This window comes from Tachyglossus aculeatus, chromosome X5 (genome assembly GCF_015852505.1).
Source record: "Tachyglossus aculeatus isolate mTacAcu1 chromosome X5, mTacAcu1.pri, whole genome shotgun sequence".
In the NCBI taxonomy this organism is placed as follows: domain Eukaryota; kingdom Metazoa; phylum Chordata; class Mammalia; order Monotremata; family Tachyglossidae; genus Tachyglossus; species Tachyglossus aculeatus.
In genome coordinates this window covers 11154146-11284010 of record NC_052097.1, presented here as the reverse complement: position 1 = coordinate 11284010, position 129865 = coordinate 11154146, and the positions used below count along the sequence as shown (strand labels likewise).

At 47.5% G+C, this 129865-nt stretch overlaps 1 protein-coding gene across 2 annotated transcripts; it reads right to left on the bottom strand.

Moving 5' to 3' along the window:
• Positions 1-8698: 8698 nt before the first annotated feature.
• On the bottom strand, positions 8699-116762 carry RAP1GDS1 (Rap1 GTPase-GDP dissociation stimulator 1). Of its 2 annotated transcripts, XM_038769171.1 has the most exons (15): positions 116722-116762; positions 74382-74489; positions 72045-72167; positions 68520-68645; positions 53989-54135; positions 41410-41538; positions 36925-37050; positions 35253-35396; positions 31733-31864; positions 26405-26539; positions 22514-22639; positions 19718-19857; positions 14645-14771; positions 12545-12673; positions 8699-9009 (listed from the first exon to the last, which is right to left on the bottom strand). In XM_038769171.1, exons 1-15 carry the CDS (start codon positions 116723-116725, stop codon positions 8882-8884), a joined length of 1824 nt encoding a protein of 607 aa, XP_038625099.1. In that variant the 5' UTR covers positions 116726-116762; the 3' UTR covers positions 8699-8881. The 2 variants fall into 2 exon arrangements, with proteins under 2 accessions (XP_038625099.1, XP_038625100.1); XM_038769172.1 differs by lacking the exon at positions 53989-54135.
• Between the last annotated feature and the right edge of the window lie 13103 nt (positions 116763-129865).

Here is a 129865-nt window from a genome sequence, read left to right as displayed (position 1 = left end):
CCTCCACGGCGCTTAGAACAGTGCTTTGCACATAGTAAGTGCTTAATAAGCGCCATCATTCCTCTCCCCCTCGTCCCCCTCTCATCAAACGCCCTTCCTTCCTCTCCCCCTCGTCCCCCCTCCATCCCCCCATCTTACCTCCTTCCCTTCCCCACAGCACCTGTTTATATGTATATATGTTTGTACATATTTATTACTCTATTTATTTTACTTGTCCATATCTATCCTATTTATTTTATTTTGTTAGTATGTTTGGTTTTGTTCTCTGTCTCCCCCTTTTAGACTGCGAGCCCGCTGTTGGGTTAGGGACTGTCTCTAGATGTTGCCAATTTGTACTTCCCAAGCGCTTAGTACAGTGCTCTGCGCATAGTAAGCGCTCAATAAATACGATTGACGATGATGATCATTATTGGCTTCCATCCACCCCAGCGCTTAGGACGGTGCCTGACACATAGTAAGTTCTTAACAGATACTACGATTATTATAGTTATTATTAGTAGCAGTAGTAGTTAGTAGTCCTTTTAGACTGTGAGCCCACTGTTGGGTAGGGACTGTATATGTTGCCAACTTGGACTTCCCAAGCGCTTAGTACAGTGCCCTGCACACAGTAAGCGCTCAATAAATACGACTGATAGTAGCAGTAGTCGCCCCTCTCAGGGTCACACCTGGAGAGTTTCCCGTACTCTACCAGTCTCGGCTACGGGAGGAAGAGTGAAGCAGAGGCCCGTCTAGTCCAGTCCTAGCTTGCCCAGTGGCTAGCGAGTGGCAGGCCGTCCACTACATGCCAAAACTCCCCCGTGATGGGCAGCAGCGGCACGGGAGAGAGTCGAGGGCGAAGACTCGAGTTGACTGTGTGGAAGGCCATAATGATAAACCACATCCGGATCTTTCCCAAGAAAACTCTGTAGATCCACTACCAGGACGATAATAATAATGATGGCATTTATTAATCAATCAATCATATTTATTGAGCGCTTACTATGTGCAGAGCACTGTACTAAGCGCTTGGGAAGTACAAATTGGCAACATATAGAGACGGTCCCTACCCAACAGTGGGCTCACAGTCTAAAAGTGCCTTTATTAAGCGCCTACTCTGTGCAAAGCACTGCTCTAAGCGCTGGGGAGGTTACAAGGAGATCAGGTTGTCCCCCCGGGGGGTTCACAGTCTTCATCCCCATTTGACAGATGAGGGAACTGAGGAGCGGAGAAGTGAAGTGACTTGCCCAAAGTCACCCAGCCGACAATTGGCGGAGCCGGGATTCGAACCCGTGACCTCTGACTCCAAAGCCCGGGCGCTTTCCACTGAGCCACGCTGCTTCTCCGATGGCAGGTGGAAGTCGGGCGTTCTGGAAGAGATGCGTCCGTGGCGTCGCTGTGGTTCGGAGATGACGGCATAAGACAAGACAGGTAGTAGTCTAATAATAATAATAATAATAATAATAATAATAATAATAATAACGATGGCATTTGTTAAGCACTTACTACGTACAAAGCACTGTTCTAAGCGCTGGCGGGGTTAACAAGGTGATGAGGTTGTCCCCCGGGGGGCTCACAGTCTTCATCCCCATTTGACAGATGAGCGAACTGAGGCTCAGAGAAGTGAAGTGACTTGCCCAAGGTCACACAGCAGACATGTGGCGGAGCCGGGATTCGAACCCATGACCTCCGGCTCCCAAGCCCGGGCTCTTTCCGCTAACACGCTGCTTCCCTGCTTCTCATCGTTATAGTATTGTTGTCATCACTGTAGTGAATCGTGTCATAATTGTAGCGTTGTCATTGTAGTGCTAGCCGCGCCATTGTCACAGTAGTAGTGTTGTCATCGTTGTAGTGGTAGCCGCACCATTGTCACAGTAGTAGTGTTGTCATTGTTGTAGTGGTAGCCGTGCCATTGTCACAGTAGTAGTGTTGTCATCGTAGTGCTAGCCGCGCCATTGTCACAGTAGTAGTGTTGTCATCGTTGTAGTGATAGCCGCGCCATTGTCACCGTAGTAGTGTTGTCATCGTTGTAGTGGTAGCCGTGCCATTGTCACCGTAGTAGTGTTGTCATCGTTGTAGTGATAGCCACGCCATTGTCACAGTAGTAGTGTTGTCATCGTTGTAGTGGTAGCCGTGCCATTGTCACAGTAGTAGTGTTGTCATTGTTGTAGTGATAGCCGCGCCATTGTCACAGTAGTAGTGTTGTCATTGTTGTAGTGATTGCCGTGCCATTGTCACAGTAGTAGTGTTGTCATCGTTGTAGTGGTAACCATGCCATTGTCACAGTAGTAGTGTTGTCATTGTTGTAGTGATAGCCGCGCCATTGTCACAGTAGTAGTGTTGTCATCGTTGTAGTGGTAGCCGCGCCATTGTCACAGTAGTAGTGTTGTCATTGTTGTAGTGATAGCCGTGCCATTGTCACAGTAGTAGTGTTGTCATTGTTGTAATGGTAGCCGTGCCATTGTCACAGTAGTAGTGTTGTCATTGTTGTAGTGGTAGCCGTGCCATTGTCACAGTAGTAGTGTTGTCACTGTTGTAGTGATAGCCGTGCCATTGTCACAATAGTAGTGTTGTCATTATTTTAGTGAAAATCATGTCATTAATAATAATAATAATAATGATGATGGCATTTATTAAGCGCTTACTATGTGCAAAGCCCTGTTCTAAGCGCTGGGGAAGTTACAAGGTGATCAGGTTGTCCCACAGGGGGCTCACAGTCTTCATCCCCATTTTACAGATGAGGTAACTGAGGCTCAGAGAAGTGAAGTGACTTGCCCAAAGTCACACAGCTGACAATTGGCGGAGCCGGGATTTGAACCCATGACCTCTGACTCCAAAGCCGGGGCTCTTTCCACCGAGCCACGCTGCTTCTCACGCTGTGTCATCATCATCATCATCAATCGTATTTATTGAGCGCTTACTATGGGCAGAGCACTGGACTAAGCACTTGGGAAGGACAAGTTGACACAGTAGTAATGTTGTCATTGTTGCAGTGATAATAATCATAATAATGATGGTTTTTGTTAAGCGCTTACTATGTGCCACTGTTCTAAGCGCTGGGGGAGATACAAGGTGATGAGGTTGTCCAACGTGGGGCTCATTGTCTTAATCCCCATTTTACAGATGAGGTAACCGAGGCCCAGAGAAGTGAAGTGACTGGCCCAAAGTCACACAGCTGACAATTGGCGGAGCCGGGATTTGAACCCAGGACCTCTGACTCTTAAGCCTGAGCTCTTTCCACTAAGCCATGCTGATAGTTGTGTCATTGTAGCAACACGGTTGTCATTGTCATTGTCAGAGTGTTGTCATCGTAGTGGCGGTCCCGACGCCCTTGTGAGAGCAGTCATGCCGTTGCTGGAGTAGGGTTTGCCACGGTCGTTGTAGTAGCAGTCCCTGTCATGGTTGTGACAGTCAATCAATCCATCAATCGTATTTATTGAGCGCTTACTATGTGCAGAGCACTGGACTAAGCGCTTGGGAAGTACAAATTGGCACCATATAGAGACAGTCCCTACCCAACAGTGGGCTCACAGTCTAAAAGATAGTCGTGAGAAGCAGCGTGGCTTAAGCACGGGCCTGGAATGCAGAAGGTCGTGGGTTCCAATTCCGGGTCCGCCACTTGTCTGCCCTGTGACCTTGGCCAAGTCACTTCACTCCTCCACGCCTCAGTGACCTCATCTGCAAAATGGGGATTGAGACTGCCAGCCCCACGTGGGACAATCAATCAAGCAATCCGTCGTATTTATTGAGCGCTTACTGTGTGCAGAGCACTGTACTAAGCGCTTGGGAAGTACAGGTTGGCAACATATCTGGTCACTTGTCGGCTGTGAGACTTTGGGCAAGTCATTTCACATCTCTGGGCCTCAGTTCCCTCGTCTGTAAAATGGGCAGTAAGACTGTGCGCCCCCTGTGTAATACAGGGATTGTGTCTAACCCAATTACCCCAGTGCTTAGTACAGGGGCTGGGACTTAGTAAGGAGTTCATTCATTCATTCATTCAGTCGTATTTATTGAGCGCTTACTGTGTGCAGAGCACTGTACTAAGCGCTTGGGAAGTACAAGTTGGCAACCTATAGAGACGGTCCCTACCCAACAATCAATCAATCAATCGTATTGAGCGCTTACTGTGTGCAGAGCACTGTACTAAGCGCTTGGGAAGTACAAGTTGGCAACCTATAGAGACGGTCCCTACCCAACAATCAATCAATCAATCAATCGTATTGAGCGCTTACTGTGTGCAGAGCACTGTACTAAGCGCTTGGGTAGTACAAGTTGGCAACCTATAGAGACGGTCCCTACCCAACAATCAATCAATCAATCGTATTGAGCGCTTACTGTGTGCAGAGCACTGTACTAAGCGCTTGGGAAGTCCAAGTTGGCAAAAAGCCCAACAGTGGGCTCACAGTCTAGAAGGTTAACAAATACCATTTATTATTATTATTATTATTATTATTATTACCGTCGCTGTAACATCCCCCCAACCCCCTTCTAGACCGTGAGCCCGCTGTTGGGTAGGGACCGTCTCTATATGTTACCAACTTGGACTCCCCAAGCGCTTAGCACAGTGCTCCGCACACAGTAAGCGCTCAATAAATACGATTGAATGAATGGACCCCGGTGGACAATTTGCAGGAAAACTCACGTCAGCATGATTTATTGGCCTTTTAATTTCCGGCTCAGCTGGGTGATTTTTGCGTGCGTATCGCTTCCCAAGTTCACTCCGGAGGAACGGCGGTTGGGTTATGTTGAGGTCGGATGTGGTTTTGGAAATACGATTGATTGATTGATTGATTGATTTCCCCGTTTATTCAGACTGTGTTTCTCCTTCGTGCAGTCTGGTAGATATGATTTGATGTATAAAGGGCCCACTCCCGCACCCCCGGTGACTCTCAGAATCCCATCCTGCCGGACGGTCCGGAGTTCGTTCGTTCATTCAATCGTATTTATTGAGCGCTCCCTGTGTGCGGAGCACTGTGCTAAGCGCTTGGGAAGGACAAGTTGGCAACCTCTAGAGACGGTCCCTACCCCATGGCGGAGTTGAAAATATAGTACGTCTCCCCTTCCCCACCTTTCCTGCTGGGCTGGCCAGTTCTGGCAAAGGAGAATTTGCTTCCTTAGAGGGCGGGATCGTGTCATCATCATCATCATCATCAATCGTATTTATTGAGCGCTTACTATGTGCAGAGCACTGTACTAAGTGCTTGGGAAGTACAAATTGGCGTCCTCCCACTCTGTTGTGTTTGTGCTCTCCCAAGTGCTTAGCCCAGGGCTCTGCACATGCTAAGCGCTTGATAAATACCAATCAATCAATCAATCAGTCGTATTTACTGAGCGCTTACTGTGTGCAGAGCACTGTACGAAGCGCTCGGGAAGACCAAGTTGGCAACATCTAGAGACGGTCCCTACCCACCAGCGGGCTCGCAGTCTAAAAGGGGGAGACAGAGAACAAAACCAAACATACTGACAGAATAAAATAAATAGAATAGATATGTACAAGTAAAATCATCATCCTCATCATCAATCGTATTTATTGAGCGCTTACTATGTGCAGAGCACTGTACTAAGCGCTTGGGAAGTACAAATTGGCAACATATAGAGACGGTCCCTACCCAACAGTGGGCTCACGGTCTAAAAGTAAAATAAATAAATAGAGCAAGAACTCAACTGTACCAAGAACCAAAATAGATTGGTTGAAATACTCGTTGACCCCCGCTCCGAGTAGCAGCATGGCCTACCAGGAACCAAATGGATTGTTTGAAATAGTAGTTGACCCCCACGCCGAGTAGGCCTACAGGGAAGTGAAAGGATCTGGGTTCTAATCCCGCTTCTGCTGATCGCTTGCTGTGTGAGAGTTTGGGCCCCTGTGTGGGCGGCATCTGGAGAGTTTCCAGGCCTCCACCAGTCTCGGCTACGGGAGGGAGAGTCCAGCAGAGGCCTGTCCGTTACATCCATTACGTCCATCACATCCCCAGCTTGCCCAGCGGCTAGCGAGCGGCAGGCCGTCGGCCATAAAGGCAAAACCCAACCGTGCTGGGCCGCAGCGGCACGGAGGCTCGAGTTGACCGCGCGGGAGGCGGCGACGGTAAACCACTCCTGGATCGGGACCGAGAAAACTACGGATCCGCCTCCAGAACGATCGGCTCTGGGAAGAGAGGTGTCCGTGGCGTCGCTGTGGGTCGGAGACGACTGGACGGCGTACGACCAGAGATCTTGGACAAGTCATTTCACGTCTTTGTGCCCGGCACGTCGTGAGTGCTTGACGAACACCGTAAGAAAGCCCCAAAAAACTGCTCCAGAGCCCAGGACACGGGAATGGTGGGATAGGGGAGAAGGGAGTTCCCGGCTGAGTCTGTGTCGCCTCTCCTTCCTCCCCAGATTTTTGGGCCGCAGTGCTTAGCACGCAGTAAGCGCTCAACAAATAGGATTGAATGAGGAAGGTGGTGTTCCCAAGGAGCCCCAATCTGCCGTGCGGGGTTTAGGCGAGCGGTAGGGGAGGTCATCTGTGGTTGCTTGGGTGGGATTGATGTTGCCAACTTGTACTTCCCGAGCGCTTAGTACAGTGCTCTGCACACAGTAAGCGCTCGATAAATACGATTGAATGAATGAATGATTATGGGGCATGTACTGGCCTCGCCCAATCCCGGTCTCTGAGAAGACCGGCCAGTTTCCAAACGAGGCCGAAAAAGATGCGAAATGGCCACCTGCCAGCTCGCCAAAACCTGACCCTCTGACCCCTTTCCATCCGCATAATCCCAAAGAAAGGTTGTCCGGCTCCTCTTCCTGGTTTTCCTTAAAGGCCGGCCACCGTAATATTGCAGGCGGATTTGCACTGTGGGTCGGAGACGACCCGATGGCATAGGACAAGATAATTTGCCGCTCCCCCCAACCTGGTCTTACTTTAAAGGGTCTGATGTATGTACCTATTTGCCTTCCTCAGTTTCTCCAGCTTTCATTCGAGCACTTCCTGGGGGCCGAGCACTGGACGAGGCGCTTGGGAGCGCGCCGTCCAAGTCCCGGCCCGTGCCTCGGAGGGAAATCCCATCTCCAAGCGGGCGGTCCTGAAGAGCCCTGGCCTATTTCTGCTCTTCAGCTTCGAACCCCAACAGGGTGAGATTTTCTTTCCGAAAGGGCAGGGCGGGGACTCAGTCCAGCAGGCAGGTCCTTGGTGGTTGCCTAATTCCCCGGCGAGACGGGAAACGGGGTCCGAATCCTCACCCTGCCCCTCAGCACGGTGTTTTTCTAGCGGGAGTTCTGGGATTTCACGTGTGCTCGCTCCCTGAGCCCTTGAGCTGCGGTACACGGGTATATCTGGGTGATTTTTGCTTCTCCTACCATGCGTAAACACTATGTTCCTCCAACAGCAGCCCGCTTACTGTGCCTCGTTCTCAACCCCCTGACGTTCAACCCCCTCCCCATCTTCAGTCCTACTGAAAACCCCCTCCTCCGGGAAGCCTTCCCTCTCATCTCCTTCGCCCTACTTTCTCTCCCTTCCGTATCCCCTGCTGCACTGTATTCTCCCAAGCGCTTAGTACATGTGAGAAGCAGCGTGGCTCAGTGGAAAGAGCCCGGGCTTCGGAGTCAGAGGTCACGGGTTCCCCTTCCTTCCTCTCCCCCTCGTCCCCCTCTCCATCCCTCCCCATCTTACCTCCTTCCCTTCCCCACAGCACCTGTATATATGTACATATTTGTTACTCTATTTATTTTACTTGTCCATATCTATTCTATTTATTTTATTTTGTTAGTATGTTTGGTTTTGTTCTCTGTCTCCCCCTTTTAGACTGCGAGCCCACTGTTGGGTAGGGACCGCCTCTATAGGTTGCCAACTTGGACTTCCCAAGCGCTCAGTACAGTGCTCTGCACACAGTAAGCGCTCAATAAATACGATTGATGATGATGATGATGACGGGTTCAAATCCCGGCTCTGCCAACTGTCAGCTGTTTGGGCAGGTCGCTTCTCTGTGCCTCGGTTCCCTCGTCTGTAAAATGGGGATGAAGACTGGGAGTGCCCTGTGCGCCTCAGTTCCCTCATCTGTAGAACGGGGATGAAGACTGGGAGCCCCCCGTGGGACCACCTGATCACCCTGTAACCTCCCCGGCGCTTAGAACGGTGCTTTGCACTTAGTAAGCGCTTAATGCCATTATTATTATTATTATTATTACAGTCCCTTGACCAACCTGATCATTTCGCTCTAAACTCCCCCTAAACTCTTAGGTATTCCCACCTCGCTCCCAAAGCACTTGTGTCCACTTCTTTATCCTCCTCTGTAATTTACCGTCCGACTACCCAGTTGGAACATAATCCTCTTGGGGTGGGGGGGGGAATCGTGCGCGCTTCGTTTTCTTTTTCCCAGGTGCTTAGTTCAGTGCTCCGCACAGTGCATGTACCGCAGTAAACCGGCCCCGGGGAAGGAACGTGTGTCTTCCAACTGTGTCCCGCTGTCCTCTCCCAAAGCGTAACGACCGAGTCTTCCCCGCTCCTCTTGGGCGATCCCGGCCGGTCGGCGGCGAGGGACGGACTCCGAGGTAAAGTGGGACCACTTTATTAGTTACCGCTAGGTACCGCGGGTTCGACATTAAGAGCAGGAATGGGGGTCAACGGGCACTGAGCTACGTTTCACCGGGCACCGCGCTTCCAACACGCCCCCGCCGGAGCCGTTCTCCCCGCCCTCCGATCTCCCGCCCGCTGACCGATCCGGACGTTGTCCGCGACGGGGGCCGGGGGGCAGGGGGGTGGGGAGGGAAGCGTCTTCGTGGAGCGCGCCACGTTCACACCAGCGTCGGACGACAACATGCACTTTCTACTCCTGCGGGTCAAGCGGGAGGGAGCCGCGGGGGGCCGGGACCGCCCCCCCCCCCCCGCCCCGCGCGTCACCCGGGGGGCGGAGGGGCGCGTGGCGGGCCGCTCTCAGCTGCCCACGGCCAGTCTCTGCTCTGTGAGGGACGCCTGCTGGGCCACCGTTTTGTTCTCGTGGCCGCGGAGTTTCGACACGACGTCGAGGAAGGCCAAGCCCCGCACCTCCTTGTGGAGCGGCTCTGGAAAACAGAAACGGGACGTGCGGGCGGCGGTCCCGTCCCCCCTCCGAGGGATCCCGGGAAGGCGCTCCGGGAGGATGCTCTGCCCTCTGCCAGGCCCCGCTCGAGGGAAAAGACGGTCAGTGGGTCACTGTGGTAGGGCCAGGGTGACCTGGGGGGCTAACCCGGCTCCGCCCCATGCCCGATGTGTGACCTTGGGACAGTCATTTCACTTCCCAGTTTCCTCTAGGCTGTGACCTCGTTGTGGGCGGGAACGTCTCTGGTGCTATATCATCCTCTCCCAAGTGCTTTCTAGACTGTGAGCCCACTGTTGGGTAGGGACCGTCTCTCTATGTTGCCAACTTGGACTTCCCAAGCGCTGAGTACAGTGCTCTGCACACAGTAAGCGCTCAATAAATACGATTGATGATGATGATATCGTACTCTCCCAAGTGCTTTCTAGACTGTGAGCCCGCTGTCGGGTAGGGACCGTCTCTCTATGTTGCCAACTTGGACTTCCCAAGCGCTGCGTACAGTGCTCTGCACACAGTAAGCGCTCAATAAATACAATTAATGATGATGATATCGTACTCTCCCAAGTGCTTTCTAGACTGTGAGCCCGCTGTCGGGTAGGGACCGTCTCTCTATGTTGCCAACTTGGACTTCCCAAGCGCTGAGTACAGTGCTCTGCACACAGTAAGCGCTCAATCAATACGATTGATTGATTTAGTACAGTGCTCAATCAATACGATCGAATGTAGGAATGAACAAGCGCTTAGTACACTGCTCTGCACATAGTAAGCGCTCAATAAATACGATTGATGATGATGAACGGGCTCCTCAACTGTAAAATGGAGATTCAGTACCTTTTCTTGCTTGTAAGGATTGTGGTATCTGTTAAGCGCTTACTAGAATAATAATACTAATGATGGTATTTCTTAATAGTAATAATAATGATGGCATTTGTTAAGCGCTTACTAGAATAATAATGCTAAAGATGGTATTTCTTAATAATAAGAATAATGATGGCATTTGTTAAGCGCTTACTATGTGCAGAGCACTGTTCTAAGCGCTGGGGGGATACAAGGTGATCAAGTTGTCATCATCATCAATCATATTTATTGAGCGTTTACTGTGTGCAGAGCACTGTACTAAGCGCTTGGGAAGTCCAAGTTGGCAACATATAGAGACAGTCCCTACCCAACAGTGGGCTCACAGTCTAAAAGGGGGAGACAGAGAACAAAACCAAACATATTAATAAAATAAATAGAATCATCATCATCATCAATCGTATTTATTGAGCGCTTACTGTGTGCAGAGCACTGTACTAAGCGCTTGGGAAGTCCAAGTTGGCAACATATAAAGACAGTCCCTACCCAACAGTGGGCTCACAGTCTAAAAGGGGGAGACAGAGAACAAAACCAAACATACTAATAAAATAAATAGGATAGACATGTACAAGTAAAATAGAGTAATAAATATGTACAAACATATATACAGGTGCTGTGGGGAAGGGAAGGAGGTAAGATGGGGGATGGAGAGGGGGGCGAGTTCGTTCATTCAATCGTATTGATTGAGCGATTACTGTGTGCGGAGCACTGGACTAAGCGCTTGGGAAGGACAAGTTGGCAACCTCTAGAGACGGTCCCTACCCCACAGCGGAGTTGAAAATATAGTACGTCTCCCCTTCCCCACCTTTCCTGCTGTGCTGGCCAGTTCTGGGGAAGGAGAATTTGCTTCCTTAGAGGGCGGGATCGTGTCCTCCCACTCTGTTGTGTTTGTCCTCTCCCAAGTGCTTAGCCCAGGGCTTTGCACATGCTAAGCGCTTGATAAATACCAAGAACTCAACCGTACCAAGAACCGTAATAGATTGGTTTCCACTGAGCCTCGCAGCTTCTGAAGGTTTGCAGCCCATAATAGTGATTGGGGTACTTGCTAAACAGCTTACTATGTGCTAGGCCCCGGGGCAGGTAACAGTGCAATCGGATCTAGTCTCTGCTCGTCCAGGGACTTGCTTTCGCAAAGGAAGAACGGGTTTTTAATTCCCACTTTATGAACGAGGACACGGAAGCCCAGAGAAGGTAAGTGACTTGCCCGAGATCGCTTGTCATTCAGTCGATCGTATTTGTTGAGCGCTTACTGTGTGCAGAGCACTGTACTAAGCGCTTGGGAAGTCCCAGTTGGCAACATATAGAGACGGTCCCTACCCAACAACGGGCTCACGGTCTAGAAGGCCGGAGACAGAGCCAGGATTAGAATCTGGAGGTCCCCCGACCCCCCAGGCCTCAGCAGATGAGGAAACTGAGGCCCGGAGAAGGTAAATAACTTAACCAAAAGGTCACACAGCCAGGTGAGTGGTAGAGGCGGGATTGGAACCCGGGTTTTTCGACTCCCAGGCCCGGGCAGATGAGGAAACTGAGGCCCAGAGAAGGTAAATGACTTACCCAAAAGGTCACACAGCCAGATATGTGGTAGAGCTGGGATTGGAACCCGGGTCTTTTGACGCCCAGGCCCGGGCAGATGAAGAAACTGAGGCCCGGAGAAGGTAAATGACTTACCCAAAAGGTCACACAGCCAGGTGTGTGGTAGAGCCGGGATTGGAACCCGGTCTTTCGACTCCCAGGCCCCGGGCAGATGAGGAAACTGAGGCCCGGAGAAGGTAAATAACTTAACCAAAAGGTCACACAGCCAGGTGTGTGGTAGAGCTGAGATTGGAACCCGGGTCTTTCGACTCCCAGGCCCGGGCAGATGAGGAAACTGAGGCCCGGAGAAGGCAAATGACTTACCCAAAAGGTCACACAGCCAGGTGTGGGGTACAGCCGGAATTGGAACCCGGGTCTTTTGACGCCCGGGCCCGGGCAGATGAGGAAACTGAGGCCCGGAGAAGGCAAATGACTTACCCAAAAGGTCACACAGCCAGGTATGTGGTAGAGCCGGGATTGGAACCCGGGTCTTTCGACTCCCAGGCCCCAGGCAGATGAGGAAACTGAGGCCCAGAGAAGGTAAATAACTTAACCAAAAGGTCACACAGCCAGCTGTGTGGTAGAGCTGGGATTGGAACCCGGGTCTTTTGACTCCTGGGCCTGGGCAGATGAGGAAACTGAGGCCCGGAGAAGGTAAATGACTTACCCGAGGGCTCCTGCCGCCCGGGCCCAGCCCCTTTCCCCAAGGCCTTGCTACTTCTCAGGCCTTCTCGGCTGAATTGTCACCAGAAGGCTTAGACCCCGAGCCCCTTCCCGTGAGGGACTTCTAGACTGTGAGCCCACTGCTGGGTAGGGACCGTCTCTAGATGTTGCCAAGTTGGACTTCCCCAGCGCTTAGTCCAGTGCTCTGCACACAGTAAGCGCTCAATAAATTTGATTGAGGGAGAGGAGGAGTCCCACGGGGGGGTCAGTGAGGTCCAGCTGTAGGGGCACCACGGGAAATTCCTTCTGCGGGATGCCGGGAAACAGGGCCTCCGTTTCCTCATGTGTCAAGTGTGGATTGGAGATCCGGTCGGCTGGCGGGGTGGGGAGGGAGGCCGCGGGCCGGGCCCGGCCCGGCGTGGAGGACTTACCGGACCCCATGAGCGCACAGATGAGCACCATGGAGTTGTACTTGATTTCGGGGGCGCTGCGCTCCTCCGCCAGCAGCCTGTGCAGGATCTGAACCAGCTGCGCGTTTTCCAGGTCTTTCTCGGCGGTGCCTACGAAGGGAAGCCACGTCGCGTGAGGCGGGAGGAGCCGCCCCGGACCCCCCCCTTGGAGAGCCTTCCCCGTTGGCGAAGAAAAGTCGGCGTCATCGCGGCATTCGGAAGTGCTTACTATGTGCCAATCGCTGCACGTGGTAGCCCACGCAGGGCTCAAGGTCTAAGAGAAGCAGCGCGGCTCAGTGGAAAGAGCCCAGGCTTGGGAATCAGAGGTCACAGGTTCAAATCCCAGCTCTGCCAATTAATAATAATAATGGTATTTATTAGGCGCTTACTATGTGCAAAGCACTTGTTCTAAGCGTGCTGGGAATTGTCAGCTGTGTGACCTTGGGCAAGTCAGCTTCTCTGTGCCTCAGTGACCTCGTCTGTAAAATGGGGATTAAGACTGTGAGCCCCACGGGGGACAACCTGATCACCTTGTATCCTCCCCAGTGCTTAGAACAGTGCTTTGCGCATAGTAAGCGCTTAATACATGCCATTATTATTATTATTATTATTATTATTATGTGCCAATCGCTGCACTAAGCATTGGGGTAGCCCGTGAGGGGCTCAACATCTAAGAGAAGCAGCGCGGCTCAGTGGAAAGAGCCCGGGCTTGGGAGTCAGAGGTTACGGGTTCAAATCCCAGCTCTGCCAACCAATAATAATAATAATAAAGATGGTATTTATTAGGCGCTTACTATGTGCAAAACACTTGTTCTAAGCGCACTGGGAATTGTCAGCTGTGTGACCTTGGGCAACTCACTTAGCTTCTCTGTGCCTCAGTGACCTCATCAGTAAAATGGGGATTAAGACTGTGTGCCCCACGGGGGACAACCTGATCACCTTGTATCCTCCCCAGCGCTTAGAACAGTGCTTTGCACATAGTAAGCGCTTAATACATGACATCATCATTATTATTATTATGTGTCAATCACTGCACTAAGCATTGGGGTAGCCCGTGAGGGGCTCAAGGTCTAAGAGAAGCAGCACGGCTCAGTGGAAAGAGCCCGGGCTTGGGAGTCAGAGGTCATGGGTTCAAATCCCAGCTCTGCCAATTAATAATAATAATGATGATGGTATTTATTAGGCGCTTACTATTTGCAAAGCACTCTTCTAAGCGCTGGCAATTGTCAGCTGTGTGACCTTGGGCAAGTCACTTAGCTTCTCTGGGCCTCAGTTCCCTCATCTGGAAAATGGGGATTAAGACTGTGAGCCCCACGGGGGACAACGTGATCACCTTGTATCCTCCCCATCACTTAAAACAGTGCTTTGCACATAGTAAGCGCTGAACAAATGCCATCATTATTATTATTAAGAGGGAGACAAGGGATCGAATCCCCATTTCACCAATCAGGGAACTGAGGCACGGAGAAAGTAAGTGACTTGCCCAAGGTCTCGTAGCAGGGAAGCGGTGGCATCTGTTGCCCTGTGGAGTCTGGCACTAGTTTGGATAATAATAATAATAATAATAATAATAATAATAATAATAATAATGGTATCTGTTAAGCGCTTACTATGTGCAAAGTACGGTTCTAAGCGCTGGGGAATACAAGGTGAGTAGATTGTCCCATGTGGGGCTCACAGTTTTAATCCCCATTTTACAGATGAGGTAACTGAGGCCCAGAGAAGTTAAGTGGCTTGCTCAAGGTCACCAGCTGACAAGCGGCAGAGCCGGGATACAAGGTGATGAGATTGTCCCACGTGGGGCTCACAGTTTTAATCCCCATTTTACAGATGAGGTAACAGAGGCCCAGAGCAGTTAAGTGGCTTGCTGAAGGTCACCAGCTGACAAATGGCGGAGCCGGGATTCGAACCCGTGACCTATCTGGGTGGAACAGGAGGTCTGGGGAAGCGGGAGGGAAGGGGCAGGAAGAGCAAGGTCTCCGGGGGGAGGGCGGGGGCGGCTCCCCTTGTTCTCAGCCCCTCGCCCCCGGCGCAAGCAGGGAAAGCGGGCTTGGGCCCGAGGCCCAGACTCGGGGCGCTCACCTAATTCCAGAGCCGCTATGAGCGCCAAGGCCACCAGCGCCTCATTCTGCATGATCACGTGCTCGCTCGTCGCCATGGTGACGAGATGCTGGACGCCGCCACTCTGCACAATGGTTTTGATCACCTCCTGAAACGAACATCATCATCATCATCATCATCATCAATCGTATTTATTGAGCGCTTAGTATGTGCGGAGCACTGGACTAAGCGCTTGGGAAGTACAAACTGGCAACAGAAAGAGACAGTCCCTACCCAACAGTGGGCTCACAGTCTAAAACAGAGAACGCGGCGCCGTCAAAGCCTCGGTCACGCTCCGGCTGGGGCCGGGGGCCGAGCCGTCGCCCACGAGGATCCGTCCCGGGAGAGAGTGGGAATGCCGGGGAGCCGTTTGGGCGTTCGGCGGGTTTTATCCAAGACGGCCACTTCACCGCCCGCTGTGGAAAAATGGCATTTTGGCTGAGAAGCCGCCCAGGACGTAGTCCGAAGGAGGGGGGACCCCAAAACCTGGCAGGGGAGAAGGGGGAGACACCACTGGCTTCACAAGGAAAGAATCACACAACTCCTTTTTCCTTCCCCAAGGCACGTTATCCGCCCGGGCCTGGCAGTCGGAAGGTCAAGGATTTTAATTCCGGCTCCGCCACTTGTCTGCTGTGTGACCTTGGGTGAGTCCCTTCTCTTCCCTGTGCCTCAGTCACCTCATCTGTAAAGTGGGGGTTGAGGCTATGAGCCTCAACTGTGGGACAGGGGCCGAGTCCAACCTGATCTGCTTGTAAAATAATAATAATAATGATGGCATTTATTAAGCGCTTGCTATGTGCAAAGCAATGTTCTAAGCGCTGGGGTAATAATGATGATAATCATAATGATGGTATTTGTTAAGCGCTTACTATATGCAAAGCAATGTTCTAAGTGCTGGGGTAATAATGATAATAATCATAATGATGGTATTTGTTAAGCGCTTACTATGTGCAAAGCACTGTTCTAAGCGCTGGGGAGGTTACAAGGTGATCGGGTTGTCCCTCGGGGGGCTCACAGTTTAAATCCCCATTTTACAGATGAGGTAACTGAGGCCCAGAGAAGTTAAGTGACTTACCCAAAGTCACACAGCTGACAAGTGGCGGAGCCAGGATTTGAACCCATGACCTCTGACTCCAAAGCCCGGGCTCTTTCCACTGAGCCACGCTGCTTCTCTACCCCTGTGCTTAGACTGTGAGCCCGTTGTTGGGTAGGGACCGTCTCTAGATGTTGCCAACTTGTACTTCCCAAGCGCTTAGTACAGTGCTCTGCACACAGTAAGCGCTAAATAGAGAAGCAGCATGGCTTGGTGGAAAGAGCCCGGGCTTTGGAGTCAGAGGTCATGGGTTCAAATTCCAGCTCTGCCAATTGTCAGCTGTGTGACTTTGGGCAAGTCACTTCACTTCTCTGGGCCTCAGTTACCCCATCTGTAAAATGGGGATGAAGACTGTGAGCCCCCCTTGGGACAACCTGATCACCTTGTAACCTCCCCAGCGCTTAGAACAGTGCTTTGCACATAGTAAGTGCTTAATAAATTCCATTATTACTATTATTATTATTATTAGAACAGTGCTTTGCACATAGTAAGCGCTTAATAAATTCCATAATTATTATTATTATTAGAACAGTGCTTTGCACATAGTAAGTGCTTAATAAATTCCATCATTATTATTATTATTAGAACAGTGCTTTGCACATAGTAAGCGCTTAATAAATTCTATAATTATTATTATTATTAGAACAGTGCTTTGCACATAGTAAGCGCTTAATAAATGCCATTATTAATAAATACGATTGAATGAATGAATAAATACTGTGCCGGCACATAAGCAGCGCTTAGCAAATGTCACAGTAAGTCGGAGGGCTAATTATGATAATAGTGGAATACGGTTTGGGCGCTTACTATAACTGTGGTCCTTGTTAAGCACGCACTATGGGTCGAGCACTAACTGAGCATGTACTTGTACTTCCCAAGCGCTTAGTACAGTGCTCTGCACACAGTAGGCGTTCAATAAATACGATTGATTGATTGAGCATGGGGTAGATCCAAGATAATCAGGTTGTCCCCTGTGGGCCTCACAGTCTCCCTCCCCATTTCGCAGATGAGGTAACCGAGGCAAGGAAAAGTGAAGTGACTTGTTCACAGTCACACAGCAGACAAGCAGCGGGGCCGGGATTAGACCCTACGGTCTTTGGACTCCCGGACCCAAGCGCTTAGTCCAGGGCTCTGCACACAGTAGGCGCTCAGTAAATACGACTGAATGAATGAATGAACCCGGGCTCTATCTACTCGGCCAGGCTGGTAGAATTTGAACGCGGACCCCGAATCAGAGGCAAGGAACCGGATGCCTGAAGGATGACAATTAGAAGCGTACAATCCGAGTGGAAAACAGTTAAGTTCCTGTTCCCTTCAGGGAGTGAGCTCGTTGTGGGCAGGGAATGTGTCTGTTGTTCATTCCTTCAATCAGTATTTATTGAGCGCTATATGTTGCCAATTTGTACTTCCCAAGCGCTTAGTACAGTGCTCTGCACATAGTAAGCGCTCAATAAATACGATTGATGATGATGACTAAGCTCTTGGGAAGTCCAAGTCGGCAACATCTAGAGACGGTCCCTACCCAACAGCGGGCTCACGGTCTAGAAGGGGGAGATGGAGAACAAAACAGATTCACAGAATAAAATAAATAGAATAAATATGTACAAATAAAATAAATAGAGTAATAAATGCGTACAAACATATATACAGGTGCTGTGGGGAGGGGAAAGAGGTAAGGCGAGGGGGAGAGGAAGGAGGGGGCTCAGTCTGTTGTATCGTCCTCTCCCAAGAGCTTAGTACAGTGCTTTGCACACAGAACAGCACGGCTCAGTGGAAAGAGCCCGGGCTTGGGAGCCAGAGGTCATGGGTTCGAATCCCGGCTCCGCCACTTAGCTGTGTGACCCTGGGCAAGCCACTTCACTTCTCTGGGCCTCAGTTACCTCATCTGGAAAATGGGGATTAAGACCGTGAGCCCCACGTGGGACAACCTGATCACCTTGTATCCCCCCCCCCAGCGCTTAGAACAGTGATTCGCACATAGTAAGCACTTAACAAATGCCATTATTATTATTATTAGAAAGCGCTCAATAAATATGACAATGAACAATGGAGGATACAAGCAAACACTCACCGAATCATGGGAACCAGAGGGAAAACAGAAACAAGCGGCAATGATAATGTCATAATTGTGCTTCCAACTTGTACTTCCCAAGTGCGTAGTACAGTGCTCTGCACATAGTAAGCGCTCAATAAATACGATTGAATGAATGAATAAATACGATTGAATGAATGAATACGATTGAATGAATGAATGAATACGATTGAATGAATGAACTGTGGTATCTGTTAGGTGCTTACAATGGGCGGAGCACTTAGCTTCTCTGGAAACTTCTCCAGAGCTCAGTACAATGCTTGGCTCATAGAGATATCCTCACAGATACCCCGATCGATCACTCAGTGGTATTCATCTAGTGCTCGCTTGGAACAGTGCAAGACACAGAGTAAGTGCTTAAAAAAAAATCATTTTTGTTATTAAGTAGTTCCCGGAGAAGCTTCGAAAGGAGACTGGGGCAACCTCTGGAGACGATGGAGTGGAATGGGAGAGTTTCAAAAAAAGGGGTCAAAGAGGATTCTGAAGTTAGCATTTCAAATATTCCTCTGTGGGGCCATTTTTTTTTTTAAAAGCATTTATTAAGTGCTTACTATGTGCAAAGCACTGTTCTAAGCGCTGGGGAGGTCACAAGGTCGTCAGGTTGTCCCACATGGGGCTCACGTTCAGGTGTCCGTCTTTCAAATGCTAATAGTAATAGCATTTATTTAGCACTTACTATGTACAAAGCACTGTTCTAAGCGCTGGGGAGGTTACAAGGTCATCAGGTTGTCCCACATGGGGCTCACGTTCGGGTGTCCGTCTTTCAAATGCTAATAATAATAGCATTTATTAAGCACTTACTATGTACAAAGCACTGTTCTAAGTGCTGGGGAGGTTACAAGGTCATCAGGTTGTCCCAAATGGCGCTCACGTTCGGGTGTCCGTCTTTCAAATGCTAATAATAATAGCATTTATTAAGCACTTACTAAGTACAATGCACTGTTCTAAGCTCTGGGGAGGTTACAAGGTCATCAGGTTGTCCCACATGGGGCTCACGTTCAGGTGTCCATCTCTCAAATGCTAATAATAATAGCCTTTATTAAGCACTTACTATGTACAAAGCACTGTTCTAAGCGCTGGGGAGGTTACATGGTCATCAGGTTGTCCCACATGGGGCTCACGTTCAGGTGTCCGTCTTTCAAATGCTAATAATAATAGCATTTATTAAGCACTTACTACGTACAAAGCACTGTTCTAAGCGCTGGGGAGGTCACAAGGTCATCAGGTTGTCCCACATGGGGCTCACGTTCGGGTGTCCGTCTTTCAAATGCTAATAGTAATAGCATTTATTTAGCACTTACTATGTACAAAGCACTGTTCTAAGCGCTGGGGAGGTTACAAGGTCATCAGGTTGTCCCACATGGGGCTCACGTTCAGGTGTCCGTCTTTCAAATGCTAATAATAATAGCCTTTTTTAAGCACTTACTATGTACAAAGCACTGTTCTAAGCGCTGGGGAGGTTACAAGGTCATCAGCTTGTCCCACATGGCGCTCACGTTCAGGTGTCCGTCTTTCAAATGCTAATAATAATGGCATTTATTAAGCACGTACTATGTACAAAGCACTGTTCTAAGCGCTGGGAGAGTTGGTAGGCCCGTTCCCTGCCCATGAGAAGCTTACAGGCTAGAGATGGAGGTTCTGTGGTTGGTCACCGTCCCCCCCGCTGCTGAGTGATGCTCAGGGTGGGACGGGGGATTAGCCGGGGGGCCGTACTTAGGGTCGAGGATGGGTGACCCCAAAAGTCTCGCCCACCGGCCGGTCATCTCTGAACCAAAGGCCCCCTCTGCCACCTGTGTCCCGGTTCACGGCGTGCCCCGCGGGCCCCGCTTCCGCCCCCCCAAACAAGCCTCCGGCCCCCGCGGGAACTCACTTTGGATTTGCTGTGCCGTATGAGGGCCGAGAGCAGCCTGTTGGATTCTCCCATGACGCCGGCATGCTCCTTGGCTTCACACCATTCCACCAGGCGCTCCACCAACATCTCGTTCCTCCCCAGCTGCTCCGCAGCTTCTGCTGCGGGAAACCGAGGGCAACGGCGCGGACGGGTTGGTGGGGAACGCCACCGGCCCGCCACGACCCGCCTTCGGAGACCGCACGTCCGGGCCGCTCTCCTGGGAAGCCGGCGGCTACTGAAGGCTCCGGCCAACCGGGGGGAGGCCGTTTCGGGAAGGGTTTGGGATGAAACGCAAAGGCCAATCCAAGCTAGCCCGGCCCACGGCCTCCCCCTGGCCCGGAATGCCCTCCCTCCGCACAGCCACACAATGTAAAAATGTACGTTTTAAGATGATTAGATGTGACTTCTAGACTGTGAGCGCCCGCTGTTGGGTAGGGACCGTCTCTATATGTTGCAAACTTGTACTTCCCAAGCGCTTAGTACAGTGCTCTGCACACAATAAGCGCTCAATAAATATGATTGAATGAATGAATGAACATCCGCCAAGCTAGCTCTCTTCCTCCCTTCAAAGCTCACCTCCTCCAGAAGGCATTCCCACACTGAGCCCCCTCTTTCCTCTCCTCCCCCTCCCCACAGCACCTGTATATATGTTTGTACAGATTTACTACTCTATTTCACTTGTATCTATTTCCTATTCTCTATATTTTATTAATGATGTGTATCTAGCCATCATTCTATTTATTCTGATGGTACTGACACCTGTCCACTTGTACTACTCTATTTTACTTGTACATATTTCCTATTCTATTTATTTTCTTAATGATGTGTATCTAGCCATCATTCTATTTATTCTGATGGTACCGACACCTGTCTACTTGTACTACTCTATTTTACTTGTACATATTTCCTATTCCATATATTTTATTAATGATGTATATCTAGCCATCATTCTATTTATTCTGATGGTACCAACACCTGTCCACTTGTACTACTCTATTTTACTTGTACATATTTCCTATTCTATTTATTTTATTAATGATGTGTATCTAGCCATCATTCTATTTATTCTGATGGTACCAACACCCGTCTACTTGTACTACTCTATTTTACTTGTACCTATTTCCTATTCTATATATTTTATTAATGATGTGTATCTAGCCATCATTCTATTTATTCTGATGGTACCGACACCCGTCTACTTGTACCACTCTATTTTACTTGTACATATTTCCTATTCTATATATCTTATTAAAGATGTGTATCTAGCCATCATTCTATTTATTCTGATGGTACCGACACCCGTCTACTTGTACCACTCTATTTTACTTGTACATATTTCCTATTCTATATATCTTATTAAAGATGTGTATCTAGCCATCATTCTATTTATTCTGATGGTACCGACACCCGTCTAGTTGTACTACTCTATTTTACTTGTACATATTTCCTATTCTATATATTTTATTAATGATGTGTATCTAGCCATCATTCTATTTATTCTGATGGTACCGACACCTGTCTACTTGTACTACTCTATTTTACTTGTACATATTTCCTATTCTATTTATTTTCTTAATGATGTGTATCTAGCTATCATTCTATTTATTCTGATGGTACCGACAACTGTCCACTTGTACTACTCTATTTTACTTGTACATATTTCCTATTCCATATATTTTATTAATGATGTGCATCTAGCCATCATTCTATTTATTCTGATGGTACCGACACCTGTCCACTTGTACTACTCTATTTTACTTGTACATATTTCCTATTCTATTTATTTTCTTAATGATGTGTATCTAGCCATCATTCTATTTATTCTGATAATAATGATGGCATTTATTAAGCGCTTACTATGTGCCAAGCACTGTTCTAAGCACTGGGGAGGTTACAAGGTGATCAAGTTGTCCCACGGGGAGCTCACAGTCTTCATCCCCATTTTGCCGATGAGGAAACTGAGGCCCAGAGAAGTCAAGTGCCGTGCCCAAAGTCACACAGCTGACAATTGGCAGAGCCGGGATTTGAACCCATGGCCTCTGACTCCAAAGCCCGGGCTCTTTTCCATTGAGCCACACTGCTTCTCCATTCTGATGGCACCGACCCCTGTCTATGTGTTTTGTTTTGTTGTCTACCCTTCTAGGCTGTGAGCCCGTTGTTGGGCAGGGACCGTGTCTAGAAGTTGCCCAACCGCTTAGTACGGTGCTCTGCACACAGTAAGCGCTCAATAAATACGACTGAATGAATGAATGAATGAAAGGATGGGCTCAGTTGACTCGCTGCTTGGCTTTGTGGTGGCCAGAACTCGGTCAATCCTGAATAGACTTGGTCGCCCGGTGAGGCCAAAAAGGGCACGGATGAGACGGGGGGAAAACGCAGGCCCCCGGCCATCATTAGCCCAACACGGACTCCGCCGGCCCCGGCAGACCGTGGACTGCAGCATTTGCTCTGAGAGACCCCCTCGCCCCGCAATCAATCAATCAATTGTATTTATCGAGCGCTTACTGTGTGCAGAGCGCTGTACTAAGCACTTGGGAAGTACAAGTTGGCAATATTTTTATTTGTGCATATCTATTCTATTTATTTGATTTTGTTAGTCTGTTTGGTTTTGTTCTCCGTCTCCCCCTTTTAGACTGTGAGCCCACTGTTGGGTAGGGGCTGTCTCTATATGTTGCCAATTTGGACTTCCCAAGCGCTTAGTACAGTGCTCTGCACATAGTAAGCGCTCAATAAACACGATTGATGATGATGATGGCATGGCTGCTGCTTTTTTACCTTTAGCGTCTATCAACATCCTCAACGTTCCCAGAAGCTTGAACTGAACCGGGGGCATCTCCGACTTCAGGAATTTCAACACGGCTTCGGCCACGCCGGCTGCGAGCATCTTGGCTTTGTTCACGACTGTGTGGGGGGAGGGAGATGACGATCAAGAACCGACGTGGGGAATGAAGCCCGCGCTCCCGGGATCGGAAACCAGCGGGAACCTGAAGTTCTGCTCCTCCAACCCCAGCGCCCTACGGCCTTTTGGCAATTGGAGCATTTATCCTTAATAAATAATAATAATAATGGCATTTCTTAAGCGCTTACTATGTGCAAAGCACTGTTCTAATCGCTGGGGAGGTTACAAGGTGATCAGGCTGTCCCATGGGGGGGCTCACAGTCTTAATCCCCATTTTACAGATGAGGTCACTGAGGCCCAGAGACTTGCCCAAAGTCACACAGCTGACAATTGCCCGCTGTTGGGTAGGGACCGGCTCTATATGTTGCCAACCTGGACTTCCCAAGCGCTTAGTCCAGCGCTCTGCACACAGTAAGCGCTCAATAAATACGATTGAATGAACTGGCCGAGCCGGGATTTGAACCCATGACCTCTGACTCCAAAGCCCGGGCTCCTTCCCCTGAGCCACGCTGCTTCTCTACAAAAACACTTCCGATGGCATTTATTAAGCGCTTACTATGCGCAAAGCACCGTTCTAAGTGCTGGGGAGGTTACAAGGTGATCAGGCTGTCCCACCGGGGGCTCACGTTTAATCCCCATTTTCCAGATGAGGTCACTGGGGCCCAGAGAAGTGAAGTGACTTGCCCGAAGTCACCCAGCTGGCAAGTGGCGGAGCCAGGATTCGAACCCATGACCTCTGACTCCAAAGCCCGGGCTCTTTCCACTGAGCCACGCGGCTTCTCGTCATTTTTGTGATGACATCTCCACCGGGAGACCTTTCCCGACGAAGCCCTCTTGTCCCCGATTTCCTCTCCCTTCTGTGACCTTTGGGCACTTGGTATCTGCCCCGTCCTCAGCCCCACTGCCCTTATCGTCATCAATCGTATTTATTGAGCGCTTACTGTGTGCAGAGCACTGTACTAAGCGCTTGGGAAGTCCAAATTGGCAACATCTAGAGACAGTCCCTCCCCAACAGTGGGCTCACAGTCTAAAAGGGGGAGACGGAGAACAAAACCAAACACACTAACAAAATAAAATAAATAGAATAGATATGTACAAAACAAAACCAAACATACTAACAAAATCAAATAAATAGAATAGATATGTACAAGTAAAATATCTATGTGCCTGTATATTATAAATTATTTATATTAATGCCCGTCTTCTAGAATGCGAGCCCGTTGTTGGGTAGGGACTGTCTCTACCTGTTGCCGAACTGCTCTTCCCAAGCGCTTAGTACAGTGCTCTGCACACAGTAAGCGCTCGATAAATACGACTGAATGACTCTGTAAAATGAGGATTAAGACGGTGAGCCCCACAGGGGACCGGGACTGCATCCGACCGATGCCTGTTAGCTTATTTTGACGTCCGTCTCCCCGTTTTTAGACCGTGAGCCCACTGTGGGCAGGGACCGTCTCCCTTTGTTGCTGAACTGTACTTTCCAAGCGCTCGGTACAGTGCTCGGCCCATTGTAAGCGCTCAATAAATACGACCGTGAACGAATGAGAAGCAGCGGGGCTCCGTGGAAAGAGCCCGGGCTTTGGAGTCAGAGGTCACGGGTTCAAATCCTGCCTCCGCCAATTGTCAGCTGGGTGACTTTGGGCAAGTCAAGTCTTTTAGACTGTGAGCCCACTGTTGGGTAGGGACTGTCTCTATGTGTTGCCAATTTGTACTTCCCAAGCGCTTAGTACAGTGCTCTGCACATAGTAAGCGCTCAATAAATACGATTGATGATGATGATGATGAAGCCGCTTCACTTCTCTGGGCCTCAGTGACCTCATCTGTAAAACGGGGGGGTAAGACTGTGAGCCCCCACCCCCCCGTGGGACAACCTCATCACCTTGTATCCCCTCCCAGCGCTTAGAACAGTGCTTCGCACATAGTAAGCGCTTAACAGATGCCATTATCATTATTATGTATATATGCTTGTACATATTTATTACTCTATTTTATTTGTACATATTTATTTTACGTACAAATAAAATTTGTACATTTAATACAATTTGTACATTTAATAAAATTCGTATATTTTAATTTGTTAATATGTTTTGTTTTGTTCTCTGCCTCCCCCTTCTAGACTGTGAGCCCACTGTTGGGTAGGGACTGCCTCTATGTGTTGCCAATTTGTACTTCCCAAGCGCTTAGTACAGTGCTCTGCACATAGTAAGCGCTCAATAAATACGATTGATGATGATGATGATGAAGTCACTTCACTTCTCTGGGCCTCAGTGACCTCATCTGTAAAATGGGGGGGTAAGACTGTGAGCCCCACCGTGGGACAACCTCATCACCTTGTATCCCCCCCTGCGCTTAGAACAGTGCTTTGCACATAGTAAGCGCTTAACAGATGCCATTATCATTATTATGTATATATGCTTGTACATATTTATTACTCTATTTTATTTGTACATATTTATTTTACGTGCAAATAAAATTTGTACATTTAATACAATCTGTACATTTAATAAAATTCGTATATTTTAATTTGTTAATATGTTTTGTTTTGTTCTCTGCCTCCCCCTTCTAGACTGTGAGCCCACTGTTGGGTAGGGACTGTCTCTATGTGTTGCCAATTTGTACTTCCCAAGCGCTTAGTACAGTGCTCTGCACATAGTAAGCGCTCAATAAATACGACTGATGATGATGATGATGAAGCCACTTCACTTCTCTGGGCCTCAGTGACCTCATCTGTAAAACGGGGGGGTAAGACTGTGAGCCCACCTGTGGGACAACCTCATCACCTTGTACCCCCTCCCAGCGCTTAGAACAGTGCTTCGCACATAGTAAGCGCTTAACGGATGCCATTATCATTATTATTATGTATATATGCTTGTACATATTTATTACTCTATTTTATTTGTACATATTTATTATATGTACAAATAAAATTTGTACATTTAATAAAATTCGTATATTTTAATTTGTTAATATGTTTTGTTTTGTTCTCTGCCTCCCCCTTCTAGACTGTGAGCCCACTGTTGGGTAGGGACTGCCTCTATGTGTTGCCAATTTGTACTTCCCAAGCGCTTAGTACAGTGCTCTGCACATAGTAAGCGCTCAATAAATACGATTGATGATGATGATGATGATGAAGCCACTTCACTTCTCTGGGCCTCAGTGACCTCATCTGTAAAATGGGGGGGTAAGACTGTGAGCCCCACCGTGGGACAACCTCATCACCTTGTATCCCCCCCTGCGCTTAGAACAGTGCTTCGCACATAGTAAGCGCTTAACGGATGCCATTATCATTATTATTATGTATATATGTTTGTACATATTTATTACTCTATTTTATTTGTACATATTTATTTTACGTGCAAATACAATTTGTACATTTAATACAATTTGTACATTTAATAAAACTTGTGTATTTTAATTTGTTAATAATAATAATAATGGCATTTATTAAGCGCTTACTATGTGCAAAGCACTGTTCTAAGCGCTGAGCACTGTTCTAAGCGCTGGCACTGTTCTAAGCGCTGATACGTTTTGTTTTGTTGTCTGCCTCCCCCTTCTAGACTGTAAGCCCGCTGCCGGGTAGGGTCCGTCTCTCCGTGTTGCCGACTTGGACTTCCCAAGCGCTCAGTCCAGTGCTCCGCACGCAGTAAGCGCTCAATAAATACGACAACGAATGAATGAACGGATGATTACAACTTCGATCGGCCCCAGCGCTTCGTTCGGCGCTCGGCCCGTAGCAAACACCACGAGAAACAGAGCGGCGTCCTTACCCGGGATGGCCAGATTCCGGAGCGCGCTGAGCGCGGCGTGCTGTACGGTCACGTTCCCGTCTTCCACGTGGCGGTCGAGGAGGATCATAAGCCTTTGCACGATTCCGCTCTCCACCATGTGGATGCAGTTGCCGTCTGAGCGAGACGAGGAATTCGTTCCCTTCCATCCCCCCCCCCGCGCCGTCCCCGTCCTTGCCGGAAAGGCCTCATTCATTCATTCATCCATCCATCCATTCATTCATTGAGCGCTTACTGCGTGCGGAGCACTGCGCTAAGCGCTTGGGAAGTCCAAGTTGGCAACGTGTGGAGACGGTCCCTACCCAACGAAGGCCTCACACGAGGCCGGCGGCCGGCAGCGGACCTGGATTCCCGGCCTCCGGCCACCGTCCCGCCCCAATATCCCCCCCATCTTACCCCCTTCCCTTCCCCACAGCACCTGTATATACGTTTGTACATATGTATTAATCTATTTATTTATTTTACTTGTACATATCTATTCTATTTATTTTATTTTGTTAATATGTTAATATGCCCCTTCCTCCCTCTCCCCCTCATCCCCCTCTCCATCCCCCCATCTTACCTCCTTCCCTTCCCCACAGCACCTGTATATACGTTTGTACATATGTATTAATCTATTTATTTATTTTACTTGTACATATCTATTCTATTTATTTTATTTTGTTAATATGTTAATATGCCCCTTCCTCCCTCTCCCCCTCATCCCCCTCTCCATCCCCCCATCTTACCTCCTTCCCTTCCCCACAGCACCTGTATATACGTTTGTACATATTTATTAATCTATTTATTTTACTTGTACCTATCTATTCTATTTATTTTATTTTGTTAATATGTTAATATGCCCCTTCCTCCCTCTCCCCCTCATCCCCCTCTCCATCCCCCCATCTTACATCCTTCCCTTCCCCACAGCACCTGTATATATGTTTGTACATATTTATTACTCTATTTATTTTACTTGTACCTATCTATTCTATTTATTTTGTTAATATGTTAATATGCCCCTTCCTCCCTCTCCCCCTCATCCCCCTCTCCATCCCCCCATCTTACCTCCTTCCCTTCCCCACAGCACCTGTATATATGTTTGTACATATTTATTACTCTATTTATTTTACTTGTACCTATCTATTCTATTTATTTTATTTTGTTAATATGTTAATATGCCCCTTCCTCCCTCTCCCCCTCGTCCCCCTCTCCATCCCCCCCATCTTACCTCCTTCCCTTCCCCACAGCACCTGTATATATGTTTGTACATATTTATTACTCTATTTATTTTACTTGTACATATCTATTCTATTTATTTGATTTTGTTAGTATGCTTGGTTTGGTTCTCTGTCTCCCCCTTTTAGACTGTGAGCCCACTGTTGGGGAGGGACTGTCTCTAGATGTTGCCAATTTGGACTTCCCAAGCGCTCAGTACAGTGCTCTGCACATAGTAAGCGCTCAATAAATACGATTGATGATGATGATGAAATGGGGACACCGGGAATCGGTGGAGGGGCGACTAACGGGGGCGGCTCCAAAGAGCAAGGACCTGTGGTCATCTCCCATCACTCGATCCGTGACTTAATAGTATTTATTTGGTGTGTGTGGGGGGGTGGTATTTGTTAACCTCCCCAGCGCTTAGAACAGTGCTTTGCACATAGTAAGCGCTTAATAAATGCCATCATTATTAGTATTAAGGGCTTACCATGTGCGATTGACTGAATGAATGAATGAATTAATTAATGATGGCATTTATTAAGCGCTTACTATGTGCAAAGCACTGTTCTAAGCACTGGGGGAGATACAAGGTGATCAGATTGTCCCCCGGGGGGGGCTCACAGTCTTCATCCCCATTTTACAGATGAGGCAACTGAGGCCCAGAGAAGTGAAGTGACTGGCCCAAAGTCACCCAGCTGACAAGTGGCGGAGCCGGGATTTGAACCCATGACCTCGGACTCCCAAGCCCGGGCTCTTTCCATTGAGCCACGCTGCTTGAAAATGAAAATATGCCAGGCGCTGTACTAAGCGCTGGGGCTCTGTACTATGTGTTAGGGGGCTTGCTCTGGGGCAGAGCAGTGTACTTAGCGCTTGGGCGAATGTGGGAGATAGTGAGTACCTCAAGAAACCATTTTGGGTCCTCATGCCAATCACTGGTACTTGCAGAGCGCAGAGAAGCAGAGTGGTCTAGCGGGTAGAGCCGGGACTCAAAAGGTCTGGGTTCTAATCCCGGCTCCGCCACTTGTCTGCCGTGTGACCTTGGGCCAATCACGTCCCTCCTCTGGGCCTCAGTGGCCTCATCTGTAAATGGGGATTGATTGCGAGCCCCTGGAGGGACGGGGAATGGATCCAACCTAATTAGCTTGCATCTACCCCGGCGCGTAGTACAGTGCCTGGCACAGAGTAAGCGCCTAACAAATACCATAAAAACAAAAAACAGAGTACTGCTCTGCCCCTTAATAATAATAATAATGATAGCATTTATTAAGCGCTTACTATGTGCAAAGCACTGTTCTAAGCGCTGGAATAATAATGATGGCATTTGTTAAGCGCTATGTGCAGAGAGCACTGTTCTAAGCGCTGGGGGGAATACAAGGTGATCAAGTTGTCCCACATGGGGCTTACAGTCTTAATCCCCATTTTCCAGATGAGGGTACTGAGGCTCAGAGAAGTGAAGTGACTTGCCCAAGGTCACACAGCAGACATGTGGCGGAGCCGGAATTCGAACCCATGACCTCTGACTCCAAAGCCCTGGCTCTTTCCACCGAGCCACGCTGTCTGCTGTGTGACTTTGGGCAAGTCACTTAACTTCTCTGTGCCTCACTTACCTCGTCTGTCAAATGGGGATGGAGACCGGGAGCCCCCAGTGGGACAACCTGATCACCTTGTGACCACCCCAGCGCTTAGAACAGTGTTTTGCACATAGTAAGCGCTTAATGCCATCATCATCTTAGCGTTTGGGGATGCCAAAGTCAGAAAACACCCGTTGGTGGGTAGGGACCGTCTCTATATGTTGCCAACTTGGATTCCCCAAGCGCTTAGTACAGTGCTCTGCACACAGTAAGCGCTCAATAAATACGACTGAATGAAAACACACACACACACACACACACACACACATACATACATACATACATATATATATATATATATATATATATATATCTATCTATCTCCGGAGGCTGTCTCTGGATAGTCATCCCTGCGAGGTGCCCGGAGAGAGGGGCGATCCGAGGACAACTCTAGACTGGAAGTTCATTGTGGGCAGGGCTTTGTGGTTATGCCGTCCTCTCGGAAGCGCTCAGCCCAGTGCTCTGCACACGGTGAGCGCTCAATAAATACGACTGAATGAAAACACACACACACACACACACACACACACACATGCACATCTCCGGAGGCTGTCTCTGGATAGTCATCCCCCCGAGGTGCCCGGAGAGAGGGGCGATCCGAGGACAACCTCTAGACTGGAAGTTCATTGTGGGCAGGGGTTTGTGGTTATGCCGTCCTCTCGGAAGCGCTCAGCCCAGTGCTCTGCACACGGTGAGCGCTCAATAAATACGACTGAATGAAAACACACACACACACGCACATCTCCGGAGGCTGTCTCTGGACAGTCATCCCCCCGAGGTGCCCGGAGAGAGGGGCGATCCGAGGACAACCTCTAGACTGGAAGTTCATTGTGGGCAGGGCTTTGTGGTTATGCCGTCCTCTCCGAAGCGCTCAGCCCAGTGCTCTGCACACGGTGAGCGCTCAATAAATACGACTGGATGAAAACACACACACACACACACACACACACGCACATCTCCGGAGGCTGTCTCTGGACAGTCACCCCCACGAGGTGCCCAGAGAGAGGGGCGATCCGAGGACAACCTCTAGACTGGAAGTTCACTGTGGGCAGGGCTTTGTGGTTATGCCGTCCTCTCCGAAGCGCTCAGCCCAGTGCTCTGCACACGGTGAGCGCTCAATAAATACAACTGAATGAAAACACACACACACACGCACATCTCCGGAGGCTGTCTCTGGACAGTCATCCCCCCGAGGTGCCCGGAGAGAGGGGCGATCCGAGGACAACCTCTAGACTGGAAGTTCATTGTGGGCAGGGCTTTGTGGTTATGCCGTCCTCTCCGAAGCGCTCAGCCCAGTGCTCTGCACACGGTGAGCGCTCAATAAATACGACTGGATGAAAACACACACACACACACACACACACACGCACATCTCCGGAGGCTGTCTCTGGACAGTCACCCCCACGAGGTGCCCAGAGAGAGGGGCGATCCGAGGACAACCTCTAGACTGGAAGTTCACTGTGGGCAGGGCTTTGTGGTTATGCCGTCCTCTCCGAAGCGCTCAGCCCAGTGCTCTGCACACGGTGAGCGCTCAATAAATACGACTGAATGAAAACACACACACACACGCACATCTCCGGAGGCTGTCTCTGGACAGTCATCCCCCCGAGGTGCCCGGAGAGAGGGGCGATCCGAGGACAACCTCTAGACTGGAAGTTCATTGTGGGCAGGGCTTTGTGGTTATGCCGTCCTCTCCGAAGCGCTCAGCCCAGTGCTCTGCACACGGTGAGCGCTCAATAAATACGACTGGATGAAAACACACACACACACCCACACGCACGCACATCTCCGGAGGCTGTCTCTGGACAGTCATCCCCCCGAGGTGCCCGGAGAGAGGGGCGATCCGAGGACAACCTCTAGACTGGAAGTTCACTGTGGGCAGGGCTTTGTGGTTATGCCGTCCTCTCGGAAGCGCCCAGCCCAGTGCTCTGCACACGGTGAGCGCTCAATAAATACGACTGGATGAAAACACACACACACACACACACACACGCACATCTCCGGAGGCTGTCTCTGGACAGTCATCCCCACGAGGTGCCCGGAGAGAGGGGCGATCCGAGGACAACCTCTAGACTGGAAGTTCACTGTGGGCAGGGCTTTGTGGTTATGCCGTCCTCTCCGAAGCGCCCAGCCCAGTGCTCTGCACACGGTGAGCGCTCAATAAATACGACTGAATGAAAACACACACACACACACACGCACATCTCCGGAGGCTGTCTCTGGACAGTCACCCCCCCGAGGTGCCCGGAGAGAGGGGCGATCCGAGGACAACCTCTAGACTGGAAGTTCATTGTGGGCAGGGGTTTGTGGTTATGCCGTCCTCTCGGAAGCGCCCAGCCCAGTGCCCTGCACACGGTGAGCGCTCAATAAATCGGACCGGCTGAGCGGCGGGGCTCGGGGGGACGCTCCCTGGGTCCGGCGGGGAAGAGGCCGGACGCCGACGGGGAGGGAAGATGGCACCCGCGCCCACGGGCCTTACCGTTCCTGGCGAAGTTGGCGATGGCTAAGGCGCCCGCCAGCTGCAGCTGGTGGTTGTTGGAAGGGATCCAGGACAGAACCCTTTGGAAGACGCCGCCCTTACCGCCTTCGAACAACTTCTGCATGGACTCGTCTGCATGGGGGAGAACGGAGCCGAGGAGAAGCCGGTGAGAGACGCGCACCGTCCCCACCCTCCCAGCTCCCTCCCTGACTGCCATCTCCAACTGTGCTCCTTCCCCGCTGCTATAATAATAATAATAATAATGGCATTAATTAAGCGCTTACTACTCCCTGTTCTAAGCGCTGGGGAGGTCACAAGGTGATCAGGTTGTCCCACGGGGGGCTCACAGTCTTCATCCCCATTTTACAGATGAGGGAACTGAGGGCCAGAGTAGTTAAGTGGCTTGCCCAAGGTCACCCAGCTAAGTGGCAGAGCAGGGATTCGAACCCGTGACCTCTGACTCCCAAGCCCGGGCTCCTTCCACTGAGCCACACTGCCTCTCGGCGTGTACTTCACTCTGCTGCCCGGATCATTTGTCCGTAAAAAAGTTCGGGCCGTTATTTCCCAATTCCTCAGGAAAACCCGGGATCTTCCCATCCACCTCCGCATCAAAAAGAAATTCCTCACGGTCCATCCCCTGGCCCCCTCTTACCTCACCTCACTACACTCCCGCCCCAAACAGCGTGAGCAGCAGCGTGGCTCATTGGAAAGAGCCCGGGCTTTGGAGTCGGAGGTCACGGGTTCAAATCCCGCCTCCGCCAATTGTCAGCTGCGTGACTCTGGGCATTCATTCATCGTATTTTTTTTTTTTTTGAGCGCTTACTGTGTGCAGAGCACTGTACTGGGCGCTTGGGAAGTCCAAGTTGGCAACATCTAGAGACGGTCCCTACCCAACAGCGGGCTCACAGTCTAGAAGGGGGAGGCAGACAGCACAACAAAACATAGGAACAAAATAAAATAAATGGAATAAATAGGTACAAGTAAAATAAACAAGCTTGTTAAGCGCTTACTATGTGCCAAGCACTGTTCTAAGCGCTGAGCACTGCTCTGAGATACTACGATGATGATGATGGTGCTGTGAGCCCGCTGTTGGGTAGGGACCGTCTCTAGATGTTGCCCATTTGTGCTTCCCAAGTGCTTAGTACAGTGCTCACGGAAAGCGCTCAGTAAATACGATTGAATGAATGAATGGGCAAGTCACTTCACTTCTCTGGGCCTCACTTCCCTCATCTGGAGAATGGGGATTAAGACTGGGAGCCCCCTCAGTGGGACAACCTCATCACCTTGTAACCTCCCCGGCGCTTAGAACAGTGCTTTGCACATAGTAAGCGCTTAATAAATGCCACCACCATCATCATGAGAAGCAGCGTGGCTCAGCGGAAAGATCCCGGGCTTTGGAGTCAGAGGTCATGGGTTCAAATCCCGGCTCCGCCACTTGTCGCTGTGTGACTTCGGGCAAGTCACTTCACTTCTCTGAGCCTCAGTTACCTCATCTGTGAAATGGGGATGAAGACTGTGAGCCCTATGTGGGACAACCTGATCACCTTGTAACCCCTCCAGCGCTTAGAACAGTGCTTTGCACGTAGTAAGCGCTTAATAAATGCCATCATTATTATTATTATTATCATCACACGCATGCCCAAAGTCACACAGCTGAGAAGTGGCGGAGCCAGGATTTGAACCCACGACCCCGGACTCCCAAGCCCGCGCTCTTTCCACTGAGCCACGCGGCTTCTTTGACTGTCAGCCCCTTGTGGTATTGGATCTACCCCTGAATACAGTGCTCAGTGGCTCTGCACACAGTAAGCGCTCAATAAATACGTTTGATTGATTAATTGAGCCCACTGTTGGGTAGGGACCGTCTCGATATGTTGCCAACTTGTACTTCCCATGCGCTTAGTACAGTGCTCTGCACACAGTAAGCGCTCAATAAATACGACTGATTGATTGATTGATTAATGGACTGATCACGGCTCTTATCAGATCCCAGTCAGAACGACCTGGATTCTAAACCTGGCTCCCCGACGTGACCGCTCTGTGACCTTGGGCAGGTAATAATAATAATAATAATAGTAATTTTGGTATTTGTTAAGCGCTTACTATGTGCCAAGCACTGTTCTAAGCGCTGGGGGAGATACAAGGCAATCAGGTTGTCCCACGTGGGGCTCACCGTTTTAATCCCCGTTTTCCAGATGAGGGAACTGAGGCCCAGAGAAGTGAAGTGACTCGCCCAAAGTCACCCGGCTGATAAGTGGCGGAGCCGAGAAACTCACTTCGCTTCTCCGTGCCTCAGTTCCCTCATCCGTAAAACGGGCATTAAGACTGTGAGCCCCATGTGGGACGGGGACTTTATCCGTTTGTTGTAGTATTGTTAGACTGCACTCTCCCAGGTGCTTAGTACAGTGCTCGGCACACAGTAAGCGCTCAATAAATACGACTGATTGATTGATTGATTAATGGACTGATCACGGCTCTTATCAGATCCCAGTCAGAACAACCTGGATTCTAAGCCTGGCTCCCCGACGTGACCGCTGTGTGACCTTGGGCAGGAAATAATAATAATAATTTCGGTATTTGTTAAGCGCTTACTATGTGCCAAGCACTGTTCTAAGCGCTGGGGGACATACAAGGCAATCAGGTTGTCCCACGTGGGGCTCACCGTTTTAATCCCCGTTTTCCAGATGAGGGACTGAGGCCCAGAGAAGTGAAGTGACTCGCCCAAAGTCACCCGGCTGATAAGTGGCGGAGCCGGGAATCTCACTTCGCTTCTCCGTGCCTCAGTTCCCTCATCCGTAAAACGGGCATTAACACTGTGAGCCCCATGTGGGACGGGGACTTTATCCGTTTGTTGTAGTATTGTTAGACTGCACTCTCCCAGGTGCTTAGTACAGTGCTCTGCACACAGTAAGCGCTCAATAAATACGACATTGATTAATGGACTGATCACGGCTCTTATCAGATCCCAGTCAGAACGACCTGGATTCTAAACCTGGCTTCCCGACGTGACCGCTCTGTGACCTTGGGCAGGAAATAATAATAATAATTTTGGTATTTGTTAAGCGCTTACTATGTGCCAAGCACTGTTCTAAGCGCTGCGGGAGATACAAGGCAATCAGGTTGTCCCACGTGGGGCTCACCGTTTTAATCCCCGTTTTCCAGATGAGGGAACCGAGGCCCAGAGAAGTGAAGTGACTCGCCCAAAGTCACCCGGCTGATAAGCGGCGGAGCCGGGAATCTCACTTCGCTTCTCCGTGCCTCAGTTCCCTCATCTGTAAAACGGGCATTAAGACTGTGAGCCCCGTGTGGGACGGGGACTTTATCCGTTTATTCTGCACTCTCCCAAGTGCTTAGTACAGTGCTCGGCACATAAATGCTTAAAAAATATGACTGACAGACTGATGGGGACCGATTTGCTTGTCTCCACCCCAGCGCTCAGGACAGTGCCTGGCACACAGTAAGCGCTCGACAAATAGGACAATTATTACCGTTCCGGCTACTCTTACTAGCCCAGCCCACTCACCTCCAAGAAGCAGTAAAACCATGAGGTCAGAAGCGGTTTTGAGCTCCGCGACGTCGTCCTCTTTGTCGCTGTCCACCTTCTGCTGGACGGTGTCTAATAGACAGTCCACCAGGCCCGCTTCGACCAGCTGCAGCTTAATCACATCTGTACGGGCACACGGGGAAGAAACGTGAGCCGACGGGATGGGGGGGGTAAGGACCGTCTCTAGATGTTGCCAACTTGGACTTCCCAAGCGCTTCGTACAGTGCTCTGCGCACAGGAAGCGCTCAGTAAATACGATTGAATGAATGAGCGAATACTGGCATTTCACGTCCAGCACTGGCTTTGGAACCGCTAAGAGAAAAGACAAGAAGGGAGTTGCCCAGGGTGACGGAACGGACGGGTGGAAGAGCCGGGATTAGAACTCGGGTCCTTGGCCCATGTTCGATCCACTAGGCCGTGCTTTAGGGCTTTGGAGAAGCAGCGTGGCTCAGTGGAAAGAGCCCGGGCTTTGGAGTCAGAGGCCATGGGTTCAAATCCCGGCTCTGCCAGTCAGCTGTGGGACTTTGGGCAAGTCACTTCACTTCTCTGGGCCTCGGTGACCTCATCTGTAAAAATGGGGATGAAGACTGTGAGCCCCCCCGTGGGACAACCTGATCGCCTTGTAACCTCCCCAGAGCTTAGAACGGTGCTTTGCACGTAGTAAGCGCTTAACAAATGCCATCATTATTATTATTATTCTCTTTTAGACTGTGAGCCCACTGTTGGGTAGGGACTGTCTCTATGTGATGCCAATTTGTACTTCCCAAGCGCTTAGTACAGTGCTCTGCACATAGTAAGCGCTCAATAAATACGATTGATGATGGGCCTCAGTTACCTCATCTGTCAAATGAGGAATAAGGCTGTGAGCCCCCCATGGCACAACCTGATCACCTTGTACCCTCCCCAGCGCTTAGAACGGTGCTTTGCACATAGTAAGCGCTTAATAAATGCCATCATCATCATTATTATTATTATTATTCTTGTTATTTTCCTTGGTGAGCGAATCCCCAGGCTGCCTGCCCTGCGGGGGCCTTTGGGGAAGTGCTCGCCGCTCCCACTCCCTTCCCCCTCCTCTGCCCCGCAAGGGAAGCTTAGGGGGGAACGGACTGGCCCGACCTCCCTCACATCCAAGCCATGACCAAAACCTGCCAGTCTCAGCTCCGCAACATTGCCAAGATCCGCCCTTTCCTCTCCATCCCAACCGCTCCCCTGCTCGTTCAAGCTCTCATCCTATCCCGTCTGGACTGACTGCATCAGCCTTCTCTCTGATCTCCCATCCTCGTGTCTCTCTCCACTTCAATCCATACTTCATGCTGCTGCCCGGATTATCTTTGTCCAGAAACGCTCTGGGCATATCACTCCCCTCCTCAAAAATCTCCAGTGGCTCCCAATCAATCTGCGCATCAGGCAGAAACTCCTCACCCTGGGCTTCAAGGCTGTCCATCCATCCCCTCGCCCCTTCCTACCTCCCCTCCCTTCTCTCCTTCTCCATCCCAGCCCGCACCCTCCGCTCCTCCGCCGCTAATCTCCTCATCGTGCCTCGTCGTGAAATGGAGGAGGTGTCACTTGACGTAGCTGGCGATTTTCTACCTCTTCCAGTAGAGCGGCTGAGGAAAGACACGGTGAAGGAAAGGGCTACTGCGTTTCTCACCGTTTTCTGCCAAAGGAGCCAAAACTTCAAAAATCATCTCCTTCTTGTCGTGCTCGCCTTGCTTCTTGAACAGTTTTACCAGCTCCTCGGCAATGTTGGTGTACGCAAACTGCTCTTTGCTTGACTCTGCAAAATACGGAGGAGAGACGGTGGCTATCAAAGGCGAACCGAGCGGGCCAGATCAATCAATCAATCAATCAATCGCATTTATTGAGCGCTTACTGGGTGCAGAGCACTGGACTAAGTGCTTGGGAAGTACAAGTTGGCAACATATAGAGACGGTCCCTACCCAACAGTGGGCTCACAGTCTAAAAGGGGATGAACACTTACAATAATAATGATGATAACAGCGGTATTGGTTAAGCATTCGCCGTGTGCCGGCCACTGTACTGAGCGCTTAGTACAGGCAAATCGGGTTGGAGACGGTCCCTGTCCCACGTGGGGCTCAGAGTCAATCAATCAATCAATCAATTGTATTTATTGAGCACTTACTGTGTGCAGAGCACTGTGCTAAGCGCTTGGGAAGTACAAGTTGGCAACATATCATCATCATCAATCGTATTTATTGAGCGCTTACTATGTGCAGAGCACTGTACTAAGCGCTTGGGAAGTACAAGTTGGCAACATATAGAGACAGTCCCTACCCAACAGTGGGCTCACAGTCTAAAAGAGTCCCAACCCCCATTTTACAGATGAGGTCGCTGAGGCAGAGAGAAGTGAAGCGACTTGCCCAAAGTCACACATCAGCGTGGCTCGGTGGAAAGAGGCCGGGCTTGGGGAGGGTCATGGGTTCTAATCCCGGCTCCGCCACTTGTCAGCTGGGTGACTGTGGGCAAGTCACTTCACTTCTCTGGGCCTCAGTGACCTCATCTGTAAAATGGGGATTAATCAATCAATCAGTCGTATTTATTGAGTGCTTCCTGTGTGCAGAGCACTGTACTAAGCACTTGGGGAGTACAAGTTGGCAACATCTAGAGACGGTCCCTACCCAACAGTGGGCTCACAGTCTGAAAGGGGGAGACAGAGAACAAAACCAAACATGCTAACAAAATAAAATAAATAGAATAGATATGTACAAGTAAAATAGAGTAATAAATATGTACAGACATATATACATATATACAGGTATATATATATATATATATATACAGATTAAGACTGTGAACCCCCCATGGGACAACCTCATTGCCTTGTATCTACCCCAGTGCTTAGAACAGTGCTTGGCACATAGTAAGCGCTTAACAAATACCATTATTAGTATGGTTATCATGACATCAGACAAGTGGCGGAGCCAGGATTAGAGCTCACAAACTTTTGACTCCCAAGTTGTGCTCTATCCACTACTCCGTGCTGCTCCGCTGTGAGCCCTCTTTCGAGACAGAAACAAGCCACGTGGCTCAGTGGAAAGAGCCCGGGCTTTGGAGTCAGAGGTCACGGGTTCAAATCCCGGCTCCGCCCCTTCATCATCATCAGTCGTATTTATTGAGCGCTTACTATGTGCAGAGCACTGTACTAAGCGCTTGGGAAGTACAAATTGGCAACATCTAGAGACAGTCCCTACCCAACAGTGGGCTCACAGTCTCAAAGGGGGAGACAGAGAACAAAACCAAACATACTAACAAAATAAAATAAATAGAATAGATATGTACAAGTAAAATAAATAGATAAATAGAGTAATAAATATGTACAAACATATATACAGGTGCTGTGGGGAAGGGAAGGAGGTAAGATGGGGGGATGGAGGGGGGACGAGGGGGAGAGGAAGGAAGGGGCTTGTCAGCTGGGTGACTTTGGGCCAGTCACTTCACTTTTCTGTGCCTCGGTTCCCTCATCTGTAAAACGGGGATTAAGACTGCGAGCCCCCCGTGGGACGACCTGATCACCTTGTAACCTCCCCAGCGCTTAGAACAGTGCTTTTGTACATAGTAAGCGCTTAATAAATGCCATTATTATTATTATTATTATTATTAGACAGTTTCGGGCTCTTCACAATCTGAGCCCGCAAGGCCAACCTGAATGCGATTTGGGTTCCGTTGCCGATTCACCTCCTATTTTCCCCTCCTGGGGGTTAGAGAAAAGAAAGTCCCAACTCCCGACATCATTCCGGGTCCTTCGCGGAGCTGCTGGGCCACCTCGCCCTCTCCCCCCCATCCGTCTCCGTCTCCCGGCAACCAGGAATGACGCTGTCCTGCAATTCCCAAATACTGCCGCCTCCGCTTTGGAAATCGCAAACATCTGGAGCGGGCACGAGAATGCCGTTTCCTTACCCCCGTTTAAGAAAACTGAAGCCGAAACGGATCAGCAAAAGTGGCTTTTCCTCTTCAGAGGGGTCTCTGAATGCACAGGTGGCGTTTACTGTACCTGTCAGCTATGGTTCAGAATCAATCTATCAATGGTATTTGTTGAACGCCTGCCTAGTCATTCATTCACTCATTCAATCGTGCTTATTGAGCGCTTACTGTGTGCAGAACACTGTTCTAAGGTTTAACAAGTACCATCATTGTTATTATTAACACATGGGGCTTAATTATTATTAATAATAATAATAATCATCATCATCAATCGTATTTATTGAGCGCTTACTATGTGCAGAGCACTGTACTAAGCGCTTGGGAAGTACAAATTGGCAACATATAGAGACAGTCCCTACCCAACAGTGGGCTCACAGTCTAAAAGGGGGAGACAGAGAACAAAACCAAACATACCAACAAAATAAAATAAATAGAATAGATATGTACAAGTAAAATAAATAGAGTAATAAATATGTACAAACATATATACATAAATACAGGTGCTGTGGGGAAGGGAAAGAGGTGAGATGGGGGGGATGGAGAGGGGGACGAGGGGGAGAGGAAGGAAAGGGCTCAGTCTGGGAAGGCCTCCTGGAGGAGGAATAACAATGATGGTATTTGTTAAGCACTTACTATATGCAAAGCACTGTTCTAAGCGCTGGGGAGGTTACAAGGAGATCAGGTTGTCCCACGGGGAGCTCTCAGTTTTAATCCCCATTTTTACAGATGAGGTCACTGAGGCACAGAGAAGTGAAGTCACACAGCTGACAGTTGGTGGAGCCGGCATTTGAACCCATGACCTCTGACTCCGAAGCCTGGGCTCTTTCCACTGAGCCACGCTGGAGACCACTGCTAGAGCTGTCCACTCAATTCAAGAATACATTTCACCGGCACTGTCCCAAGGAATCCTTCCCTCTGGAAAAACCCCATCTCAAGTCTTAAGAAGTTTGTGAAAACAAAAGCCTGTTCTCCCACGTCACGGAGGGACAGCTACAGTGTAGACGGCAGAGCTGTTTCAACGGATTCTTCCCTGATTGTTCTGACTTTAGCTAATGCCGTCTCAAAATCCCTTTCTCTCCCACAATGGCAACGAGTCCCAAATAGCCCCGAGGAGCCCCGGAGCCCCGTGTTCTCGGGGAACGATTCTGTCAGAGGCTGGTGAACCTTCCTAGGAGATCCAAGGGTTGGAAGAAATCCTGTGAAGGAAGACCGTTCCTAGGAAAACCTCCCAATCCCATTCCATAGCACGCAATATCTCCATTATAATATGGCAGTTTAATGCGAAGAAAACACGAAGGCTATAGAAGCCGGATCTCGTCAAGTTGTCCGTTAAAGATGAGGAATGAAAAATGCCGCCAAACTCAATGTATGCTCTATTTATTTTATTTGTACATATTTACTATTCTATTTCTTTTGTTAATGATGCGCATCTAGCTTTATTTCTATTTATTCTGACGACTTGACACCTGTCCACCTGTTTTGTTTTGTCGTCTGTCTCCCCCCTTCTAGACTGTGAGCCCGTTGTTGGGTAGGGACCGTCTCTATATGTTGCCGACTTGTAGTTCCCAAACACTTAGTACAGTGCTCTGCACACAGTAAGCACTCAATAAATACGATTGATTGATTGTGAGCCCGTTGTTGGGGAGGGACCGTCTCTATGTGTTGCCAACTTGTACTTCCCAAGCGCTTAGTACAGTGCTCTGCACACAGTAAGCGCTCAATAAATACGATTGATTGATTGATTGTGAGCCCGTTGTTGGGTAGGGACCGTCTCTATGTGTTGCCGACCTGTACTTCCCAAGTGCTTAGTACAGTGCTGTGCACACAGTAAGCGCTCAATAAATACGATTGATTGATTGTGAGCCCGTTGTTGGGTAGGGACCGTCTCTATGTGTTGCCGACCTGTACTTCCCAAGCGCTTAGTACAGTGCTCTGCACACAGTAAGCGCTCAATAAATACGACTGAATGAACGAATGAACTTTCTCAGACATGAGCAAATCACCCACACCCCACAGCAAAACGCTAAACTCATTGAGGGTGGGGAATGTGTCTGTTAAAGTATAATATCATACTCTCCCAAGTGCTTAGTACGCTGCTCGGCACCCAGTAAGCGCTCAATAAATACCACTGATTACTCGATGGACGGATAAATTGCGCCGACGACATCTTTTCACCCCGCGGCTCAGGACTTACCGAGTTCCGCTAAATTGCCAAAAGCAACGAGGCACATTTCCGTGAGGGCGGAGTTCTGGTAATGGACGCCCAATAATTTCACTAACGTCGGAATGACGCCCATATTGATGAGCTGAGCCTGCAAGGAATCTGCAAAAGAGAAAAGACCAGTGTAGGATCAGGGTGAGCGGCCGCCCAAACCGCCAACGGCGGTTTCGACAAAGCGCCGGGGCGGTCAGTGGGTCACCTCCGGCAAAAATGGAGAGTTTCCTCGTTTTTTGGTGTTTTTTTTTAAGGATCCGATTCTGTCTAATCTACCAAAACGTCACCCTGCCTCGGTTTCCCCCAGTGACCAACGGAGCCAAAAGACCAAAACGGTTCGCCCGCTGCACCTCACGGGCCAAGCTACGGCACAGTCTGAGGAACGAGGGGGCTTTGAAAGAGCTGAAAGATTATTTCAGGAGGCGTCATGAATAAACACGCATGGACGCGAGAGAGGGTGGAGGAGCCGTATGGTGATACGGGAAATCAAGGAGACGCTGAAAAGCTTAAGAAAAAAAGCAGGTTTAGACAAAAAAAAGAACAGGAAAAGGACAGTTTCCGTGACCTCCTGACGAATGGAAAAGATGAAGAAGTCATTGTTCCTATGGGTCTGGCTGAAGAAGGCCATTTCCTGCGACTGTTTAGACACCCTGCTTGAAAAGAAAGTGGTTTATTTGCCAGCACTGCTCCCCGGAATACTTCCCACATTACCAAGAGCGTTAAATAATAATGATGGCATTTGTTAAGTGCTTACTATGTGCAAAGCGCTGTTCTAAGCGCTGCGGGGGTGGGGGGGGGGGGATACAGTGAGATCAAGCTGTCCCCCGTGGGGCTCACAGTCTTAATCCCCATTTTTACAGATGAGGTCACTGAGGCTCAGAGAAGCGAAGTGACTTGCCCAAGGTCACACAGCAGACTTGTGGCGGAGCAGGATTCGAACCCATGACCCCCGACTCCAAAGCCCGGGCTCTTTCCACTGAGCCGCGCTGTTAAATGTCTGGGGTGGCAGAGGGAGAGAGATACAAGCATCCTAGGAGGCGGAAAGGCAGGTAAGCAGAGATGGGCTCAGCAAGCAGTGTGGCCTAGCGGATAGAGCCCGGGCCTGGAATTCAGAAGGACCTGGGTTCTAATCCCCCCTCTCCCACGTTTGTCTGCTGAGTGACTCTGGACAGCTCACTTCACTGAGCCTCAGTTTCCTCACCTGTCAAAATGGGGATTAAGACGGTGAGCCCCGAGCGGGACGTGGACTGTGTCCAACCTGATTAACTTGTATTCATTCACGCAATCGTATTTATTGAGTGCTTACTGCACTAAGTGCTTGTATCCACCCTAGCGTTTAGTACACTGCCTGGCGCATGGTAAGCACTTAACAAGCACTGTATATATGTTTGTGCATATTTATTACTCTATTTATTTTACTTGTACATATCTATTCTATTTATTTCATTTTGTTAGTATGTTTGGTTTTGCTCTCGGTCTCCCCGTTTTAGACTGTGAGCCCACTGTTGGGTAGGGACTGTCTCTATATGTTGCCAACTTGGACTTCCCAAGCGCTTAGTACAGTGTTCTGCACACATTAAGCGCTCAATAAATACGATTGATTGATTGATTGATTAACAAATACCACGGGGCCTTTTTTTCTAGACAATGAACGGGTTTCCGAGGGTAAGCATTGGCCCCATTCCAACCAGGGCCAGGGTGGACACTCCTCTGCCCGAGAGAAGGAAGCGAGAGGTGCTGGGTTTTAATCCTGGCTCCGCCACTTGCCTGCTAGGCGATCTTGGGCCGGTCACAACTTAATAACATAGTAATAATAATGATGGCATTTATTAAGCGCTTACCACGTGCACTGTTCTAAGTGCTGGGGAGGTTACAAAGGAGATCAGGTTGTCCCACGGGGGGCTCACAGTCTTCATCCCCATTTTACAGATGAGGGAACTGAGGCCCAGAGAAGTCAAGTAGCGTGGCTCAGTGGAAAGAACCCGGGCTTTGGAGTCAGAGGTCATGGGTTCAAATCCCAACTCCGCCAATAATAATAATAATAATGATGGCATTTATTAAGCGCTTACTATGTGCAAAGCAGTGTTCTAAGCACTGGGGAGGTTACAAGGTGATCAGGTTGTCCCACGGGGTGCTCACAGTTTTAATCTCCATTTTACAGATGAGGTAACTGAGCCCCAGAGAAGTGAAGTGACTTGCCCAAAGTCACACAACTGACTTTTGGCAGAGCCGGGATTTGAACCCATGACCTCTGACTCCAAAGCCTGTGCTCTTTCCACTGAGCCACACTCTTAATTGTCAGCTGGGTGACTTTGACTCCAAAGCCCGGGCTCTTTCAGAGCAGCAGCGTGGCTCAGTGGAAAGAGCATGGGCTTCGGAGTCAGAGGTCATGGGTTCAAATCCCGGCTTCACCAGTTGTCAGCTGTGTGACTTTGGGCAAGTCACTTAACTTCTCTGTGCCTCAGTTACCTCCTCTGTAAAATGGGGATTGACTATGAGCCCCACGAGGGACAACCTGATCACCTTGTACCTCCCCAGCGTTAGAACAGGGCTTTGCACAGAGTAAGTGCTTAATAAATGCCATTATTATTTCCACTGAGCCACGCTGCTTCCACCATGAGAAGCAGTGTGGCCTAGTGGCTAGAGCCTGGGCCCGGGAGCCAGAAGGACCTGGGTTCTAATCCCGCCTCTGCCACTCGTCTGCTGGGTGATCTTGGGCAAGTCGCCTCACTTCTCTCATCTGTAAAATGGGGATTAAGGCTGTGGGCCCCACGTGGGACGGCGACTGTGTCCAACCTGATTAGCTTGTATCTACCCCAGCGCTTAATATAGTGCCTGGCACATAACGCTTAACAAATACACTTTTTTAAAAAAGTGGGTCATCAAGCTGCCCAGGAATTATACTAATTTGCTCTACTCTACTTGTAGGCTAAGCATACTAATTCTAGGTTTAAAAATTAGGCTGCTATGTATTAAGTTATTTATTCATTCAATCGTATTTATTGAGCGCTTACTGTGTGCAGAGCACTGTAGTAAGCGCTTGGGAAGTACAGTGGACACACACGCGTTTATATTCTTAATCAAATGCGTGAAAAAAAATCCAACCAAAACTCAGCCATGATTCAAATGAAGCCCCCCTAAGTGCGGGAAAGAAAACAAGCAAAAATGCCAGGAAAGGTCTCAACAGACCACGTGATTACAACGAGGAATCAATCAATTGTATTTATCGAGCGCTTACTGTGTGCAGAGCACTGTACTAAGCGCTTGGGAAGTCCAAGTTGGCAACATATAGAGACGGTCCCTACCCAACAGTGGGCTTACAGTCTGAAAGACTGAGGAATGCCCCAGATTTCCCAATATGCTCTTAATTTCAAAACAGACATTTTTGGGGAAGTGACTATGAATTAGCCCACATACTTAACTCCAATCAATCGAAGATATGTTTGGAGCGCTTACTGTATGCAGAGCACTGTACTAAGCACTTTGGGAGAGGAGTGCATTACAACAGAGCCGGCCCACCCTGCTGCGTTGATTGGGCTTTTTAAGATTCAGGGGAGGCCGGTATCGTATTTTCAAGAGTCCAAATCATCCGAAGATGATGTCTTGGACGTTTTTATAAATCAATACGGCTGCCACGTGTGTGTATTTCTCCTTGTAAATTACGTAGCTGCATATCTACACCTCCACAAACTTTTCCTGAAACGTCTACAGGACTGGAATCTTCCCTGCAGCGGCTAAACATGGAGTCTTGGACAGAAACTGCCAGTATTTCCACAGGTCTCAGGAGTGGAATTTAACCCTCGTAAAAATGTGTTTTCCCTACAAAGAAAATATTGCAGGGAGAGGGTCCTTGCTGAGAGGAAATACCCCCTCCTCCCCAGCCCCCCCGCCTTACCTCCTTTCCCTCCCCACAGCACCTGGATATCTATATTATTATATAATATATTATATAATATGCTAGTTAAATAAATATAATATATTATATACTAATATTTAATAATATTTAAATAAATACATAGAGTAATAAATACGTACAAACATATAATCTACGTATACGTTTATATACATTTATGTATAGATCATCATCAATCGGATTTATTGAGCGCTTACTGTGTGCAGAGCACTGTACTAAGCGCTTGGGAAGTACAAATTGGCAACGTATAGAGACAGTCCCTACCCAACAGTGGGCTCACAGTCTAAAATAAGTCTAAAATGTATAGATGTACATATATACATATATATACATGTGTATATACGTTTGTACATATTTATTACTCTATTTATTTAAATATTAAATATTGTTATATAATAATGCTTACACACATTCATGCTTATCTTTGTACATATTTATTACTCTATTTATTTATTTTACTTATACATATTTATTCTATTTATTTTATTTTGTTAATATGTTTTGTTGTCTGTCTCCCCCTTCTAGACTGTGAGCCCACTGTTGGGTAGGGACCATCTCTATATGTTGCCAACTTGGACTTCCCAAGCGCTTAGTACAGTGTTCTGCACACAGTAAGTGCTCAATAAATATGATTGAATGAATGAATGAATGAATGAAATGGGAGACTCGGGTTAAAACATACAAGCGTGACTAAGTGAATCCAGATTTTCTTTTTCAATTTTGAAATTATACTTCAAAGGGCAAAATGCTACTTGGCTCGGTGGAAAGAGCCCGGGCTTTGGAGTCCGAGGTCATGGGTTCAAATCCCGGCTCCGCCACTCGTCAGCTGTGTGACTTGGGGCAAGTCACTTCACTTCATCATCAGTCGTATTTATTGAGCGCTTACTATGTGCGGAGCACTGTACTAAGCGCTTGGGAAGTACAAATTGGCAACATATAGAGACAGTCCCTACCCAACAGTGGGCTCACAGTCTAAAAGACTTCACTTCACTGGGCCTCAGTTCCCTCATCTGGAAAATGGGGATGAAGACTGTGAGCCCCGCTGTGGGACAACCTGATCACCTTGTAACCTCCCCAGCGCTTAGAACAGTGCTTTTGCACGTAGTAAGCGCTTAATAAATGCCATCATTATTATTATTATTATTGTGAGGGTGAGTTCCCTGCATTCAACAGAATTCTCCCCCTGGCCCCTTTATAAGGGTAATAATTAGGGGATTTGCTAACACCTATTGTGTGCTAAACGCTGAGATAAGTACATGTTTATGAGCTAAAGAATTAAAGAACTCAGATGAAAGAACAGTATTAGCAGTGAGGTCAGAAGGACACTTTAACTTGGCTAACTGCTCAAATCGACCAGAAAACCCAGGAGGATTGTTAGAAAAGAATTCCTTCTTTCTACTGCTAAGGTTTTTTCATGGTTTCACAATCCTAAAAGCTGAGATAAGTACATGTTTATGAGCTCAGGCTAAAGAATTAAAGAACTCAGATGAAAGAACAGTATTAGCAGTGAGGTCAGAAGGACACTCTAACTTGGCTATTTGGTCAAATCGACCAGAAAACCCAGCAGGATTGTTAGAAAAGTATTCCTTCTTCCTAATGCTAAGGCTTTTTCATGGTTTCACAATCCTTCTCTCCATAATAATAATAATAATAATAATAAAACCATATTATAATAAGTATAATAAGTATATAATTATTATTAGGGTATTTGTTAAGCACTTACTCTGTGCAAAGCACTGTTCTAAGCGCTGGGGAGGTTGCAAGGTGATCAGGTTGGCCCACCGGGGTGGGCTCACAGTTTTAATCCCCATTTGACAGATGAGGGAACTGAGGCCCAGAGAAGTGCAGCGACTTGCCCAAAGTCACACAGCTGACAGTTGGCTGTTTGGTTTTGTTCTCTGTCTCCCCCTTCTAGACTGTGAGCCCGCTCTTGGGTAGGGACCGTCTCTATATGTTGCCAACTTGTACTTCCCAGGCGCTTAGTACAGTGCTCCGCACACAGTAAGCGCTCAATAAATGCGATTGATTGATTGATTGACCATTTCGAGAGAGCAGTAATAATAATAACAATGATGATGATGGCATTTATTAAACACTTACTATGTGCAGAGCACTGTTCTAAGCGCTGGGGAGGTTACAAGGTGATCAGGTTGTCCCACGGGGGGGCTCACAGTCTTCATCCCCATTTGACAGATGAGGGAACTGAGGCCCAGAGAAGTGAAGTGACTTGCCCAAAGTCACACAGCTGACAATTGGCAGTGCCAGGATTTGAACCCATGACCTCTGCCTCCAAAGCCCGGGCTCTTTCCACTGAGCCACGCTGCTTCTCCGTGTTCTTTTGACCGCTTTTAATCGAGTAATACGACAGCCAGAAAAGCCCCGCCTAAATTATTCTGTTCCACGAATAAGAGACAAAATTCAGGCTTCCTATGAAAAAGAAATCTGCTACTAAACAAAGACTCCCTAATTTTCCAAGGCCAGACTAGAACTGGATTTCTTTCTCAATCAATCAATCGGTGGTATTTATGGCATGCTTACTGTGTGCAGACCACTTTACTAAGTGCTTGGGAGAGTCCAGCGCTTAGTACAGCGCCTGGCACATAGTAGGCGCTTAACAAATACCATAAAAATAATTATTACTATTACAATAAAGTTAGCCCCATGTGGGACAGGGAATGTGTCCAACCTGATTCGACCGTTTCCTCATCTGTAAAAATAATAATAATGATGGCATTTATTAAACACTATGTGCAAAGCACTGGGCCTGTTCTCCTTCCTACTATCCTATTTCAGTGTTTAGAACAGTGCTTGACACATAATAAGCCTTTAACAAATACCACCGTTATTATTATTATAACAATAATATTATATAGGCTTATTTGCTAATAAGCCTTTAGCAAATACCACTGTTGTTATTATTATTACAATAGAGTTGATAGGATCCTTCCAAAAAGCCCCAACTAAAGTGGTTATTTTAGACACACGCAACTACCTGGGGAATTTTAATAACTGAAAATACTATAGCGGTTGAGGATGACCTGGAGATAACCATCAAATTTAAATGCAGTAGACAAGAGTCTCCATCTCAAAATACCAAAAGGGGCCGTTTCACTTCATTGCTGAATATTTTTCTCCATAGTTAAGGCAAGGATCTCTGGGGGTGTGGCTCATTTTTGATACACACTATTATTTCTTTTTTTTCTTCTTTGTCTTCTTTCTTTCTTTCTTTCTTTCTTTTTTTCTTTCTTTCTTTCTCTCTCTCTCTCTCCCTCCCTCCCTCTCTCTTTCTTTTTCTTCTAGATTGTGTAGGGACCGTCTCTCTATGTTGCCAACTTGTACTTCCCAAGTGCTTGGTACAGTGCTCTGCACACAATAAGCGCTCAATAAATACGATTGAATGAATGAATGAATGAATGAACCTGATCACCTTGTATCCTCCCCAGTGCTTAGAACAGTGCTTGGCACATAGTAAGCACTTAACAAACACCATCATTATTATGAGAAGCAGCGTGGCTCAGTGGCAAGAGCCCGGGCTTTGGAGTCAGAGGTCATGGGTTCCAATCCCGGCTCCATCACTTGTCAGCTGGGAGACTTTGGGCAAGTCACTTCGCTTCTCCAGGCCTCAGTTCCCTCATCTGTGTAAAATGGGGGATGAAGACTGTGAGCCCCATGTGGGACAACCTGATGACCCTGAATCTCCCCCAGTGCTTAGAACAGTGCTGGACACTTAGTAAGCGCTTAACAAATACCATCATTATTATGAGAAGCAGTGTGGCTCAGTGGAAAGAGCCCGGGTTTGGGAGTCAGAGGTCGTGGGTTCTAATCCCGGCTCCGCCACTTGTCAGCTGGGTGACCTTGGGCAAATCACTTCGCTTCTCCAGGCCTCAGTTCCCTTACCTGGAAAATGGGGATGAAGACTGTGAGCCCCTCGTGGGACAACCTGATGACCCTGAATCTCCCCCAGTGCTTAGAATAGTGCTTGGCACAGAGTAAGCGCTTAACCAATATCGTCATTATTATTATTATTATTACATTGGATTCTCCCAAGTGCTTAGTACAGTGCTCTGCATATAGTAAGCGCTCAGTAAATACCATTGATTGCTGGATTTAATTATAAAAAGCAGTATAGTCATAATAATAATAATAATTATAATTATTATTATTATATTCACTGCCCAATCTGACACTGTATTAGGAATCCAATGGTTTGACAGCGCTCCCTCTGCTGGCAACATTGTGCTTTACAACCATTGCTTATTCATTCATTCATTCAATCGTATTTATTGAGCGCTTACTGTGTGCAGAGCACTGTACTAAGCGCTTGGGAAGTCCAAGTTGGCGACATATAATAGACGGTCCCTACCCAACAGCGGGCTCACAGTCTAGAAGGGGGAGACAGACAACAAAACAAAACATGTGGACTGGTGTCAAGTTGCCAGAACAACCCAAAAATAGTTATAGTGAGCAGGGAGAATAATAATAATAATAATAACAGAATTTGTTGAACACTTAGTATGTGTCAAGCACTGTTCTAAGCGCTGTGGTGGAGAAGCAGCGTGGCTCAGTGGAAAGAGCCCGGGCTTTGGAGTCAGAGGTCATGGGTTCTAATCCCGGCTCTGCTGCTTGTCAGCAGGGTGACTTTGGGCAAGTCAATTCACTTCTCTGAAGCAGCGTGGCTCAGTGAAAAGAGCCCGGGCTTTGGAGTCAGAGGTCATGGGTTCAAATCCCAGCTCCACCACTTGTCAGCTGTATGACTTTGGGCAAGTTACTTCACTTTTCTGTGCCTCAGTTACCTCATCTGTAAAATGGGAATTAAGACTATGAGCCCTCCGTGGGACAACCTGATCACCTTGTAACCTCCCCAGCGCTTAGAACAGTGCTTTGCACATAGTAAGCGCTTAATAAATGCCATTATTATTATCATTATTATTATTATTCTCTGGGCCTCACTTCCCTCATCTGTAAAACGGGGATGAAGACTGTGAGCCCCCAGTGGGACAACCTGATCACCTTGTATCCCCCCCAAGCGCTTAGAACAGTGCTTCGCACATAGTAAGCGCTTAACAAATGCCATCATTATTATACAGGCTAATGAGTTTGGACACAGTCTCTGTGCAACATGGGGCTCACAGTCTTCATCCCCATTTTACAGCAGAACGTATTTTCCATGACTCTGGCAGGCTGCCAATGGAAGCCCTCATTCATTCAATCGTATTTATTGAGCGCTTACTGCGTGCAAAGCACTGTACTAAGCGCTTGGGAGAGGACAATACAACAACAAACATATAATCCCACCATATAATCTACTTTTAACCTAAAATGCCACTTCTCCCCTGATACAAATCCGGTAATCCTGGCGCTGCCACTTGTCGGCTGTGTGACTCTGGGCAGGTCACTTCACTTCTCTGTGCCTCAGTTCCCTCATCTGTAAAATGGGGATTAAAACTGTGAGCCCCCCGTGGGCCAACCTGATCACCCTGTAACCTCCCCAGTGTTTAGAACAGTGCTTTGCACATAGTAAGTGCTTAAATACCATCATCATCATCTACTTCAGCGCTTGGTACTGTGCTTTGTACATAATAAGCACTTAAATTCGGTTTTTTTCTTTCTTAAAGGAGGATGAAAAAGCTGGGGGCATAGCAAGTCCAGCAGGGCATCAGGAAAGAAATGGAAAAATACAGAGAAGTGAAACACTGCTGAAATAAAACACTCAATACGGAAGAATTTCCTCACCGAACAGACCCCGCAAAACAGCTCCCGCTTTGAGATCCCGCAAAATAGTTCCCGTTCCTAAATCCCGCCGCTTTCTAGCAGATGCTTTTGGAAGCGGCATTCTTGGGACTTCATAATTTCTTGGGACCTTAAGGCTATTTGGTGCACTGGAACACTTTTTTGTGGAGTGGCCCTTTAGCGGCCTGAAGGAGTTTGTGTGGCTTCTTGGGTACCAAGCGGGGCTCTGAATTCTTTAGACCCTCCAGAGGTTGGAATAATTCATCCAGAGAAGCGGCGTGGCTCAGTGGAAAGAGCCCGGGCTTTGGGGTCAGAGGTCGTGGGTTCAAATCCCGGCTCCACCACTTGTCAGCTGGGTGACTTGGGGCAAATCACTTCACTTCTCTGGGCCTCAGTTCCCTCATCTGGAAAATGGGGATTAAGGCTGTGAGCCCCCAGTGGGACAACCTGATCACCTTGTAACCTCCTCAGCACATAATAAAATGCCATCATTATTATCCAGGCCACAGTGAGCAGACACTGCCGGAACCATTAACACCAAGAGAAGTGCTAATTAGCGAAATAACCAAGAATCAGAAAATCCCGGGCCAATTACTCTCTGAATAATCAAGATGACTGGGAATGGATGGACAAGGCATGCTCCGGTCAGGGAAGACTTTGGGAAAGAGAACCTGCGAGAAGGAAATGGTACCAGCTGACAGTGGTAGTAAATAAGGGCTGAAGAGAAACAGTTGCGAATTAATTTTGTGAAGCAAATAGGTAAATCTCGATTGGTCAACTAGGCAGAAGACAGGAAAACGACATCTCAGTACTTAGCTACATTCATGAAGAAGTTTGACAGACTCCTCCCTCTTCTCTCTCTCTCTTTCCTTCCATCCGTCTCCTTCTCTCCCTCCCCTTCCATCCCTTTTCTTCCCTTCCTAACTCTCCCTCCAGCTCTCTTTATCCCCTTCCATGCCTTTCCTTCCGTCCCTCCCCCCTTCTCTTCCACCCCTCTCCCTCCCCTTCCATCCCTCTCCCTTTCTATCCCTTTCCTTCCCTCCTTCTCTCCTTCCCTCTCCCACCCTTCCTTCCCTCACTTTCCCCTTCCACCCCTTTCCTTCCCTCGTCCCTCTCCCTCCCCTTCCATCCCTCTCCCTTCCTATCCCTTTCCTTCCCTCCTTCCCCCTTCCTCCCTCTTTCTCTCCTTTCACCCCTCTCCCTCCCTTCCTTCCCTCACTTTCCCCTTCCACCCCTTTCCTTCCCTCGTCCCTCTCCCTTCCTATCCATTTCCTTCCCTCCTTCTCTCTCCTTCCACCCCCTCCCTCCCTTCCTTCCCTCTCTTTCCCCTTCCACCCCTTTCCTTCCCTCCGTCCCTCTCCCTTCCTATCCCTTTCCTTCCCTCCTTTTCTTCCTCCCTTTCTCTGTTCCACCCCTCTCCCTCCCTTCCTTCCCTCTTTCCTCTTCCACCCCTTTCCTTCCCTCATCCCTCTCCCTTCCTATCCATTTCCTTCCCTCCTTCTCTCTCCTTTCCTTCCTCCCTTTCTCTCCTTCCACCCCTCTCCCTCCCTTCCTTCCCTCTCTTTCCCCTTCCACCCCTTTCCTTCCGTCTGTCCCTCTCCCTTCCCATCCCTTTCCTTCCTTCCTTCTCTCTCCTTCCCTTCCTCCCTCTTTCTCTCCTTCCACCCCTTTCCCTCCCTTCCTTCCCTCTCTTTCCCCTTCCACCTCTTTCCTTCCCTCCATCCCTCTCCCTTCCTATCCCTTTCCTTCCCTCCTTCCCTTCCTCCCTCTTTCTCTCCTTCCACCCCTTTCCCTCCCTTCCTTCCCTCTCTTTCCCCTTCCACCTCTTTCCTTCCCTCCATCCCTCTCCCTTCCTATCCCTTTCCTTCCCTCCTTCTCTTCCTCCCTCTTTCTCTCCTTCCACCCCTCTCCCTCCCTTCCTTCCCTCTCTTTCCCCTTCCACCTCTTTCCTCCCCTCCCTCCCTCTCCCTTTCCTTCCTCCCTCTTTCTCTCCTTCCACCCCTCTCCCTCCCTTCCCTCACTCCCTCTCCTCTTCCATCCCGCTCCCTAACCTCTGTCTCTCTCACTAGGCCTGGCTCCTGGTAGTTTGGTTCCCTTTCCCCTCCCCTCCACCAGTGCAATAGTGACTCTTCCCAGTGCTGGTCCAGGTCCCTGGATCTGTCCCTTTCTGTCACTGCCCCGACTCCCCCTACACTAGCCCCTCATCCTGGGACTAATTTCAGGGTGTGGGGAGAGAGAGACACACACAGAGAAAGAGAGAGACTCTGTCCATACCAGGACAGAAGGCAGATTACTGTCAACATGGATGCCCTCTGGCTAATCTTAATGGCAACTTCCCCTAGATCAGAAAATAGAACTAGTTTACATACAGTACCATATGACCAAAAAAGAACTGTTAGCACAACTGTATTACAAGGGCCACGTGAGAGTCACATGAACTAGCTTAACGCAACCCTTTCAAAATTCGCTCATTTGAAAATGGAAAACATTTTTGCCGACAGGGCATTTTTTTTTTCAGGGAAACCTTTCTCTTAGGCAAAAATACTCCAGCCGTAACGGATACGTTTAGCAGCAGATGTACCCAAAATTAATTAAGAGAGGGATTCCCTGGCGGCATTTTAATATTTTGTGAATCGGCCGACCGAGTGCTTTTTTCTTTTTAATCCGTCAACGCGGAGTAACCCCATCGATGTAAATAGAGTTTATTTCCAGGGGGCCGTTTTGAATTTGGGAAGCCGTACTTTCTCTCTCACAGATCCCCCCGCAACCCCCAACGCCTTTTTCCGCCCCGCATCTGAACCGTCGGTGGTCCGCGGTGGCCCGCTCTTCCAAATCCTTTGCTCCCGCCCTGGGTAGGATGTGTTTTTGGGAATTCCTCCCCCAGACAGAAAGCGAGAGCGTTCCCATTTGTTTACCATTCTCATTGCTATAGTTCATCAGCATGCCACAAAAGACAGTCAAGAGCTTCTCATTGGCGGTTTCTGTTACACTGCCCAGTGACCTTAAATGGTCAATTACAATCTGTGCCCCGCCAGCCTGGTCAACTGCACGCCTGCCCTCATCTGGAAAACAAAGAGTTAAATGGAAAATGAAAACCAAAATCAAAACGCGCACCTTGACGCGACAAGCACAAAACGCAACGGGGAATGCCGGCAACTTTCAACGAGGAGATTCACACGATGCTCCGACAGACTCCGGACCTCGCCTTAGTAAATCAACGGAGGATGTGGCGAGGGAACTGGGAATTTTTTTCATTCTTAATGGTATCTGTTAAGCACCTACTAAGTGCCAGGCACTGTACTGAGCGCTGGGGCCTCTACACAAAACGCAACGGGGAATCCCGGCAACTTTCAACGAGGAGATTCACACGATGCTCCGACAGACTCTGGCCCTCGCCTTAGTAAATCAACGGAGGATGTGGCGAGGGAACTGGGAATTTTTTTCATTCTTAATGGTATCTGTTAAGCACCTACTAAGTGCCAGGCACTGTACTGAGCGCTGGGGCCTCTACACAAAACGCAACGGGGAATCCTGGCAACTTCTTTCAATGAGAAGATTCACAGGATGCTCGGACAGACTCCGGACCTCACCTTATTAAATCAACGGAGGACGTGGCGAGGGAACTGGGAATTTTTTTCAGTCTTAATGGTATCTGTTAAGCACCTACTAAGTGCCAGGCACTGTACTGAGCGCTGGGGCCTCTACACAAAATGCAACGGGGAATCCCGGCAACTTCTTTCAATGAGGAGATTCACACGATGCTCGGACAGACCCCGGACCTCGCCTTAGTAAACCAACGGAGGACGTGGCGAGGGAACTGGGAATTTTTTTCAGTCTTAATGGTATCTGTTAAGCACCTACTAAGTGCCAGGCACTGTACTGAGCGCTGGGGCCTCTACCAGCAGATCGGGTTGGACACAGGGCACGTCCCAGGTGGGCCTCATGGCCTTAATCCCCATTTTACAGATGAGGGGACTGAGGCCCAGAGAAGTGAAGTGACTTGTCCAAGGTGACGCAGCTGACAAGCGGGTTAGAACCCAGGTCCTTCTGATTCCCAGGCTTGGGCTCTACCCACTAGGCCACACTGCTTCTTTACCCTCCTCTTCCTAGCCCCAAAGCATAATCCAGTGCTTAGAACAGTGCTTTGCACATAGTAAGCGCTTAATAAATGCCATTATTATTATTATTATTATTATTAATGATTTAACGGAGGGAGGCGGGGGAAAGGTGTGGACAAGAGGCGCCCCCCTCCCTATCCCACTCTGCTCCCCCCATTTTAATAATGATAATAATAATAATCATCAGCACTGTGCTAGTTAAGTGCTTACTACGTGCCGAGCACTGTACTAAGCACTGGGGAAGATGCAAGACAAGTCAGGCTGTCCCACGTAATAATAATAAGAATGAGGGCATTTATTAAGCGCTTACTATGTGCCAAGCACTGTTCTAAGCGCTGGGGTAGATACAAGGTAATCAGGGTGTCCCATGTGGGGCTCACAGTCTTCATCCCCATTTCACAGATGAGGTAACTGAGGCACAGAGAAGTTAAATAATAATAATAACGGCATTTATTAAGCGCTTACTATGTGCCAAGCACTGTTCTAAGCGCTGGGGTAGATACAAGGTAATCAGGGTGTCCCATGTGGGGCTCACAGTCTTCATCCCCATTTCACAGATGAGGTAACTGAGGCACAGAGAAGGTAAATAATAATAATAACGGCATTTATTAAGCGCTTACTATGTGCAAAGCACTGTTCTAAGCGTTGGGGTAGATACAAGGTAATCAGGGTGTCCCATGTGGGGCTCACAGTCTTCATCCCCATTTCACAGATGAGGTAACTGAGGCACAGAGAAGGTAAATAATAATAATAACGGCATTTATTAAGCGCTTACTATGTGCCAAGCACTGTTCTAAGCGCTGGGGAGGATACAAGGTGATCAGGTTGTCCCACGGGCGGTTCACGTCTTAAATCCCTATTTTATAGATGAGGTAACTGAGGCCCGGAGAAGTGAAGTGTCTTGCCCAAAGTCACCCAGCTGACGAGTGGCAGAGCCGGGATTTGAACCCATGACCTCTGACTCCAAAGCCTGGGCTCTATCCACTGAGCCACGCTGCTTCTCTGTGTGACTCTGGGCAAGTCACTTTGCTTCTCTGGGCCTCAGTTCCCTCATCTGTAAAATGGGAGTTAAGACTGTGAGCCCCCCGTGGGACAACCTGATCCCCTTGTAACCTCCCCAGCGCTTAGAACAGTGCTTTGCACATAGTAAATAAATGCCTGCCTACTTGTTTTGCTGCCCATCTCCCCGCTTCTAGACTGTGACCCCACTGTTGGGTAGGGACCGTCTCTATCCGTTGCCGACTTGTACTTCCCAAGCACTCAGTACAGTGCTCTGCACACAGTAAGCGCTCAATAAATACGAATGAACGGACGCAAAGGGGGAAGAGGAGGAGGAAGGGAGAAGAGGGAGGAAGGAGACGGCGGCTAGAGGACACTGACCTCACCCGAGCATCTAGCGCAGCGCTCTGCGCTCCCTGAAGGAACTCAAGAAATGAACAGGGAATATGCCTGTTTACTGTTATTCTGTGCTCTCCCAAGCGCTTAGTACAGTGCTCTGCACACAGTAAGTGTGTTCTGATGACTTGATACCTGTCCACATGTTTGGTTTTGTTGTGTGCCTCCCCCTTCTAGACTGTGAGTCCATTGTTGGGTAGGGAGCATCTCTCTATGTAGACAACTTGGACTTCCCAAGCGCTTAGTACAGTGCTCTGCACACAGTAAGCGCTCAATAAATATGACTGACTGACTGAATGAATAAATATGACAATGAACAAACATATCAAGCTTCCCTGCTGAGCCAACTGAGCCCACTCTTCTAGACTGTGAGCCCACTGTTGGGTAGGGACCGTCTCTATATGTTGCAACTTGTACTTCCCAAGCGCTTAGTACAGTGCTCTGCACACAGTAAGCGCTCAATAAATATGACTGACTGACTGAATGAATAAATATGACAATGAACAAACATATCAAGCTTCCCTGCTGAGCCAACTGAGCCCACTCTTCTAGACTGTGAGCCCACTGTTGGGTAGGGACCGTCTCTATATGTTGCAACTTGTGCTTCCCAAGCGCTTAGTACAGTGCTCTGCACACAGTAAGCGCTCAATAAATATGACTGACTGAATGAATGAATAAATATGACAATGAACAAACACACCAAGCTTCCCTGCTGAGCCAACTGAGCCCACTCTTCTAGACTGTGAGCCCACTGTTGGGTAGGGACCGTCTCTATATGTTGCAACTTGTACTTCCCAAGCGCTTAGTACAGTGCTCTGCACACAGTAAGCGCTCAATAGATATGACTGACTGAATGAATGAATAAATATGACAATGAACAAACACACCAAGCTTCCCTGCTGAGCCAACTGAGCCCACTCTTCTAGACTGTAAGCCCGTTGTTGGGTAGGGACCGTCTCTATATGTTGCAACTTGTACTTCCCAAGCGCTTAGTACAGTGCTCTGCACACAGTAAGCACTCAATAAATATGACTGACTGACTGAATGAATAAATATGACAATAAACAAACATATTAAGCTTCCCTGCTGAGCCAATTGAGCCCACTCTTCTAGACTGTGAGCCCACTGTTGGGTAGGGACCGTCTCTATATGTTGCAACTTGTACTTCCCAAGCGCTTAGTACAGTGCTCTGCACACAGGAAGCGCTCAATAAATACAACTGGATGAATGAATGAATGAATTCCCCACCTCCACGGGGGCTTCTCTTCTCCGCCCTGAGATGGGGGGCTTGCCCCAAGGGAAGCAGTGTGGCCTAGTGGCTTCTCTGTGCCTCGGTTTCTTTTTCCTCAACTGCAAAATGGGGATTCAATACCTGATCTCTCTCCTACTTAACCTGTGAGCCCCCAGTGGGACTTGATATAATAATGATGGCATTTATTAAGCGCTTACTATGTGCCAAGCACTGTTGTAAGCACTGGGGAGGTTACAAGGTGATCAGGTTGTCCCACGGGGGGCTCACAGCCTTCATCCCCATTTTTACAGATGAGGGAACTGAGGCCCAGAGAAGTGAAGTGACTTGCCCAAAGTCACCCAGCTGACAATTGGCAGAGCTGGGATTCGAACCTATGACCTCTGACTCCAAAGCCCGGGCTCTTTTCCACTGAGCCACGCTGCTTCTCTTGATGATTGTATATCTACCCCAGCGCTTAGTAGAGCGCTTGGCACATAGCACAAAGACCACAGTTAGTGTATTATTTATCTACAAATACCACAATTAGTGTATTATTTGTCTATCACCTCCAGGACAGGTGGCCTAGTGGAGAGACCCTGGGCCTAATAATAATAATAATAATGATGGCATTTATTAAGCAATTACTATGTGCAAAGCACTGTTCTAAGTGCTGGGGAGGTTACAAGGTCATCAGGTTGTCCCACGGGGGGCTCACAGTCTTCATCCCCATTTCTACAGATGTGGGAACTGAGGCCCAGAGAAGTGAAGTGACTTGCCCACAGTCACCCAGCTGACAATTGGCAGAGCTGGGATTCGAACCCATGACCTCTGACTCCAAAGCCCGGGCTCTTTTCCACTGAGCCACGCTGCTTCTCTAAGAGAACCAAGACCCAGATTCTAATCCCGGCTCTGCCCCTCGCCTGCTGTGAGACCTTAGGCAAGTCACCGAACCTCTCTGGGCCTCCCTTTCCTCAGCTGGAGAATGAGGGAAAAAATGCCTTTTCTCCCTCCCTCTTAGACAGAGAGCCCTGTGTGGGACAGGGACTGTTTCATATATATGTTTGTACATATTTATTACTCTATTTATTGATTTATTTATTTTACTTGTACATATTTATTCTATTTATTTTATTTTGTTAATATGCTTGGTTTTGTTCTCTGTCTCCCCCTTCTAGACTGTGAGCCCACTGCTGGGTAGCGACTGTCTCTATATGTTGCCAACTTGTACTTCCCAAGCGCTTAGTACAGTGCTCTGCACACAGTAAGCGCTCAATAAATACGATTGATTTTTTGATGACATTTATTAAGCGCTCACTAGGTGCAAAGTACTATTCTAAGCGCTGGGGAGGTTACAAGGTGATCAGGTTGTCCCACGGGGGGCTCACAGTCTTAATCCCCATTTTGATAATAATAATAATGATGGCATTTATTAAGAGCTTACTATGTGCAAAGCCCTGTTCTAAGCGCTGGGGGGGTTACAAGGTGATCAGGTTGTCCCACGGGGGGCTCACAGTCTTAATCCCCATTTTCCAGATGAGGGAACTGAGGCCCAGAGAAGTTAAGTGGCTTGCCCAAAGTCACCCAGCTGACAACTGGCTTAGTACAGTGTGTCAGAACACGTCAGAACACACTTACTGTGTGCAGAGCACTGTACTAAGTGCTTGGGAGAGCACAATGTAACAGTAAACAGACATATTCCCTGGTCATTTCAAGCGCTCAGTACAGTGCTCTGCACACAGTGAGCGCTCAATAAATACGACCGAATGAATTGGCGGGGCCGGGATTAGACCCCGTGACCTCTGACTCCAAAGCCCGGGCTCTTTCCACTGAGCCACGCAGATGAGGTAACTGAGGCCCAGAGAAGTGAAGTGGCTTGTCCAAAGTCACACAGCTGACAAGTGGCGGAGCCGGGATTAGAACCCATGACCTTTGGACTCCCAGCCCCGGGCTCTTTCCACTCCGCCACGCTTTCCCGTGCTGTTTCATTTAAGCCCACTCTCTTGAACAACAGCAATAACGATGGTATTTGTTAAGCGCTTACTATGTGCCGAGCGCTCTTCTGAGCGCTGGCAGAGATACAAGGTGATCAGATTGTCCCACGGGGGGCTCACGGTCTTCATCCCCATTTCACAGATGAGGTCACTGAGGCCCAGAGAAGCGAAGCGACGCTTCTTGAATCATTCATTCATTCATTCAATCGTATTTGGAGCGCTTACTGTGTGCAGAGCACTGTACTAAGCGCTTGGGAAGTCCAAGTTGGCAACATACAGAGGCAGTCCCTACCCAACAGTGGGCTCACAGTCTAGAAGGCATTCGTTCACTCACATGGCTTTAATTACCTGTGATTACCTCTGTAATTACTCTATTTTACTTGTACATATTTATTCTATTTATTTTATTCTATTAATATGCAATAGAATAGTATAAATAATTTCTATTTATTTTATTTTGTTAATACGTTTTGCTTCGTTGTCCGTCTCCCCCTTCTAGACTGTGAGCCCGCTGTCGGGTAGGGACCGTCTCTAGATGTTGCCGACCTGGACTTCCCAAGCGCTTAGTCCAGTGCTCTGCACACAGTAAGCGCTCAATAAATACGACTGAATGAACGAATGAAAATTACCACCTCTATGTGGATGATAGAATGCCAGGCACTGTACTAAGCGCTGGGGTAGATACAAGCTTACCTTGGTACCCTGTAACCTCCCTAGGGCTTAGAATCAATCAATTGTATTTACTGAGCGCTTACAGTGTGTAGAGCACTGTACTAAGCGCTTGGGAAGTGCAAGTTGGCAACACATAGAGACGGTCCCTACCCAACAGTGGGCTCACAGTCTAGAAGGGGGGGACAGAGAACAAAACAAAACATACTGACAAAATAAAATAAATAGAATAGATATGTACAAGTAAAATAAATAGAGTAATAAATACGTACAAACATATATACATATATACAGGTGCTGTGGGGAAGGGAAGGAGGTAAGGTGGGAGGGATGGAGAGGGGGAGGAGGGGCAGAGGGAGGAGGCGCTCAGTCTGGGAAGGCCTCCTGGAGGAGGTGAGCTCTCAGTAGGGCCTCGAAGGGAGGAAGAGAGCTAGCTTGGCGGATGGGCGGAGGGGGGGGCATTCCAGGCCAGGGGGTGTATGGCGGACGTGTAGCGGGCCAAAAGCGAGGAAAATGGGGGAGCTGGATGTTCCCCAATACTGCAGGTGCCACATCCAATTTTTCTTCATCAAACCGAGTAACTAAGCAGAAGCCATCAAGAGGCCAAAATTCAAGGGTTCTACTAAAGCGGCAGCAAGCCGAGACTAGATAATCATAATGATGATGGCATTTGTTAAGCGCTTACTATGTGCAAAGCACTGTTCTAAGCGCTGGGGAGGATGCAAGCTGCTGAGGGGGGCTCACAGTCTTAATCCCCATTTTCCTAGAGGTCATCTCTCTAGACTCTAAGCTCACTTTGGGCAGGGAACCTAAGTATCACCTTGGTTATACTGTTCTCTCCCAAGTGCTTAGTACAGTCCCGCTCTGCCACTTGTCTGCTGTGTGCCCCTGGGCAAGTCACTTCACTTCATAATAATAATAATGATGATGATGATGATGATGATGGTATTTGTTAAGCGCTTCCTATGCGCCATGCACTGTTCTAAGCGATGGCTCCATCTTCACGCCTCCTAAAGATGATTTCTTCCTTTGTCATGGGCAGCCATTGACTGAAAACGTTGGTCTGTGGGGTGTGAGGAAACCAATCCAATAATCTGTTTTTACCGCCCAACTCCTCCTCTAAACTCCTTGTGGGCAGGGGTCCCATCGACCAACTCTGTTGGAGTGGACCCTCCCGAGCGTTTGGTACGGGGCTCTCCGCAAAGCAAGCGAGCGCTCAGTACATAGCAGAGATCAATCGATAACCATCGACAGATAAGCAGTATGGCATGGGGTTAGGGCACGGGCCTGGGAGTAACAAGGTTTGCTGCCATTTGTCTGCTGCGTGACCTTGGGCGAGTCACGTCACTCCTCTGTGCCTCAGTTCCCCCAGAGCACTGTACTAAGCGCTTGGGAAGTCCAAGTTGGCAACATATAGAGACGGTCCCTGCCCAACAGCGGGCTCACAGTCTAGAAGGGGGAGACAGACAACAAAACCAAACATATTAACGAAATAAAATAAATAGGATAGATATGTACAAGTAAAATAAATAGAGTAATAAATATGTACAAACATATATACATATATAGAGCGCTCAGGACAGTGCCTAGCAATCAAGCAAGCAAAGTAAGTGCTGAACAAATCCATTCATTCATTCATTCAATCGTATTTATTGAGCGCTTACTGTGTGCAGAGCACCGTACTAAGCGCTTGGGAACTCCAAAGTTGGCAACATATACAGTCCCTACCCAACAGTGGGCTCACAGTCTAGAAGGGGGAGACAGAGAACAAAACCAAACATATTAACAGAATAAAATAAATAGGATAGATATGTACAGGTAAAATAAATAGAGTAATAAATATGTACAAACATATATATATATATATAGCGCTCAGGACAGTGCCTAGCAATCAAGCAAGCAAAGTAAGTGCTGAATAAATTCATTCATTCATTCAATCGTATTTATTGAGCGCTTACTGTGGGCAGAGCACTGTACTAAGCGCTTGGGAAGTACAAGTTGGCAACATCTAGAGACGGTCCCTACTCAGCGGCAGGCTCGCAGTCGAGAAGGGGGAGACAGACAACAAAACAGAACACGTGGACAGGTGTCAAGTTGTCAGAACAAACAGAATTAAAGCTAAATGCCCATCATTAACAAAATATAGTAGATTTACTTTACTTGCACATACTTATTATTCTATTTATTTCCCCCTTTTTTTTGTTGGTATTTGTTAAGCGCTTACTATGTGCCAAGCACTATTCTAAGCGCTGTCAAAGCCCTACTTGTAGACTGTGAGCCCACTGTTGGGTAGGGCCCGTCTCTATATGTTGCCAACTTGGGCTTCCCAAGCGCTCAGTACAGTGCTCTGCACCCAGGAAGTGCTCAATAAATACGATTGAATGAATGAATGAATACTGAGAGCTCACCTCCTCCAGGAGGCCTTCCCAGACTGAGCCCCCTCCTTCCTGTCCCCCTCCCCATCCCCCCGCATTACCTCCTTCCCCTCCCCACAGCACCTGTATATATGTATATATGTTTGTACATATTTATTACTCTATTTATTTTACTTGTATATATTTATCCTATTTACCTTATTTTGTTAATATGTTTTGTTGTCTGTCTTCCCCTTCTAGACTGGGGGCCTGCTGTTGGATAGGGACCATCTCTATATGTTGCCAACTTGTACTTCTCAAGTGCTTAGTACAGTGCTCTGCACACTAAGCGCTCAATAAATACGATTGAATGAATTGAACGAATGAATAAAAAAAGTAATACATATCTTGTTGGGGACGTTTATTCTTTTGCACTAAACTCAGACACTTAAAGTCCAAATGCCCTCCTTAATAATAATAATAATAGCATTTATTAAGCGCTTACTCTGTGCAAAGCACTGTTCTAAGCGCTGGCAGTAATTCCTCCTACGAGTTGTCCCATTTAAATTCGGCAAAATGGTTCCCGTCACCCGCTGAGGCAAACCAGGAAGATCTGAGGCCTAGAAGGGAGGAATTTCCAAAAGTCCTTTCACAGGGTTGCCGACTGGGCTACAGCTTGCCTTCCTGTCGTTTTTGAGCTCTGACCCCGTCCTCCTGGTAGCCAAAATATTGACTGTGGTATTTGTTCGGCACTTACTACGTGCCAGGAATTGTACTAAGCGTCGGGGTAGATTCCGGTTCATCAGGTTGGAAGCAACCTTTGCCCCACGTGGGGCTCACAGTCTAAGTAGGAGGGAGATCGGGTACTTAAACCCCCATTTTACGGATGAGGAGACTGAGGCACACAGAAGGGAAGTGATTTGCCCAAGGTCACACAGCAGACAAGGGGCAGAGGCAGGATTAGAACCCAGGTCCTCTGAGTCCCAGGCCTGTGACCTCTCCACTAGGCCATGCTGCTTCTCTGTATTTATTTTACTTGTACATATTTGCTCTCTATTTATTTTATTAACGACGTGCACATAGCTACAATTCTATTTCTCTGTATTTATTTTACTTGTACACATCTACTCTCTATTTTATTAATGATGTGCATATAGCTATAATTCTATTTATTCTGACAGCTTTGACACCCGTCTACATGTTTGGTTCTGTTGTCTGTCTCCCCCTTCTAGACTATGAGCCCGTTGTTGGGTAGGGACCCAACTTCCACTTCCCAAGCGCTTAGTACAGTGCTCTGCACACAGTAGGCGCTCAATAAATACGACAATGAACTGAATGAATGAATAAAAAAAGTAATACATATCTTGTTGGGGACATTTATTCTTTTGCACTAAACTCAGACACTTAAAGTCCAAATGCCCTCCTTAATAATAATAATAATAGCATTTATTAAGCGCTTACTCTGTGCAAAGCACTGTTCTAAGCGCTGGCAGTAATTCCTCCTACGAGTTGTCCCATTTAAATTCGGCAAAATGGTTCCCGTCACCCGCTGAGGCAAACCAGGAAGATCTGAGGCCTAGAAGGGAGGAATTTCCAAAAGTCCTTTCACAGGGTTGCCGACCGGGCTACAGCTTGCCTTCCTGCCATTTTTCAGCTTTATTTTATTAATGACGTGCATATAGCTATAATTCTATTTATTCTGACAGTTTTGACACCTGTCTAGATGTTTGGTTTTGTTGTCTGTCTCCCCCTTCTAGACCGTGAGCCCGTTGTTGGGTTGGCAATTTTCTATATGTTGCCGACTTCCACTTCCCAAGCGCTTAGTACAGTGCTCTGCACACAGTAAGTGCCCAATAAATACGACGGAATAAATGAATATTGCTACTTCCCCAAAGCATCTCTGACTCTTCCGTTCCAATTTCCCGTTCTTCTTTCGGTCCTATTTTCTGGTCCGAGAATCACGTGAGCCCGTCGTCGGGTAGGGACCGTCTCTATATGTGGCCAACTTGGACTTCCCAAGCGCTTAGTACAGTGCTCTGCACACAGTGAGCGCTCACTAAATACGACAAGGAATGAATACCATTTTTCAAGACTGTGAGCCCGTTGTTGGGCAGGGAATAGACTGTCTCTGTTGCCGAGCTGTACTTTCCAAGCGCTCAGTACAGTGCTCTGCACACAGTAAGTGCTCAGTAAAGTGACTTTGGGCAGGTCACTTCTCTTTGGGCAAGTCACTTCTCTGGGCCTCAGTTACCTCATCTGTAAAACGGGGATTAAGACTGTGAGCCCCCTTGGGCCACCCTGATCACCTTGTAACCTCCCCAGCGCTGCACATAGTAAGCGCTTAATAAATGCCATTATTAGTAGTATTATTAATAATAAATACGATTGAATGAATGAATGAATGAAGCGTATGACATTGAGTATTTTGGGCTATGGAAAAGGGTACAAGGGTGGGAATATTACTTTTTGCTGGAATGCTATTTGGAGCCTTTTCAATAGATAAAACCATAGCTCTGCCCGCGCTGAAAGATTTCTGGAAGCAAAGGAATGAAAAGGGAGCACAGGCTTTTTTTATTTGATGAAAGACTTGTCCTGGCTTGACTCGTTCATCTCTACATGAAAGACGAAATGGGAGGCTAAAAAAAACCCCAAAAAACCCCTTATTCGTCTCCAAAGTTCCCTCTGGTCCTCTCAGGAAGCAAATCCTGCGGCTCTGGTGTGAAAATGTCTTAAAAATGGCACAGACCCGTCTAGAATCTGGAATATCCCTGACCTTAAAATCTGACTTTCCTTCCTAGGTGTCCACTAGAAGCAGAGTGGCCCAATGGAAAGCGCACAGGTCGGGGGGTTGGAGGACCTGAGTTCAAATCCCGGCCCTGCTGTGTGTCCCTGGGTATGTCACTTCTCTGGGCCTCAACTACCTCATCTGTAAAACGGAGATTAAGCCCCATGTGGGACGTGGACTACGCCCAACCTGACTAGCTTCTATCTACCCCAATGCTCAGTACAGTGCTTATCATACCCTAAGCACTTGATACCAAAATTATTATTACTATTATTATTCATTATTATTACATACTATTATACTTTTAGACTGTGAGCCCACTGTTGGGTAGGGACTGTCTTTATATGTTGCCAACTTGTACTTCCCAAGCGCTTAGTACAGTGCTCTGCACACAGTAAGTGCTCAAGAAATACAATTGATTGATTGATTGATTGATTGATTATACTATTATTATTGAGAAGCAGCATGGCTCAGTGGAAAGAGCCTGGGCTTTGGAGTCAGAGGTCAGGGGTTCAAATCCCAGCTCTGCCACTTGTCAGCTGTGTGACTTTGGGCAAGTCACTTCACTTCTCTGGGCCTCAGTTACCTCATCTGCAAAATGGGGATTAAGACTGTGAGCCCCACATGGGACAACCTGATCACCTTGCATCTTCCCCAGCGCTTAGAACGGTGCTTTGCACACGGTAAGCGCTTAACAAATACCAAAATAATAATGATTATTATTACAATGTAACAATAAACATGCTTTGCACATAGTAAGTGCTTAGCAAATACCATCATTATCATTATTATTATAAATAGACAAATCCCCTGCCCGCAAAGACCTTACAGTCTAGCAGGGGAGACAGATATTAATATGAATAAATTACGAGATATGGATATAAGTGCTGTGGGGCGGGGGGGGGGGCGTGAATGGGGGGGCGTGAATAAAGGGAGCAAGTCCAGGCGACGCAGAAGGCAGTCGGAAAAGAGGAAAGGGGGGCTTAGTGAGGCCTCTTTTCCAAAGTTACAGGCGAGAGGAGCTTTCCCGGGAATTTTAACCGGGATTGGACCGCCAGGTGAAACCGTTTACTACCTGAAAATTCAAAATCAGCCTCCGCAAGCTTAGTGGCAACCCCCACGGGCTCTGATCCACGCGGCGAAAACAGAACCGGCTAAAAATATCTCGACGCTTCAGGAATGGATTCCCGTTTAATCAGAGGCGCTATTTTCACCCACTCGTCATTTATTGCCCTCGTTTCATTGCTCTCCTTAGAAAACCCGGGAAGAGCTCGAGGCGAGCCATAGAAACGCGGCAACGTCCGCCCGGCAGACGCAACGCGCGTCTCACCCGGGGGGGACCGTAGCTCGGGGAGAGAACGGAAAACCGTTTGGAAAACCTCGAAAACGTCCTCGGCGTCCGCCCCTTCTCACGGCAAGGAGCCGCAGAAACGACTCGGCGTCGCGGGTGGCGAGGTTCGCGGCCCCCGGGAGCCGACTGAGCCACGGCTGGTACCCCCAAGTGAAGGCTTATCGCCTCGTGATCGGACCCCGAAAGCGCACGCTTCCCCTCGTCGGGCGCTCTCACTCTGGAGAGGATCTTTGGCGGCTCCGACGCCCAACCGCCAGCCTAAACGGGGAAGTGAAGCGTTCCCGGCACGGAGCCGGACGGGGCTTCTCCGTGCCGGTCCCGTGAGGAAGAGACACAAAACGGCGTGGGGCGGTCCGAAGCGGCCACGTCGACCTGAAATGGAAGCTTCCCCGATCCCTGGGTGGGGAATTTGGGGACGATTCGGAACGGCTGGTCAACCGCGGGAGAAATCCACGGAGCCCCGAGCGCCGGCGGAGGGAACCGACCTCTAAGTCGGGCCAACATCCAGCCCGTGTCCTCCACGCTTACACCGCGTCCCGCTCGTCGGGAACACGAACCCCACGGGGGCACAGGGCTCACGGCCTCCACTTCACCAATCCATCCATTTTTAACCCGGAGAAGGAGCTCTCCGCGAACCCCAGTCGCCCCACTCAGTCCGCGGACCCTGCCCCGGGGCGGTAAAAAATAAGAATTTCCCAGGGGAGAGGAGCCTCAGGGAAAGCCGGAGAGTCTTCCCGACCAAAGTCAACCGGCAAATCTAAACGATCGCTGCTCCCTGTGACTCTGTGGGTCAGGATTCGGAGGAAATCATCATCAATCGTATTTATTGAGCGCTTACGGTGTGCAGAGCACTGTACTAAGCGCTTGGGAAGTACAATCTGGCGACATACAGAGACAGTCCCTACCCAACAGTGGGCTCACAGTCTCAAAGGGGGAGACAGAGAACAAAACCAAACATACTAACGAAATAAAATAAATAATCTTGACTCGCGGGAGAAAGCTAAGGGATTCTGTGGCTTTCAGCCGACGAGACGGGGAAGCCCAGAGAGGGGACGGCGACCACGTCGGAAGGGAGGGGGGCCGGGGGAAACCGACGTTGAGGGCCGAACCGAGGCGGCGACGCTCGCGACGGCGGTCGAACGGTGGGATGCCGTGTCCCGAAGCGGGGCCGGGAGGAGCCTCCCGATCCTACCCGGGGTCAGAATTGCGGGGGCGTGGAAGGGTGGACAGCCTGGGTCGCGGCCTCCCGGGAATATCTAAGGATCTGAGAGCGGCGGTACGGCCTGCCGGGGCCTAGAGTGGGTCCGCTTTGTTGTCCAGCCTCAGACCCGAGGTCCGAGCGGGGCTGCCCGGCAGCAAGGAGTGAAAATCCCTGGCACCCCCGGGATGGGACCGGCACCGAGCCGGGTGGGACGAGGCGGCGGAGGAATGGCTTCGGCTTCCCTTTCGGCGCCTCAACAGCGGGCCCGGTTCGTCCCGGCTGCGTCCCCCTCGCCCCCGACACGCGGCGCCAAGCCCCCCGTCTGCCGAGGCAGGGGGGAGCCGGACTTACGGCTGTCGTAGCAGATGTTCCCCAGGGCCCGGCCCGTTTGAAGCAGCACTTCCTGATCCTTGCAGTTCAACAGCTGCACGAGCGGGCGGATGAGACCGGCGTCCACGCAGGGGATCCGCATGAATTCTGCCAACGATGAGGGAGGCGGGGCGGTTAGGGTCGGGCGACGCATTTGCTGCGCGCCCACCGTGGGCAGGGCGCGGGATCGAGCGCTCTTCTAGAGACCGTCTCTATCTGTTGCCAACTTGGACTTCCCAAGCGCTTAGTACAGTGCTCTGCACACAGTAAGCGCTCAGTAAATACGATTGATTGATTGAGTGGTGTACGGCGGAATAATAGAACAGACACACTCCCTGCCCTCGACGAGCTCATGGTTCGGAGCGGGGAAGACAGACCTTGATAGAAATAACTGAATTACAGACATTCATCCATTCAATCGTATTTATTGAGCGCTTACTGTGTGCAGAGCACTGGACTAAGCGCCTGGGAAGTACAAGTTGGGTGAGCCCGCTGTTGGGTCTCTATATGTTGCCAAATTGGACTTCCCAAGCGCTTAGTACAGTGCTCTGCACACAGTAAGTGCTCAATAAATACGATTGAATGAATGAATGAATGAATGAACATACAGAGACGGTCCCTACCTGACAATGGGCAGATACGGACATGAGGGCTGTGGTTGAAAGGGAGAGAAGCTGCGTGGTTCAGTGGAAAGAGCCCGGGCTTGGGAGCCAGAGGTCATGGGTTCTAATCCTGCCTCTGCCACTTGTCAGCTATGTGACTCTGGGCAAGTCACTTCACTTCTCTGGGCCTCAGTTCCCTCATCTGTAAAATGGGGATTAAGAGTGAGCGCTCCACGTGGGACAACCTGATCACCTTGTATCCTCCCCAGCGCTCAGAACAGTGCTTTGCACATAGTAAGCGCTTAACAAATGCCATCATTATTATTCCCTGTGCCTCAGTGACCTCATCTGTAAAACGGGGATTAAGAGTGTGAGCCCCATGTGGGACAACCTGATCACCTTGTATCCTCCCCAGCGCTCAGAACAGTGCTTTGCACACAGTAAGCGCTTAACAAATGCCATCATTATTATTATCTGTGCCTCAGTGACCTCATCTGTAAAACGGGGATGAAGAGTGTGAGCCCCACGTGGGACCACCTGATCACCTTGTATCCTCCCCAGAGCTCAGAACAGTGCTTTGCACATAGTAAGCGCTTAACAAATGCCATCATTATTATGCCCTGTGCCTCAGTTACCTCATCTGTAAAACGGAGATTAAGAGTGTGAGCCCCACGTGGGACCACCTGATCACCTTGTGTCCTTCCCAGCGCTTGGTACAGTGCTTTGCACATAGTAAGCGCTTAACAAATGCCATCATTATTATTCCCTGTGCCTCAGTTACCTCATCTGTAAAACGGAGATTAAGAGTGTGAGCCCCACGTGGGACCACCTGATCACCTTGTGTCCTTCCCAGCGCTTGGTACAGTGCTTTGCACATAGTAAGCACTTAACAAATGCCATCATTATTATTCTCAGTGCCTCAATTACCTCATCTGTAAAACGGGGATTAAGAGTGTGAGCCCCACGTGGGACAACCTGATCACCTTGTATCCTCCCCAGCGCTCAGAACAGTGCTTTGCACATAGTAAGCGCTTAACAAATGCCATCATTATTATTCCCTGTGCCTCAGTGACCTCATCTGTAAAACGGGGATTAAGAGTGTGAGCCCCCCGTGGGACCACCTGATCACCTTGTGTCCTTCCCAGCGCTTAGTACAGTGCTTTGCACATAGTAAGCGCTTAACAAATGCCATCATTATTATTCTCAGTGCCTCAGTGACCTCATCTGTAAAACGGGGATGAAGAGTGTGAGCCCCCCGTGGGACCACCTGATCACCTTGTGTCCTCCCCAGCGCTCAGAACAGTGCTTTGCACATAGTAAGCGCTTAACAAATGCCATCATTATTATTCCCTGTGCCTCAGTTACCTCATCTGTAAAACGGGGATTAAGAGTGTGAGCCCCCCGTGGGACCACCTGATCACCTTGTGTCCTTCTCAGCGCTTAGTACAGTGCTTTGCACATAGTAAGCGCTTAACAAATGCCATCATTATTATTCTCAGTGCCTCAGTGACCTCATCTGTAAAACGGGGAGGAAGAGTGTGAGCCCCACGTGGGACCACCTGATCACCTTGTATCCTCCCCAGAGCTCAGAACAGTGCTTTGCACATAGTAAGCGCTTAACAAATGCCATCATTATTATTCCCTGTGCCTCAGTGACCTCATCTGTAAAACGGGGATTAAGAGTGTGAGCCCCCCGTGGGACCACCTGATCACCTTGTGTCCTTCTCAGCGCTTAGTACAGTGCTTTGCACATAGTAAGCGCTTAACAAATGCCAGCATTATTATTCTCAGTGCCTCAGTGACCTCATCTGTAAAACGGGGAGGAAGAGTGTGAGCCCCACGTGGGACCACCTGATCACCTTGTATCCTCCCCAGAGCTCAGAACAGTGCTTTGCACATAGTAAGCGCTTAACAAATGCCATCATTATTATTCCCTGTGCCTCAGTGACCTCATCTGTAAAACGGGGATTAAGAGTGTGAGCCCCCCGTGGGACCACCTGATCACCTTGTGTCCTTCTCAGCGCTTAGTACAGTGCTTTGCACATAGTAAGCGCTTAACAAATGCCAGCATTATTATTCTCAGTGCCTCAGTGACCTCATCTGTAAAACGGGGATGAAGAGTGTGAGCCCCACGTGGGACCACCTGATCACCTTGTATCCTCCCCAGAGCTCAGAACAGTGCTTTGCACATAGTAAGCGCTTAACAAATGCCATCCTTATTATTCCCTGTGCCTCAGTTACCTCATCTGTAAAACGGGGATTAAGAGTGTGAGCCCCACGTGGGACCACCTGATCACCTTGTGTCCTTCCCAGTGCTTGGTACAGTGCTTTGCACATAGTAAGCACTTAACAAATGCCATCATTATTATTCCCTGTGCCTCAGTTACCTCATCTGTAAAACGGAGATTAAGAGTGTGAGCCCCCCATGGGACCACCTGATCACCTTGTGTCCTTCCCAGCGCTTGGTACAGTGCTTTGCACATAGTAAGCGCTTAACAAATGCCATCATTATTATTCCCTGTGCCTCAGTTACCTCATCTGTAAAACGGAGATTAAGAGTGTGAGCCCCCTATGGGACCACCTGATCACCTTGTGTCCTCCCCAGCGCTCAGAACAGTGCTTTGCACATAGTAAGCGCTTAACAAATGCCATCATTATTATTCCCTGTGCCTCAGTTACCTCATCTGTAAAACGGGGATTAAGAGTGTGAGCCCCACGTGGGACCACCTGATCACCTTGTATCCTCCCCAGCGCTTAGTACAGTGCTTGGCACATAGTAAGTGCTTAACAATTTTATTATTATTATCTACCAAAGGGAAGCCGAGATAAGTGGGAATAAATGGAACCCACGGCCCACAGATACGGAAGGAATTCTGGCAGGGAAGACTTTGGCGCCAAACCTCACCGTTTTTGGCGACTTCTGCTATGATGTTGGCTACTTTAGCTGTGCAGGGCAGCTGGGGCACCAACGTGGTGGCAAAGACTTGAAGGATCCCGCTTTCTTGGAGCTTCTCGCTCGTCTCTGCATCTGAAAGAGAGGGAGCGCAAAGAGCGTTGTCGTGACGATCTGCAGCGCTGCACTGGCTGTGTTCCTCCGGCGTCCACACAAACACAAACACGGCCCACCCCTTCAGGGGGAAGAGGGGGACAACTGAGCTTTCATTCCCACTCTTCACCTGGTCCTTCCTCTTTATTCCCCATCTCCGTCAATCCCTGGCATTGTGAGCCCACTGTTGGGTAGGGACTGTCTCTATATGTTGCCAATTTGTACTTCCCAAGCGCTTAGTAAGCGCTCAATAAATACGATTGATGATGATGATGACGACTAACCAGCCACTGAGTGGCAGAGCACTGTACTAAGCACTCCTTTCGGCGGACGCAGCTACACAAAGGTGGGATTTGTTCAGCGCCTATTATGTGCCAACTGCTGGACTCATTACTGCGGGGCTCTAATCCCGGCTCCGCCACTTGTCAGCTGTGTGACTTTGGGCGAGTCACTTCACTTCTCTGGGCCTCAGTTCCCTCCCCTGTAAAATGGGGATGAAGACTGTGAGCCCCCCGTGGGACAGCCTGATCACCCTGGAACCTCCCCAGCGCTTAGAACAGTGCTTAGTAAGCGCTTAATAAATGCCATTATTATTATTATGATTATTATGATTATTACAGCGCTGTAGGCAAAGGAGAAACACGGAAGCAGCGTGGCTCAGTGGAAAGAGCCTGGGCTTTGGAGTCAGAGGTCATGGGTTCGAATCCCAGCTCCGCCAACTGTCAGCTGTGTGACTTTGGGCAAGTCACTTCACTTCTCTGGGCCTCAGTTCCCTCCTCTGTAAAATGGGGATGAAGACTGTGAGCTCCCCGTGGAACAACCTGATCACCTTGGAACCTCCCCAGCGCTTAGAACAGTGCTTAGTAAGCGCTTAATAAATGCTGTTATTATTATTATGATGATGATGATTATTACAGCGCTTGTAGGCAAAGGAGAAACACGGAAGCAGTGTGGCTCAGTGGAAAGAGCACAGGCTTTGCAGTCAGAGGTCATGGGTTCGAATCCCAGCTCCGCCAACTGTCAGCTGTGTGACTTTGGGCGAGTCACTTCACTTCTCTGGGCCTCAGTTCCCTCCCCTGTAAAATGGGGATGAAGACTGTGAGCTCCCCGTGGGACAACCTGATCACCTTGGAACCTCCCCAGCGCTTAGAACAGTGCTTAGTAAGCGCTTAATAAATGCCGTTATTATTATTATGATGATGATGATTATTACAGCGCTGTAGGCAAAGGAGAAACACAGAAGCAGCGTGGCTCGGTGGAAAGAGCCCGGGCTTTGGAGTCAGAGGTCATGGGTTCGAATCCCAGCTCCGCCAACTGTCAGCTGTGTGACTTTGGGCAAGTCACTTCACTTCTCTGGGCCTCAGTTCCCTCACCTGTAAAATGGGGATGAAGACTGTGAGCCCCCCGTGGGACAGCCTGATCACCTTGGAACCTCCCCAGCGCTTAGAACAGTGCTTAGTAAGCGCTTAATAAATGCCATTATTATTATGATGATGATGATTATTACAGCGCTGTAGGCAAAGGAGAAACACAGAAGATGCATGGCTCAGTGGAAAGAGCACAGGCTTTGGAGACAGAGGTCATGGGTTCGAATCCCAGCTCCGCCAACTGTCAGCTGTGTGACTTTGGGCAAGTCACTTCACTTCTCTGCGCCTCAGTTCCCTCCTCTGTAAAATGGGGATGAAGACTGTGAGCTCCCCGTGGAACAACCTGATCACCTTGGAACCTCCCCAGCACTTAGAACAGTGCTTAGTAAGCGCTTAATAAATGCCGTTATTATTATTATTATGATGATTATTACAGCGCTGTACGCAAAGGAGAAACACAGAAGCAGCGTGGCTCAGTGGAAAGAGCACGGGCTTTGGAGTCAGAGGTCATGGGTTCGAATCCCAGCTCCGCCAACTGTCAGCTGTGTGACTTTGGGCAAGTCACTTCACTTCTCTGGGCCTCAGTTCCCTCCTCTGTAAAATGGGGATGAAGACTGTGAGCACCCCCGTGGGACAGCCTGATCACCTTGTAACCTCCCCGGCGCTTAGAACAGTGCTTTGCACATAGTAAGCGCTTAATAAATGCCAATATTATTATTATTATTATTATCATTATTATTATTATTATTATTGCGCTGTAGGCAAAGGAGAAACACGACTGAACGAATGACGGTGGGATTTCGCTCGGCCGCGGCCGACACGGGCTTACTGTTTTGCGCCAGGGCTTGGAGGACGCAGTCCAGACATTCTTCCAGGCTCCCGTCTGGGTTGTCTGTGGACGCCAACTTCAGCTTCTTCAAGGCGTCGCCGAGATCCTCTGCCGGGCGACACAAAGGACCAAGGAAAAATAAATCCATCTCTCCGGAACACGGCTTCATCGCGGACATCGTGAAATCCATTCATTCCGTCGTATTTACTGAGCCTCACTGCGTGCGGAGCACTGCGCTAAGCGCTTGGGAAGTCCAAGTTGGCAACATATAGAGACGGTCCCTACCGGCTCACAGTCTAGAAATTCATTCATTCGCATTTATTCATTCATTCAATCGTATTTATTGAGCGCTTACTGTGTGCAGAGCACTGCACTAAGCGCTTGGGAAGTACAAGTCGGCAACATATACAGACGGTCCCTACCCAGCAACGGGCTCACAGTCTAGAAATTCATTCATTCGTATTTATTCATTCATTCAATCGTATTTATTGAGCGCTTACTGTGGGCAGAGCACTGCACTAAGCGCTTGGGAAGTCCAAGTCGGCAACATATAGAGACGGTCCCTACCCAGCAACGGGCTCACAGTCTAGAAATTCATTCATTCCTATTTATTCATTCATTGATTCAGTCGTATTTATTGAGCGCTTACTGTGTGCAGAGCACTGCACTAAGCGCTTGGGAAGTCCAAGTTGGCAACATATAGAGACGGTCCCTACCCAACAGCGGGCTCACAGTCTAGAAATTCATTCATTCATTCAATCGCATTTATTGAGCGCTTACTGTGTGCAGAGCACTGTACTAAGCGCTTGGGAAGTACAAATCGGCAACATATTGAGACGGTCCCTACCCAGCAATGGCCTCACAGTCTAGAAATTCATTCACTCAGTCAATCGTATTTATTGAGCGCTTACTGTGTGCAGAGCACTGCACTAAGCACTTGGGAAGTCCAAGTTGGCAACATATAGAGACGGTCCCTACCCAACAGCGGGCTCACAGCCTAGAAATTCATTCATTCGTATTTATTCATTCATTCATTGATTCAATCGTATTTATTGAGCGCTTACTGTGTGCAGAGCACTGGACTAAGCGCTTGGGAAGTTCAAGTTGGCAACATATAGAGACGGTCCCTACCCAACAGCAGGCTCACAGTCTAGAAGGGGGAGACAGACAACAAGACAGGACATATTCACAAAATAAAATCAATAGAATAAATATGTACAAGTAAATAGAGTAATAAACCCGTACAAACATATATACATATATACAGGTGCTGTGGGGAGGGGAAGGAGGTAAGACGGCGGGGATGGGGAGGGGGACGAGGGGGAGAGAAGTACAAATCGGCAACATCTAGAGCCGGGCCCTACCCAACAGTGGGCTCACAGTCTAGAACGGGGAGACAGACAACAAAACAAAGCATATTCACAAAAGAAAATGAATAGAATAAATATGTACATCATCATCATCATCATCAATCATATTTATTGAGCGCTTACTATGTGCAGAGCACTGTACTAAGCGCTTGGGAAGTACAAATTGGCAACATATAGAGACAGTCCCTACCCAACAGTGGGCTCACAGTCTAAAAGGGGGAGACAGAGAACAAAACCAAACATACTAACAAAATAAAATAAATAGAATAGATATGTACAAATAAAATAGAGTACTAAATACGTACAAACATATATACATATATACAGGTGCTGTGGGGAAGGGAAGGAGGTAAGATGGGGGGATGGAGAGGGGGACGAGGGGGAGAGGAAGGAAGGGGCTCAGTCAAGTCAAATAAAGAGTAATAAATGTGTACAAACATATATACACATATACAGAAATGATAATAACACTAATAATAGTATGAGAAGCAGTGTGACTCAGTGGAAAGAGCCCGGGCTTGGGAGTCCGAGGTCATAGGTTCAAATTCCGGCTCCACCAACTGTCAGCTGGGGGACTTTGGGCAAGTCACTTCACTTCTCTGGGCCTCAGTTCCCTCATCTGGAAAATGGGGATGAAGACTGTGAGCCCCCCGTGGGACAACCTGATCACCTTGTATCCTCCCCAGTGCTTAGAACAGTGCTTTGCACATAGTAAGCGCTTAACAAATGCCATTATTATTATTATTATCATTATTATTCTCTGGGCCTTAGTCTCACCTCATCTCTCCCTCCTCCCCCTCTCCATCCTCCCCACCTTACCTCCTTCCCTTCCCCACAGCACCTATATATATGTATATATGTTTGTGCAGATTTATTACTCTATTTATTTATTTATTTTACTTGTACATATCTATTCTATTTATTTTATTTTGTTAATATGTTCTGTTTTGTTGTCTGTCTCCCCCTTCTAGACTGATGAGCCCACTGTTGGGTAGGGACTGTCTCTACATGTTGCCAACCTGTACTTCCCAAGCGCTTAGTACAGTGCTCTGCACACAGTAAGCGCTCAATAAATACAACTGATTGACTGATCTGTGAAATGGAGCCCCGCGGGGGACAAGAACTGGGTCCAACCTATTTATATAGCGCACTCCTGGCTCCATCGCAGGACTTAATAAATACCATTATTTTTTATGACCGGAAGACAATCGCCCAGAACCTCTGTGCATTACAACTAACAGCAAAAATGACTTTTTAGCTCTGCCTGCCTTAGAAGTGTCTCCGGATGTACAAAACAAGAAAAAGGGGTTGAAATCCGAGTTTTACATCGTAAGCCTTCAGTTCTCCCTGGATGGCCGAGTTTTGTCTGGAAGCTTCCTGCGCTAGAATTCCCGTTACGGGCACAGTCCACGGAGTCGCAGCCGCACCCCAGAAATTCCCGCTGCATCTGATGACTCACCTTAATCGGGATGGATTTGTCCTTTTGCAAAAAGAGGGGTAAATTGGGTTTCCATGCCAACGGGGCCAGGAGCAGGGACGTAATCCAAATCGAGCCCGGCTACAGTGGGAAGCTCTCCCACTCCAGCTAGCACTAATCTAATGACTCTAATCCCACCTTTTGATAACAATAGCGATGAGGGCGTTTATTAAAGCGCTTACTACGCGCAAAGCCCTGTCCTAAGCGCCGGGGCGGTTACATGGTGAGCAGGTTGTCCCACGGGGGGGCTCCCGGTCTTCATCCCCATTTGACAGATGCGGGAACCGAGGCCCAGAGAAGGGAAGTGACTTGCCCCAAGTCGCACGGCTGACAATCGGCGGAGCCGGGATTTGAACCCATGACCTCTGACTCCAAAGCCCGGGCTCTTGCCACTGAGCCTTCCCAGACTGAGCCCCTTCCTTCCTCTCCCCCTCGTCCCCCTCTCCATCCCCCCCATCTTACCTCCTTCCCTTCCCCACAGCACCTGTATATATGTATATATGTTTGTACATATTTTTTACTCTACTTATTTTATTTGTACATATCTATCCTATTTATTTTATTTTGTTAGTATGTTTGGTTTTGTTCTCTGCCTCCCCCTTTTAGACTGTGAGCCCACTGTTGGGTAGGGACTGTCCCTATGTGTTGCCAATTTGTACTTCCCAAGCGCTTAGTACAGTGCTCTGCACATAGTAAGCGCTCAATAAATACGATTGATGATGATGAGCCACGCTGCTTTTCTCCTCATCAGCCTCGTAATAATAATGGTGGTGCTTGTTAAGCGCTTACTAGGTGCAAAGCACTGTTCTAAGCGCTGGAGGGGGGGGGCTACAAAGTGATCAGGTTGTCCCACTTGGGACTCACAGTCTTAATCCCCGTTTTACAGGTGAGGGAACTGAGGCACAGAGAAGTTAAGTGGCTTGCCCAAGGTCACACAGCTGGCGGAGCCGGGATGCTGCCCAGAAGGCAGGACGGGGGTGGAAACAGTCTCTTTGGGACGCGCTGCCCCAGGGTGACCGATAAAATCCCCCCTTTGAGGGCAGGGATTGTGTCTCCTAACTATTCCCGAGCGTTTAGGGCAGTGCTTTACGCACTGTGGGCGCTCATTACATACAGGGGAAGGAGAAAGGAAAGCAGAAGAATCCCAAAACAACTCAAAAAGCCCCTTTTTTGATAGGAAAAACCCAAGATGCCAGAGACGCTCCAGCTAAACCACCGGCTGCTGGTGGAAGTCCAGATACTGTCCAGCGCTTAGCACATAGTAAGCACTTAATAAAATGCCATCATTATTAGAACAGTGCTCCAGCGCTTAGAACAGTCCTTTGCACATAGTAATAATAATAATAATGGCATTTATCAAGCACTTACTATGTGCAAAGCACCGTTCTAAGCGCTGGGGAGATTACAGGGTGATCAGATTGTCCCACGGGCGGGCTCACAGTCTTAATCCTCATTTTACAGATGAGGCAACTGAGGCCCAGAGAAATTAAGTGACTTGCCCAAGGTCACACAGCAGACTTCACTTCTCTGGGCCTCAGTTGCCTCATCTGTAAAACGGGGATTAAGACTGTGAATCCCAAGTGGGACAAGCTGATCGCCTTGTATCCTCCCCAGCGCTTAGAACAGTGCTTGGCACATAGTAAGCGCTTAACAAATATTATTATTATAAATGGTGGAGCCGGCATTTGAATCTATGACTTCTGACTCCAAAGCCCTGGCTCTTTTCCACTGAGTGATGCTGCTTACTAAGCCACGCTGCATAGTAAGCGCTTAATAAATGCCATTATTATTATTATACGGTCAGAGCCTGGGAGGATCGCATCTGTTTTAACCCTACCTCAGCCCGATTTTTAAAAACATCTCCGAGCCCGATTTTCTCGGGGGCCAAAATCCATTTCGCCTCTCCTCTCGCCAGCCGGCGTGGGAAGACTTGCTACATCCGCGTCTTTTGACTCTGATACCATTGTTGGGCAGGGATTGTCTCTCTTTGTTGCCGAACTGTATTTTCCAAGCACGTAGTACAGTGCTGTGCACAAAGTAAGCGCTCATTAAATACGACTGAATGAACAGATGAATGAACCTTCCTTCTGCAAAGGGGCCACCCTAATTTTTAGGCAAGTGACCCGCTTTTGAAGGCAACCGCTCTCTCAGTCCTTGGGCTCAAACTGGGCTTTTAATATCCCCCTCCCGCCCGGCTTATCCACCGAATTGGGATTCATCCGCTGATGAAAATACATTTTACAAAAGGAAGAATCGACAAGATCAGAGGGAGACGCTTGCTGTTCTTCACCATCTCTTCACCTTGCTCCAAAGCTACTAGACTGGTGAAAATACATTTTACAACAGGAAGAATCGACAAGATCAGAGTGAGACGCTTGCTGTTCTTCACCATTTCTTCACCTTGCTCCAAAGTTTCTAGACTGATGAAAATACATTTTACAAAAGGAAGAATCGACAAGATCAGTGAGACGCTTTCTGTTCTTCACCTTGCTCCAGAGCTACTACACTGATGAGAATACATTTTACAAAAGGAAGAATCGACAAGATCAGAGCGAGATGCTTGCTGTTCTTCACCTTGCTCCAGAGCTACTAGACTGATGAAAATACATTTTACGAAAGGAAGAATCAACAAGATCAGAGTGGGACGCTTGCTGTTCTTCACCATTTCTTCACCTTGCTCCAAAGCTACTAGACTGATGAAAATACATTTTAAAAAAGGAAGAATAAACAAAATTAAAGTGAGACGCTTGCTGTTCTTCACCATTTCTCCACCTTGCTCCAAAGCTATTAGACTGATGAAAATACATTTTACAAAAGGAAGAATCGACAAGATCAGTGAGACGCTTTCTGTTCTTCACCTTGCTCCAAAGCTACCAGACTGATGAAAATACATTTTACAAAAGGAAGAATCGACAAGATCAGAGTGAGACGCTTTCTGTTCTTCACCTTGCTCCACAGCTACTAGACTGATGAAAATACATTTTACAAAAGGAAGAATCGACAAGATCAGAGTGAGATGCTTGCCGTTCTTCACCATTTCTTCACCTTGCTCCAAAGCTACTAGACTGATGAAAATACATTTTAAAAAAGGAAGAATAAACAAAATTAAAGTGAGACGCTTGCTGTTCTTCACCATTTCTCCACCTTGCTCCAAAGCTATTAGACTGATGAAAATACATTTTACAAAAGGAAGAATCGACAAGATCAGTGAGACGCTTTCTGTTCTTCACCTTGCTCCAGAGCTACTAGACTGATGAAAACACATTTTATGAAAGGAAGAATCGACAAGATCAGAGTGAGACGCTTTCTGTTCCTCACCTTGCTCCAGAGCTACTAGACTGATGAAAATACATTTTATGAAAGGAAGAATCAACAAAATCAGAGGGAGACGCTTGCTATTCTTCATCATTTCTTCACCTTGCTCCAAAGCTACCAGACTGATGAAAATACATTTTACAAAAGGAAGAATCGACAAGATCAGAGTGAGACGCTTTCTGTTCTTCACCTTGCTCCACAGCTACTAGACTGATGAAAATACATTTTACAAAAGGAAGAATCGACAAGATCAGAGTGAGATGCTTGCCGTTCTTCACCATTTCTTCACCTTGCTCCAAAGCTACTAGACTGATGAAAATACATTTTAAAAAAGGAAGAATAAACAAAATTAAAGTGAGACGCTTGCTGTTCTTCACCATTTCTCCACCTTGCTCCAAAGCTATTAGACTGATGAAAATACATTTTACAAAAGGAAGAATCGACAAGATCAGTGAGACGCTTTCTGTTCTTCACCTTGCTCCAGAGCTACTAGACTGATGAGAATACATTTTACAAAAGGAAGAATCGACAAGATCAGAGTGAGACGCTTGCTGTTCCTCACCTTGCTCCAGAGCTACTAGACTGATGAAAATACATTTTACGAAAGGAAGAATTGACAAAATCAGAGTGAGACGCTTGCTGTTCTTCACCATTTCTTCACCTTGCTCGAAAGCTACCAGACTGATGAAAATACATTTTACAAAAGGAAGAATCGACAAGATCAGAGTGAGACGCTTTCTGTTCTTCATCATTTCTTCACCTTGCTCCAAAGCTACTAGACTGATGAAAATACATTTTACAAAAGGAAGAATCGACAAGATCAGAGTGAGACGCTTGCTGTTCTTCACCATTTCTTCACCTTGCTCCAAAGCTACCAGAATGATGAAAATACATTTTACGAAAGGAAGAATCGACAAAATCAGAGGGAGACGCTTGCTGTTCTTCACCTTGCTCCAGAGCTACTAGACTGATGAAAATACATTTTACATAAGGAAGAATCGACAAGATCAGAGTGAGACGCTTGCTGCTCTTCACCATCTCTTCACCTTGCTCCAAAGCTACTAGACTGATGAAAACACATTTTACAAAAGGAAGAATTGACAAAATCAGAGTGAGATGCTTGCTGTTCTTCACCTTGCTCCAGAGCTACTAGACTGATGAAAATACATTTTACAAAAGGAAGAATCGACAAGATCAGAGTGAGATGCTTGCTGTTCTTCACCATTTCTTCACCTTGCTCCAAAGCTGCCAGACTGATGAAAATACATTTTACAAGCGGAAGAATCGACAAAATCGGAGTGAGACGCTTGCTGTTCTTCACCATTTCTTCACCTTGCTCCAAAGCTACTAGACTGATGACAATACATTTTACAAAAGGAAGAATCGACAAGATCAGAGTGAGACGCTTGCTGTTCTTCACCATTTCTTCACCTTGTTCCAAAGCTACTAGACTGATGAAAATACATTTTACAAAAGGAAGAATCGACAAGATCAGAGTGAGACGCTTGCTGTTCCTCACCTTGCTCCAGAGCTACTAGACTGATGAAAATACAGTTTACGAAAGGAAGAATTGACAAAATCAGAGTGAGACGCTTGCTGTTCTTCACCATTTCTTCACCTTGCTCCAGAGCTACTAGACTGATGAAAATACATTTTACAAAAGGAAGAATCGACAAGATCAGAGGGAGACGCTTGCTGTTCTTCACCATTTCTTCACCTTGCTCCAAAGCTACCAGACTGATGAAAATACATTTTACGAAAGGAAGAATCGACAAAATCAGAGGGAGACGCTTGCTGTTCTTCACCTTGCTCCAGAGCTACTAGACTGATGAAAATACATTTTACGAAAGGAAGAATCGACAAAATCAGAGTGAGACGCTTGCTGTTCTGCCGCTATCCCAATTCAGTGGATAAGCCGGGTGGGAGGGGGAAGAAAAAAAACCGGTTTGAACCCAAGGACTGAGAGAGCTATTTATTGCCTTCAAAAGCGGGTCACTTGCCTAAAAAATTAGGGTGTCCCCTTTGCAGAAGGAAGGTTCATTCACTGATTCAATCGTATTGATGGAGTGCTTACTATTCATTCATTCGTTGATTCAACTGTATTTATTGAGCACTTACTATTCATTCATTCCTTGATTCAATCGTATTTCTTGAGCGCTTACTATTCATTCATTCCTTGATTCAATCTTATTTATTGAGCGCTTACTATTCATTCATTCATTGATTCAATCATATTTATTCATTCATTCAATCGTATTTATTGAGCACTTACTGTGTGCACAGCACTGTCCTACGCGCTTGGAAAATACAATTCGGCAACCAAGAGAGACAATCCCAGCCCAACAATGGGTTCATTCACCCATCCTATCGATCAATCAATTCACCCAATCGCATTTACTGAGCGCTTACTGTGTGCACAGCACTGTACTAAGCGCTTGGGAAGTACAAGTCGGCGGCAGACAGAGACGGTCCCTGCCCAACAACGGGCTCGCAGTCTAGAAGGGGGAGACAAGACGACAAAACAAAACACGTGGACGGGTGTCAAGGTCGTCAGAACAAATAGAAATAAAGCTAAATAAAGCACATCATTAACAAAATAATTAGAAAAGTAAATATGTACCAGTAAAATAGAGTAATAAATCTGTGCAAACATCTATACAGGTGCGGTGGGGAGGAGAAGGAGGGAGGGCGGGTGGGATGGGGAGGAGGAGAGGGAAAAGGGGGCTCAGTTTGGGAAGGGATCTTGTATCTACCCCGGGCGTTTAATACTGTGCCTGGCACATACTAAGCGCTTAACAAATGCCATTTTTTAAAAACGGTATTTATTAAGGGCTTACTGTGTGCACAAGACACTGTACTAAGCGGTTGGGAGCGTCCAACACAACAGGGCTGCTATTCCCTGCCCACCCATGGAGAAGCAGCGGGGCTTAGCGGAAACAGCCCGGGCTTGGGAGTCAGAGGACGTGGGTTCGAATCCCTGCCACTTGTCCGCTGGGTGACCTTGGGCAAGTCTCTGTGCCTCAGTTCCCTCATCTGTAAAATGGGGATTAAAAGTGTGAGCCCCATGTGGGACAACCTGGCTACCTTGTATCGACCCCAGTGCTTAAAACAGTGCTTGGCACATAGTAATATATATGTATTCTATTCATTCATTCAATTGTATTTATTGAGCGCTTACTGTGTGCAGAGCACTGGACTAAGCGCTTGGGAAGTACAAGTTGGCAACATATAGAGACGGTCCCTACCCAACAGTGGGCTCTATTTATTTTATTTTGTTAATATGTCTTGTTTTGTTGTCTGTCTCCCCCTTCTAGACTGTGAGCCCACTGTTGGGTAGGGACCGTCTCTATAGGTTGCCAACTTGGACTTCCCAAGCGCTTAGTACAGTGCTCTGCACACAGTAAGCGCTCGATAAATGATAGAATGAATGAATGAATCCCCCCGCCTTACCTCCTTCCCCTCCCCACAGCACCTGTATATATGTTTGTACATATTTATTACTCTATTTATTTTACTTGTACATATTTATTCTATTTATTTTATTTGGTTTATATGTTCTGTTTTGTTGTCTGTCTCCCCCTTCTAGACTATGAGCCCGCTGTAGGGTAGGGACCGTCTCTAGATGTTGCCAACTTGGACTTCCCAAGCGCTTAGTACAGTGCTCTGCACACAGTAAGCGCTCAATAAATACGATTGAATGAATGAATGAATCCCCCCACCTTACCTCCTTCCCCTCCCCACAGCACCTGTATATATGTATGTTTGTACAGATTTATTAGTTATTTTACTTGTACATATTCTATTTATTTTATTTGGTTAATATGTTTTGTTTTGTTCTCTGTCTCCCCCTTCTAGACTGGGAGCCCGCTGTTGGGCAGGGACCATCTCTATATGTTGCCAACTTGGACTTCCCAAGCGCTTAGTACAGTGCTCTGCACACAGTAAGCACTCAATAAATATGATTGAATGAATGAATCAATCGCCCCGCCTTACCTCCTTCCCCTTCCCACAGCACCTGCATATATATGTATATAAGTTTGTACATATTTACTACTCTATGTATTTATTTATTTTACTTGTACATATTTATTCTATTTATTTTATTTGGTTTATATGTCTTTTGTTGTCTGTCTCCCCCTTCTAGACTGTGAGCCTGCTGTTGGGTAGGGACCATCTCTATATGTTGCAAACTTGGACTTCCCAAGCGCCTAGTCCAGTGCTCTGCACACAGTAAGCGCTCAATAAATACGAACGAATCAACGAACGAATGAATAGTAAGCGCTTAGTAAATGCGATTGAATCAATGAGTGAATGAATAGTAAGCACTCAATAAATACGACTGAATCAATGAATGAATGGGAAGCAGCGTGGCTCAGTGGAAAGAGCCCGGGCTTTGGAGTCAGCGGTCATGGGTTCGAATCCCGACTCCGCCACATGTCTGCTGTGTGACCTTGGGCAAGTCACTTCACTTCTCTGAGCCTCAGTTACTTCATCTGTAAAATGGGGATTAAGCTTGTGAGCCCCAGGTGGGACAACCTGATCACCTTGTATCCCCCCCCCGGCGCTTAGAAGAGGGCTCTGCACATAGTAAGCGCTTAACAAATGCTATTATTATTACTATTATTATTATGAATAGTAAGCGTTTAACAAATACCATAATGATGATTATTTCAGGTGCACAGCTCTTTGGCTGAAATCCCACAGGATTTTCTATCCTTAGGCAGAGATTTATGCAAGTTTAATGCCCTGAGGAGAGAGCCACTGGGCCAGAGAGATAATTGGGCCTTAGGGGGGAGAGGGAGGGAGGGAGGGATGGGGCTAGTGGCCAATGGCTAGTATAAACTCAGCCAGGGGGCCTTGGCTTAGCATGGGGTAGTGGATACAGAAACGCTCTGGGCATGTCGCTCCCCTCCTCAAAAATCTCCAGGGGTTGCCTAGCATTCATTCATTCATTCAACCACATTTATTGAGCGCTTACTGTGTGCACAGCACTGTACGAAGCCCTTGGGAAGTCCAAGTTGGCAACATTCATTCATTCAATCGTATTTATTGAGCGCTTACTGTGTGCACAGCACTGTACGAAGCCCTTGGGAAGTCCACGTTGGCAACATTCATTCATTCATTCGTATTTATTGAGCGCTTACTGTGTGCAGAGCACTGTACGAAGCACTTGTGAAGTCCAAGTTGGCAACATTCATTCATTCATTCATTCATTCAATCGTATTGATTGAGCACTTACTGTGTGCACAGCACTGTATGAAGCGCTTGGGAAGTCCAAGTTGGCAACATTCATTCATTCATTCAATCGTATTGATTGAGCGCTTACTGCGTGCACAGCACTGTACGAAGCCCTTGGGAAGTCCAAGTTGGCACCATTCATTCATTCAATCGCATTTATTGAGCGCTTACTGTGTGCACAGCGCTGTATGAAGCCCTTGGGAAGTCCAAGTTGGCACCATTCATTCATTCAATCGTATTTATTGAGCGCTTACTGTGTGCACAGCACTGTACGAAGCGCTTGGGAAGTCCAAGTTGGCAGCATTCATTCATTCATTCAATCATATTTATTGAGCGCTTACTGTGTGCACAGCGCTGTACGAAGCCCTTGTGAAGTCCAAGTTGGCCCCATTCATTCATTGAAGCGTATTTATTGAGTGCTTACTGCGTGCACAGCACTGTACGAAGCGCTTGGGAAGTTCAAGTTGGCAACATTCATTCATTCAACCGTATTTACTGAGCGCTTACTGCGTGCACAGCACTGTATGAAGCCCTTGGGAAGTCCAAGTTGGCAACATTCATTCATTCAATCGTATTTATTGAGCGCTTACTGTGTGCACAGCACTGTACGAAGTGCTTGGGAAGTACAAGTTGGCAACATTCATTCATTCAATCGTATTTATTAAGCACTTACTGCATGCACAGCACTGTACGAAGCCCTTGTGAAGTCCAAGTTGGCCCCATTCATTCATTCAAGCATATTTATTGAGTGCTTACTGCGTGCACAGCACTGTACGAAGCGCTTGGGAAGTCCAAGTTGGCAACATTCATTCATTCAACCGTATTTACTGAGCGCTTACTGTGTGCACAGCACTGTATGAAGCGCTTGGGAAGTCCAAGTTGGCAACATTCATTCATTCAACCGTATTTACTGAGCGCTTACTGTGTGCACAGCACTGTACGAAGTGCTTGGGAAGTCCAAGTTGGCAACATTCATTCATTCATTCAATCGTGTTTATTGAGCGCTTACTGTGTGCACAGCACTGTACGAAGTTGGCAACATCTAGAGACGGTCCCTACCCAACAGCGGGCTCACAGTCTAGAAGGGGGGAGACAGACAACAAAACAAAACGTACTAACCAAATAAAAGAAATAGAATAAATGTGTACAAATAAAACAGAGTAATAAATATATACAAACATATATACATATATACAGGTGGCTCAGTGGAACATTCATTCAATCGCATTTATTGAGCACTTACTGTGTGCAGAGCACTGTACTGAGCGCTTGGAAAGTACAATTCGGCAACAAATAGGGACAACCCCAACCCAACAACGGGCTTACAGTCTAAAAGACTAGTATTTATTGAGTGCTTACTGTGTGCAGAGCACTGTACTAAGCGCTTGGGAAGTCCAAGTTGGCAACATCTAGAGACGGTCCCTACCCAACAGCGGGCTCACAGTCTAGAAGGGGGAGACAGATGACAAAATAATGGTATTTGTGAAGCGCATACTATGTGCCAAGCCCTGTTCTAAGCACTGGAGCAGATGCAAGGTCATCAGGTTGTCCCACGGGGGGCTCACAGTCTTAATCCCCATTTTACAGATGAGGGAACTGAGGCCTGGAGAATAATAATAAGAATGATGGTAGTTGCTGAGTGCTTACTAGTAGAAGAGCGGCGCGGCTCAGTGGAAAGAGCCCGGGCTTTGGAGTCAGAGGTCATGGGTTCAAATCCTGCCTCCGCCAATTGTCAGCTGGGAATATGTACAAACGTATTTGTACGTATTTATTACTCTATTTATTTTACTTGTACATATCTATTGTATTTATTTTATCTTGTTGATACGTTTGGTTTTGTTCTCTGTCTCCCCCTTCTAGACTGTGAGCCCACTGTCGGGTAGGGACCGTCTCTCTATGTTGCCAACGTGGACTTCCCAAGCGCTTAGTCCAGTGCTCTGCACACAGTAAGCGCTCAATAAATACGATTGATTGATTGATTGATTAAAACAGTGCTCCGCACCGGCTCAACAAACACGACTGAAGGGACTGAAGTGCCCTCTGCAAAATGGGGGTGAAGACTGTGAGCCCCCCGTGGGACAACGCGGTCCCCTTGTATCTTTCCCTGTTGGGTAGGGACCGTCTCTCTATGTTGCCAACTTGGACTTCCCAAGCGCTTAGTCCAGTGCTCTGCACACAGTAAGCGCTCAATAAATACGATTGATTGATTAAAACAGTGCTCCGCACCGGCTCAATAAACACGACTGAATGGACTGACGTGCCCTCTTACTTTTCTCTTCCGTCTGCCTCCCTTTTTTTCCTTCCCCTTATCGCTAGATTTAATTCCCCGCGACCCGGCCCCTCTCCATTTTGGGTTTGGGAAAATTATGGCAAATAGTGGGGCTCCTCTGGGAGTTCAATACAGTCTGTAGTCTTGGTAACTACAAAGTAGCTGCTGTGGATGCAGTTCTGAGTTAAACAGCTGAGTTAATTGCAGGGTAAATGATTTCACCGGGGTCCTGTCTCCCCTGGGTTCGCAAGCCAAATGGGAATACCCAAAGAATACCAGTGAAATAAAAAACAGTGTTGGGTAGGGACTGTCTCTATATGTTTCCAATTTGTACTTCCCAAGCGCTTAGTACAGTGCTCTGCACACCGTAAGCGCTCAATAAATACGATGGACTGATTGGACAATGCACCGTCCACGGTAACAAACGCAAAACCGAGGAAGCAGCGTGGCTCAGTGGCAAGAACCCGGGCTTGCGAGTCGGAGGTCATGGGTTCCAATCCCGGCTCCGCTACTTGTCTGCTGGGTGACCTTGGGCAAGTCGCTTCGCTCCTCTGGGCCTCAGTTCCCTCATCCGGAAAATGGGGATGAAGACTGTGAGCCTCACAGAGGACAGTCTGATGACCTTGCATCTGCCCCAATGCTTAGAACAGTGCTTGGCACACAGTAAGCGCTTCACAAATACCATTATTCTTATTATTAAAGGAGATAAATTAATCAATCAATGACGGTGGTATTTGTTAGAACAGTGCTTTGCACGTAGTAAGCGCTCAATACCATCATTATTATTATTATTATTAGAAGCAGCATGGCTCAGTGGAAAGAGCACGGGATTTGGAGTCAGAGGTCATGGGTTCAAATCCCGGCTCCGCCAATTGTCAGCTGTGTGACATGGGGCAAGTCACTTAACTTCTCTGTGCCTCAGTTCCCTCATCTGTAAAATGAGGATTAAGACTGTGAGCCCCCCGTGGGACAACCTGATCACCTTGTAACCTCTCCAGTGCTTAGAACAGTGCTTTGCACGCAGTAAGCGCTTAATAAATGCCATTATTATTATTATTATTCTTCAGGCCTCAGTTCCCTCATCTGTAAAATGGGGATTAAGACTGTGAGCCCCACGTGGGACAACCTGATTACCTTGCATCTGCTCCAATGCTTAGAACAGTGCTTGGCACATACTAAGCGCTTCACAAATACCATTATTCTTATTATTAAAGGAGATAAATTAATCAATGATGAGGATGACAATGGTATTTGTTAGTGCTTGGCACATAGTAAGCGCTTCACAAATACCATTATTCTTATTATTAAAGGAGATAAATTAATCAATGATGAGGACGACAGTGGTACTTGTTAGAACAGTGCTTGGCACATAGTAAGCGCTTCACAAATACCATTATTCTTATTATTAAAGGAGATAAATTAATCAATGATGAGGATGACAATGGTATTTGTTAATGTTTGACACATAGTAAGTGCTTCACAAATACCATTATTCTTATTATTAAAGGAGACAAATTAATCAATGATGAGGACGACAGTGGTATTTGTTAGAACAGTGCTTGGCACATAGTAAGTGCTTCACAAATACCATTATTCTTATTATTAAAGGATAATAATGGTATTTGTTAGAACAGTGCTTGGAACATAGTAAGCGCTTCACAAATACCATCATTCTTCACAAATACCATTATTCTTATTATTAAAGGAGATTAATCAATGATGATGACAGTGGTATTTGTTAGAACAGTGCTTGGCACATAGTAAGCGCTTCACAAATACCATTATTCTTATTATTAAAGGAGATAAATTAATCAATGATGAGGACGACAGTGGTATTTGTAAGAACAGTGCTGGGCACATAGTAAGCGCTCAACAAATACCATCATTCTTATTATTAAAGGAGATAAATTATTCAATGATGAGGATGACAGTGGTATTTGTTAGAACAGTGCTTGGCACATAGTAAGCACTCAACAAATACCATCATTCTTATTATTAAAGGAGATATAAATTAATCAATAATGAGGATCACAGTGGTATTTGTTAGAACAGTGCTTGGCACATAGTAAGCGCTCAACAAATACCATCATTCTTATTATTAAAGGAGATAAATTAATCAATGATGAGGATGACAGTGGTATTTGTTAGAACACTGCTTGGCACATAGTAAGCGCTCAATACCATCATTATTATTATTATTATTATTCTCCAGGCCTCAGTTCCCTCATCTGTAAAATGGGGATGAAGACTGTGAGCCCCACGTGGGACAACCTGATCACCTTGCATCTGCCCCAATGCTTAGAACAGTGCCTGGCACGTACCAAGCGCTTAACAAATACCATTATTATTATTATTAAAGGAGATAAATTAATCAATCGATGATGATGATGACGACAGTGGTGTTTGCGAAGCCCTTACTATGGGCCGAGTATTGTTGGGGAAAATCCAGTGCGGAGGCTAGAATTAGAGCTAAGTGTGGGGGCTGGATTGTAGTAAAAAGAATAATTACAGTATTTCTGAAGCCAGTGTGTACTTACTCTATTCGATCAATCGTGTTTACTGAGCGCTTACTGTGTGCAGAGCGCTGTGCTACGCACCTGGGACACTACAATGATGCGGAGGTGTACGCAGGATCCCTACTCACAAGGGGTTTACAGTGTACGGGATGGGGAGATGGACATTAAAATGAATTACGGCTATAATAATAATGGCATTTATTAAGCGCTTACTGTGTGCAAAGCACTGTTTTAAGCGCCGAGCACTGCTCTAAGCGCTGTGGGGCTGAGGGTGGGGTGAATAGAGGGTGCAAATCCAAGTGTGAGGGTGACACGGAAGGGACAGGGAGAAGAGGAAAGGGGGGCTTAGGGAAGGCCTATTGGAGGAGATGGGCCTTCAATAATAATAATGATGATAATGATGGCATTTATTAAGCATTTACTATGTGCAAAGCACTGTTCTAAGCGCTTGAAGAGGGGGAACGTCATTGTCTGTTGGACATGAGGAGGGAGGGAATTCCAGGCCGGAGCCGGGACGTGGGTGAGAGGTCGGCGGAGGGATAGAAGAGATGGAGGTAATAATAATAATAATAATGATGGCATTTATTAAGTGCTTACTATGTGCAAAGCACTGTTCTAAGCGCTTGAAGTGCGGGAACGTCATTGTCTGTCGGACATGAGGAGGGAGGGAATTCCAGGCCGGAGCCAGGACGTGGGTGAGAGGTCGGCGGAGGGATAGACGAGATGGAGGTAATAATAATAATGATGGCATTTATTAAGCGCTTATTATGTGAAAAGCACTGTTTTAAGTGCCAAGCACTGTTCTAAACGCTGTGGGGCTGAGGGTGGGGCGAACAGAGGGCGAAAATCCAAGTGCGAGGGTGACACGGAAGGGCCAGGGAGAAGAGGAAAGGGGGGCTTAGGGAAGGCCTCTTGGAGGAGATGGGCCTTCAATAATGATGACAATGATGGCATTTATTAAGCACTTACTATGTGCAAAGCGTTGTTCTAAGCGCTTGAAGAGGGGGAACGTCATTGTCTGTCGGACATGAGGAGGGAGGGAATTCCAGGCCGGAGCCAGGACGTGGGTGAGAGGTCGGCGGAGGGATAGAAGAGATGGAGATAATAATAATAATAATAATAATAATAATAATAATAATAATGGCATTTATTAAGCGCTTATTATGTGAAAAGCACTGTTTAAAGCACTGAGCACTGTTCTAAATGCTGTGGGGCTGAGGGTGGGGTGAACAGAGGGCGAAAATCCAAGTGCGAGGGTGACACGGAAGGGCCAGGGAGAAGAGGAAAGGGGGGCTTAGGGAAGGCCTCTTGGAGGAGATGGGCCTTCAATAAAAATAATGATGACAATGATGGCATTTATTAAGCACTTACTATGTGCAAAGCACTGTTCTAAGCGCTTGAAGAGGGGGAACGTCATTGTCTGTCGGACATGAAGAGGGAGGGAATTCCAGGCCGGAGCCAGGACGTGCGTGAGAGGTCGGTGGAGGGATAGCAGAGATGGAGGTAATAATAATAATAATAATGATGGCATTTATTAAGCGCTTACTATGTGCAAAGCACTGTTCTAAGCGCTGGGGGGATACAAGGTGATCAGGTTGTCCCACAGGGGGCTCACAGTCTTAATCCCCATTTTACAGATGAGGGAACTGAGGCACAAAGAAGTGAAGTGACTTGCCAAAGTCACACAGCTGACAGCGAGCCCGCTGTCGGGTAGGGACCGTCTCTAGATGTTGCCAACTTGGACTTCCCAAGCGCTCAGTACGGTGCTCTGCACACGGTAAGCGCTCAATAAATACGACTGAATGAATGACAGTCGGCAGAGCCGGGATTTGAACCCATGACCCCTGACTCCAAAGCCCGGGCTCTTTTTCGCACCGAGCCACGCTACAGCGTTTCGGTTCTTCCGGGTCTCCGCGGAGCCACGGTGCCCAGAAATTCCGCTGAATGACTGGTTGGGAAGGGGAGAAGGAAAGAAAAGATATTTTTTTCAAAAGCTCCAAAGAGTCTTCTTGCTTTTGTGAGTCTCCAGTGAGCCGGAGACCGAGAAGGAAAGAAAATATATTTTTTTTAAAAAAGCTCCAAAGAGTCTTTGCTTTTGTGAGTCTCCCGTGAGCCGGAGACCGAGTCTGAATTAAGGCCCCGTGGATTCTTCTAGCACTCAGCACAGTGCTTTATACACTAAAATCAATCAATCAATCGTATTTATTGAGCGCTTACTATGTGCAGAGCACTGTACTAAGCGCTTGGGAAGTACAAACTGGCAACACATAGAGACAGTCCCTACCCAACAGTGGGCTCACAGTCTAAAAGGGGGAGACAGAGAACAGAACCAAACATACCAACAAAATAAAATAAATAGGATAGAAATGTACAAGTAAAATAAATAAATAAATAAATAAATAGAGTAATAAATATGTACAACCATATATACATATATACAGGTGCTGTGGGGAAGGGAAGGAGGTAAGACGGGGGGATGGAGAGGGGGACGAGGGGGAGAGCTTAATAAACTATAAGAGCTTAATAAAGAGCTTAATAAACGTTTTGAGCGATTGACTGACGTGTCAGTGGTTAAAATTGAGACTGAAGGCACAGAGGGGGATAAAACAACTAACGCCACGGGGACTGATCATGGAAGTGTTCCATAATCGGGTCTTTTTTTCAATATTCTCTAGGAAACCACCGTCAAAGGGGATTAGGATTTTTCTGGTAGACCGTGAGCCCGCTGTCGGGTAGGGGCCGTCTCTATACGTTGCCGACTTGGACTTCCCAAGCGCTTAGTACAGTGCTCTGCACGCAGTAAGCGCTCAATAAATACGATTGAATGAATGAATGAATGAAGGGTTTGGAGCATCTTGTCGGAGGATCTGCTCTTTCCCGGCCCTTGTCGCTCCGAACTCTGGCAAGAGGAGGTTCGTGGATTTGGGATAGTTGCTCTCACCACTTCAAGACTTACTTATTACTCTATTTATTTATTTACTTATTTTACTTGTACATATTTATTCTATTTATTTTATTTTGTTAGTATGTTTGGTTTTGTTCTCTGTCTCCCCCTTTTAGACTGTGAGCCCACTGTTGGGTAGGGACTGTCTCTATATGTTGCCAACTTGGCCTTCCCAAATGCTTAGTACAGTGCTCTGCACACAGTAAGCGCTCAATAAATACGATTGAATGAAGGAATGAATGAATGGTAAACAGGGCATCTGATTCCACATAATAATTCTGGTATTTGGCGAGTGCTTACTACGTGCTAAGCGCTGGGGTAGACAAAGATCATCAGGTCACACACAGTCCCCGTCCCATATGTGAGCCCCCCGTGGGACGACCTGATCACCTTGTATCCTCCCCAGCGCTTCGCACATAGTAAGCGCTTAACAAATGCCATTACTATACATCTAACCATTCATTCCTTCATCCACTCGTATTTATTGAGCGCTTACTGTGTGCAGAGCACTGTACTAAGCGCTTGGGAAGTCCAAGATGGCAACATCTAGGGACGGCCCCTACCCGACAGCGGGTTCACAGTCTAGAAGGGGGAGACGGACAACAAAACAGAACATATTAACCAAATAAAATAAATAGAATAAATATGGACAAGTAAAATAGAGTAATAAATATGTACAAACTTATATACATATATACAGGTGCTGTGGGGAGGGGAAGGAGGTAAGGCGGGGGCTCCGTCTGGGAAGGGCGACAAACGGGATTCAATCTCCAGTTTACGGACGAGGAAATTTCCAAAACTCATTAAGTGCCACGTCGAAACGCTGTGCCGACAGATACAAGAGAGATAATTACTTCATTTCCGAGCGTACGGAGATTAGGCTATTTTTAAGAGCGATCTGATGAATTCCAGTAGGTGCCACAGTATGTGCCACTGCGCTTTTTTTTTTTAATATGGAGGAAAAAACCAAACCAAGAATAATTGCTCTTTTGTCAAACGGAGAAGCCGCTTGGCCTAGTGGAAAGAACCCAGGCCCGGGAGGCGGAGGACGTGGGTTGTAATCCCAGCTCTGCCGCTTCATTCAATTCAATCGCATTTATTGAGCGCTTACTGTGAGCAGAGCACTGTACTAAGCGCTTGGGAAGTCCAAGTCGGTGACATCTAGAGACGGTCCCTACCCGACAGCGGGCTCACAGTCTAGAAGGGGGAGACAGACAACAAAACATAATCACAAAATAAAATAAATAGAATAAATATGTCCAAATAAAATAAAGAGTAATAAATACGTACAAATATATATACATGTGCTGTGGGGAGGGGAAGGAGGTAGGATGGGGGGGTGGGGAGGTCTGCTGTGTGACCTTGGGCAAATCACTTCACCTCTCTGAGCCTCAGTTGCGTCATCTTTATAATGGGTGTTCAACGCAACTCCCTCCTAGTTAGACTGTGAGCTCCTTGTGGGGCAGGGACTGTATGTTGCCAACTTGCTCTTCCCAAGCGCTTAGTCCAGTGCTCTGCACACAGCAGGCGCTCAATAAATACGATTGAATGAATGAATGACTAGGGACCGTCAAATCCCTATTCAAATCCCGGCTCTGCCACTTGTCATCATCATCATCAATCGTATTTATTGAGCGCTTACTATGTGCAGAGCACTGTACTAAGCGCTTGGGAAGTACAAATTGGCAACATATAGAGACAGTCCCTACCCAACAGTGGGCAGCTGTGTGACTTTAGGCAAATCGCTTCACTTCTCTGTGCCTCAGTTCCCTCATCTGTAAAATGGGGATTAAGACTGTGAGAGCCCCACGTGGGACAACCTGATTACCTTGGATCTACCCTGGCCCTTAGAACAATGCCTGGCACATAGTAAGCGCTTAATAGATACCATAACTATTATTATTAAGCCCCTCCTCCCCCTCCCCATCCCCCCCGCCTTACCTCCTTCCCCTCCCCACAGCACCTGTATATATGTATATATGTTTGTACGCATTTATTACTCTATTTATTCATTTATTTTATTTGCACAAGTTTATTCTATTTATTTGATTTTGTTAACATGTTTTGTTTTGTTGTCTGTCTCCCCCTCCTAGACTGTGAGCCCACTGTCGGGTAGGGACTGTCTCTAGATGTTGCCAACTTGGAGTTCCCAAGCGCTTAGTACAGTGCCCTGCACACAGTAAGCGCTCAATAAATACGATTGAAGGAATGAACGAATGAATGCCAGGCAGTGCTGGGGTGAACACAAAATAAACAGAAGGAATGTAGTCCCGGGCCCCCCTCATCCTGGTGGTGGAAGGACACACACAGAAAGATCAATAAACGGGGAACATTTCAAAACAAAATAATAATAATGATGGCATTTGTTGAGCGCTTACTCTGTGCAAAGCACTGTTCTAAGCGTTGGGGAGGTTACAAGGTGATCAGGTTGTCCCACGGGGGGCTCACAGTCTTCATCCCCATTTTACAGATGAGGGAACTGAGGCCCAGAGAAGTGAAATAATAATAATAATGACAGCATTTATTAAGCGCTTACTAATTACGGTATTTGTTAAGCACTTTTCACTCATTCATTCATTCAATCGTATTTATTGAGCACTTACTGCGTGCAGAGCACCGTACTAAGCGCTTGGGAAGTCCAAGTTGGCAACATCTAGAGCCGGTCCCTACCCAACAGTGGGCTCACAGTCTAGAAGGGGGAGACAGAGAACAAAACCAAACATATTCACAAAATAAAAGAAATAGAATAAATATGTACAAATAAAATAGAGTAATAAATCCATACAAACATATATACAGGTGCTGTGGGGAGGGGAAGGAGGGGGCTCAGTCTGGAAGCCCACTGTTGGGTAGGGGCCGTTTCTATATGTTGCCAACTTGTACTTAACAAGCGCTTAGTACAGTGCTCTGCACACAGTAAGCGCTCAATAAATACAATTGACTGATTGATTGATTGGAAGGCCTCCTGGAGGAGGTGAGCTCTCAGTAGGGCTTTGCACATAGTAAGCGCTTAAAAATTGCCACCATTATTATTATTATTATTACCACCTGCATTATATTCTCCCGAGCATTTAGCCCAGCGCTCTGCAAACAGTAACTGTTCAAAGCTTGTACTTCCCAAGCGCTTAGTCCAGTGCCCTGCACACAGTAAGCGCTCAATCAATACGATTGAATGAATGAATGAAATACATGCACTTGGGAGTCAGGGGTCGTGGGTTCTAATCCTGGCTCCGCCACTTACCAGCTGTGTGACTCTGGGCAGGTCACTTGGCTTCTCTGGGCCTCAGTTCCCTCATCTGTCAAATGGGGATGGAGACTGGGAGCCCCATGTGGGACAACCTGATCACCTGGTATCCACCCCGGCGCTCAGCACATAGTAGAAGCAGAGTGGCCGGGCCAATCTGTGCGGTTCCACTATACCCCTTTCCTCGAGCCTTTCCTAGGCAATCAATCGATGGGACTCATTTATTTATCCAATCATATTTATTGAGCGCTTATCACGCACAGAGCACTGTACTAAGCATTTGGGAGAGTCCAATACACCAATAAGCAGACATTCCCTGCCCGCCATGAGCTTAAAGCCTAGAAGGGGAGACGGCCGTCAATATAAATAAATAAAAGAAAAAATAAATAAAATTAGAGAAGCAGCGTGGCTCAGTGGAAAGAGCCCGGGCTTTGGAGCCAGAGGTCATCATCATCAATCGCATTTATTGAGCGCTTACTGTGTGCAGAGCACTGTACTAAGTGCTTGGGAAGTACAAGTTGGCAACACATAGAGACAGTCCCTACCCAACAGTGGGCTCACAGTCTAAAAGGTCATGGGTTCAAACTCCGGCTCCGCCGATTGTCAGCTGGGTGACTTTGGGCCAGTCACTTCACTTCTCTGGACCTCAGTTCCCTCATCTGTAAAATGGGGATTAAGACTGTGAGCCCCACGTGGGACAACCTGATCACCTTGTAACCTCCCCAGTGCTTAGAACAGTGCTTTGCGCATAGTAAGCGCTTGACAAATGCCATCATTATTATTACAAAAATTGAGATTTTACTGTGGGCGGAGCACTGTACTAACTCCTCGGGAGAGGACAATAGGGTTAGTAGACGCAATTCCAATCCTCAAGGAGCTTACAGTCTAGTCGGGGAGACGGACATTAAAACAGAAATGCGGGAGCTAAAATAGAAAGAGCTACTGTGACAAGCTTTATTCGATTTCCTTCTGAATTTGAGGGACTTTTCAGCTCATCCTCCAAAGGCCAGATTTCACCCTCTAAAAAAACAAAAAAAAAGACAGTGCCATTTCCCAAGGAATCCGAGCCGACAATCACCCGGAAAGCGATGAGAGGAGAAAGTGCACCTTTCCCAGGGGTCCGACAGATCATCATCATCATCAATCGTATTTATTGAGCGCTTACTATGTGCAGAGCACTGTACTAAGCGCTTGGGAAGTACAAATTGGCAACATATAGAGACCAAAACGGGAAACGGACTCCGGCTTCAAGAACCTAAAAAGGGCTTCTCAAGACCGAAGGAGCATTTTCTCTGTCTCCTTCCGAGACCTGGTATATTATAATTCAATTTCGGGGAGAGCCGGGGGAGGCACCGAGAAGGGTCCCCAAATTTCCCGTGTCTGTCTTCCGGGCAATGTGGCTCGGAAAAGCAGGAGACGACGCGGAGGCCTGGTGGATCTTTTCCCTGCTATTGAAAATTCCAGCAGGCCGGAATAACCCAATCACTCAACTCCGTAATTACGTCCAAAACAGGTCTGCTCAGAAGCGATTAGGAAGACGTGGAAAATACCGCCCGCCTCCCATCACCCGGGGAGGTTACAATTTGGAGAAGACTTAAACCCCTCCATCATCTGCTCATTACCACTACTACTAATAACAACAACAAAGTATTATTATGATGTCTCGATTACACTGTGCTAAGCACTGGGGTATACAGGGAAGAGTCAGATCAGACACAGTCCTTTTCCCTCCTCTCGTCGCCGACCTCTCACCCTCGTCCTGTCTCCGGCCTGAAATGTCCTCCCTCCTCAAATCTCAAATCCCCCAGACAATAACTCTCCCCCCATCAAAGCCTTATCGAAGGCCCCCCTCCTCCACGAAGCCTTCCCTGACTAAGCCCCCCTCTCCTCCTTTCCCACTCCCTTCTGCGTCACCCTGACTTGCTCCCTTTATTCATCCCCGCAGCATTTCTGTCCATATTTGTAATTAATTTATTTGTATAAATGTCTGCCTCCCCCCTCTAGACTGTAAACTTGTTGTGGGCAGGGACTGCTTCTATTTATTGTTATACTATACTCTCCCAAGCACTTAGTAAAGTGCTCAATAAATACGATTAAATGCAAGGGGGAACTGATTTTCCACCCTCATTTGATAGAGGAAGAAATGGAGGCACAGAGATGAGCGGATACAACTGAATGAATGAAAGGGAGAACCGGTTTAATCCTTATTTGCTCCCTTTATTCATCTCCACAGCATTTCTGTCCATATCTGTAATTAATTTATTTGTATAAATATCTGCCTCCCCCCTCTAGACTGTAAACTTGTTGTGGGCAGGGACTGGTTCTATTTATTGTTATACTATACTCTCCCAAGCACCTAGTAAAGTGCTCTGTAAACACTCAGTGCTCAATAAATACGATTAAATGAAAGGGGGAACTGATTTTCCACCCTCATTTGATAGAGGATGAAACGGAGGCATAGAGGAGATGAGCGGATACAACTGAACGAATGAAAGGGAGAACCGGTTTAATCCTTATTTGCTCCCTTTATTCATCCCCACAGCATTTCTGTCCATATCTGTAATTAATTTATTGGTGTAAATGTCTGCCTCCCCCTTCTAGACAAATAATAAATATGGCTAAATGAAAAGGGGAACTGATTTTCCACCCTCATTTGATACAGGAAGAAACGGGGGCCCCGAGGAGATGAGCGGATAAACTGAACGAATGAAAGGGAGAACCGGTTTAATCCTTATTTGCTCCCTTTATTCATCCCCACAGCATTTCTGTAGATATCTGTAATTAATTTATTGGTATAAACGTCTGCCTCCCCCCTCTAGACGGTTAATAAATACGATTAAATGAAAGGGGGAACTGATTTTCCACCCTCATTTGATAGAGGAAGAAACGGAGGCCCAGAGGAGATGAGCGGGTACAACTGAACAAATGAAAGGGAGAACCGGTTTAATCCTTAGTTGCTCCCTTTATTCATCCCCACAGCATTTCTGTCCATATCTGTAATTAATTTATTGGTATAAACGTCTGCCTCCCCCCTCTAGACGGTTAATACATACGATGAAATGAAAGGGGGAACTGATTTTCCACCCTCATTTGATAGAGGAAGAAACGGAGGCCCAGAGGAGATGAGCGGGTACAACTGAACGAATGAAAGGGAGAACCGGTTTAATCCTTATTTGCTCCCTTTATTCATCCCCACAGCATTTCTGTTCATATCTGTAATTAATTTATTGGTATAAACGTCTGCCTCCCCCCTCTAGACGGTTAATAAATACAATTAAATGAAAGGGGGAACTGATTTTCCACCCTCATTTGATAGAGGAAGAAACGGAGGCCCAGAGGAGATGTGCGGGTACAACTGAACGAATGAAAGGGAGAACCGGTTTAATCCTTATTTGCTCCCTTTATTCATCCCCACAGCATTTCTGTCCAAATCTGTAATTAATTTATTTGTATAAACGTCTGTCTCCCCCCTCTAGACGGTTAATAAATACGATGAAATGAAAGGGGGAACTGATTTTCCACCCTCATTTGATAGAGGAAGAAACGGAGGCACAGACGAGATGAGCGGATACAACTGAACGAATGAAAGGGAGAACCGGTTTAATCCTTATTTGCTCCCTTTATTCATCCCCACAGCATTTCTGTCCATATCTGTAATTAATTTATTGGTATAAACGTCTGCCTCCCCCCTCTAGATGGTTAATAAATACGATTAAATGAAAGGGGGAACTGATTTTCCACCCTCATTTGATAGAGGAAGAAACGGAGGCACAGACGAGATGAGCGGATACAACTGAACGAATGAAAGGGAGAACCGGTTTAATCCTTATTTGCTCCCTTTATTCATCCCCACAGCATTTCTGTCCATATCTGTAATTAATTTATTTGTATAAACGTCTGCCTCCCCCCTCTAGACGGTTAATAAATACGATTAAATGAAAGGGGGAACTGATTTTCCACCCTCATTTGATAGAGGAAGAAACGGAGGCACAGACGAGATGAGCGGATACAACTGAACGAATGAAAGGGAGAACCGGTTTAATCCTTATTTGCTCCCTTTATTCATCCCCACAGCATTTCTGTCCATATCTGTAATTAATTTATTGGTATAAACGTCTGCCTCCCCCCTCTAGATGGTTAATAAATACGATTAAATGAAAGGGGGAACTGATTTTCCACCCTCATTTGATAGAGGAAGAAACGGAGGCCCAGAGGAGATGAGCGGGTACAACTGAACGAATGAAAGGGAGAACCGGTTTAATCCTTATTTGCTCCCTTTATTCATCCCCACAGCATTTCTGTTCATATCTGTAATTAATTTATTGGTATAAACGTCTGCCTCCCCCCTCTAGACGGTTAATAAATACAATTAAATGAAAGGGGGAACTGATTTTCCACCCTCATTTGATAGAGGAAGAAACGGAGGCCCAGAGGAGATGTGCGGGTACAACTGAACGAATGAAAGGGAGAACCGGTTTAATCCTTATTTGCTCCCTTTATTCATCCCCACAGCATTTCTGTCCAAATCTGTAATTAATTTATTTGTATAAACGTCTGTCTCCCCCCTCTAGACGGTTAATAAATACGATGAAATGAAAGGGGGAACTGATTTTCCACCCTCATTTGATAGAGGAAGAAACGGAGGCACAGACGAGATGAGCGGATACAACTGAACGAATAAAGGGAGAACCGGTTTAATCCTTATTTGCTCCCTTTATTCATCCCCACAGCATTTCTGTCCATATCTGTAATTAATTTATTGGTATAAACGTCTGCCTCCCCCCTCTAGATGGTTAATAAATACGATTAAATGAAAGGGGGAACTGATTTTCCACCCTCATTTGATAGAGGAAGAAACGGAGGCACAGACGAGATGAGCGGATACAACTGAACGAATGAAAGGGAGAACCGGTTTAATCCTTATTTGCTCCCTTTATTCATCCCCACAGCATTTCTGTCCATATCTGTAATTAATTTATTGGTATAAACGTCTGCCTCCCCCCTCTAGACGGTTAATACATACGATGAAATGAAAGGGGGAACTGATTTTCCACCCTCATTTGATAGAGGAAGAAACGGAGGCCCAGAGGAGATGAGCGGGTACAACTGAACGAATGAAAGGGAGAACCGGTTTAATCCTTATTTGCTCCCTTTATTCATCCCCACAGCATTTCTGTTCATATCTGTAATTAATTTATTGGTATAAACGTCTGCCTCCCCCCTCTAGACGGTTAATAAATACAATTAAATGAAAGGGGGAACTGATTTTCCACCCTCATTTGATAGAGGAAGAAACGGAGGCCCAGAGGAGATGTGCGGGTACAACTGAACGAATGAAAGGGAGAACCGGTTTAATCCTTATTTGCTCCCTTTATTCATCCCCACAGCATTTCTGTCCAAATCTGTAATTAATTTATTTGTATAAACGTCTGTCTCCCCCCTCTAGACGGTTAATAAATACGATGAAATGAAAGGGGGAACTGATTTTCCACCCTCATTTGATAGAGGAAGAAACGGAGGCACAGACGAGATGAGCGGATACAACTGAACGAATGAAAGGGAGAACCGGTTTAATCCTTATTTGCTCCCTTTATTCATCCCCACAGCATTTCTGTCCATATCTGTAATTAATTTATTGGTATAAACGTCTGCCTCCCCCCTCTAGATGGTTAATAAATACGATTAAATGAAAGGGGGAACTGATTTTCCACCCTCATTTGATAGAGGAAGAAACGGAGGCACAGACGAGATGAGCGGATACAACTGAACGAATGAAAGGGAGAACCGGTTTAATCCTTATTTGCTCCCTTTATTCATCCCCACAGCATTTCTGTCCATATCTGTAATTAATTTATTGGTATAAACGTCTGCCTCCCCCCTCTAGATGGTTAATAAATACGATTAAATGAAAGGGGGAACTGATTTTCCACCCTCATTTGATAGAGGAAGAAACGGAGGCCCAGAGGAGATGAGCGGGTACAACTGAACGAATGAAAGGGAGAACCGGTTTAATCCTTATTTGCTCCCTTTCTTCATCCCCACAGCATTTCTGTCCATATCCGTAATTAATTTGTATAAGCGTCTGCCTCCCCCCTCTAGACGGTTAATAAATACGATTAAATGAAAGGGGGATCTGATTTTCCACCCTCATTTGATAGAGGAAGAAACGGAGGCCCAGAGGAGATGAGCGGGTACAACTGAACGAATGAAAGGGAGAACCGGTTTAATCCTTATTTGCTCCCTTTATTCATCCCCACAGCATTTCTGTCCATATCTGTAATTAATTTATTTGTATAAACGTCTGCCTCCCCCCTCTAGACGGTTAATAAATACGATGAAATGAAAGGGGGATCTGATTTTCCACCCTCATTTGATAGAGGAAGAAACGGAGGCACAGAGGAGATGAGCAGATACAACTGAACGAATGAAAGGGAGAACCGGTTTAATCCTTATTTGCTCCCTTTATTCATCCCCACAGCATTTCTGTCCATATCTGTAATTAATTTATTGGTATAAACGTCTGCCTCCCCCCTCTAGACGGTTAATAAATACGATGAAATGAAAGGGGGAACTGATTTTCCACCCTCATTTGATAGAGGAAGAAACGGAGGCAGAGAGGAGATGAGCGGGTACAACTGAACGAATGAAAGGGAGAACCGGTTTAATCCTTTGTTGCTCCCTTTATTCATCCCCACAGCATTTCTGTCCATATCTGTAATTAAATTATTTGTATAAACATCTGCCTCCCCCCTCTAGACGGTTAATAAATACGATTAAATGAAAGGGGGAACTGATTTTCCACCCTCATTTGATAGAGAAAGAAACGGAGGCACAGAGAAGATGAGCGGATACAACTGAACGAATGAAAGGGAGAACCGGTTTAATCCTTATTTGCTCCCTTTATTCATCCCCACAGCATTTCTGTCCATATCTGTAATTAATTTATTGGTATAAACGTCTGCCTCCCCCCTCTAGATGGTTAATAAATATGATTAAATGAAAGGGGGAACTGATTTTCCACCCTCATTTGATAGAGGAAGAAACGGAGGCACAGAGGAGATGAGCAGATACAACTGAACGAATGAAAGGGAGAACCGGTTTAATCCTTATTTGCTCCCTTTATTCATCCCCACAGCATTTCTGTCCATATCTGTAATTAATTTATTTGTATAAACATCTGCCTCCCCCCCTAGATGGTTAAGAAATATGATTGAAAGGGGGAACTGATTTTCCACCCTCATTTGATAGAGGAAGAAACGGAGGCCCAGAGGAGATGAGCGGATACAACTGAACGAATGAAAGGGAGAATTGACTTAATCCTTATTTGATAGAGGAGGAAACCGAGGCACAGAGGAGAGAAGCGACTCTCCCAAGGTCACGCAGCAGGCGAGTGGAGGAGCTGGGAGGAGAATGCGGGGTTCTTCCCCCAGCCCGATGCAATGAGATGATTGCTCGGCACGTAGTAAGCGCTTATCAAGTATCATAATTATTATTATCCGTGCCTTTTGCAGAGGTATACTTGGAGGCCTCCCGGACTCAGCGTGACTCCCTCTGAGGCTGGGGAGGGCGGGGGCTGGTTTGCTGGGTGACTCGGGGCAAGTCCCTTCACACCGGGGGAAGCAGCGCGGCTCGGTGGAAAGAGCCCGGGCTTTGGAGTCCGAGGTCCTGGGTTCAAATCCCAGCTCTGCCGCTTATCAGCTGCGCGACCTTGGTCAAGTCACTTAACTTCTCTGGTCCCCAGTTCCCTCATCTGCAAAATGGGGATGAAGACTGTGAGCCCCCCGTGGGACAACCTGATCACCTTGTATCTACCTCAGCGCTTAGAACAGTGCTTGGCACATAGTAAGCGCTTAACAAATACCATTATTATTATAATTATTACTCTATTTATTTATTATTACTCTACTAATTTATTACTCTATTTATTTATTTATTACTCTATTTATTTTACTTGTACATATTCTATTTATTTTATTTTGTTAATATGTTTTGTTTTGTTCTCTGTCTCCCCCTTCTAGACTGTGAGCCCACTGTTGGGTAGGGACTGTCTCTATATGTTGCCAACTTGGATTTCCCAAGTGCTTAGTACAGTGCTCTGCACATAGTAAGCGCTCAATAAATACGATTGATTGATTGATTATTATTATTACTATTACTCTATTTATTTATTATTACTCTATTTATTTGTTATTACTCCATTTGTTTATTTATTACTCTATTTATTTTACTTGTACATATTCTATTTATTTTATTTTGTTAATATGTTTTGTTTTGTTCTCTGTCTCCCCCTTCTAGACTGTGAGCCCACTGTTGGGTAGGGACCGTCTCTATATGTTGCCAACTTGGACTTCCCAAGCGCTTAGTACAGTGCTCTGCACACAGTTAGTGCTCAATAAATACGACTGAATGAATGAATGAATGAATGAATTATTATCTCTGAGCCTCAGTTACCTCATCTGGAAAATGGGGATTTAAATCTACTCCCTCTGATTAGGACTGTGAGCCTCACGTGGGACAGGGTCTGTGTCCAACCTGATTATCTTGTATCTACCCCGGCGCTTAGTATATAATATAATAATAATAATGATGGCATTTATTAAGCACTTACTGTGTGCAAAGCACTGTTCTAAGCGCTGGGGAGGTTACAAGGTGATCAGATTGTCCCACAGGAGCCTCACAGTCTTCACCCCCATTTTACAGATGAGGGAACTGAGGCCCAGAGAAGTGAAGTGACTGGCCCAAAGTCACCCAGCCGACAAGTGGCAGAGCCAGGATTTGAACCCCTGACCTCTGACTCCAAAGCCTGGGCTCTTTCCACTGAGCCACGCTGCTTCTCCGTGCCAAACATACACTAAGCAAAATCCATCAATCAATCGTATCTGGAAAGAGCCCGGGCTTTGGAGTCAGAGGTCATGGGTTCGAGTCCTGGCTCCGCCAATTGCCAGCTGGGTGACTTTGGGCAAGTCACCTCACTTCTCTGAGCCTCAGTTACCTCATCTGCAAAATGGGAATTAAGACTGTGAGCCCCCTGTGGGACAACCTGATCACCTTGTAACCTCCCCAGCACTTAGCACAGTGCTTTGTACATAGTAAGTGCTTAATAAATGCCATCATTATTATTATTATTATTATTCTCTGAGTGCTTGGGAAAGTCATTCATTCATTCAAGCAATCGTATTTATTGAGTGCTTACTGTGTGCAGAGCACTGTACTAAGCGCTTGGGAGAGGACAAGTCGGCAACAGATAGAGACAATCCCTACCCAACAACGGGCTCACAGTCTAGAAGGGGGACACAGGCAACAAAACAAGTCGACAGACATCAAAAGCCTCCAAATAAATAGAATTATAGAAAGATACATATCGTCGATAAAATAAATAGAATAAGAAGTACGTGCAAATATACACAAGTGCTGTGGGGCGGGGAAGGGGTTCATTCATTCATTCATTCAATCGTATTTATTGAGCGCTTACTGTGTGCAGAGCGCTGTGCTAAGCGCTTGGGAAGTACAAATTGGCAACATATGGAGATGGTCCCTACCTGACAGCGGGCTCCCAGTCTAGAAGGGGGAGACAGACAACAAAACGTATTAACAAAATAAAATAAATGGAATATGTACAAGTAAAATAGAGGAATCATCATCAATCGTATTAATTGAGCGCTTACTGTGTGCAGAGCACTGTACTAAGCGCTTGGGAAGTACAAGTTGGCAACATATAGAGACAGTCCCTACCCAACAGTGGGCTCACAGTCTAAAAGGGGGAATAAATATGCACAAATGTATATATATATATATATATATACACATATATACAGGACATAGGTACACATATACAGGTATATATATATGGTCGGCGGCGAGAGAGAGGAGACTAGGTTGGCATTAGAGGGGTGAAGTTTGCGGGCTGAATTCAATCAATCAATCAATCAATTGTGGCAGGAAAGCAGCCAGGAGAGGTAGGTACCTCACAACACGACACCTCACAACATTTGGACCCAGCAGGGATTTTACTCCCGCAAATCCCGCCATCTCGGAAAAACCTCCAGAAAATCCGCCGTGGGCCTGATGGCGCCCGGATGAGAAATGTCCCTTCAGGGCCCGACCTCTTGGAGACAATACTGAAGGGAATTAAGGCAAATCTGAGAGCAAAACGGCGAGATTATTCTCCTCATAAATCTGGGCAAAGAACAGCTTGGGTCATCCCACGCCCAACGCGGCGCGGAGCTTCCCACAACACTGGCGGCGGCTCCGCCTGTGGGATTACAATTTCGCTTCACTGAATTATTTCTTTCTTTAAGGCGAAAGAATAAACTCAAGAACCGTAGGCCGAAAGGAAAACAGCTTGGGTCATCCCACTCCCATCGAGGCACGGAGCTTCCCACAACACTGGCGGCGGCTCCGCCCGTGGGATTACAATTTCGCTTCACGCTCAAATCAGTGATGTACAAGGGAGAAAACAGGTGCACGGCTGAATTATTTTTTTTAAGGCGAAAGAATAAACCCAAGAACCGTAGGCCGAAAGGAAAACAGTTTGGGTCATCCCACTCCCATCGAGGCGCGGAGCTTTCCAAAACACTGGCAGCAGCTCCGCCCGTGGGATTACAATTTTGCTTCAGCAATTCTGCTTCACGCTCAAATCAGTGATGTACAAGGGAGAAGAGAAAACAGGGGAACAGCTGAATTATTATTTTTTTAAGGCGAAAGAATAAACCCAAGAACCGTAGGCCGAAAGGAAAACATCTTGGGTCATCCCACGCCCATCATGGCACGGAGCTTCCCAGAACACTGGCGGCGGCTCCGCCCGTGGGATTACAATTTCACATCACGCTCAAATCAGTGATGTACAAGGGAGAAGAGAAAACGGGCACGGCTGAATTATTATTTTTTTAAGGCGAAAGAATAAACCCAAGAACCATAGGCCGAAAGACGATGGGCCTGGGGACACAGACCCTTTCCAGTCTGCGTGTTAAGGAAGGGGGGAAAATCGCCTGTTGTTGGGTAGGGACTGTCTCTAAATGTTGCCGACTTGTACTTCCCAAGCGCTTAGTACAGTGCTCCGCACACAGTAAGCGCTCAATAAATATGATTGAATGAATGAATGAATGAAAGGAAAACAGCTTGGGTCATCCCACGCCCATCGCGGCGCGGAGCTTCCCGGAACACTGGTGGCGTTTCCGCCCGTGGGATTACAATTTCGCTTCACGCTCAAATCAGTGATGTACAAGGGAGAAGAGAAAACGGGAATGGCTGAATTATTATTTTATTAAGGCGAAAGAATAAACCCAAGAACCGTAGGCCGAAAGGAAAACAGCTTGGGTCATCCCACTCTCATCGAGACGCGGAGCTTCCCAAAGCACTGGCAGCAGCTCCGCCCGTGGGATTACAATTTCACTTCACGCTCAAATCAGTGATGTACAAGGGAGAAGAGAAAACGGGCACGGCTGAATTATTATTTTTTAAGGTGAAAGAATAAACCCAAGAACCGTAGGCCGAAAGGAAAACAGCTGGGGTCATCCCACGCCCATCGCGGCTCGGAGCTTCCCACAACACTGGCGGCGGCTCCGCCCGTGGGATTACAATTTTGCTTCACGCTCAAATCAGTGATGTACAAGGGAGAAAACAGGGGCGCGGCTGAATTATTATTTTTTTAAGGCGACAGAATAAACCCAAGAACCGTAGGCCGAAAGGAAAACAAAAACCACTACCCTCTAGCAGGAATGCACAACCACGGGAGTGTCTCAAAAAGAGCAATCGTTATTTCTTCAGAGGATATATTAATAGTAGCAAAAAATCCCTATCATAAGGGTGCTTCCCGCCCGCTAGGTGCACACGAATCTCTTTTCCCTGGCAGGGAAAATCATCTTTCCGCGTGTCTGCTTTCCGTGGCGTACGGAATTTTACAATCGTCCTCTCTGGCTAGGAAAAGCGCCAAAGACGGAAGAATCCGAGTAATAATAATAATAATAACAACAGTGATAATAGCACCTGTATATATGTATATATGGTTGTACATATTTATTACTCTATTTATTTATTTATTTATTTTGCTTGTACATTTCTATCCTATTTATTTTATTTTGTTGGTATGTTTGGTTCTGTTCGCTGTCTCCCCCTTTTAGACTGTGAGCCCACTGTTGGGTAGGGACTGTCTCTATGTGTTGCCAATTTGCACTTCCCAAGCGCTTAGTACAGTGCTCTGCACATAGTAAGCGCTCAATAAATACGATTGATTGATTGATTGATTGGTGCCTGTTAAGAGAAAGGATCATCGGGCCCGACGGGCTAGGTAATAATAATAATTATGGTACTTGTTGAGCGCTTTCGAGCCCCCCTTCTGCAGCTGAGGGAACCGAGGCACAAAGAAGCCGAGCGACCTGCCCGAGGTCGAACGGCTGACGAGGGACGGAGCCGGGAAAAGAACCCAGAAGAGGGGTCGAAACCGTGGATTTCCTCTCAGGCCTCCCCTGCCATTTTCAAAGCTTCGGGATTTCTCTCCGTCTACTCCTCCCCTTCCCCGTCTTCCTCTCCCACTCCGGAAGTCCGACCGCCACGGTCATCCCTACCACTTCTCTCCCCGCTCCGGCGCATCCTCGGGGTCGTACGTTTATTCAATCGCTCACTCGACGGTTCATTTTGATTACTGTCTGTCAATGCCTTTACCTCTGCTTGTTTTGGGGGCGAGCCGCTTAGCGCAGTGCTCAGCACTCATTCATTCGATCGCATTTCAAATGCGGGCTCAAGAAATCCCGCTGCTCGAAATTCCCAATCGCCTCGCACGAGGTGGGCACGCAATCCCGCCGACGGATCGAGCGGACTTTTCCAGAGCCAAGTGGTCACTACGGGGGAGCCCTTCGGGGTCCGTGTCGGAGGCCGCTCGGGTCGCGTCATCCCGGGAAAAGATCGACGTGCGTTTCTGAACCCGGGAGGAGATGGGTTTGTGGGACGCGACAATCCCCCCACGGTCGCAAATAGTTCACCTAGGGGAGGGGAAGCTTTCCATGGAGTTCAAACAGATTTCGGGAGCAGATTAAAAAGATGCAGAGTCACTATGGCCGCTCCTCCGATCACCTGGCAACGGCTGCCCTCGTGGCCGAGGGGGTCGGAGGTACCTTCCCTCAGTTTACCCCAAATCCTGGAGGTCAGCTCAAGGGCGGACAACACCAGGGGCCCTGCCCTCTCTACGGCTCGGCCCGTTCCGAGCACCGCTCGGCCCGCATTCCCGCCCCGCCGGGATAAATAACGCCACAATTCACGAAACACTCTTCATTTCCAAACTCAAGCCTCACATCCGCCAAGGCCCGACAAACGACGCCAGAGGGAAGAGCGGCGGGAATTTCAGGAAAAGCGGAGCTGGCGACGGCCGGACTTCTATTCCTTCAGGCGGCCGATGTTTCCCGATGCCTCGGACCAGTGAGGAAGGAGTCTCCTCCTGGAGGATCCCAATCTAACGTTAAATCTACATTACGTGGTTACTCATTCATTCCATCGTATTTATTGAGCGTTTACTGTGTGCAGAACGCTTGGGAAGTCCAAATCGGCAACCTATGGAGACGGTCCGGACCCGACAACGGGCTCACGGCCCAGAATCAATCAATCAATCGTATTTATTGAGCGCTTACTGTGTGCAGAACACTGTACTAAGCGCTTGGGAAGCACAAGTTGGCAACATATAGACAGTCCCTACCCAACAGTGGGCTCACTGAAGAGGGATACGACCCGTTTCTGGAGAAAATTGGGAAAGGGTTTCCCGCCCGGCTATCCTTTTGGAGTTCAATCCCCACCATAAGGAAACAATAAATAATAATTATAATGGCATACGTTAAGCACTTACTCTGTGCCAAGCGCTGTACTAAGCACTGGGGCGGAAGCAAGCAAATCGGGTTGGACACGGTCCCTGCCCCGCGTGGGACTCGCAGTCTCAATCCCCATTTTCCAGATGAGGTCACTGAGGCCCAGAGAAGTGAAGGGGCTCCCCCAAAGTCACCCAGCACACAAGTGGCGGAGCCGGGATTAGAACCCACGACCGGGCAGCGTGAAATGGCACTGGTTCATTCATTCAATCGCATTTATTGAGCGCTTACTGTGTGCAGAGCGCTGTACTAAGCGCTTGGAAAATACAATAGAGCAATAGAGAGAGAGAATCCGGGCAGCGTGAAATGGCACCGGTTCATTCATTCATTCAATCGTATTTATTGAGCGCTTACTGTGCAGAGCATTGGAAAATACAATATAGCAGCGTGGCTCAGTGGAAAGAGCACGGGCTTTGGAGTCAGAGGTCATGGGTTCGAATCCCGGCTCCGCCACGTGTCTGCTGTGTGACCTTGGGAAAGTCACTTAACTTCTCTGAGCCTCAGTTCCCTCATCTGTAAAATGGGGATTAAGACTGTGAGCCCCACGTGGGACAACCTGATCACTTTGTATCCCCCCCAAGCGCTTAGAACAGTGCTTTGCACATAGTAAGCGCTTAACAAATGCCAACATTATTATTATTATAGCAATAGAGAGAGAGAATCCGGGCAGCGTGAAATGGCACCGGTTCATTCACTCATTCAATCGTATTTACTGAGCGCTTGGCGCTGTACTAAGTGCTTGGAAAATACAATATAGCAATAGGGAGAGAGAGAAGCCGGGCAGCGTGAAATGGCACCGGTTCATTCATTCATTCAATCGTATTTATTGAGCGCTTACTGTGTGCAGAGCATTGGAAAATACAATATAGCAAGAGAGAGAGAGAATCCGGGCAGCGTGAAATGGCACCGGTTCGTTCATTCATTCAATCGTATTTACTGAGCGCTTACTGTGTGCAGAACGCTGTACTAGGTGCGTGGAAAATACAATATAGCAATAGGGAGAGAGAGAATCCGGGCAGCGTGAAATGGCACCGGTTCATTCATTCATTCAATCGTATTTATTGAGCACTTACTCTGTGCAGAGCATTGGAAAATACAATATAGCAACAGAGAGAGAGAGAATCCGGGCAGCGTGAAATGGCACCGGTTCATTCAATCGTATTTATTGAGCGCTTACTGTGTGCAGAGCGCTGTACTAAGTGCTTGGAAAATACAATCTAGCAATAGAGAGAGAGAGAATCCCTGCCCACAACGAGCTCACCGTCTAGACGGGGTCTCTGAGGTCCCAAGGAAATCTAATTTTTCTTGCGGATGTGTTAGTTCTTTATGTAGGACTCGTCCCAATTTGCTCCCCGGTGCTAATCCTGCCAAAAATACAGCGACCGACTAGTACCCCTATCAAACTAAAAGCCTCTCTTGTGGTCCCAGAGGCCTGGGGCATTTACAGAGGCCTTGTACCAATTTGCTCCCCAGTGCTAATCCTGCCAAAAATACAGCGAGACGACTAGTACCCCTATCAAACTAAAAGCCTCTCTTGTGGTCCCAGAGGCCTGGGGGGTTTCCAGAGGCCTTGTACCAATTTGCTCCCCAGTGCTAATCCTGCCAAAAATACAGCGACCGACTAGTACCCCTATCAAACTAAAAGCCTCTCTTGTGGTCCCAGAGGCCTGGGGCGTTTACAGAGGACTTGTACCAATTTGCTCCCCAGTGCTAATCCTGCCAAAAATACAGCGAGACGACTAGTACCCCTATCAAACTAAAAGCCTCTCTTGTGGTCCCAGAGGCCTGGGGCGTTTACAGAGGACTTGTACCAATTTGCTCCCCAGTGCTAATCCTGCCAAAAATACAGGGAGACGACTAGTACCCCTACCAAACTAAAAGCCTCTCTTGTGGTCCCAGAGGCCTGGGGCGTTTACAGAGGACTTGTACCAATTTGCTCCCCAGTGCTAATCCTGCCAAAAATACAGCGAGAAGACTAGTACCCCTATCAAACTAAAAGCCTCTCTTGTGGTCCCAGAGGCCTGGGGCGTTTACAGAGGACTTGTACCAATTTGCTCCCCAGTGCTAATCCTGCCAAAACAACAGTGAGACGACTAGTACCCCTATCAAACTAAAAGCTTCTCTTGTGGTCCCAGAGGCCTGGGTCGCTTACAGAGGACTTGTACCAACTTGCTCCCCAGTGCTAATCCTGCCAAAAATACAGCGAGACGACTAGTACCCCTATCAAACTAAAAGCCTCTCTTGTGGTCCCAGAGGCCTGGGGCGTTTACAGAGGACTTGTACCAATTTGCTCCCCAGTGCTAATCCTGCCAAAAACACAGCAAGACGACTAGTACCCCTATCAAACTAAAAGCCTCTCTTGTGGTCCCAGAGGCCTGGGTCGCTTACAGAGGCCTTGTACCAATTTGCTCCCCAGTGCTAATCCTGCCAAAAATACAGCGACGACTAGTACCCCTATCAAACTAAAAGCCTCTCTTGTGGTCCCAGAGGCCTGGGGCGTTTACAGAGGACTTGTACCAATTTGCTCCCCAGTGCTAATCCTGCCAAAACAACAGTGAGACGACTAGTACCCCTATCAAACTAAAAGCCTCTCTTGTGGTCCCAGAGGCCTGGGGCGTTTACAGAGGACTTGTACCAATTTGCTCCCCAGTGCTAATCCTGCCAAAAATACAGCGACGTACCCCTATCAAACTAAAAGCTTCTCTTGTGGTCCCAGAGGCCTGGGTCGCTTACAGAGGACTTGTACCAATTTGCTCCCCAGTGCTAATCCTGCCAAAAATACAGCGAGAGGACTAGTACCCCTATCAAACTAAAAGCCTCTCTTGTGGTCCCAGAGGCCTGGGGCGTTTACAGAGGACTTGTACCAATTTGCTCCCCAGTGCTAATCCTGCCAAAAATACAGCGACCGACTAGTACCCCTATCAAACTAAAAGCCTCTCTTGTGGTCCCAGAGGCCTGGGTCGCTTACAGAGGACTTGTACCAATTTGCTCCCTAGTGCTAATCCTGCCAAAAATACAGCGACGACTAGTACCCCTATCAAACTAAAAGCCTCTCTTGTGGTCCCAGAGGCCTGGGGCGTTTACAGAGGACTTGTACCAATTTGCTCCCCAGTGCTAATCCTGCCAAAAACACAGCGACCGACTAGTACCCCTATCAAACTAAAAGCCTCTCTTGTGGTCCCAGAGGCCTGGGGCGTTTACAGAGGACTTGTACCAATTTGCTCCCCAGTGCTAATCCTGCCAAAAACACAGCGACCGACTAGTACCCCTATCAAACTAAAAGCCTCTCTTGTGGTCCCAGAGGCCTGGGGCGTTTACAGAGGACTTGTACCAATTTGCTCCCCAGTGCTAATCCTGCCAAAAATACAGCGACCGACTAGTACCCCTATCAAACTAAAAGCCTCTCTTGTGGTCCCAGAGGCCTGGGGCGTGTGCATCACCAGGGCCAACGGGAAGGCCTTGGTTTTCCATCCCTTCCAAAATCCCCCTCTTCCCTCCACCCGGATCCAAACCAGAGGCTCCTCTCTCTCCGGGACTCGCGGTCCACCTCACCCCATCTCACGCAGAGAACCAGCGTGGCTCAGTGGAAAGAGCCCGGGCTTTGGAGTCCGAGGTCACGGGTTCAAATCCCGGCTCCGCCAATTGTCAACTGTGGGCAAGTCACTTCGCGTCTCTGGGCCTCAGTTACCTCATCTGGAAAATGGGGATTAGGACTGTGAGCTCCACGTGGGGCAACCTGATCACTCTGTAACCTCCCCAGTGCTTAGAACAGTGCTTTGCACATAGTAAGCGCTTAATAAATGCCATTATTATTATTACTTTTATTATCTCACTCCGTCAGGTGGAGGAGATCTCCGGTTTGGAGTGAGAGAGGCGGGAAAGGCCTATGGGAGGTCCGGCCAAGTAAGTGGGGCATTAAGGAGCAGCGTGGCTCAGTGGAAAGAGCCCGGACTTCGGAGTCAGAGGTCATGGGTTCAAATCCCGGCTCCGCCAATCGCCAGCTGTGTGACTCTGGGCAACTCACTTCGCTTCTCTATACCTCAGTTATCTCACCTGTAAAATGGGGATTAAGACTGTGAGCCCACGTGGGACAACCTTATTTTAACGTCACTTCTCTGAGCCTCAGTTATCATCTCATCTGTAAAATGGGGATTAAGACTGTGAGCCCCCGTGGGACAACCCGATCACCTTGTAACCTCCCCAGCGCTTAGAACACTGCTTTGCACATAGTAAGCGCTTAATAAATGCCATCACGAAGGGCGGGAGCTCAGTTATCATCTCATCTGTAAAATGGGGACTAAGACTGTGAGCCCACGTGGGACAACCTGATCACCTTGTAACCTCCCCAGCGCTTAGAACAGTGCTTTGCACATAGTAAGCGCTTAATAAATGCCATCACGAAGGGCGGGAGCGGGTAACAGGAGGAGAGACGGCTACCGGGGATTTGGGCAGGGGCTCCAAGATTTTTCGACGGGCGCTACCTTCTCGCTTCCTCAGATGCTTAACAGATGCCACTGTTATTATCTTAAAATGATGCTCCGAGGGGAAGACCCCAGCCACCGCAGGTTGGGGAAGAGGCGGCTGGGAAAGAAAAATAAAATTAAGACAGGCCACCGTCCGTCCGGGCCAGATGGCCACGCTTTGGATGAGGATGCTAATCGGGGGATTTGGACGCCGTGCTGGGCGCTGGGGGTGGATGGGGGGGAAACCAAGGGGACACAGTCCCCGGTCCCCGTGGGGCTTCCCAGTTTGGCGGGGGTGCGAGGGCGGGTAAAGCGACGACTAGTACCCCTATCAAACTAAAAGCCTCTCTTGTGGTCCCGGAGGCCTGGGGCGTTTACAGAGGACTTGTACCAATTTGCTCCCCAGTGCTAAAATCCTGCCAAAAATACAGCGACGACTAGTACCCCTATCAAACTAAAAGCCTCTCTTGTGGTCCCAGTGGCCTGGGGCGTTTACAGAGGCCTTGTACCAATTTGCTCCCCAGTGCTAATCCTGCCAAAAATACAGCGACGACTAGTACCCCTATCAAACTAAAAGCCTCTCTTGTGGTCCCAGAGGCCTGGGGCGTTTACAGAGGCCTTGTACCAATTTGCTCTGTGAGTGAGTGGGGCGGAGGGGATGGGCACCCTGATGGGTGCCCTGCCTGTCCTGTGTGTCTGTGTGTCTCTGGGGGGAGGACCTCTCTTGCCCTCCACTCTGTGCCCGGGTTGGGCAGCCCCCCTGGGGGCAGAGGCCCTGCCCCTCGGGTTTGGGGGATGAGTTGGCATGGATTGCCCCGGGGAGGGCAGGGGGGCTGTGATGGTGGCAGGGCCCGCTCCAGGGAAGCAGAAACAGAAGGGGTGGGGATGGGATGGGATAGGAGGGATGGAGGTGGGGATGGGATGGGGGGATGGAGGGGATGGGAGGGATGGGAGGTGGGGAGGGGATGGATGGAGGTGGGGAGGGGATGGGATGGATGGAGGTGGGGAGGGGATGGATGGAGGTGGGGAGGGGATGGGATGGATGGAGGTGGGGAGGGGATGAAGGAGATGAGATGGGGTTGGGATGGAGGAGCGATGGTATGTAGGAGAGGGGATGGGATGGGGGGTGGGGATGGGATGGGAGGTGGGGATGGGAGGGATGGAGGTGGGGATGAGGTGGGGGGATGGGAGGTGGGGATTGGATGGGAGGTGGGGATGGGAGGGATGGAGGTGAGGATGGGATGGGAGGGATGGAGGAGGGGATGGGATGGATAGAGGTGAGGATGGGATGGGGGGGATGGGAGGGATGGAGGTGGGGGGATGGATGGAGGCGAGTCCCCCTCTAGACTGTGAGCCCGCTGTTGGGTAGCAACCGTCTCTCTATGTTGCCAGCTTGGACTTCCCAAGCGCTTAGTCCAGTGCTCTGCGCACCGTTAGCGCTCAATAAATACGACTGAATGAATGAATGAATGACGGGACGGGTGGAAGGGGGATGGAGGGAGGTGGGGATGGGATGGGGATTTATTCATTCATTCATTCATTCGATCGTATTTACTGAGCGCTTACCGTGTGCGGAGCCCTGGACTAAGCGGTTGGGCAGTCCAAAGGAGGGGCTGACGGATGGGGTGGAGGCTGGGGTTCCGGGGTGACTTACCCATGTTGTCGGGGGGCTCCGCTCCTCCTGCTCCTCCTGCTCCTGCTCCCGGCCCGCGGGCCCGAGCCGAGCCGAGCCGAGCCGAGCCGAGCCGAACCGAGCCGAGCCGAGCCGAGCCGGGAGCCGAGCCCGGGCCGAAGCCCCGCCGAGCCCCACCCGAGTCCGAGCCGGAGCCGAGCCGAACCCGAGCCGGAGCCGAGCCGGAGCCGGAGCCGAAGCCGAGCCGAGCGGGGCCGAAGGCGAGCCGAGCCCGAGCCGAACGCGAGCCGAGCGCGCGGACCTCCCCACCTGGCGCCGCGCCCCGCCCGACACGGGCCCCGCTACGGCGCATGCCCAGCCACGCCCCCCAGCAGGCCACGCCCCCACACCGCCACGGCGCATGCCCGGCGCCTCGCCGGGCCGCGCCCTCCGCCCCGCCCCCACACGGGGCCCGCTACGGCGCATGCCCAGCGCGGGCAGGGCCCGGAGCCTCCGCAGGCCACGCCCCCACACCGCCACGGCGCATGCCCAGTGCCTCGGCAGGCCGCGCCCTCCGCCCCGCCCCCCCACACGGGCTCCGCTACGGAGCATGCCCAGTGAGGCCGGACGGCCGGGGCGGAGCCTCCTCAGGCCCCGCCCCGCCCGTTCCGTCATTCAATCATTCATTCATTCCTTCCTTCATTCAGTCATTCCGTCCGTCAGTCAGTCAGTCATTTTGTCAGTCAGTCTGTCAGTCATTCATTCCATCAGTCAGTCAGTCAGTCAGTCAGTCAGTCATTTAGTCAGTCAGTCATTTAGTCACTCAATCAGTCATTCATTCCATCAGTCAGTCAGTCAGTCAGTCAGTCAGTCAGTCAGTCCCACCATTCAGTCATTCATGCCATCAGTCATTTATCAGGTTAGTCAGTCAGTCATTTAGTCAGTCAGTCAGTCAGTCAGTCAGTCACTCATTCATTCCATCAGTCAGTCAGTCAGTCAGTCAGTCGGTCATTCATTCCACCATTCACTCATTCATGCCATCAGTCATTCATTCTGTCAGTCAGTCAGTCATTTAGTCGGTCAGTCATTCAGTCAGTCATTCATCCCATCAGTCAGTCATCAGTCATTCCATCAGTCAGTCAGTCATGCAGTTAGTCATTCATTCATTCTATCAGTCAGTCAGTCATGCAGTCAGTTACTCATTCATTCAGTCAGTCATTCATTCCGTCAGTAAGTCATTCATTCATTCATTCAGTCAGTCAGTCAGTCAGTAAGTCAGTCATGCAGTCAGTTAGTCATTCATTCAGTCAGTCAGTCACACAGTCAGTCAGTCATGCAGTGTCACTCATTCAGTCAGTCAGTCACGCAGTCAGTTACTCATTCATTCATTCATTCAGTCATGCAGTCAGTGAGTCATTCCATCAGGCAGTCAATCAGTCAGTCAGTCATGCAGTCATTCATTCCGTCAGTCTTGCAGTCAGTTAGTCATTCATTCAGTCGGTGAGTCATTCCATCAGGCAGACAGTCAGTCATTCTGTCAGTCAGTCAGTCAATTGTATTTCTTAAGCACTGACTGTGTGCACAGCACCGTACTAAGCGCTTGGGAGAAGACAATCCAACAATAAACAGAGCCATTCCCTGCCCACAACTGGCTTATGGTCTGTGGATTCATTCACTCATTCATTCAATCGTATTTATCAATGCTGGTCCTTGAAGGGGAAAAATGGGGCCTTCAGAAAGCCGCCCGAGAATCATATTGAGAGCACTACTGAATCACTTGAAACTCAACAATATCCCAGTGAATAATGACCAACACTGCTTTTCACCTAAAGGCAACGGAGGGGGAAATATCTCCTTGGACATTCAGGGAAATAAAGACAGTCCCTGTTACAATGGAGGAGAAAAAGAAGGCGTTGAATGCATTTTCCCCTTCAAGGACCAACGTCACCTCCTAGATGCCATTCAGTTATGCTTAGATATGGAACAATATTGAACGGAATTGTTGAAAAATGCATTTTGAATTCACCCTCCTCCCCCCGAATTCATTCATTTGGGCCTTCATTCATTCCTTCATTCACTAATGTTTTATCAGGCATACGGGGGAGTAGGCTTAAAATAAAAGACACGGTCCCTGCTCTCAACGTGAAATCGATTCCTTACTATAAAAAAACAGAAATAAGAATATATGTATGTATATATGCTCGTATATCTCTGCCCACTTTTCTCCCCCATTTTGTGACTTTTCCAAAGGCAGGTGCTGTGTTTTCCCTTATCTGATGTTCTCCAAATGCATAAAACAGATAATTATAATAACGACAACAATAATGGTATTCGTTAAGCGCTTCCTGCGTGCCAGGACAATCGGTTCGGGCGCAGTCCCTGTCCCCCATGGGGCTCGCAGTCCAAGTCGGACGGAGAAGAGATCTATAAGTCCCCATTTTACAGACGAGAAAACTAAGGCCTAGAGAAGATAAGTGACTTGCCCGAGGTCGCCCACCAGACAAGTGGCGGAGCCCGGATTAGAACCCAGGTCCCCTGACGCATTCATTCATTCATTCAACTGTATTTACTGAGCGCTCACTGTGTGCACAGCACTGGACTAAGCGCTTGGGAAGTACAAATCGGCAACAGATAGAGATGGTCCCTGCCCACCAACGGGCTCACGGTCTAGAAGGGGGAGACAGACAACAAAACAAAACAAGTAGACAGGTGTCCGTACCATCAGAATAAATAGAATTATAGTTATACGCACATCATTAATAAAATAGAGCAACAAATACGTACACAAAAATAGAGTAATAAATACGTACAAATATACACAAGTGCTGTGGGAAGGGGAAGGGAGTAGGGCTGAGGGAGGGAGAATATCATCGGCGCTGATAGGATTAATTGAATTTTGGCTCCAATCCCCTTTATAATCCTTTTAATAGGCCAACAACTGTTACTCCCCGATCTTCCAAAGGACTTTAGAAATACTGCTGTACTGTACTTTCCCAAGCGCTCAGTTCAGTGCTCTGCACACGGTAGGCGCTCAATAAATACGATCCAATGAATGAAAGAAATGCACATTACAGTAGCGTTGCTTAGTGGAAAGAGCACAGGCTTGGGAGTCCGAGGTCATGGGTTCTAATCCGCATATCAGCTGCGTGACTCCGGGCGAGTCACTTCACTTCTCTGTGCCTCGGTTCCCTCATCTGTAAAATGAGGATGAAGACTGTGAGCCCCCCATGGAAACAACCCGATTACCTTGTATCTACCCAAGCGCTTAGAACAGTGCTTGGCACATAGTAAGCGCTTAACAAACACCTTCATCATCACCCTCATGTCCTAGGCCGACGGAAAACTCGGAACACGATTTTTCTCTGATAACTGACAGGTACGTCACCCTCCAGTCTAAATAATAATAATTGGCATTTGTTAAGCGCTTACTATGTGCAAAGCACTGTTCTAAGCGCTGGAATGAGCTTCGGAAATAACAGAGCGGCTAACGGCTCCGCGCAACCGATTTCCAAATTAGAGACGCGTTACTAGGAAGCAGGAAAGCGGGATCGGTATTCCGTGCTCGCTCGTTAGTGGTAAGAATTGATTTATTATAAAACAGTGTGACTTTTTCCTCGTTGAAGCGGTAAAAACTATTCTCCTTGGAAAGTTGGGACGATCCATTGCCCGGTGGATGGACCTCGGGCCGGCGAGCCAGAAGGATCTGAGTTCTACTCCCGGCCCTGCCGCTTGTGTGCTGTGCAACCTTGGGTAAGTCACTTTGCGTCTCTGTGCTTCGGCTATTATCATTATCAAGGGCCGTCGAGTTGTTTCCCATTCGTAGCGACTCTCTGGGTGTATTTACTCCAGAACGTCCCGTTCTCTGCCACAATCCGCAACCTAACGGTTCTTCCGTTATCGTTGTTGTGGTTTCCGTCCACCTAGCAGCCGATCTGCCTCTTCCGCGTTTTCCCTGGACTTTTCCAAGCATCAGCATCTTCTCCAGAGAATGAACTCTTCCCCACGATGTGTCCAAAATACGTTAATCTACTTCGAGACCACCATCATCATCGACTCATTGTGGGCAGGGAATGCATCTGTTTGTTGTTACATTGTAATCTCCTAGGCACTTGGTACAGTGCTCTGCACACAGTGAGCGCTCAATGAATACCATTGAATGAATGAATGAATCGCTTCTCTGCACACAGTGAGCGTTCAATAAATATGATTGAATGAATGAGTGAACAGAACAGCACTTGGCACATAGTAGGAGCTTAACAAATACCACCATCATCATCGACTCATTGTGGGCAGGGAATGCGTCTGTTTGTTGTTACATTGTAATCTCCTAGGCACTTGGTACAGTGCTCTGCACACAGTGAGCGCTCAATAAATACGATTGAATGAATGAGTGAATCGCTTCTCTGCACACAGTGAGCGCTCAATAAACGAGATTGAATGAATGAATGAATGAACAGAACAGCACTTGGCACATAGTAGGAGCTTAACAAATACCACCATCATCATCGACTCATTGTGGGCAGGGAATGCGTCTGTTTGTTGTTACATTGTAATCTCCTAGGCACTTGGTACAGTGCTCTGCACACAGTGAGCGCTCAATAAATACGACTGAATGAATGAATCGCTTCTCTGCACACAGTGAGTGCTCAATAAACACGATTAAATGAATGAACAGAACAGCAATTGGCACATAGTAGGAGCTTAACAAATACCACCATCATCATCGACTCATTGTGGGCAGGGAATGCGTCTGTTTGCTGTTACATTGTAATCTCCTAGGCACTTGGTACAGTGCTCTGCATACGGTGAGTGCTCAATAAATACGACTGAATGAATGATTGAATCGCTTCTCTGCACATGGTGAGTGCTCAATAAATACCACTGAATGAAAATGAATGAATCGCTTCTCCCGGCCTGCCTGCCTATCGTTGAGTTGTAGACAGAGTCCGCAGTCTGAAACTCCATTATCATCACTCTCAAAGGCTGAGAGCCTACTATGGGGGGGTGGGGTGCTGTATTAGACACCCACAGGGACATTCAGAAGAAGAAGACAACGCAAATAAGCATTCAGCCGAATGGGGAAAAGCGAGAGACGTAAATGGACAGGCGGGCAATGGTTCAAAGAGCATGAAAGAAGGCATAAATAATGGATCTAAGTGGATTCGTGGGTCGATAAGCAATAATAATAATAATAATATTAATAATAATAAGCAATAAGGAAACATGCGCAAGAGTGCTGGGGCGTCCGATGAGATGGGAAGAGTCAGACGGTCCGTGGAGGATGGAGAAGCAGCGTGGCTTAAGGGCTCTGCCACATGGCTCTTCGCTCCTGTGCCTCAGTTCCCTCATCTGTAAAATGGGGATTGAGACCGTGAGCCCCACGTGGGACAGGGACTGCGTCCAACCTGATTAGCTGGTCTCAACATTATTATTATTATTATTCTTGTCACTGGGGTAATAACAATGTTGGTATTTGTTAAGCGCTTACTATGTGCAAAGCACTGTTCTAAGCGCTGGGGGAGATACAAGGTGATCAGGTTGTCCCATGAGGGGTTCACAGTCTTCATCCCCATTTTCCAGATGAGGGAACTGAGGCCCAGAGAAGTGAAGTGGCTTGCCCAAAGTCACACAGCTGACAAGTGGCGGAGCAGGGATTTGAACCCATGGCCTCTGTCTCCAAAGCCCAGGCTCTTTCCACTGAGCCACGCTGCTTATCTTCTATCTGTGTGCCCTCCACACAGTAAGCGCTCAATAAATATGATTGAATGAATCATGAGGTTGACGCAGTCCCCGTCCCACACAGGGCCCACGGTTTTTACTTATGGTAATAACAACAATAACGATGGCATTGATTAGGCGCTTACTATGTGCAAAGCACTGTTCTAAGCGCTGAGGAGGTTATGAGGTGATGAGGTTGTCCCACGGGGGGCTCACAGTCTTCATCCCCATTTTACAGATGAGGTAACTGAGGGCCAGAGAAGTGAGGTGACTTACCCAAAGTCACACAGCTGACAAGTGGCAGAGGTGGGATTTGAACCCATGACCTCTGACTCATTCATTTGTTCAATCGCATTTATTGAGCGCTTACTGTGTGCACTGTACTAAGCGCTTGGGAAGTCCAAGTTGGCAACATCTAGAGACGGGCCCTACCCGACAGCGGGCTCACGGTCTAGAAGGGGGAGACAGACGACAAAAGAAAAGAGCCCGGGCTTTGGAGTCAGGGGACATGGGTTCAAATCCCGGCTCCGCCACTTGTCAGCTGTGTGACTTTGGGCAAGTCACTCCACTTCTCTGGGCCTCAGTGACCTCATCTGCAAAATGGGGATGAAGACTGTGAACCCCCCGTGGGACAACCCGATCACCTTATAACCTCCTCAGCGCTTAGAACAGTGCTTGGCACATAGTAAGTGCCTAATAAATGCCCCCCCAGTGCTTAGAACAGTGCTTGGAACATAGTAAGCGTTTAATAAATGCCATTATTTTTATTATTATTATTATTATTATTATTATTATTATTATGTTAACAAAATAAAATAGAATAAATATGTACAAAGCCCGGGCTCTTTCCACTGAGCCACGCTGCTTCTCCACAGGGCTCTGCACACAGTAAGCGCTCAATAAATATCACTGATTGATTTAGACCTATCTATAAGTCCTGAAATATAACGTATTTACATTAATGTCCATCTCCCTCTCTGGAGCCCACTGTTGGGTAGGGACTGTCTCTATATGTTGCCAATTTGTACTTCCCAAGCGCTTAGTACAGTGCTCTGCACATAGTAAGCGCTCAATAAATACGATTGATGATGATGATGATGGACTGTAAACTTGTTATGGCCCAAGCGTCTGCACACAGGAAGAGCCTAAAAAATACCACCGATTGGCAGAAGGGCCCTGGGAAACGCTGGAAGTTTCTGGAAAGTTGATCAGGTGGAAATCTGGTACGGTAAATTATTCAGGAGCTTTTCCGGAAAGACATTTGCAAGTGTTGAAGAAGGCCGGGCTAACAGAAGAAGAAAACGATGAATCAATTCTATTCCCACGGAAACGTCGCGCTCCTTCTGCTCTGATGGAGACATCAGGGAAAATGGAAGGAGAGGAAAGGTTCCTGAATTCCCCGGGAACGGGGGACCGTGTCGGTGACGTTGGTCGACTCATAAAACCTTAGTACAGTGCTCCGCACACAGTAAGCGCTCAATAAATACGATTGATGATAAAACCTAACATTGCTAACCCACCTACAAAGAAAATCAAGCACCGTCTCCGTCGGTGATATCCCGCTAGATCATTCATTCATTCATTCAATCGTATTTATTGAGCGCTTACTGTGTGCAGAGCACTGTACTCATCAATCAATCAATCGTATTTATGGAGCGCTTACCGTGTGCAGACCACTGTACTAATCAATCAATCGTATTTATGGAGCACTTACTGTGTGCAGAGCACTGTATTGAGCGCTTGGGAAGTACAAGTTGGCAACATATAGAGACGGTCCCTACCCAACAGTGGGCTCACAGTCTCGAAGCGCTTGGGAAGTCCAAGTCGGCGACATCTAGAGACGGTCCCTACCCGACAGTGGGCTCACAGTCTAGAAGGGGGAGACAGACAACAACAAAAAACCATATTAACAAAATAAAATAGAATAAATATGTACAAATAGAGTAATAAATATGTACAAACATATATACATACATACAGGTGCTCGGTTTCCTCATTGATCAATTGGGGATTAAATACCAGTTCTTCCTCAGAGTTAGATGATGAAGCCCCATGTGGGTCCACCCTGATGATCTTCTCTCTAATAATAATATTCAGTCATTCATTCAATCGTATTTATCATCAATCGCATTTATTGAGCGCTTACTGCGTGCAGAGCACTGTACTAAGCGCTTGGGAAGTCCAAGTCGGCGACATCTAGAGACGGTCCCTATCCGACAGCGGGCTCACAGGCTAGAAGGGGGAGACAGACAACAAAACAAAACATATTAACAAAATAAAATAAATAGAATAAATAGGTACAAATAAAATAGAGTAATAAATACGTACAAACATATATACATATATACAGGCACTCGGTTTCCTCATCTATCAATTGGGGATTAAATACCGGTTCTTCCTCAGAGTTAGATGGTGAAGCCCCATGTGGGTCCACCCTGATGATCTTGTCTCTAATAATAATATTCATTCATTCATTCAATCGTATTTATGGAGCGCTTACTGTGTGCAGAGCACTGTACTAAGCGCTTGGGAAGTCCAAGTCGGTGACATCTAGAGACGGTCCCTATCCGACAGCGGGCTCACAGGCTAGAAGGGGGAGACAGACAACAAAACAAAACATATTAACAAAATAAAATAAATAGAATAAATGTGTACAAATAAAACAGAGTAATAAATACGTACAGACATATATACATATATACAGGTGCTCGGTTTCCTCATCTATCAATTGGGGATTAAATACCGGTTCTTCCTCAGAGTTAGATGGTGAAGCCCCATAAGGGTCCACCCTGATGATCTTGTCTCTAATAATAATATTCATTTATTCATTCAATCGTATTTATAATCAATCGCATTTATTGAGCGCTTACTGCGTGCAGAGCACTGTACTAAGTGCTTGGGAAGTCCAAGTCGGCAACATCTAGAGATGGTCCCTACCCAACAGCGGGCTCACAGTCTAGAAGGAGGAGACAGACAACAAAACAAAACGTATTAACAAAATAAAATAAACAGAATAAATATGTACAAATAAAATAGAGTAATAAATACGTACAAACATATATACATATATACAGGCGCTCGGTTTCCTCATCTATCAATTGGGGATTAAATACCGGTTCTTCCTCAGAGTTAGATGGTGAAGCCCCATGTGGGTCCACCCTGATGATCTTGTCTCTAATAATAATATTCATTCATTCATTCATTCAATCGTATTTATGGAGCGCTTACTGTGTGCAGAGCACTGTACTAAGCGCTTGGGAAGTCCAAGTCGGCGACATCTAGAGACGGTCCCTACCCGACAGTGGGCTCACAGCCTAGAAGGGGGAGACAGCCAGAAAAACAAAACATATTAACAAAATAAAATGAATAGAGTAAATATGTACAAATAAAATAGAATAATAAATACGTACAGACATATATACATATATACAGGTGCTTGGTTTCCTCATCTATCAATTAGGGATTAAATGCCGGTTCTTCCTCAGAGTTAGATGGTGAAGCCCCATGTGGGTCCACCCTGATGATCTTGTCTCTAATAATAATATTCATTCATTCATTCAATCGTATTTATGGAGCGCCTATTGTGTGCAGAGCACTGTACTAAGCGCTTGGGAAGTACAAGTCGGCAACATCTAGAGACGGTCCCTACCCGACAGTGGGCTCACAGTCTAGAAGGGGAAGACAGCCAGAAAAACAAAACATATTAACAAAATAAAATAAATAGAATAAATATGTAGAAATAAAATAGAGTAATAAATACGTACAAACATATATACATATATACAGGTGCTCGGTTTCCTCATCTATCAATTGGGGATTAAATACCGGTTATTCCTCAGAGTTAGATGGTGAAGCCCCATGTGGGTCCACCCTGATGATCTTCTCTCTAATAATAATATTCATTCATTCATTCAATCGTATTTATGGAGCGTTTACTGTGTGCAGAGCACTGTACTAAGCGCTTGGGAAGTCCAAGTCGGCGACATCTAGAGCCGGTCCCTATCCGACAGCGGGCTCACAGTCTAGAAGGGGGAGACAGACAACAAAACAAAACATATTCACAAAAGAAAATAAATAGAATAAATATGTACAAATAAAATAAATAGAGTAATAAATACATACAGACATATATACATATATACAGGTGCTCGGTTTCCTCATCTATCAATTGGGGATTAAATGCCGGTTCTTCCTCAGAGTTAGATGGTGAGCCCCATCTAAAATAAATAGATTAAATATGTACAAATAAAATAAATGCTCTCCGTGGACAGGGAACGTGTCTATCAACTCTTTTGTGGTATATATGTACCACACTTCCCTAAGCGCTCAGTACAGTGTTCTACCGTCAGCCGGTTAGTCGCTCGTATTTATTAAGCGCTTAAGGGACGCAGAGCACTGCACTAAGCACTTGGGAGAGTTGCAGCACAACAATATTACAGACCCATTCGCTGCCCACAACGAGCTTAGAGTCTGGAAGGCCAGGGTGGGGGAGACATTAATATAAATAAGTCTTAAATAGATAATATAAACAATATAAATTTTAATAATATGAATAATAAATAGTATAAATAAGATACGTACCTAAGTGCTGTGGGGCTGGGTGGGAGGGAGAGCAAAGGCGGGGCTCAGTGGAAAGAGCCCGGGCTTTGGAGTCAGAGGTCATGGGTTCAAATCCCAAGCCCGGGCTTTGGAGTCCGAGGTCATGGGTTCAAATCCCGGCTCCACCAACCGTCAGCTGTGTGACTTCGGGCAGGTCTCTTCACTTCTCTGGGCCTCAGTTCCCTCATCTGTCAAAGGGGGATGAAGACTGTGAGCCCCACGTGGGACAACCTGATCTCCTTGTAACCTCCCCAACGCTTAGAACAGTGCTTTGCACGTAGTAAGTGCTTAATAAATGCCATTATTGTTATTATTATAAGCTCTTAAATTTTGATCGAGTGATTCAGACAGGGACAGGGACCGAGGCCAACCCGCTTATCTCGTATCTGCCCCAGTGCTCAGGACCGCGCCTGGCAAACAGAGAGAGCGCAACATTCATTCATTCATTCAATCGTATTTATTGAGCGCTTACTGTGTGCAGAGCACCGTACTAAGCGCTTGGGAAGTAAAAGTTGGCAACACATAGAGACGGTCCCGACCCAACAGCGGGTTCACAGTCTAGAAGGGGGAGACAGACAACAAAACAAAACATATGAACTTAATAGAATAAATATGCACAAGTAAAATAGAGTAATAAATACGTACAAACATATATATATATATAAACATTCATTCATTCATTCAATCGTATTTATCGAGCGCTTACTGTGTGCAGAGCACTGTACTAAGCGCTTGGGAAGTCCAAGTCGGCAACATCTAGAGATGGTCCCTACCCAACAAAGGGTTCACAGTCTAGAAGGGGGAGACAGACAACAAAACAAAACATATGAACTAAATAGAATAAATATGCACAAGTAAAATGGAGTAATAAATACGTACAAACATATATATATATATAATATATAAACATTCATTCATTCAATCGCATTTATCGAGCGCTTACTGTGTGCAGAGCACAGTACTAAGCGCTTGGGAAGTACAAGTTGGCAACACATAGAGACGGTCCCTACCCAGCAACGGGCTCACAGTCTAGAAATGCATTCATTCCTATTTATTCATTCATTGATTCAATCGTATTTATTGAGCGCTTACTGTGTGCAGAGCACTGTACTAAGCGCTTGGGAAGTCCAAGTCGGCAACATCTAGAGATGGTCCCTACCCAACAGCAGGCTCACAGTCTAGAAGGAGGACACAGAGAACAAAACCAAACATATTCACAAAATAAAATAAATAGGATAGATATGGACAAGTAAAATAAATAGAGTAATAAATCTGTACAAACATATATACATATATACAGGTGCTGTCGGGAAGGGAAGGAGGTAAGACGGTGGGGATGAAACTTCCACGGCGCTGACTCTGAAACATCGGGATGGCCCAGGTTACAGCCATTTGCTGCTCTAGCCTATCTTTTCAATGCAGAAAAAATGCCAGTTACATCCATGGAGGAGAGTAGTAATATCACAGCAATAATTGTACTTGTTAAGCCCTTACTATGTACTAAACACCATTCTACGTTCTGGGGTAGATACAAGTTAATTCCCAGACTAAGCTCCCTCCTTCCTCTCCCCCTTCTCCCCCCAACCTTACCTCCTTCCCCTCCCCACAGCACCTGTATATATGTCTGTACAGATTTATTACTCTATTTATTTTACTTGTACATATTTATTCTATTTCTTTTCTTTTGTTAATATATTTTGTTTTGTTGTCTGTCTCCCCCTTCTAGACCATAAGCCCGCTGTTGGGTTGGGACCATCACTATATGTTGCCAACTTGGACTTCCCAAGCGCTTAGTACAGTGCTCTGCACACAGTAAGCGCTCAATAAATACGATTGAATGAATGAATCCCCCGCCTTACCTCCTTCCCCTCCCCACAATCAATCAATCAATCTATCGTATTTATTGAGCGCTTACTATGTGCAGAGCACTGTACTAAGCGCTTGGGAAGTACAAATTGGCAACATATACAGTCCCTACCCAACAGTGGGCTCACAGTCTAAAATGTGACACAGGCCCACAGCACCTGTATATATGTATCTATGTTTGTACAGATTTATTACTCTATTTATTTTACTTGTACATATTTATTCTATTTATTTTATTTTGTTTTTACGTTTTGTTTTGTTGTCTGTCTCCCCCTTCTAGCCTGTAAGCCCGCTGCTGGGTAGGGACCGTCTCTAGATGTTGCCAACTTGGACTTCCCAAGCGCTTAGTACAGTTCTCGGCACACAGTACGCGCTCAATAAATATGATTGAAGGAATGAATATGTATATATGTTTGTACATATTTGTTACTCTATTTATTTATTTTATTTTGTTAACATGTTTTGTTTTGTTGTCTGTCTCCCCCTTCTAGACCGTGAGCCCGCTGCTGGGTAGGGACCGGCTCTAGATGTTGCCAACTTGGACTTCCCAAGCGCTTAGTACAGTGCTCTGCACGCAGTAAGCGCTCAATAAATACGATTGAATGAATGAATCCCCCGCCTTACCTCCTTCCCCTCCCCGCAGCACCTGTATATATGTATATATGTTTGTACGTATTTATTACTCTATTTTTTTTATTTGTACATATTTGTTCTATTTATTTTATCTTGTGAATATGTTCTGTTGTCTGTCTCCCCCTTCTAGACTGTGAGCCCGCTGTCGGGTAGGGACCGTCTCTAGATGTTGCCAACTTGGACTTCCCAAGCGCTTAGTACAGTGCTCTGCACACAGTAAGTGCTCAATAAATACAACTGAATGAATGAATGAATCCCCTGCCTTACCTCCTTCCCCTCCCCACAGCACCTGTATATATGTATATATGTTTGTACGGATTTATTACTCTATTTTATTTGTACATATTTATTCTATTTATTTTATTGTGTT

Excerpts from the sequence above, each read along its gene's own strand:
- RAP1GDS1 (XM_038769171.1), bottom strand. Across the intron at positions 22,640-26,404 it reads CCGGAATCTGGCCATCCCGG|TCGTGAACAAAGCCAAGATG; the intron begins GTAAGGACGCCG and ends CCCCCCACACAG. Across the intron at positions 14,772-19,717 it reads TACGGCACAGCAAATCCAAA|GAGGTGATCAAAACCATTGT; the intron begins GTGAGTTCCCGC and ends TGTTCGTTTCAG.